This window comes from Talpa europaea (assembly GCF_964194135.1).
Source record: "Talpa europaea genome assembly, chromosome: 9".
In the NCBI taxonomy this organism is placed as follows: domain Eukaryota; kingdom Metazoa; phylum Chordata; class Mammalia; order Eulipotyphla; family Talpidae; genus Talpa; species Talpa europaea.
Genome location: NC_140076.1, coordinates 28,180,198 through 28,289,308, shown reverse-complemented (window position 1 = coordinate 28,289,308; position 109,111 = coordinate 28,180,198). Strand labels below are relative to the sequence as shown.

General features: G+C 42.9%; 4 protein-coding genes across 8 annotated transcripts; 2 read left to right on the top strand and 2 right to left on the bottom strand.

The window, feature by feature from the left end:
* Nucleotides 1–17,413: 17,413 nt before the first annotated feature.
* GPBP1L1 (GC-rich promoter binding protein 1 like 1) lies at nt 17,414–46,122 on the top strand (the record flags this gene model as incomplete). Of its 2 annotated transcripts, none has more annotated exons than XM_084241562.1 (10): nt 17,414–17,509; nt 20,023–20,152; nt 21,109–21,395; nt 34,921–34,993; nt 36,303–36,496; nt 41,624–41,764; nt 42,232–42,390; nt 43,291–43,415; nt 44,246–44,348; nt 45,970–46,122. In XM_084241562.1, the coding sequence occupies 10 exons, from the start codon at nt 17,450–17,452 to the stop codon at nt 46,120–46,122; spliced, it is 1,425 nt and encodes a 474-aa protein (XP_084097688.1). The 2 variants fall into 2 exon arrangements, with proteins under 2 accessions (XP_084097688.1, XP_084097689.1); XM_084241563.1 differs by having other exon boundaries at nt 17,450–17,509; nt 42,232–42,381.
* Nucleotides 46,123–48,967: 2,845 nt separating this feature from the next.
* Nucleotides 48,968–52,599, top strand: CCDC17 (coiled-coil domain containing 17; the record flags this gene model as incomplete). Its single annotated transcript, XM_084242301.1, has 13 exons — nt 48,968–49,165; nt 49,256–49,327; nt 49,414–49,642; nt 49,738–49,900; nt 50,065–50,148; nt 50,230–50,348; nt 50,609–50,725; nt 50,944–51,083; nt 51,185–51,282; nt 51,439–51,642; nt 51,800–52,010; nt 52,081–52,191; nt 52,495–52,599. The coding sequence occupies 13 exons, from the start codon at nt 48,968–48,970 to the stop codon at nt 52,597–52,599; spliced, it is 1,851 nt and encodes a 616-aa protein (XP_084098427.1).
* Nucleotides 52,600–54,350: 1,751 nt separating this feature from the next.
* NASP (nuclear autoantigenic sperm protein) lies at nt 54,351–74,107 on the bottom strand (the record flags this gene model as incomplete). 4 transcript variants are annotated; one of them, XM_084242187.1, is made up of 15 exons in its annotated part: nt 54,351–54,431; nt 54,817–54,945; nt 55,258–55,335; nt 55,436–55,492; nt 56,143–56,309; nt 56,426–56,614; nt 57,399–57,472; nt 57,584–57,669; nt 58,048–58,127; nt 62,397–63,395; nt 64,079–64,188; nt 65,037–65,117; nt 67,970–68,080; nt 68,804–68,851; nt 74,049–74,107. In XM_084242187.1, 15 exons carry the CDS (start codon nt 74,105–74,107, stop codon nt 54,351–54,353), a joined length of 2,349 nt encoding a protein of 782 aa, XP_084098313.1. The 4 variants fall into 4 exon arrangements, with proteins under 4 accessions (XP_084098313.1, XP_084098315.1, XP_084098316.1 ...); XM_084242189.1 differs by lacking the exon at nt 62,397–63,395; XM_084242190.1 differs by lacking the exons at nt 62,397–63,395; nt 65,037–65,117.
* Nucleotides 74,108–79,635: 5,528 nt separating this feature from the next.
* On the bottom strand, nt 79,636–86,029 carry AKR1A1 (aldo-keto reductase family 1 member A1; the record flags this gene model as incomplete). The annotated part of the gene is made up of 8 exons (XM_084241699.1): nt 85,888–86,029; nt 82,770–82,889; nt 82,450–82,601; nt 81,602–81,797; nt 81,102–81,301; nt 80,760–80,832; nt 80,341–80,427; nt 79,636–79,701 (listed from the first exon to the last, which is right to left on the bottom strand). Exons 1-8 carry the CDS (start codon nt 85,969–85,971, stop codon nt 79,636–79,638), a joined length of 978 nt encoding a protein of 325 aa, XP_084097825.1. The 5' UTR covers nt 85,972–86,029.
* Nucleotides 86,030–109,111: the final 23,082 nt, after the last annotated feature.

Genomic DNA, 109,111 nt, shown 5'->3' with positions numbered 1-109,111 from the left:
CGATAGTCATTGCTTAAGAGGGAAAAAAAAGAGTTAATGGTGGTTCATGTTTTAGTTTACTGCTAGAATTCTAGTTCCTGTTTAAATCACATCTAAAAGTGATTGGTAGTCTTCCATAGACTTAGAGTTGTAATTTGGTGGGTTGCTGACTTTTCTAAGATCTTTTATTTTACCTCTAAGACTTGAAAGGCAAGAAGAATGCTATTAAGTTTAGGGCATTTATTAAAAGAATCCAAGTAGATAAATGAAAAACTTTAGTTGTGGAGTGCCTAATTGTTGTGCCCATTCAAACAAAAGCTGTCTTTTAGTTTTACTTTTTTTAACCATTAGATCAAGAGTTTCACTGAAAAGAAAAAAGGTGTAGAATGGGAACAAAAAACAGTTACGTCAGTGTTTCGAAGGTGCTTGATTTTCAGGTTACAGTCTGTCTAAAAGATAAAATAAGAAAATGCTCATTGTGAATGAGAATTTTGGAATTTATAGTAAATTGCCATCTTCTCAACGAAATCAATTTTAATTTATCTTCCTGAAGTTTTTTGGCACAGATTTTGTCAATTCCCAGCGGATTTTTTGGTTATTCTTAAATTACTTTGGTGGTTTTACAGGAAAAGCATTTAAAATACTTTATAGAAGTTACAAATAAGTAGCTCTGTGTTTTGCTGTTGGCTACTGGACTGGTATACTTGGTGGTCAGACTTTCTGGAAATTCGGGAAATCTTAGGTATCTTTACCTTCAATGAATTCAAGTTACTAATTTTTTATAAGTAATTTAAAAGTGACTGAGAAAGGCACTTTTTCATAGGTTTGGAATGATAGAAATCTGACTCATTTTTCTGCTTATAATTTATATTTATATAGTTAAAGAAGAAAACGATCTGAATCTTAAGCGCAGATCTTTGTTTTATGGTTAAATTGTATGCACTTTATAGTAGTAAACTCTAATGTGCCAGGGATGAACTGTGGAAGTGCTTTTATTAATTTTTTCCAATGAGGGAGATACTGTTTATTCTCATTTTGTGATTGAAGACAATAGGTCCAGAAACACTCATTCAACTAGTAGGATGACGGACCTGTATGCAAACACAAGTAATCTGTTTCTCATTATGCTTAACACTTATGATTGCTGTCTTTAACCATGAAAAGTTGTTGAGAGCACAAAAACTTAAAGGATTGCAACTAAAAAAGTAGAAAACCATAACTGCTGGTGTGTATTTATTGTTTTTCAAATAGATGGACAATTTCTTTTTTTTAAGATTTATTTTATTTATTTATGCGTGCAAGAACTGGGGTCTAGGCCAGAGATGAGGGTAGAGGGGATGAGAGGATTCACCAGAGACAGAATGGGGAGCAGAAGAGGTGGATCTACTGAAATATACTGCTGAGGGGAACAGCTGGAGAGACAGGAGAGGTCTGTTGCACCTTGTGGGTTAGTTCCCTGGATGGGGATCCAGCGGTGCTGCAGTGGCTGTGATAGCTTGATAGCACTGAGACTTTAACCCCTGTGTCACCAGGAAGGGACAGTTTCCATGGTGCAAAGATAATATGCTAACTCATAACTGATTTTAGTTGCCATTGATTGGAATTTAAGGCACTGAGACCTAGCTGCAAAAGTCACTAATAAATCAGACTCTGATCTTTGTTTCTCACTGAAGTCTTCTCAGAATAAAACTGTCTATAATCCAACTTGAAAAGTAGTTTTCTTTTTAAAAAAAATTTTTTTTTATTTATTTAAACAAGAACTGGGGTACAGGTCAGAGGCACGGGAGGGTGAGAGGATTCACCAGAGAGAGCGGGGAGCGGAACAGGCAGGTGGACAGAGGACACTGCTGAGGGAATCGAACTCGCCCTGCAGAGGCTGTGGACAGCCTCACAGCGCCACCCGGGAGGCCCCATAAAAAGGAGTTTTCAGTTCAGTAAGAGGAGTGGAACTTTTGTCCAAATGTATATCTTAATCTGGGAGGTAAAATATTACTAATACTATATAAAATGAATTCTTATATATGATTTCAAATATACTAGGCAAATATTTAAAGGAGTAAATAGTTATTTCATTTACTAAAGCAAATAAGTCAGCCTCTAGTTGGTCTGTTAGTCAAATTGTGGGTTTGTTTGTTTTTCTAGACAAAACAGCTCATTCTTTTAAGAAAGCCTAGTGGTCATACTAGAGTGCCAGTTTGAGAGTGTTAGGGCTATGACTATCTAAATGACCATAAAACATTCTTGCTACCAAAGAACTTAGTAGTTTAAAAGATTAGCACAGAAAATACACAAGGAAACAGCATCGAAAGCTGTCTTTCTTAAAGGAGTTGATTTTTAACATGTTCATTAACTTTACCATCCACCTCAATGATAAAACGATTTTGCCTTAAATTAACCAGACCTGGGGCTAGAGAATCTCCAGTGTAAACAGATTTTAGTACATTTTTCTGAGCAATAGATCTATTTTTGTGGATGAGGTCTGTTTTGTTTTCCAGAAAAATTAAATTCACTTAAGTTTGACAGTACACTTGAATCGCAAACTCTTGTTTCTTTGATTTGTAAGTTTAAATTTCATCACTTTTTTTTTTTTTTTCCAGAACTATTGCTATCCTTGAAGTTTAAATATGTTGGAAAGTTGTTTTGGGGGCTCTGGTTAGTTAATTAAAAGGTAGAGTTATTCCAGTGTTCCTGCTATGTGTTTATGAATTATTAGCTCTGCTTTTTAATTAGTCTTACCAGATATGGTGGGAAAGGAAATGGGAAGTACTTAGTGTGGGTCATAAGCTAAGGCTGTAATAGAGTCAGTGTGTGTATATGTCTCATTATTGTTTACAACACTTGTTTAAAGTAGTATAGGAGGGCCTCCCTGGTGACTCAAGGGGTTAAGACACAACCTGTGAAGCTGTCCACAACCTCTGCAGCAGGAGTTCGATCCCTGGCCTGCCAGGGAGCAACCCATGTGGCGCAGCAGACCTCTCCTGATTTGCCCACTGCTCTCCTCAAGCAGTGTACTTCAGTCAATCTGCCTGTTCTGTTCCCCACTCTGTCTCTGGTGAATCTTCTCACCCCCTGCACCTCTGGCCTGTACCCCAGCTCATGTATGCATAAATAAATAAATCTTTAAGAAAATATATAGTATAGGAGGCTCCCTGTAAGTAATTTGCATAACAATGAGAGGGCCTTCAGGCTGCTTTTCTCTTTCTGATTCCAAAACAAGATTTTTTCCCTGTGGGCCTCCCCGGTGGCGCAGCGGTTGAGCACTGGGTTGCGAAGCTGCCCGCAGCCTCTGCAGCACCGGTTCGATCCCCGGCTGCTCCCCGGCCACCAGAGGAGGGTCCCACATGGCGCGCAGACCTCTCCTGCTGCCCGCTGCTCCCCTCAGCAGTGTACTTCGGTCCTTCTGCCTGCTCTGCTCCCCGCTCTGGCTCTGGTGAATTCTCTCACCCTCCCGCGCTTCTGACTGTACCCAGTGCTTGTATGTTATAAATAAATAAATAAATAAATAAATAAATCTTTAAAAAAAAAAAAAAGATTTTTTCCCTGTCCTTTCTGGTAGAGAGGTAGCATGGTATGATAATTGAGGCACCAACTTTGTAGCCTTGGTTTGAATCTCAGCTTATTACTACTAACTTTGTGGCTTTGGAGGAGTTTTAGATGCAATTTCCGTGCCTATTTCTTCATGTTTAATGGTGATAATATTTTCATAGGGTTATTGTGGTTCTTAAAACAATACATGACCATAATAAGCACATTATAATTATTAAATAAATCATGTGAAATTATCTTTAATGAACACTTTTTTTTTTAAGATTTATTTTATTTTTGCATACAAGAACTGGGGTGTAGGCCTGAGGTACTGGGGGTGAGAGGATTCACCAGTGACAGAGTGGGGAGCAAAACAGGCAGGTCTACTCAAGAGGGACAGGAAGGGTCTGCTGGGCCATGTGGGTCAGCTCTCTGGCCAGGGATCGAATTGGTGCTGCAATGGCTGCTTTTAGCTTCATAGTGCTGAGACTTATCCCCTTGTGCTACCAGGGAGGCCCCTTTAATGAACACTTCAACCAATCCAATGAAATTCGTGAAATCTAAACAAACTATTGCATGTGGAGGCTTATTTATTTTTTTCCCTGTAGATAATACTTTTCTTTGGACTGTCCTAGTTTGAATCAGGATCCTGATCCCACTTACTGTAATTGATTGATGTTCTTTCAAGTCTCTCTTAATTTTATGCTTTCCTGGTTTTGTTTCCTCTCCATCCCCCTGCTACTTTGTTAAAGAACCGTGGACATTTGTCCTACAGTTTCTCACATTCTAGGTTTTCTGTAAATTGTAGATACAGAGACTTAGATTGAGATTTGATTTGGGAGGAGTGGGGTGACAAGACTAATTTTGTAGGTGATTCTTTGCATTTGTGTTCCCCCCCTGGTTTGTTCATTGGTTCCCTTCTGTATAATTTTCTTACAATTTCTTTTCTGAGCAGCATAGAGTAATTGTATATTTACACTCCTTGTTGAATATGCTTGTAAAATGGAGTGTTTGATTTACTCCTGTGACTAGCTCAATATTTAATTCTCCCGGTAATCTTTTCTTATCTATTTTCCCTAGCATATATTTATTGTATTATAAAATTGAGCTAAGTATGCTAGATTTGCAGTGGCTTTATTGTGAGGACACTAATCCTGACACTTAATATGTATTCACTCATTTTTATCAATATTAAGCAGTCTCCAAATTATAGGTAAGAATTTGGAGCAAAATATTGAAGAGACGTGCTCAAAGTCACAGAGCTAGTACATAGCAGAACCAGTTAAGTCCAGTCTGCTGTTCTTACTTATTTATTCATTCATTCATTCATACAAGAGCTGGGGTACAGGCTAGAGGTGTGGGGGGTGAGAGGATTCACCAGAGACAGAGTGGGCAACAGAATAGGCAGATCTGCTGAAATACACTGCTGAAGGAAGCAGTGGGTACATCAGGAGAGGTCTGCTGAGCCATGTGGGTTACCTCCCTGGCCTGGGATCGAACTCATGCTGCAGTGGCTGGGATAACTTCATTGGTTGCATCTTAACCCCTTGTGCCACCAGGGAGGCCCTGCTCTTCTAATTTAAAACTAAGTTTGTATTGGAAGCAAAGTATTCCTGACAGGATTTTTAAAAATGGTTGTAAGTAAAATGAACTTGAAGTAAAGCTCTAGGCAACCACCTATCTAATTTCTGTATCTATGGATTACCTATTCTTGATGTAAAAATTTTTAGTGTGTCTTGTGTTACAGGAGTCACTATTATTACATCTCTCAATTAAAAAAAATTTACATGTGATAAGTAGCTTATTAACATACTCAAAGAATGGAGCCTTTCAGGTCACTGTAGTTGTAATTATTTTATGAAAATTGTCACTACTGAATGGTTTGGTTGCAGTGTAGTTGATATAGTGGCTTTTGTAGCAAATACCATAAAACCATTTTTTTGTTGGTTCTAAAACCTTATAGTTTCAGATAACTTGCATAAATCTAATCAACTTAGTTACTGGATTTTTTTTTTTTTTAAGATTTACTTATTTTTATATACAAGAACTGGGGTGTAGGCCAGAGAGGATTCACTGAGAGACAGAGTGGGGAGCAGAAGAGGCAGATCTATGGAAATACACTGCTGAGGGGAGCAGTGGGTGAGACAGGAAAGGTCTGCTTCACCATGTGGGTTAGCTCCCTGACCTGCAGGATCTAACTCATGCTGCAGCGGCTGGTGATAGCTTCATAGTCCTGTGTCTTTAACTCCTGCGCAACCAGGGAGGCCCCTTAATTACCTGATTTTTATAACCACAATTTAATGTGTAGATTGCATTAATAATAATAAATGTACTTCTAAATGTGCTTTTCCTCTTTGGAACTGTTATGAATTGGGTAAATTCCATTTCTATTGGTGGATAGTGAGTGTTCACATATGGGTATAGGTATAGCAAGTATTTGTCACATTGGAATAACAAAATATTGTAAAGGAGGTTACTTGAGAAAAGGTTATACATTTTATCTAAAAATTTTGTGTTTTGTGAAATTTTTAGGAAGTTTTTTTTTCCCCCCCAAGATTTATTTCTTTCTTTATACAAGCACTGGGTACAGTCAGAAGCGCGGGAGGTGAGAGAATTCACCAGAGCCAGAGCGGGGAGCAGAGCAGGCAGAAGGAGCAAAGTACACTGCTGAAGGGAGCAGTGGGCGCGGCAGGAAAGGTCTGTGTGCCATGTGGGACCCTCGCTGGCCGCTGGGGATCGAACCTGCGCTGCAGAGGCTACGGGCAGCTTCACAGCCCAGCATTCAACCACTGTGCCACCAGGGGAGGCCCAAGTGTTTCTTTTTTTGTTTTGTTTTATTTTTTAAGATTTATTTATTTATGTATACAAGAACTGGGGTACAGGCCAGAGGTGTGGGGGGTGAGAGGATTCACCAGGAATAGAGTGGGGAACAGAACAGGCAGATTGACTGAAGTACACTGCTGAGGGGAGCAGCAGACAAGTCAGGAGAGGTCCTCTGTGCCATGTGGGTCACCTCCCTGGCCTGGGATTAAACTCATGCTGCAGTGGCTGGGATAGCTTCATTGGTTGCCTCTTAACCCCTTGCGCCACCAGGGAGGCCCCTAAGAATTGTATTTTTGAACAATGAGGCACAGAAGGCATGATGACTAAACATTAGTACTAGATAGGTAACCTTCTCCCTTTGTTGCCTTTTGGAGACTCTTAGAGAGGAAACGGAAAAGTATGTGTGTGTAACTTATGTGTACATATATGCACATACCTTATATGTACATTTTCTGTTGTGGATTCCTGGCCACGGGAGCGTATGACCCAAACTGCCAATCCATTATACTTAGATAGGAACTTGCATCTGGAGTGAGAGCTGCAAAGAAACAAGGACAATTTCAAATTCATTCCATTGCTTGCTGGGCAATTTCTTAAGTACACTCTTCCTGTGGTGTAACCTTGGTTGGTGGTTTTGACTGCTTCGCTTTACTTGATTTCTGCGTGTTTGCCATGTCAACTCCTAATATCCTGATAAATTCTTTACCTGTGTCATCTACCTAAATATGATTTCTTTTTCAACCAAGGACCCTGATTTGTAAAATTGGTTAATTTGTTCCTTCTGGATTTTGTTTACCACCTCTTATTTAGGGTTGGCTCCTAAATCACAAATAAAAAAATTTCCACAAATGTCCTTTTTTAATACAATTTTAGAATTCTGGGCCTCCCTGGTGGTGCAAGGAGTTAAGTCTCAGCATGATCAAGCTATTGGTAGCCACTACAGCAGGGACTGGATCCTTAGCCAGGTAGGTGACCCACATGGTGCAGCAGACCTCTCCTGTCTCGCCTGTTCTGCTCCCCGCAGTATCTGGTGAATCCTTTCACCCCCCTCCACACACACCTTTGGCCTACACCCCAGTTCTTGTATGTGTAAATGCAATTAAATAAACCTTTCAAAAAAAAGTTCTTGGTTTTTTAAAAGGTAATCACATTGTGAAGACCAGGATAATCTTAATGCATTGTGGTTGCCTCTTGATACTCTCTCACAAAGATTTCACAAGCTCTTCCATAAATATGTTTAATGTAAGGATGCCAACATTTTTTTAAAAATGAGTTTTCATTTTTGCTGAGGTTTGTTCTTTTTTTATGGCATTATTACCTTTTCTTTATGAAATGGTAGTATTGGAAATGGTGTTAAATGTTCTATTTATCCAAATAAAATATCAGCCCCTGAAACATATTTTGAAATTGTTGGCTCGATGCAATCCAAATGTGAAAATTGCTGGTCTAATGATGTAATGTCATGGAAACTAGCATTATGGATTTTAAGATGAGATTGACCCAGGAACATGTGAACAGTGTAAGCCATCAAGAGTGGTGACTCACAATTTAATGACCTCTGAAGGTATTGGTCAGGGTTCTTTGTTGTAGAGAACAGAAATGCTTAAAAGCATGGTTTTGTGTGTTTCCCTAAGCAATCAGCTTCAAGGGTGATTAACAGAATAATAAGCAAGAGTTGGGTCTTACCGGGATTGCAGTTTGAGAAATTGGGTATACAGGTCATTGAGAGAAGAGTTGAAGAGCTGAGCAGCATCATAATGATGACCTAGGGTAATTTAAACTACTTATCTTTGCTTGCTGGTCTCAAGTTGAATTCATGATTTCTTACAAGTGTGAGCCTTTATTATGCTGGAAACTATAGTGTATTTCCTTAGTTTATTCATTCTCTAGTTCTCATTTCATACCCTTACTTTTTTCAGACCTGCAAATCCTTCCTTTTCTTGGCCCATCCATTCATCCTGGCTTAGTTGAGGGGTTTATTTTACTTCACTGGTAAGATAGAAGCAATCGGAATATGCATTCATTCTAAGCTCTCTTTGTAGCAGCATTCCAGTACTCTGTTTTTTCACCTGTTGACTGCAAATGTAAAATGTGTTATTAAAGGTAAGTTCTGGTATATTGGAGCTCACTCCTTTTCACCTCCTAAGTGCCAGTGTTTCAGCAATTTCTACATTGTTTCTTCATCAATTGTATCTTTACTCCATCATTTGCATCACTATACCAAAAAGACTTTGAACTGTGCATCTCCTTCTGGCCACTTCCCTATTGGACAACACCAATCCTGAAAAGAATTGTCTTTACTTATAATCTGCAGCCCCTTCTCTCTACAACTTAACCAAATCAGGTTTTTACCACTGCCCCTATCAAACATGGTCACTGATAACTTATGTTCTAAAAATGTTGCTAAATCCAGTGGTCAGTTCTCAGTTTCCCATCTTGATACAACTTCCCTCCTACTTTCTTGAAAGATGTTGTTAGCTCCTGGTTTTCTTCTCAGTGTTTCCAGTTTGTAAAGGTTATAATATACCTAGGTACCCTTCTGTCTACATTCTCTTCTTTGGTGAGCTCATCTAGATCCATGGTCTTAAAGAAAATTTCTTTTTCCTCTACAATGAACTGTAGTCTTATATACCTACCTGCCTGCTTAACATCTCAGCAGCTGTCTGATAGATACCTGCAAATTAACATGTTCAAAAAATAGTTTCTTCTTTGTGGAATCTACAGGCAAATTATTGAGATTCATAAGAGTATAGCAAGATGACAGTATAATTTTTTTTAAAGATTTATTCAATTTAGGGGCCTCCCTTGTGGTGCAAGGTATTAAAACACAATCTATGAAGCTACCCACAGCCACTGCAGCATGAGTTCAATCCATGGCTAGGGAGCTACCCACGTAGTGCAGCAGACCTGTCCTGACTCGCCCACTGCTCCCCTCAGCAGTGTTTTAGTTACCCACTCTGTCTCTGGTGAATCCTCTCACCTCCCCACCTCCGCCTACACCCCAGTTTTATATGAATACATAAATTGAATAATTCTTTTTTTTTTAAAGATTTATTTATTTATGCATACAAGAACTAGGGTACAGGACCTCCCTGGTGGCACAGCGGGTTGAGCGCTGCACTGTGAAGCTGTCTGCAGCCTCTGCAGTATGGGTTCGATCCTGGCTGGCCAGCCGGTGAGGATCCCAAATGGTGTAGCACACCTTTCCTGTCGTGCCCACTGCTCCCCTCAGCAGTGTATTTCTGTCGTCTGACTGTTCTGCTCCCTGCTGTCTCCTCCTACCCTCCCCCTGCCTCCGGCCTGTACTCTAGCTCTTGTATAAAAATAAATAAATCTTTAAAAAAAAAAAAAATGTCACACACACAAAAAGAACTAGGGTACAGGCCAGAGATGTGAGGGGTGAGGATTCACCAGAAGGAGTGTGGAACAGAACAGGCAGATTGACCGAAATACACTGCTGAGGGGAGCAGCGGGCGAGACAGGAGAGGTTTGCTGCGCCATATGGGTTAGCTCCCTGGCAGGGATCGAACTGTTGCTGTAGTGACTGCCAACAGGTTCATAGTGAACCCCTTGTGCCACGAGGGAGGTCCCATGATGACAATATAATTTGTACCAGTAGTAATAACAATTATATAGGAATAAACCTTAAAAAGACGATATATAAGATCTTTATAGAGAAAAATTTTAAATTTCATTTGAATGTTAAAGAAGACCTGAATAAGAGATTGATCATACCCCTGATTTGTAAGATATTTCATAAAAATGTCATTTCTTTCATGTTGATCTAGATATATTAACACTCTCTGTTATAACTGATAGTGACAGGGTCTAATACCCAATTTGACATGCTTATCTTACATTTATATGAAAGAGCAGAATGCCAAGAATAGCCACTAATATACTGGATACAACTTACTGAAGTCTTAAAGGTGAAAGGCAATACTATAAAGGTAATAAAGACAATAAAGGTAAGACAATAAAGGTAATTTTTTTTTAATTTAAAAGAAGGAAGGGTATTATATAAGACACAAAATGAAAATCTTAGGGAAATGATAAACAACTTTGTATTTAAATTAAGAACTTGTGTTCATCAGAAGACAACTCTTAAGTGGAAAAAATATATTTACAACACATGCATGAGAGAATCAGGGTCTATTGTATTTTACTTCAAAGATTAGTGACCAAAAGAAGAATGGTAGAAAGATTAGAAGTATTTTTGCACCACTGATAAGTAGATTTAAAAGATGTAAATAAAGACCACAGTTGGTGAGTATTTTATACTCACCAGCAGAACAAAGATTAACTGCCACTTTGGTAATACCTAGCTTTGTGAGAGTGTGAAGCAGATAGAGCTCTTAAAATAACCTCCTGCTGGTAGTGTAAACTGGTAATTTGAAATCAATATAGTATTACTGTGTGAAGGTGAAGATGTGTTAGTTAGTAGTCCCTTCATTTATTTATTTAAATAAATTTAAATAAATTGTACTCATTTAATATTTATTTGATATTTATTGCTAGTCAGTGTTCTTTGTACCTTTTTCAGTGAGAAACAGCTCATATATAGGTAATTGATGCTATAGGAAAATGTTACTAGAATGAAAACAGTTCAATATCAGGTCACTTCCTGTTTCCTACTTTAATGGGCATTCTAAGAATGTTATATATGATTTGTTATGTCAGTACCATTCAACATTCAATTCTTTGAATCCTGCTATAGTTATTGACCAAAAATCATTTCACAGTCTATTATCAAGAATTATTTTTAATGATGTTTTAGCTGAGAACTAGGTTATATTCTTTTTCAATCCTGTGCAAAACAGAGATTATAAACTGCTATGAAAGAATTTGTTAACCGTTCATTAAATTTCTCACTTTCTCAGAGATATACCCAAAAACCTTTGCCAAAGACAACTTCTCAATTGATAAATTATAACTGTGCTCTTTTACTCACAGACACTTCATTATTAGAACCAGAATTAAACAAGATTGATTAAAAATTAATTCATATTTTTTGATTTCCCCATAGGTTATTAAAAACAAATCTAGGGGCCTCCCCTGGTGGCACAGCTGTTGAGCACTGGGTTTTGAAGCTGCCCGCAGCCTCTGCTGCGCCGATTCGATCCCAGGCCCGATCCCCGGCCGCTGGAGAGGGTCCCCCGTGGCGCACAGACCTCTCCTTGAGTGCCCGCTGCTCCCCTCAGCAATGTATTTCGTCGGTCTGCCGTTCCCTGCTCTGGCTCTGGTGAATTCTCTCACCCTCCTGTGCTTCCCTTCTGACTGTACCCAGTACTTGTATAAATAAATAAATAAATCTTAAAAAAAAAAAATCTAGGTCCTCTCTGGTAGCGTAGGGTTTAAGTCTCAGTGCTGTTACACTCACTGTTGTGGCCTGAGGGTCTGAGTTGGATCCCCAGCCAGGGAGCTAACCCACATATGGCGCAGCAGATTTCTCCACTTAGCAGTATTTCAGGAGATCCACCTGTACTGCCCTCCACTGTCTCTGGTGAATCTTCTTACTGCCCCTCTCACACCTCTGACCTGTACCCCAAATCTTCTGTGCATAAATAAATAAATTCTTTTTAAAAATTAAAAAAAAATAGGGGCTTCCCTGGTGGCGTACGCGGTTGAGCGCAGTGCTGTGAGGCTGTCCCCAGCCTCTGCAGTGCCGGTTCAATCCCCGCCAGCAGAGGAGATACCCATGTGGCAAGCAGACCTCTCCTGTCTTGCCCACTACTCCTCTCACCCTCCCGCACATCTGGCCTGTACCCCAGCTCTTGTAAAAATAAATAAATCTTTAAAAAAAACTAAAAACAAATCTGTATTAGAATATTATCCTTAGTGTTGTTACAGAGGTAAACTTTTGAATTATTGTATATAATATAGATAGTTATAAGAATTTCTTGGTGGAAGATGTGCTTATAATTATGCTTTTCGCACAAAGTGGTGTGTCAACATCTGAGGGAGAAAATGAATGAAGTTTTTTGTTGTTTTAAGTGTAGGACACGCTAGATTGCATTTTAGGAACATTTTTTTCTCTCTAATTGTAGATGTAGGTGTTCCATTTCTAAGAGTACAATTTAATTTATTTTGCCAGAAACTTTAACAGAATTTATAAACATTCCCTTTAAGTTAATTAGATAAGTATGTGGTTGGAATGGGTAAGGTATAGTGGATTGCTTAGTGTATGACATTGAAGAAAAGTTTTGTACAAAAGTAAAAATGAATACAGATTTCTAGTATCCAAAAATCTTTCAGCAAAAGTTAATTTTAAAATATTTTTTTAAAAATCACAAAGTTTAAAAATGAGTTTTTTTTTCTCTTGACTAGCTCTTGAAGGTTAATCCCCACCATATTTTTAATATGTTCCCTTTATTTAGCATTTTTCAAATATTGTAAGGTTCCTTTTTTTCCCCAAAGATACAACATTAATCTCTTGGAAGTAAGTTGGACCTTTTCACCCTCAGCAACCAAAATACTTTTTTTCTATTTGATAGATTTGATTTATCATGAAGATATGTTGAGTTATATACACAGTAAGGAGAACAATAACATCATAGTAAGGTGAGAAGGGCACTGGTGAACCAGGGAGATGTGAAAGAAAAATTGACATGATGCCTTGATTTAGGTAGACCTTTTTAGGCAGATCAGTTTTAGAGAAGTTAGCATATGAAAGTAGAAAGTAAGGAAATTGATTCCTTTCAGACTCTCCATGTTCACTTACCCTTTTTAGCCAAGGTCATAAACCTGATAACCATTTGCTGAGAGAACCTCTTAATGCTTTTCGGCTTTCTTTGCCTCAGTTAGTTGTGGTTATAACAGGTCCTTTTGATTTCTTTTACCCTATGACGGAGTTGGCTATATGGGTTCTGGTCCTTCAGGTATTCTCATGGGTGGCTAAGGGAGTGGCACAGAACAGCAGTTTTTTTTTTTTTTTTTTTAAGATCAGGAATCATGTGCTTATTAGACGCTTAGATAAAACCTGAAAAGGAATGGAGAGTGTAAGCAAAACTTTGTTTATATTTAATACTGACTTTCTGTGACTTAACTGATAATTTTTTAGTAATAGTAACCATTATAACTATTTAAAAATGTGCTTTGACGTTAAGTACACTTGCAATATTTTCTATCACCACTATCTCTTTCCAGAATTTTTTCATTTTCCCAGATAAAAACCTTGTGTGCATTAGTCACACATCCCCCTCCCTATCTTCTCACCCCTGAAGGGAAAAAAAAAACTGATCTTTTTTTTTAATCTGTTTTCTGTCTCTATGGATTGAATATTTCATATAGAATTCTAAAATATGTTTTGTGTATCAGATTTCTTTTCCTTAGCATGTTTTCAGGTTTCATCCATGTTGTGGCATGTATCAGTACTTCATTTTTTTATAGCCAAATAATCTTCTGTGTATATACCACATTTTGTTTATCATTCCATCTATTGGTGGCCATTTCGGTTGTTTTTACTTGGTTGTTGATAAAGCTGCTGTGAATGTTCATTTACAGGTTTTTGTGTGGACATATGTTTTCACTTCTCTTGGATAGGGAGGGAAGTATTAGGTCATATGGTAACTATGTTTAACTTTTTGAAGATCCATCAGACTGCTTTCCACAGCTTTTGTACTTTTATTTTTACGAGCATTTCATGAGATTCCAATTTCTGTCCATCTTTGCTTATTATTGTTAGAAAAACTTAATTCATCAAAACCTTTGACTCCTTAATTCATGCAGGGCACCGTGCTAGATGCTGTGTGAGTTTCAAAGAAGGGCAAAGGATTATCCTTGAACTAGTTGTACTTTATGCAGAGTGACTCTGAATTCCAGGCCTGGGCTAAAGTGCTAAGCAGTCCTGTCCCAGCTCACCAAGTAGGATACCTCTTTGCTAAGCAAATTACAGGCAGAAATTCAGCTTCTTTTTCTGCAGCTGGGACACTTATGAAGTGGGTAGTTTTCTGACTCACCTTTGCGCCAATTTTGCCATTTTATACAATTGTATCTAGTTTAAGATTGTCAAATTTATCGGCATATAATTGTGCAAAATATTTTGCTAATGATATTTCTTAATCTGTTGCGTTTATTATTCCTTTCCATGCTATTTTATTTGTATCTTTTTTTCCCAAGCAGCTTTACTGGAGTTTATCTCTCCTTTTTTTTTTTTTTTTGGTGGGACCCTCGCCGATGGCCGGGGAACGAACTGGCGCTGCAGAGGCTGTGGGCAGCCTTGCAGCCCAGCACTCAACCGCTGCACCACCAGGGAAGGCCCTGGAGTTTATTTCTTAATAATCTTTTTCAAAAGGATTTTTTGGTTGTTCTTTCTGACCTTATATAGAGAAATAACCTCCGAACTAAAATTAATATATACACCAGAATTGCCCACAGACGCAAGCATTCTCTTAAATCAGAAAACATTCTAGTCTCTGGAAATATGTTGGAAATTTTGCAGAGAAATATTTGTGTCATCTCTTAACTGTTTTCTTAAGTCAGAGCATAAAAGCCTAATTCTCTTAATTGATAGCTAGGTATCTGAAAATATGTAAATGCATGAGAAATGCTAGGATAGATGTCTTGTTTTTAAGGGCCCAGTTGTGGTTATTACTAAATGATTAAGTAGTTGATTATTGTTGTAATCAGGAAATTATGTGGCCCATGGCAAACAATTATATATGAGAGAAAATCTAAATCTAATTTATAACTTGTATATCTGAATTACTTTTGCTAATTAGAAGTGAGTTATATAAAAAGCAAACTTTTTGTACAGGTGACTTTTCTAAAAATCTTTTTAAGATTCTTAATGTAGGGCCTCCCTGGTGGCGCAGGCAGTTGAGCACCGCACTGTGAAGCTGTCCGCAGCCTCTATAGCGCGGGTTCGATCCCGGCCGGCCAGCGAGACTTCCCACATGGCGAAGCAGACCTCTCCTGTCTTGCCCGCTGCTCCCCCTCAGCAGTGTGTTTCGTCAGTCTGCCTGTTCTGTTCCCCGCTCTGTCTCTAGTGAATCCTCACCCTTCCGTACATCTGGCCTGTACCCCAGTTCTTGTATAAATAAAAATAAATCTTTAAAAAAAAAATTCTTGGGCCTCCCCGGTGGCGCAGCGGTTGAGTGCTGGGTTGCGCAGCTGCCGGCGACCTCTGCGGCGCCGGTTCGATCCCTGGCTGCTCCCCGGCCACCGGAGGAGGGTCCCACATGGCGCGCAGACCTCTCCTGCCGCCCGCTGCTCCCCTCAGCAGTGTACTTTGGTCCTTCTGCCTGCTCTGCTCCCCGCTCTGGCTCTGGTGAATTCTCTCACCCTCCCGCGCTTCTGACTGTACCCAGTGCATGTATAAAACAAAACAAACAAACAAACAAACAAATAAATAAAAAAACATGCCTCTATAAAAAAATGCATAAAAAATTCTTAATGTAACCAGTTATATTGTTGTTATAGGTGGTAGACATGTTAATGTCTAAATTGGACTTGAGTTTTGACCTTTGAGCATTTGTGTCTCATTTTAGCAATTATGTATAATGATTTTTGCCTCTTAATGATACTGTGTTTTGTTTTTTTCATTTATAGTGCTAGACTCCTGTGACCTTTTAAATGATTGAATAATGATGGAAATGGATCCACATAATAAGTGACTTCTCTACCAACGCAGAAGATTCTTCATATCACCTTCCAGTAGTTTGTGTCAGTCACCAGGAGGGAGCAGAAGAGAAGAAAGCCTTACTTTGGAGCTGTCTTTCTCCTTGACTATCCCTCATCCTTCCCATTTCTACTTATTTCAGTTTGCTCCTAATTTACAGTGAAGACCAAAGAAATAAAAGATACTTTTGGGAGCTTCATACCAAGAAATTTGCCTTGAAAGCTGCTATTCTGTGAAGTGAAAAGTATATCAAGTTCCTGTCTGATTTAAAAAAAAAAATTTCTTATATCCTTAGATTTTGAAGGATAAGCCACATACAAATACATACCTGCATACTATTTTTAGCAGCTGTGTAAGAATAATGAGATTTGTATATTAAGGGCTTGGTCATGTCAGTTTTTGCCACTGGAGTTGACTACTTGGAAGATCTTTTATAGATTTTTAATATTTTTGATCTATCACTTTGATGACATTACTTTCCCACACGAGCCCAACTGTCTTTCTAGCTATGACCTTTTTATGAATAGAATTTGCACTCTGTGCAAATGTCCCTCTATTATCTCTTTGACCAACATCATAGTGACATCACTCAAGGAAGTTGAATGAGGTGAACATAGACATAACTCTTTCCCCTTCCCCCCATTTTTTAAATGTAACAAATACTTTTTATGTTCCCCTTCCCCCCTTCCCCTCCCCCTTCCCCCTTTTTGGAAACGTGCCAGGAACTAGATAGTTTAGGATGAGCCATTGAGGGGACTGAGAGTGATCCACACAGAGCCTGGCTTCTTTGTGCTTCATCACAAGGCTAGCTGCTGGCCAGCATAATCAAGCATCTTTTTAACAAGAGAACCTCGTGGGAAATCCAGCTGGCAGACTCAAGGATTCAGGAAACAGGATTACAGAGGTTACACTCTGGGGTAAATGTCTATGTCTTATTTTGGGAGAAGACTGTGCATTATCAAAAATATCTGATACTTTTCTGATGTGTGTAATTTTGAGAATATCAGTGGGGTGGTTTATCTCTCTTGCTAAAGTAAATCTCTTTAGGAAACTAATGAGAACTAAACAGGAAAGCTCTTGAGGTTGCAGCTCTCCTAGAAAAATATTTTCAACTTTTGCCAGAAGTTAACCTGAATACCCAAAGCAAATTAATCTTTTTTGATATATATCCATAGTTTTAAGTAGTTGGCTATTCTTAAGATTCTTCTGCTGTAACACAAGAGTTCATTACCTTCTTTGACATAAGCTTGCAGATTAATGTCACATTTTTCTGCTTATGTGTTTTTCATGGTCATATATTCACAACTTTTGCTTTTGTTTAGAACTTTTCTGAGATAGGTAGACAAGTGGAGACTCAAAAGAGGGGATCTTAGAGTAATCATACACTCCTTTGCACACTGGTATCAGATTCTTGCATGCGTAAGTGATTTGAGAGTTATCATTTTTAGGTCCTGGCCATGAGGTTGGATGCCTCACTTTGCTGAAAAGAGACACTGGACCTAAATGGCGCAGCATGACTTTGTTCCTGCTTGGCTAAATTTCTCAACACCACAGTCAGCTAAGGTACTTTTCTTCATCCCTATAGTAGTATCTAAATACCAACTCTTTTCATCCTCTTCTAATTTATAGCCTCTGTTATATAGTTTGGGTGTTTTATTTTTATATTCACACTTGTGAAGATTTCTGATATATTTTCATAGACTTTACTACCTTTCTTTTAATAAGGTATAACACAGGCAGTCCAAGATTTTGTATGCCCCGTTACTGCCAAATGTCCTGTTTTTTTCTCATTATATGCTGAGCTTTTCTCATTATATGACATACTTAAGAATATCTGTATTCCAGTGTAGCTGTAGCACATGCTGGAAATAAAACATACCTTCTAACTTACTGTTTAGGACAAAGAGGGAGAAGTAAAAGAAAAATGATTTGGGGGGAAGGAGGAAGAGAGACATTAGTTGGTTGACTACTTGAATTTGTCTTTAGAGCCAGTAATCTTAATGATATCAGGAGAAAATGTATGTTGTATTAGACATAAAGATAAGTGAAACAAAAAAAAAGATAAGTGAAACATCAGTTCATATAGAATAAAATAGCCTTAGAGTAAACAGAAGAACAGTGTAAATTATTGATAAAGGAAACCTTTGGAAAGCTAGTAAACCTAAAAGCATTCCCCATTTTGCCAATAATAGAAGAGGAGCTAAGTTGATAAGTAGTTTCCCCTAAAATGGTCTACTTCTCTATTTTTGAATATGGCTTTTGGGAAAGATGTTTTTCATCTGTCCAGACTTTAAGCTGTATTCATTTGTATTACTCTTATGAAATGCACAATATCTCATGCTTGACATAATGTGACCCCAGACTTGGAAGTAGGCAGTAGGCGTGAATGTAGGTGTGTGGGATCTAGGAATGCATTTTAAAATATGGGGATCTTATATCTGTAAAGAATAATTGATTTAGGCCTCCCTGGTGGCAGAAGGGTTAAAGTTAACAGTGCTGTCAAGCTGTTGCCAGCCACTGTGGCATGAGTTTGATTCCCAGCCAGGGCACTAACCCACATGGTGCAGCAGACCTCTCCTGTCTTGCCCGCTGCGCCCGTCAGCAGTGTATTTCAGTACATCTGCCTGCTGTGCTCCCTACTCTGTCCTTGGTGAATCCTCTCATCCTCCCCACCTCTGGCCTGTACCTCAGTTCTTCTACGTAAAAATAAATAAAATCCAGGGCCTCCCTGGTGGCGCAAGGGTTAAGGCGCAACCTATGAGGCTATCCGCAGCCACTGCAGCACGAGTTCGATTCCTAGCCAGCCAGGGAGCCACCCACATGGTGCCGCAGACCTCTCCTGGCTCGCCCTGCTGTTCTCCTCAGCAGTGTACTTCGGTCAATCTGCATGTTCTGTTCCCCACTCTGTCTCTGGTAAATCTTCTCCCCCCTCCCAATACCTCTGGCCTGTACCCCAGCTCTTGTATGCATAAATAAATCTTTAAAAAAAAAATAGGTCCTCCCTGGTGGCGCAGCAGTTGAACGCTGGGCTGCAAAGCTGCCTGCAGCCTCTGTAGCGCTGGTTCGATCCCCAGCAGCAAGTGTCCCACATGGCACACAGACCCCTCCTGTTATGCCCGCTGCTCCCCTCAGCAATGTACTTTGTCAGTCTGCCTGTTCTGTTTCCCACTCTGGCTCTGGTGAATTCTCTCACCCTCCCGCTCTTCTGACTGTACCCAGTGCTTGTATAAAGAAATAAATAAATCTTTAAAAAAAAAAAAAAAGAAATACACTGCTGAGGGGAGCAGCAGGCAAGACAGGAGAGGTCTACTTCACCGCGTGGGATTCTCGCTGGCCAGCTGGGATCGAACTGGCATTGCAGAGGCTGCGGGACAGCTTCAAAGTGCTGCACTCAACCGCCTGTGCCATCAGGGGAGGCCCTAATTTTGTTTTTTTTAAAGCAAACCCCTTGCTTTTCCTTTCCTATTGCAAGATTATTATTTTTAACTGTAAAATTTTGGAGCTTATTCCTTTTTTTTTTTTTTTTTTTTTTAAGATTTATTTATTTATTTATACAATAACCGGGGTACAGGCCAGATGCGCTGGAGGGTGAGAGAATTCGCCAGAGACAGAGCAGGGAACAGAAAAGGCAGACTGACAAATGGACTGTTGAGGGGAGCAGTGGCCGAGCGAGACGAGAGGTCTGCGGCACCATGTGGGACCCTCGCCGGCCAGCCAGGATGGAACCCACTCTGCAGAGGCTGCGGACAGCTTCACAGTGTGGCACTCAACCGCCTGCGCCACCAGGGGAAGCCCTTGAGCTTATTCTTTATGAATATTGACAGGGGTTTTTCCCCTTCTCTCGTGCTAACAATTAGAGTAGCTGCCTTCTCTTCTGGGACAAATAAAAGAGTTAATGATTGAATATGTGACCTAGAACGTCTCTAACTCAGAACCGTGTAGTACTCTTTTTAGTGCCGGTATGCTCATAATGAGGGTTTCTGGTACCATTATTACTTGTTTTCTAAAAACCTGATGCAAAACCTTAAATGCAAAAAGACTTATTGTTCACTTTTCTCTTTGCTTTATCATCTTAGTCACCTACAGCTACCTTTGAAAAGCACGGAGAGCATCTACCACGAGGAGATGGTAGATTTGGAGTAAGCCGTCGAAGACATAATTCCTCTGATGGCTTTTTTAACAATGGGCCTCTGCGAACTACAGGAGGTGAGCAATCCCCAGTTCTTATGACTACATTTATTTTTTATTTTTTTAATTTTTAATTTTTTTTTAAAGATTATTTATGCATACAAGAACTGGGGTACAGGCCAGAGGTGCAGGGGGGTGAGAGGATTCACCAGAGACAGAGTGGGAAACAAAACAGACAGATTGACTGAAGTACACTGCTTGAGGGGAGCAGTGGGCAAGTCAGGAGTCTGCTGCACCATGTTGAGCGCTGGACTGCGAAGCTGCCCACAGTCTCTGCAGCACTGGTTCAATCCCTGGCCACTGGCGGGGGCCCACATGGCTCGACAGACCTCTCCTGCTGTGCCCACTGCTCCCCTCAGCAGTGTATTTCGTTTGTCTGTTCTGCTCCCTGTTCTGGCTTTGGTGAATTATCTCACCCTCCCGCACTTCTGACTGTACCCAATGCTTGTATAAATAAATAAATAAATCTTTAAAAAAAAAAATCTCATGTTTCTGTGAATCATTTATTCAATTGAAAAATTCATATAGAATTTATCTCAAAAGAAAGATATTTTTTGTGAATTTAGTCTATTATTTAAAATATTCCTGGGCCTCCCTGGTGGCACAAAGGGTTAAGACGCAACCTATAAAGCTATTTGCAGCCACCGCATCATGAGTTTGAAACCCTGGCCGGCCAGGGAGCCACCCACATGGCACAGCAGACCTCTCCTGACTTGCTCGCTGCTCCCCTGAGCGGTGTGTTTCAGTCAGTCCGCCTGTTCAGTTCCCCACTCTGTCTCTGGTGAATCCTCTCACTGCCCCCTAACACCTTTGGCCTGTACCCCAGTTCTTGTATGCATAACTAAATAAATCTTTAAAAATATTTCTGAAGGTCTTATGGCTATACCATAAATCAGATCAGGAAGCATCTTACCCAACTGTTCTTGAATTTCCAGGAAGCAAGCAATCTAATATATTGCTTTTCCTTATTCTAGATTCCTGGCACCAACCCTCCCTGTTCCGTCATGATTCTGTGGACTCTGGTGTCTCTAAGGGAGCATATGCTGGAATCACAGGGAACCTGTCTGGTTGGCATGGCTCTTCACGAGGTCATGATGGCATGAGCCAGCGTAGTGGAGGTGGCACAGGGAACCATCGCCACTGGAATGGCAGCTTCCATTCCCGGAAAGGCTGTGCCTTTCAGGAAAAGCCACCTACAGAGATTAGGGAAGAAAAGAAAGAAGACAAGATGGAAAAGTTGCAGTTTGAAGAAGAAGACTTTGTAAGTATGAAGGTTTATATGTGTAGTTAAAACCATGAGAGTTTGTCTTAACAAAGTCTTAAATATGAGACTTTGTTAGCAATGAGAACATATTAGAAAATACTAAAAAGGAGTCCCTTGACCTTGTTTTTACTGATTTTAGAAGGAAGGAGTTGATTAGTATAAAGATGATGACAAAAATTCCGTGTGACTGAGATAAGTTATAAACATACAATTAGGAGCTTTTTACCTGTCAAAAGAAGTCTATATTCAGTAAAACTTGATATTGTTATATGTTGAATTACATGCATTTTCGCCTCTAAACCAACAGAAGAGCTTTTAATCTACTTCTTTAAAGTTTAATATATTTTAATCAAATATATACAAATTATATGATTTTTAACATGTAATCAATATCTTTAAATTACTGAGATGTTATTTTTTGTACTTTGTTGTCAAAATCTTTTGTGTATTCTATATTTGAATGCCACATTGCAAAAAAGACTGCATATTCTAAATGCTCAACAGCCAGATGTGCTGCCATATTGAATGGTGTAGTTTTAGTTACTTTTAAGTAGCACATTAATGGCCTTTACTTCTGTGGTGGCCATTTTAATGTTAAAAAGCCAGAGTCAAATTTAGTCATTAGTCCCCCTCTTCTAAGTCTAAAATGTCTGGGATCCTTGTTTTGATGTTAATTGTTAAATGGATTCCACCCCAAGCACTAGATATCTGGTAGTCCAGAAATTCCTACAACACTAATTTAGAACTGTTATCACTTATTTAATAAACTTATTAAAACAAAAAACCAAGAAAGACCAGTAGACCAGTAGGAAAGATTAAGAAACAAATCTCTATTTCTCATCACACTGTGAGATCTTGGTAAAATCCTCATTAAATCAGCAGCAAGAACAAAAGGTTTAATTGTAGTCTTCCAAAGTGACTTTTCGTTTTGTACATTTATTTCACATAATAATTGAACCTTCCATAACTATAATTTATATCTCACATGAATCTAATTTATTTAAAGTATATCTTAACTATATGAGTACAGCCAGTTGAGCATATAGAAAATAAGTTTATTGGGCCTCCCCGGTGGTGCAGTGGTTGAGCGCTGGGTTGCGAAGCTGCCCGCAGCCTCTGCAGGGCCGGGTCTATCCCCAGCTGCTCCCCGGCCACCGGAGGAGGGTCCCACATGGCGCGCAGACCTCTCCTGCCCGCTGCTCCCCTCAGTGTACTTAGGTCCTTCTGCCTGCTCTGCTCCCCGCTCTGGCTCTGGTGAATTCTCTCACCCTCCCGCGCTTCTGACTGTACCCAGTGCTTGTATAAATAAATAAATAAATCTTTTAAAAATTGCCCTAACTAATATAAAAGAAATGTTTAAAAAAAAAGAAAATAAGTTTATTTTAGCTTCTAGTAGTTATGCTTTCTTATGTGCTTTAGTAAAAGATGGTAACAAAGTAGTTCTGTGGAATAAAGTAGAAGTTATTTAGACTCTGCTTTATTCTAGATACTATATTACTGATTGGTATAGTTTAATAAACATAGATCCATTATAAAATGAATTGACAGTGGAAAAGAAAATGGTATGGTAGTGTTTTCTTCATGTGATAAATGGTTTAAAAGGAAGCTTGCTATCAAATGGGTCAGTAAGGACAATATTATTTTGTATTTGTGGTCTTAGGAAATATTCTAAGTGTACATAGAAATATGGAGAAAAATGGTCAGGTATGCATAGCACATAGTTTCATGAAATACTGGCTTTTTTCCAACTATGTTCTAGGTCATTCTTTTACAAAAGAGTCAAGATATTAGCGAGACAGTTAACGATTCCCTAATCCTCTTCTTCTCACTTTTCCCTAGAAATAATCGTTATCTTGATTTCAGTGTTTTAGCCTCTTTGTGCTTGTTTTTAATAAACTTTGTGTATGTATTCATAAACCATCCATAATAGCATTTTATCCTTTTTTTTATTTATGTATACAAGAGCTGGATTGCAGGCCAAGGGTGTGGGGGTGAGAGGATTCATCAGAGACAGAGTGGGGAGCAGAACAGGCAGATCTACTGAAATATTGCTGAGGGGAGCAGCAGACAAGACAGGAGAGGTCTGCTGCTCCACATGGGTCACCTCCCTGGCTGGGCATCAAACTCGTGCTGCAGTGGCTGTGGATAGCTTCATAGTGCTGCAACTTAACCCCTTGTGCCACTAGGGAGGCCCCCATTTTGTTCTTTACATGAATAGTATTATAGTTCTCTTTTATTTGCTTAGAAATTAAGATTTGTGGGTCTCCCTGGTGGGGCAGGCGGTTGAGTGCAGCACTGTGAAGCTGTCCAAAGCCTCCGGTCGTGGAGATATCCACATGGCACAGCAGACCTCTCCTGCTCCCTGCTCTGTCTGTGGTGAATCCTCTCACCCTCCTGCATGTCTGGTCTGTACCCCAGTTCGTGTATGCATGAATAAATAAAATCTTTTTTTAAAAAAATTGAGATTTGTGTGTGTTGATCCATATGACTCTAGATCAGTAGTTCTCAACCAGAAGGAAGTTTGCTCTAGTCCCCCCTGGCACGTTTAGCAGTATCTAGAGACTTGATTGTCACAGCTTGGGATAATGATATTGACATCTAGTATGTGGGGCTCAGGAATATTGCTAAACATACTGCAGTGTACAGGACAACTGCTAAACATACTGCAGTGTACAGGATAACCATTCCAAAATGTCAGTAGTACAATGGTTGAGCAACCCTTCTCTGAATTTTTTTCACTACTGTGTAGTAGATAATCTGTTGTGTAAATATCATAGGTTTGTTTATTTTTCTATTGGCAGACATTTGGGTTGTAAAAGACCTTATTTGGGAGGGTAAATTGAAAGCGTTAAAACTAAGGTATTATAGGGCCTCCCTGGTGGCACAGTGGTTGAGTGCTGGGTTGCGAAGCTGCCCGCAGCCTCTGCAGTGCCGGTTCAATCTCTGACTGCTGCCTGGCCACCAGAGGAGGGTCCCACATGGCGTGCAGACCTCTCCTGCCGCCCGCTGCTCCCCTCAGCAGTGTACTTCGGTCCTTCTGCCTGCTCTGCTCCCCGCTCTGGCTCTGGTGAATTCTCTCACCGTCCCATACTTCTGACTGTACCCAGTGCTTGTATAAATAAATAAATCTTAAAAAAAAAAAATAAAAAAATAGGGAATTATAACTAGAAAAGGAAAAATAAAAAATAAGATTTCTATCCCAAGCAGATTGATGAGTAATGGTAATTAATTTGAAAAGGGAGAGCAAAAGGAGCTGAGTTGCAGAGGGAAGATAAATTCTTGGTATCAGAGATGTGCATGTGGAAATAGAGATAATTGAAACTTGTGAATGAATAGAATACCCAAGGAAGATAATATAAGCAGAAGGGAGACCTAAAATAGAACCTGTAGAATAGCAGAAAAGGGGAATAAGAAGTAATTAGTTAGAGAAAAAAGGGGTATTTCAAGAAAGTAGTCTTTTTTTAAAAAAAGATTTATTTATGCATACATGAGCTGGGGTACAGGCTAGAGGTAGGGGGGTGGGGTGAGAGGAGTCACCAGAGACAGAATGGGGAGCAGAACAGGCAGGCTGACTGAAATACACTGTGAGGGGAGTAGTGGGCGAGTGAGGATAGGTCTGCTGCTCCATGTGGGTAGCTCCCTGTTGGGGATCGAACTTGTGCCGCAGTGATTGCAGACAGCTTCATATATTGCGTCTTAACCCCTTGCACCACCAGGGAGGCCCCCCATGTACATTTTATAATTAGTTTTTTGTTTTAAAAGAGTGTTTAATATAACTAAGTCTTATTTTGCTACCCTGGAAAAATTAAACTAAATAATCTAAATATTCCCTGTGTTAGATGGTTACTAATGATCTGTCTTGTAACATTGTAATAAAGATTAAAGATAACAAGTGTTGCGCCTCCCCGGTTGGGCAGTGGTTAAGCGTTGGGTTGCAAAGCTGCCCGCGGCCTCTGCGTCGCCAGTTTGATCCCAGGCTGCTCCCCTGCCACCGGAGGAGAGTCCCACATGGTGCGCAGACCTCTCCTGCCGCCCGCTGCTCCCCTCAGCAGTGTACTTCGGTCCTTCTGCCTGCTCTGCTCCTCGCTCTGGCTCTGGTGAATTCTCTCACCGTCCCGCACTTCTGACTCTACCCAGTGCATGTATAAACAAAACAAACAAACAAATAATAAATAAATAAATAAATGAAAACAAAAAAAACTTAAAAAAAAAAGATAACAGGTGTTGAGTGTTGCATGTCAAACACACATATTAGCTCTTGACCTTGCCATATAGGTTTTGGGGGGTGGGGGTTGAGAGCTTTGAATTTGGCAGTTTGAAGTGACCTTTCAAATGTCATTTTCAAAAATGTTGAATTTAGTTGTACGGATTATAGAATGAAGTGGTTATGGGTGGTACTTTCCTTCTTGGAAGTAAAAGGAGCCAGTTATAAGGGTAAAGTTTTCTAGGATTGAAGGATTTGAAGTATTTGAAAACTATAAAGTAAGAAATTTGAGAAGTTAGTTTGAGAGAAAGGCAACTCTAGATAGTTGTTTAGTATCTTCAAATTCTCCAATAAAAGCGGAACTTTAAATGTCAGCAAGATCAGGATATTACTGGAGATCCTTGCACGTATAGTAAGACAAGGAAAAGGAAAGGCATGCAAATTAAAAGTAGAAATAAGGGGCCTCCCCGGTGGCACAGTGGTTGAGCGCTGGGTTGCGAAGCTGCCTGCAGCCTCTGCTGCGCCGGTTTGATCCCCAGCTGCTCCCCGGCCACCGGAAGAGGGTCCCACATGGCGCGCAGACCTCTCCTGCCGCCCGCTGCTCCCCTCAGCACTGTACTTTCGTCCTTCTGTCTGCTCTGCTCCCTGCTCTGGCTCTGGTGAATTCTCTCACCCTCCCGCGCTTCTGACTATACCCAGTGCTTGTATAAATAAATTAAATAAATAAATAAATAAATCTTTTAAAAAAATAAATAAAAGTAGAAATAAGCTTTCTATTTGCAGATAACATGATCCTTTTACATAGGAAATCCAAAAGACTAAAGAATTACAAGATTTCAGATACAAGGTAAAATAAGAAAAAATCAATTGTATTTTTAAATTAACAATAAGCCATTGGGAAACAAAATTTTATAAAATGCCTTTTGTAAAGTCAAAAGTACTTTAAAATTGCATAGTAATAAATTTAACAAAGCATACAAAAGACATCTTTACTGAACCACAAAATATTACCATGGGAAATTAAAGATTAAATTAAAAGGAGAGTGGTTTGTTAGAAGGCTTTGATTTGAAAGACTTAGCAAGGTTAGTTAGATTCTGTACAATGCTGTCTTATGGTAATTGACAAAGTTATGTTCAAATGTATATTGAAATGCAAAAGACTTATCAATAGACTATCTGAAGCAATCTTAAAAAAGAACAGAGTTGGAAGATTTATACTACCTTACTAAAATACTTAATGTAAAACTATAATAATCAAAATAATAAGGATAAACCAATATTGAGCAGAATGGACAGCCCAGAAATAACCTTCATCTATATGGCCATTCGATTTTCAGCAAAGGTACAAAAGCAGACCAGTAGGGAAAGAAATGTGTTTTTAACAAATGTGTTTTAGCAAAGTAGTTGGTGAAACAACTACTTACATGTAATTATGTATGTTATGTTACACATAGTTATATTACATGGATATGTGTGTTGTTATATATATATGTACATAGACACATGTATGTATATACACAAAAACTTTACCCCTACCTAACAGCACACAAATTTGAACTGGATTATAGACCTAACATATGACCTAAAACTATAAAGATTGGAGAAGAAAACTTAAAATATCTTTCTGGTTTAGGGAATAGTCAGAAAAAGATGTCTTGACACAGGAAGCAGTTACCATAAAGGAAAACACTGATAAATTAGACATCTCAAAATTTAAAATGTCTATTTAACTCTTAGACTCAGAAAATATTTGCAAAATACAGATTTGAAAGGGGACATGTATTTATAATATGAATGACTTACAACTCAGTAATAAAAAGGCAACTCAAAAATGCGCTAATTTCAGCAGGCATTTTACAAGGGAAGAAATACAAATCACTATGCACAGAAAAAAATTATCAGTTTCATTAGTTATATAACAAATGTGTCACATTAAGACCCCTATTAGGTACTGTTATAAACTCACCATAATGGCTAACATTGAAGTCTGAAAACACTATTTGGTGATAATTTAGAGCCCTTGGGACTCTCAATATATTGTTAGTGGCAGGTAGAAGTAATGCAACCACTTTGGGGAAAGGTCTGGAAGTTGGTTTTTTTTTTTTGTTTGTTTTTTAAGATTATTTATGCATACAAGAGCTGGGGTACAGGCCAGAGGTGTAGGGGGTGAAAGGATTCACCAGAGACAGTGGGGAACAGAACAGGCAGACTGACCGAAGTACTGCTTAGGGGAACAGCAGGCGAGTCAAGAGAGGTCTGCTGCACCATGTGGGTTGCTCCCTGAACAGCTGGGGATCAAACTCATGCTGCAGAGGCTGCAGATTGCTTCATAGTGCGGTGTTTAACCCCATGCGTCACCAGGGAGGCCCTGGAAGTTTCTTATAAAACTAAATATAAATCTATCTTGTGACCCAGGACTTACACTTCTAGGCCTTAACTCAAGATAAATGAAAGTATCAAATATATGTGTGTTTATTATAATTTTATTAATAATACTCTGAAACTGGAAATAATTTAAATGTCTACCAACACAAAAATAGAAAATGTGTGATCTACTCATGTAATAGCCTACTTAGTAATAAAGAAATGGCTGATCTAACAATATGACTACCAGTGAAGCCTTATATAAAAAGGTACATACACACTGTTTGATTTCATTTATATGACATTCTAAAACAGGCAAATAGGGCCTCCCCAGTGGTACAGTGGGTTGGGTGTTGCACTGTAAAGCTGTCTGCAGCCTCTGCAGCGCAGGTTCGATTGCTTGCCGGCCAGGGAGAAACCCACACAGTGTGGCAGACCTCTCCTGCCTCGCCCGCTGCTTCCCTCAGCAGTGTCTTTGATCCATCTGCGTGTTCTGCTCCCCGCTCTCTCTGGTGAATTCTCTCACCATCTTGTGCCTCTGACCTGTACCTCAGTTCCTGCATAAATAAATAAATCTTTAAAAAAATAAAACAGGCAAATACTCTGTGATAAGAAATAATGTTAGAGATTAGAGCTGAAGTTGTCTGTGTTGTGTTGAGAATTGACTGGAAAAGGGGATGAGGGAAGTTTTTGTTTGTAAGTATTTTTTATCTTTGTAGAGGTTGGGGACATGTAAGGATATTTCAAAACACATGGGATGGTATAATTAGTATTTGTGTATCTCATTGTATGTAAATTGTATTTTAAAAAGGTGAAGCCTATACACCCAAAACATACAATGGTGTACCAAACCTGGGACAGGTAGAAATTAAAAGCTTCCTCATGATACCACGGGAGGCATACTGTTGGATCAGCCATTTCTTTATTACTAAGAATTCCTTTCATGTATTCATTTCAAAAATGCATAGCCTGTTTCTACAAAAGAACCTGCCTTTTTTCATAAAATGTTAAAGATATGGGGGGAAAAAATTAAAGAAGACAACAAAGATTGGACAACTAAAAGCAACATGTGAACCTAGGTTGGGTACTGGATGAGGGAAAAACAGGGTTTTAGACTTTGTTTTGCTATAAAAGACATCATCATTACAGTTAAGTCTGAAACTATTTCAAAATAATAAGAAATAAAACAAAGTAACTGGGGTTGAAGAACTAAAAAATCCTTGGATGTCACCTAAAATAAAAAGTGAGGTAACTCCAGGGGCCTCCCTGGTGGCTCAAGGGGTTGAGATGCAGCCTATAGAGCTGTCCACAGCCACTGCAGTACAAGTTTGAGCCCCGGCTGTCCAGGGAGCAACCCACATGGCATGGCAGACCTCTGTGTATTTCAGTCTGCCTGTTATGTTACCCTCTCTGTCTCAGGTGAAACCTCTCACCCCCCACACCTCTGGCCTGTACCCCAGTTCTTGTATGCATAAATAAATAAATTTTTTTTTTTAAAAAAAGGTAACTCCAAAATATAAACACGTAGTGATGGATCATCAAGAACTCTAAGACCTTGATAGTATTTGTGCAAAAGAACTTGAAGTAAATGACACATGACAGCCCTAAGATTCCTCAAAGAGCAAGCTGTTGTTACACAAAACAGAGGGTATAACTCAGAATATCAATTAGAAATTAGGTGTATTTTGGGGCCTCCCTGGTAGTGCAATGGGTTAAGACACAACCTGTGAAGCTGTCCACAGCCTCTGCGGCACAAGTTTGATCCTTGGCCAGCCAGGGAGCAAACCACATGGCATAGCAGACCTCTCCTGACTTGCCCGCTGCTCCCCTCAGCAGTGTACTTCAGTCAGTCTGCCTGTTCTATTTCCCGCTCTGTCTCTGGTGAATCCTCTTTTTTTTTTTTTTTTTATTGTGGGACCCTCGCCAGTGGCCGGGGATCAAACTGGCGCTGCAGAGGCTGCACAACCCAGCATTCAACCGCTGTGCCACCAGGGGAGGCCCTCTACTGAATCCTCTTAACCCCTCACACCTCTGGCCTGTACCCCAGCTCTTGTATGCATAAATAAATCTTAAAAAAAAAAAGAAATTAGGTGTGTTTTTCCCTATACCTAAAACTTATAAAGACAGAGGTTCTGAAGGGTCCAATAGAACCAATTAGGAGAGAAAGCACAGTAATTTGAACCAGGAAAATTAATATATAGAATTAACTATAACAGGATTGGAGAAATGAGTGAGTGACTAATAGGTGAAGAGAAAATTAAAGATTATAAAAGTTGTAGAAATAAGCAGCAGCCAGTAACCTTAGGTCTAAGATTAGAGCATCCATAGAAGAACTGCCCATTCTCCCATCTCAACCCCAGAATTAAAATCTAGACCGTAATGAAAAGGGTTCTGTGAATGGCAGAGCAATTGGCCAGGAAACCTGCTATAATCTGTCCAGTAGAATATCTGATAAAGCTGTTCACCTGGTATCCGGATGTCACTGTGCTATAAAACCTCTGAAGTTAGAGCTCACTTGTACTTTAGAACCTCTCTGCCGGAACTGGTACTGCAACAGTCTGCTGAATAAGCACTCTGGAACAAGAAGCAAAAGTCTAATGCCCGAGGAGGCAATAAATGGATAACCACAGCAGTGTTCTATAGTTGTTCCTACTAGCCAGCCAATATTCCCTTCCAGAACAAAGCTCTCCTCACAGATGACAGAACTATTTGAAATAGACTCCACATTGAACTACAGAGACACTAGAGAAAAGGGAAAAAGAGGGTTCACATTTCAGTGGGGGGGGGGGGGTGAGTGGAGCCAGGCAGGACATCAAAGAAAGTAAGCCCCATATTTTTTAACACTATGGAGACAACAAGAGATATAAAACATGATGTTAGAAAATTATTCGCAATAATTAATCACATAAAAATAAAGGACCCAAGAGATAAGGAGCAGCGTAACATCCCTACAGACAAATATAAAGTGTATCTATAATATATCCTCAAGACAGAATAAAACCATAACCTATTATTTTAAAATTTCAGAGATATTAATAAGAGCAACATAATAGGGATTCTTCCCCTCCAACATAAAGAAAACCAAAACAAGAACAGCTTTAATGATAATGTATGGCAAAAATAATTTAATGAAGATACAAATTGAAAGGATAGCCAAAGCAGCCGACACCTAGATATTTTGTGAAATACTAGACTTAGGTGAAAAAGAAGAAAAAATTCTTTGGGTACCCTGACATAAAGACCAAGTGATTATTAGGAAATTCAGATACTAACTTTGACAACAAAGGTCTATAACAGAAGTCAATAAAGTGACAGAGTACTCAAGAGAAAGAAAAATGTAGGCTCAGGACTTTGTACTTTGTAAAACTTACTCCCACTTATAAAGGTCACAGGCCTACATCAATGTGTGTAAGAACTCAGAATATTTTTTCAAAGACTTTCTCTGAGCAAAGTACTAGACAGCAAGCTTCAGATAATCAAACTAACTGGAAAAATAAAAACAGTGGTATTAAACATTGAAGATATGGTTAATTATAGAGCTAAGATTCTATGAGTTAAAAGAGTGTAGCACATGAGATCTTAGGGCTCTTGACAGTCTAAATACTGCATTTTTAAAAAAAGATTTATACAAGAACTGGGGTATAGGCCAGAGGCACGGGAGGGTGAGAATTCATCAGAGAGAGAGCTGGGAGCAGAACAGGCAGATGGACCGAAAACACTGCTGAGGGGAGCAGCGGGCAGGACAGGAGAGGTCTGCCATGCTATGTGGGTATCTCCCCGGCTGACTGGGAATCGAACCCACGCTACAGAGGCTGCAGACACCTTCATAGTGCTGCATTCACCTGCTGCGCCACCAGGGAGGCCCTGTACCCTAGTTCTTGTATGCACCAAAGACAGAGTGGGGAACAATGGAACACGCAGACTGACTGAAATACACTGCTGAGGCCATAAGCATTAATGTCTGCCAACATCTCAAAAAGAAGTAACCACCAAATGTTAGGTGTCTCCTAATAGAGGAACCCCAAACCACCAAGAAATTACCTTGCCAGAATAAAAAAAGGTGGGGAGGGTTTATAAACTTGGGAATCAGCTACGAGTTTGTGGGAAATAGAGAGATCACAAGATTTTTAAATAACTTAAAGATTAAGAAAGTTCAGAGATGATTTTTGGAGACAAAGTAAACCTAATTTTGAGGTACACATTTTGGTGGTTAAAGAAAAGCAGAGATGATCACCACATCAGGATACTGGTTATTTTTATTTTTTAAAGATTTATTTATTTAGGTGCGGCAGGCCTCTCCTGTTGCACCCGCTGCTCCCCTCAGCAGTGTATTTCTGTCATCTGCCTGTTCTGCTGCCTGCTCTGACTGGTGAATCCTCTCATCCTCCCATGCCTCTGGCCTGTACCCCAGCTCTTGTATAAAAATAAATCTTGGGCCACCCCTGATGGTACAGCTGTTGAGTGCTGGGCTGCGAGGCTGCCCACAGCCTCTGCAGCGCCGGTTCGTTCCCCGGCCACCGGGCGAGGGTCCCACATGGCGCGCAGACCTCTCCTGCCGCCCGCTGCTCCCCTCAGCAGTGTACTTAGTCACTCTGCCTGCTCTGCTCCCTGCTCTGTCTCTGGTGAATTCTCTCACCCACCTGCGCTTCTGACTGTACCCAGTGCTTGTATAAATAAATAAGTAAATATTAAAAAAAGAAAAAGATTTATTAAAATAAAAATAAATAAATAAAAATAAATATTAAGGGCCTCCCCCTAGTGGTACAGGTGGTTGAGCGCCGCACTGTGAAGCCTCTGCAGCACCAACTTTGATCCCAGCTGGCCGGCGAGGGTCCTGCATGGCTCAGCAGACCTCTCCTGTCTCACCCGCTGCTCCCCTCAGCAGTGTGTTTCATCAGTCTGCCTGTTCTGTTCCCCCTCTGTCTCTGGTGAATCCTCCCTCCCATGCATCTGGCCTGTACCCTGGTTCTTGTATAAATAAATAAATAAAATCTTTTAAAAAATAAAAATAAATCTTAAAAAAAAAGATTTATTTGTGCAAGAACCAGGGTATAGGTCAGATGTGCAGGGGGGTGAGAGAATTCACCAAAGACAGTGGGGAACAACAGAACAGGCAGACTGACTGAAATATGCTGCTGAGGGGAGCAGTGGGCCAGTGAGGATAGGTCTGCTGCGCCATGTGGGTATTTCCACGGCTGGCGGGAATCAAACCAGTACTGCAGAGGCTGCGGACAGCTTCACAGCACTGTGCTCAACTGCCTGCGCCACCAGGGAGGCCCCACTGGTGATTTTTAGAGGGGAGGAATTTTTTTTTTAAATGAAGTTTATGTTTCTGGTTTGTCCACTGATGTTCTGTTTAGCTAAGTGGTGATTGCAAGAACTTTTACCCATTTGTTTTATGTACTTTCCTGTATCTGTGTTAAAGTTTCTAAAAATCAGTGGAGAGAGACTGCAGCTATCCCACAGGTAGGGTAGTATATCTGAAAGCCCTAGGTGGAATAAGAACCCAGGCCTATTAAACAAGAAAGCAACCAGAGCTGCTGCTGATACTAGTCCATCCTCAGGAGTGTATTTATCTGCCATTCATATTCTGTCACTGGTTTGTACATCTGTATAGTGAGTTGGTAGTTCAGTTTGTATCTACTTATTTTATACTATTGGTTCTACCCTGACAGTTTGAATATAGTGCCTTCTGTGACTCCACATCTGAAAATTTAATTCAGAAACTTCTGTAGTGGAGCTTGGGTATCTTTTTATTTAATGTTACAGAGGCAATTGTGCCAAAAAGCCATTTTTCCTACTTAACAGATTATAAAATTTGGACTAGGACACCAGTGTTACCCTCGTAGCCCCAAACAATTAATTAGTAGGTACAATTTATTGCTATTTAAATTTCTCCATTCTTTCCTTCATCTCTTTTTATACTCCTGTTGTCTTTATTACTCTCCTGAAGTATTGAATTGGTCTTTTAATGTTCTTAGTTGATATTTAAACTCCTTTATGTACCGCTACCATACTATTGTAACGTTTGGATCATAACTTTGTGCATGAGACACAGATCCCCACTACCTACAAAATAAAATTCAGTCTCCCTTAAAAATACCCCACAAGTCTGCTTCTTGCTTATTACTTTTGTAGACATCTCTTACCCTGAGAAAGGGCCACCTCCTTCCACTAGTACTAATCATGCCAAACCATTTGCAGGTCTCTGAATATTCCTTCTGATGCTTTCCTGTCTCGGTATTCACTGAACACTTGAGTTCTTGAAATCACCCTTTTTCCTGCTTTGGGATTCATCTTTAAGCATTCTTCTTAGTCATCACCTCTAATGAAACCTTTCCTAATAGCACTTCTCTTTAAAGTAGAATTGACCATTCTTTGTGTACTTCTCCTTCTCTAGTGTAAATTTTTATCATAGCATCTCTTAACTTTATTGTACTCGTTTTCCTACAAATCTATTTTTATAGTAGGACTATGACTCCTGTGTGGACAAGGGCTTTTCTTTTGTCTTAATTGCCTTTGGATTCTTCACAGTCTGCCTTTGCCCTAAAAGCAGTTGTAAAAATGTTAGGAATATTACGCATTTCATTGACTAGATTGCCTCCTTAATTCTGAAGTAAAGTGATCTACAATCTTGTTCATTCAGCTTTCTGTGCCCCATAGCTGGCATATATATCCTAGAGGAAGATAAGATACTTGTCCATTTTATCTGTTTTATTTTAAAAATAACAATAATAATCTTTTATATAAAGGAAAGACAACCCAAGATTAATGTAAGACATTGATTTTGCATTTCAACATCTTCTGTTTATTTGTTAATTCTGAACACGGCATTAAATAAGAGCTGCTGATACATAATTACTTTTGGTAGATTCCATGGTGATGGCAACTTTGCAAAAAGTGCCAAAGTGATTAGCTTTCTGTATCAACCATTAATATCCCTTTTTTCCCTAGCCTTCTTTGAATCCAGAAGCTGGCAAACAGAATCAGCCATGCAGACCTATTGGGACCCCTTCTGGAGTGTGGGGTAGGTAGATTTTGCCATTTTTAAGGCACAACTTTAAATTTTTCTTAGCAGGGAGAAGAGCAAAAATTCTTCTAGCTCTTGTTTGTTTCTTTACCTCTGTTTCTCTTCTCATCCATTTGCACATGGTAACTAACACCTATTAGCTCCTTTACTGTGGCCCCCCACTAAAATATCATTGAAATGTTTTGGTAGTGGTGTCAGAATACAGATTATTGAGAATTTATGGAGTGCTGAATTTGGAAGAATAAGCAAAGGGAGAATAGTATAAAGCACATGAGCAATTTTTAATTAACAGTGCTAATTTGTTTATTAATAGTGATGTTGACTTTTATGTGTTACGTTGTCCCTAAATACTTGATTGCATATATAACAATATATTCTAAGCATTCTTCCATATTACTAAATACTCTTTTAAAGTGTCCTTTGAAAGGTTATATAATATATATATAACAGTCCGGTTCCAGTTGTTGAGCTTTTTATTTGGGTATTTTGTTACCGGTTTTTTGTGGTGGTGTTTTTTTTTTTGTTTTGTTTTGTTTATTTGTTTGTTTTTGGCATTATAAATAATGCTTGTTTTATAGGGACAGGAGAAAACATATACACAAGTTTATATGTTGAGAATAACTGGTTTTATAAAAATTAATAGAGACTAATCATTGTATTTCAGACTGTACCTGATCTGTGGCTTTGGGATCTTTAGCAGTTATAATTTGGACTCCCCTTAGCGCGTACATTAATAGACATGTTTAATAGTTAGGCATCTTAATGGGAAGGTTTTGGTATATGTAAAGACTTGATTTGAATCTTGGTTTGAATTAAGAGTGATTGTGGTACCATTTTCCTTTTTTTTTTTTCTTTTTTTTTTCATTTTCCCTTTGTTAATGGTGTGTAATTTTGCTCTACTTTGCCTTATGAGATAGAAGGTCCCACGGCAGACTCCTTTCCCCAATTTCTTTATCCCTCTCCATTCCCATGCTGACGGGAGCTGCTGCCCTTAAATAAATTCTTGTCTGCCTGTGCTTTAGGAAGCACAGCATACAGTAGACATGTTATATTCCTGAAAGATGAGCATCTTTGGGTTTTCTGCTTGATAGGAGTTTAGAATTTCGCACTTGATATGCTGCCTTTTTCCCTATGGTTCCTGAGTAGTGTCACTTTTGAGAATATCTGTAAAGTGTATCCCAAGAAATGTTTGTCCCTCATTTCATCTTTAAGCTCTTTGTTAAAAATGAGGCTGTTGTATAAACTATACTTCATATTAGCCAATAGATTTGATGTTCTTTTGTCTTTCCACTATTGTATTTCACAGAAAACCCACCTAGTGCCAAGCAACCATCCAAAATGTTAGTTATCAAGAAAGTTTCCAAAGAAGATCCTGCTGCTGCCTTCTCTGCTGCATTCACCTCACCAGGATCTCACCACGCAAATGGGAACAAACCATTAATCACAGTTCCAAGTGTTTATAAGAACCTGGTCCCTAAGCCTGCACCCCCTCCTTCCAAGGTATGATTTAGAACCAGTGTGAGAACCTGTATTATAGCAGAGGTCTGGATGCAAATCAGGAAAAGCAAAATTAGTAAATTAATTTTTTCCTGTTGAATCATTCACCAGATATTCATGGTACCTGTTAAATGTGTAGTATGGTACTCCGTCTCCAATTTCTACTGCTGCCACTGGATTTTTAGTAAAGTTTTCATACTCATTAGCTTATCTCATAAACCTGCTTCTCCTGGTTTATTTCCATGAATAGCCTCAGCATCCATCTGATCACTCAGCTAAATTTCTTGGCCTGCTTTATTTCTCCTCCTCCTCTCATTCCCTTCTACCAAGCACTTATAAAGTTCCTATCAGTTATTCCTGCTGTGATGTCCTATGCCCTTGTCTTCTCACATTTACTGTTGTGGTTAATTCTATTTCCTCATCCCTCTATCACAGAACTTTAGAGAATGCTAACCCTAAAAAAACTGAATATATCACATCCTTTCTTTAATCCCTTCAGTACTTCCAAACCATCTATAGGAGTTGATAAACTTCTGAAAAGGGTTTAATACATATTTTAGGCTTTGCTAGTCACACATGACATATGATCTTGTTTTTTTCCAACTGAAATATACTGACAAAACTATTCACTTTAGGGCCTCCCCGGTGGCGCAGTGGTTGAGCGCTGGGCCAGCCTCTGCAGCACTGGTTTGATCCCCGGCCACCAGGCAAGGGTCCCACATGGCGTGACAGACCTCTCCTGCCACGCCCGCTGCTCCCCTCAGCAGTGTGTTTCGTCATTCTTCCTGTTCTGTTCCCTGCTCTGGCTCTGGTGAATTTTCTCACCTTCCCACACTACTAACTGTACCCAGTGCTTGTATAAATAAATAAATAAATCTTTAAAAAAAAACCCAAAAACCTTCACTTTAAGTGTATATCATAATGATTTGGTATTTATGTATATTACAGAATGAAGACAATAAGTCTGTCTTAACATCCATTACCATACATAGTTACAAAAATTTTTTTCTTGGGATGAGAACCTTTGAAATAACCTCTTTGCAGCTTTCAAATATGCAACACAATGTTATTAACTATAGTCATCATGCTGTACATTACATCCCAGACTTACTTTAAAACTGAAAATTTTACCTTTTGACTTCCCTAATTGATTTTGCTCATACACCTTAATTCTAGAAACTCTCAAGCTGTTCTCTTTGTCCATGAACTTCAGTGGGTTTTTGTTTCTCTTTTAGATTTGACATATAAGTGAAGTATTAAGGGATTTGTCTTTATCTGCTTGACTTACCTTACTTAGCATAATGTTCTCAAATTCATCTGTGTTGTAAATGGCCAAATTTCATTCATTATTTTTTTTAAAGATTTATTTTATTTATTTATGCATTCAAGAACTGGGGTACAGGCCAGAGGTGCCAGGGGGTGAGAGGATTCACCATAGACAGACTGGGGAGCAGAATAGGATGATCTACTGAAATACACTGCTGAGGGGAGCAGCGGGCAAGGCAGAAGAGGTCTGCTGTGCCATGTGGGTAGCTCCCTGGCCAGCTAGGGATCGAACTCATGCTGCAGATGTGCGGATAGCTTCATAGTGCTGTGCTTATTAACCCCTAGTGCCACGAGGGAGGCCCAAATTTCATTCATTTTTATGGCTGAATAATAGTCCATTGTTTGTATATTTATTTTCTTTATCCATTCATTTGTCACTGGTCACTTAGGTTGCTTCCCTATCTTGGCTGTTGTAAAAAATGTTTACGCATGGGAGTCCATGTACCTTTTTGTTAGTGTTTCTGTTAGATAAATACCCAGAAGTATAATTCTTACATCATATGGAAGTTTTATTTTTAAGACTCCCCATACTGTTTTTCATAGTGGTGCACCGGTTTCCATTTCCACCAGCAGTGCACAAGGGCTCCCTTTTTTCTACATTCTGGACATGTTACTATCTTTTTGATAAAAACCAGTTTAATAGATATAACTCAGTGATTTGCTTTACTAATTAGTGATGTCGAACATCTTTTCATATATATGTTAGCCATCGTATGTCATTTGTGGAAGCCTGTCTTTCATAGTTTCTGCCCATTTTGTAATTTGATTTTTTTTTTTAACTATTGAGTTGTATGAATTCTTGTATTTTGGATATTAATCCTAGTCAGATAATGTAATTTACAAATATTTTCTGCCATTTAGTAGGTTAACTTTTCATTTTGCTGATGATTTCCTTTGGTTTGCACAAGCTTTTTAGTTTGATACAATCCTAGGGGTTTATTTTTGCTTTTGTTGCCCTTGATTTTGGAGTCAGAATAAAAAAATCATCACTAAGGGCCTCCCTGGTGGCGCAGGGGGTTAAGACGCAATCTGTGAAGCTATCTGCAGCCACTGCAGCACAAGTTCGATCCCCACTGCTCCCCTAGGTATCCTAGTACATATAACATGTTCTATGGTAAACCTTTTATACCAGTATATAAAAGAAACCTAAGTGTTTCTGTCACCTGAGATGGCAATGTTAAAAAAAAGACAAGATATGGTTACCATTACAATCCTGGGAAAGCCACTGGGGAACTTTTTTTTTTCCAAAGGTTTAGTTATGCATACAAAAACTAGGGTGTAAGCCAGAGGTGCTGGGAGGGGTGAGAGGATCCACCAGAGAAAGTGGGGAGCAGAACAGGATGATCTACTAAAATACACTATGGAGGGGAGCAGTGTGTGAGATAGAGGTCTGTTACGCCATGTGGTTAGCTCCCTGGCCGACTGGGCATCGAACTCATGCTGCAGTGGCTGGCGATAGCTTGATAGTGCTGTGTTTTTAACCCCTGCAGCACCAGGGAGGCCCCGGAACTATTATTTTTGATAGTATCCTGACATAAGTGCCCATCTTCAGATTGTCATCAGTGCCAGAGAAAAAAATTAAAGTATATTCCTGTTGGGTTTGTATCTTATATATTCTTTTTGGTTGTATTGTGAAAAAACAGTATCACATAAGTCCTGAGTAACTTTGGATAAATTGTGTAACTTCCCTAATCTCAGTGTCATTCTCTATCAATTGTTGACATAATAATTAGACCTGATTGGGTTAAGAATTAAAACATTATGACAGGGCCTCCCTAGTGGCACAGGGGTTAAAGACAGAGCTATGAAGCTATCACCAGCCACTGTAGCACGAGTTCCATCCTCAGCTGGCCAGGGAGTTGACCTACATGGCTCAGCAGACCTCCCCTGTCTCCCTGATGCTCCCCTCAGCAGTGTATTTCAGTCAGTCTGCCTGTTCTGCTCCCCACTCTGTCTGTCTCTGGTGAATCTTCTCACTCCCTGCACTTCTGGCCTATACCCCAATTAGTTCTTCTACACATAAATAAATCTTTAGAAAAAAAACAACAACATTATGACAAACATCTACATGGTACATTCTTATTCATGCCCTTTAATACCAAGTAAGAAAATTTTTTCACTTACCTTCTGATGTTTTGTTCTAGAAAAACAGATGCTTTTCCCTTGTTCCTGTTCTTCTGAGAAAGTGTTATCAACTCAGAAACAATGTGTTTTCCACCGGCACTGTGCTGCCTGCCATCATAGTTGGGGCCAGAGAAAGACAGACAGAATGGGCCCAGGCTCCACAGAGTAAACAAACAAAGGGCCTCTGAGTTACCCAGACATTCACATTGCCCACCATGGCCTGAAACTAGCCTCTTGCCATTGAATTTCCTGGAACACAGCATTTTTCTGATGTACTTTATTTTTGTTTTAAAGATGGCAGGATTAAAAAAAAAAGATAGGGCCTCCCCGGTGGCGCAGCGGTTGAGTGCTGGGTTACGAAGCTGCGCGCAGCCTCTGCAGCGCCGGTTCGATCCCCGGCTGCTCCCAGGCCACCGGAGGAGGGTCCCACATGGCGCGCAGACCTCTCCTGCCGCCCGCTGCTCCCCTCAGCAGTGTACTTCGGTCCTTCTGCCTGCTCTGCTCCCCGCTCTGGCTCTGGTGAATTCTCTCACCCTCCCACGCTTCTGACTGTACCCAGTGCATGTATAAACAAAACAAACAAACAAAATAAATAAATAAAGCATGCCTCTAATAAAAAAAAAAAAATTAAAAAAAAAAATAAAGAGATGTGACACTTTAAAAAAAAAAAAAAGATAGCAGGATTATATCAGAGGTTAATAAGTTAAGACATCTTGGGCCTGGGCCTCCCTGGTGGTGCAGGGGTTAAGCACCGCACTGTGATGCAATCTGCAGCCTCTGCAGCATGAGTTTGATCCCGAGCCCACCAGAGAGAAACCCACATGGCGAGGCAGACCTCTCCTGCTCGCCTGCTGCTCCCCTCAGCAGTATATTTCAGTCAGTCTGCCTGTTCTGTTTCCCACTCTGTCTCTGGTGAATCCTCTCACCCTCCGCATCTCTGGCCTATACCCCAGCTCTTGTATGAATAAATAAATAAATCTTTAAAAAAAAAAAAAGACATCTTGGGCCTCCCCGGTGGCGCAGTGGGTTGAGCGCCGCGCTGTGAAGCTGTCTGCAGCCTCTGCAGTGTGGGTTTGATTCCTGGCCAGCCAGGGAGAAACCCACATGGCGTGGCTGACCTCTCCTGCCTTGCCCACCGCTCCCCTCAGCAGTGTCTTCAGTCCGTCTGCCTGTTCTGCTCCCCATTCTGTCTGTGGTAAATTCTCTCACCCTCCCATGCCCTTGACCTATACCCCAGTTCTTGTACATATAAATAAATAAAATCTTTAAAAAAAAAAAAAAAAGTTAAGACATCTTAAAAGAAAACATTGGGGTCAGATAAATTTAGAAAATGCTCTATATTCTATCTTCCTTTCATATACACAAGCACAATTTGGTGTTTGAGAAATAGCAGTTTAAGGAACCTCTTGAACTTTATTCACCCCATCATGTCCAAAGCTTATTGAACTAGAACTCTTTTTCTGAGAAATAGCTATTAACATTCTATAGCTCTTGTTTCTTACTGCCCTTTTCTTTCAAGTGCCTCCCCTCAGAAAGAGGTTGCATACCACCTAGACATGTTGAGACAGATTATCTCTAGGAACTCATGTTTCCATATGCCATTTCACTCTTTGCTTTACAATCTTACAAGCTGAGGTTGCCTGCATGCTTGTGTCTGCTTTGTTCTTTTTTCCTATGTAGCCAAGTGCGTGGAAAGCCAACAGAATGGAACACAAATCAGGATCCCTTTCCTGTAGCCGGGAGTCTGCTTTTACCAGTCCAATCTCTGTTACCAAACCAGTAGTGCTGGCTGGTGGTGCAATTCTAAACTCTCCCAAAGAGGTGAGTGAGGATAAAATTGGGTAGCTTTTCTAAAGCTGGCTTTCCCACTTATGTGCTAAGATACCCAGATTGACATATACAGTTCTAAATCCGTTTCTGTTGTAGCCATGCTTTGTCTAAAGTAATTTCCTTACTGATATTTTCTGTCAGCATTCAAAGAAGAGCAGTACCAAGGTTGTATAGTTTCTCTTGCTCAGTGGTAGAGTGAGGTTGGCCTATATTACACTGGCGTTCTGTTGGTATCCGTAGAAAGATCAGCAAAGTGCTATATAAGCCCTCTAGTCTGAACTTTTTAAGAACTCTGTAAAGCTGAAGTCTGTTTAAAGGAAAAGGATAGTTTATGTTTCAGTAAGAGACAGATAAATAAGATCCCAAATTCTGGAAATAGTACATTTTAGAAATGACCTAGAGAATCCCAGTTCTTGCTCTCTGCTGTCAGGAACAACATATTTGTGGTATTTGCCCAGAGTCCCTCAAGCACCACTCCTCCAATTGAGATCAACTCCTCTCGTCTCACCAAGTTAACCCGCCGAACTACCGACAGGAAAAGCGAATTCCTGAAGACTCTGAAGGATGACAGGAATGGAGACTTCTCAGAGAACAGAGACTGTGACAAGCTGGAGGATGTAAGAACATAGGTGTTTTCTTATCATATATATGTGTTTTTTTTTCTTATGGGAGAAAGGTGTGGCAAGTTTTAAATGTATGAAGAGATTTGTCTGTAGTAGTAACAGCCTGTGATAAAGTGAGTTTATTCCTTTGTTCAGCAGTTTTCAGATTAGAGCTCAATTTGATGGTAGTTGCATTGGGACTAAGAGTTCTTAAATAGGGCAGCACTGCCATTAAGTCTTGAATTGGTCAGTGTTGTAAGAAGTTGGTAAATTACAGAAGTTTTTGTCAGGATTATATTAAGCGTCAATAAAAGAAAATTTGGCAGATTGGAACAGTCTTTTGGTTTTGGCAATTCTGTTTGTTTTGTTGTTGTTTTTGTTTTCTGTAACAGTAAGATCCAAAAAGGATAATGACAGCTCATTAGTATTATCAGAGAACTTACTAACCTTTGATTACGTTGGGTCAGGATAGGCTTCCTTCTAGTTAGAGAAAAAATAGCAGCTAGAAGCCTGAGAAGGGATTTCTATCCCCTTTTTAAATGCTTTTAAAAGTCAAGTCCTGTAGTTTCCACTCATACTTTATTGGCCAGCTGTCAAGTGCTCCCAAATGCAGGGGAGTCTAGGACTTTCAAGAGCCAAGTGTTGATTCCTTAGTCCAAAGCAGTAAGAAAAAGAGAATTGATACTGCATAGGCATCTAGTAGCGGTTAATATAGTTGACATAACCTGAAGTTAATATGCTGGCCTGTTGGTATTCTTTGGATATCTTAGCAAGGTGAGCAAGTCCTCATTTTAAAATGGGCAATACCTGTAGGCTTCTAGAAAGCATTTTCTTGGGTTCTGACTTCTTAATTTTAAAGTCTACTTATCTTGCCACAAAGGATCATTAAACCAAATGTGTACTCCCTTGTTGCAGTTGGAGGACAACAGCACACCTGAACCAAAGGAAAATGGAGAGGAAGGCTGTCATCAGAATGGTCTTGCTCTCCCTGTAGAAGAGGAAGGAGAGGTCCTCTCACACTCTTTAGAAGCAGAACACAGGTGAGGATTGACTCATGGGACAGCTTGTTATATGTACGACTTACCAGGAGCTTGAGCGTACTTAAAACATCTCAGAAAAACAAAGGAAAGAAAGACAGTATTTCAGATCAAGTCCAGTCTGCAAGCACCATGCTATCTTGTTTCTACTGTTTTTTTCTCTATACTCTCAACTGTGACGATCCCCCCATTAAAGTACAAACACCTAAATAGGGTCCTTCCTGGTGGCGCAAGTGGCTAAATCTCAGTACTATGAAGCAATCTGCAGCCACTGCAGCATAAGTTTGATCCCCAGCCAGAGAGCTAGCAACATGATGCAGCAGACCTCTCCTATCTCGCCCATTACTCCCCTCAGCAGTATATTTCAGTAGATCCGCCTGTTCTGCTCTGTTCCCCACTCTGTCTCTGGTGAATTCTCTCACTTCTCTGTACCTTTGGCTTACACCCAGCTCTTGTATGCATAAATGAATCTTAAAAAAAAAACAAAAAAACACCTAAATAGTCACAATTAAAGCTTATCCCTATGAACCAGAGACACTTTTTGGGGGGTGGGGGGCGGGAGGGGAGGGATTGGGGTCAGAATGGGGGGGTTGCTATTGTATGGGGGAATATAAAAATAAAATTTATTATGTTAAAAAAATAAATAAAACCAATCTTTAAAAAAAAAAATAAAGCTTATCCCACTGGGAAGAAAAGAAATACCAAGTTTTTTCTCTAAACATTCAAATGGGTACCTTTCCTGCCTCTGGGCAGGAAAGTTTTCTGTAGAAAGTTGTGGGATGCTCACTTAGGCTAAAAGCTATCGTTTTATTTACCTGTCTTATCTCTTCCAGGCTACTGAGAGCAATGGGATGGCAGGAATATCCTGAAAATGATGAGAATTGCCTGCCCCTCACAGAAGATGAGCTCAAAGAGTTTTACATGAAGACAGAACAGGTAAGTTATAAACCTATCTTGGAAACCAGTAATGAATACAAGAGGAGTTAGGACAATCCTTGCCCTTAGGGAACCCCAATTTTGTGTGAAAGAAGAACCTTGAAAAATCAAAATATAAAGTTGGCATGATAGAAATGTAGAGGAGCAGCAGCTCACTATACCTGGACAATCTAGTATACAGTAGATCTCCAGTAGTGGATACAAAAGCCAGGTCTGTTGTTAGCAGATTTCTGAGAGTAGTGTATTTGTTCATCTTGGAAGCTGCAAGCTCTTAGCAGAACCACAGGCTGGTTCCAGAGTTAAGGGCCTCATCTGTCTCTCTCTAGAGAAATAGGCTCACCCTCCTCTTCTAGCCCTGTGGTTTCCCTCTGGTACTCTGGCCAGAGCCAGAAAGCCAAATGGTCTATTTGAATTTATTCAGTAAGTGCTTGGATTCTTTCTCTAACTAAAATACTGTCAGATCCTGGGATTTATAGCAATGAATAAGACAACTGGGTCTCTATACACTTAGGGGCTGGTGGTGTTTATTTATTTATTGTATCACAAGAATCCTTAATGTTTAAAGTTTACTTGTGGGGCGCTAGGGTATATATGTGTTTAGTAAAGTGTGCCAGGTGACTATATTAAGATCATTTTAGTTCACATCGCCACACTCCACGTGGATGTTTGCTGCCCAGCAAGGTCATAAAGTGATGGGCCTTGACTTTTCTATTGGATTGGTCAGCTTTGCTGGCAAGTTCTTCCCCAACTCTCCAGGCACAGACTACCCCAGTACACATCTTCCATCCTATATAATAGTAAGATGGAAGATTTCTCAATGCATTTCATTAGTTCAGTATGTCTCTGGTTCAAAAATTTAAGAAAGGTAAACTATAGAAGAAAACACAATGAAAGCCTAAATTATAATTGTGTTAAGTCCAATGAAAAAGAGAAACAGGTTGACATAAAGACTTTGCAACTCAGACCTCTGTTCCTTCTATCATGGTCAACAGAACAGAACTCTTCCCTCTATTTCTATACATGGTCTATCATGAGAAATTGTGTAGAAATAGGAGGTTTCAAACCCTACCCCAGACATACTGAATCAAAATCTGCATTTTTAAAAGATAATTAGATGATTCATTGGCCCATTAACATTTAAAAAATACTGCTATAAGAATTCTTCAATCGGGCCTCCCCGGTGGCGCAGCGGTTGAGCGCTGGGTTGCGAAGCTGCCCGCGGCCTCTGCGGCGCCGGTTCGATCCCCTGCTGCTCCCCGGCCACCAGAGGAGGGTCCCACATGGCGCGCAGACCTCTCCTGCCGCCCGCTGCTCCCCTCAGCAGTGTACTTCGGTCCTTCTGCCTGCTCTGCTCCCTGCTCTGGCTCTGGTGAATTCTCTCACCCTCCCGCGCTTCTGACTGTACCCAGTGCATGTATAAACAAAACAAACAAATAAATAAATAAAACATGCCTCTATTAAAAAAAAAAAAAAGAAAGTGATTTAAAAAAAAAAAAAAAGAATTCTTCAATCTCCTGGAGGGATTCCCTCTGCCTTTTGCCTAGGTTGGGATTGAGGCCTGGTCCCATGGATCAGCGAAGTTGATTGTTTTCATTTTTTCCTCTTTCCATGCTAACCACAGCTGAGAAGAAATGGCTTTGGGAAGAATGGCTTCTTGCAGAGTCGCAGTTCCAGCCTCTTCTCCCCTTGGAGAAGCACTCGTAAAGCAGAGTTTGAAGACTCAGAAACGGAAACCAGTAGCAGCGAAACATCAGATGACGATGCCTGGAAGTAGGCATATAGAAACTCACAGTTAAAATATGATACAGGAAACTCAGCTTGTGTGTTTAGGGATACAAAAGAAATCATTCTTTTTCTTAGGTTGTCAAATACTTCACGCACAAGGGAAATAATCGTATCCCAAAGAGAGCTATCAGCTTGTTTAGCTTTTGGTGTTGTTCTTCCCTGTTATCTACTTAATAGAGAGACGTTTGTGTGGTGAAAAAGATTTTTAACACACACATACACGCAGTATCTATGGGGCGATGCACAAGTGGGAGCTGGCAGTGCAGAGGAGACACTGGTCTACAGCAACAGCTTCTACTACCAGCCCTTGGGGCACTCACCCCTGTGCTCAAGCAATCATTGTCAATGACAAAGTGACTATTGAAGTTTTAATTGTATTAAATTAATGCTAATAATTTGGATATTTTATTTTATTTTTGGCTGCTCGGGTAACGTTAGCCCTTAACTAAGCATATGTGGTTTTCTTTTTTTTTTTCCTTTTTGGGTACAGCTGTATAATATTTGGATATAGGAAATGTTGTGTTATTCTTGCAGCCTTGATATTCAGGGTGGATTGTAAAATATAAATTTTTGTGAGATTTCAAAGATTAAGATTATTTTGATAACATTATTTACAGATTTAAAAGATGTGGTTATCATAAGTCTGTTGAGGGGGAATAACTACTGCATAAAATAACTAACTTGGAATAAATATTTTGCATCGTTTGGATTGTCTTGTGTAAGAAGTATATTTTCTTTAAAATGAGATGAGTAGATTCTTTTTTCAGACTAAAAGACTGAGGGAAATTTAAATTCAGAAACACCTGTTTCTTTTAGCAGATACTTTTTTTTTAAAGATTTATTTATTTGTTTATTTATACAAGCACTGGGTACAGTCAGAAGCGCAGGAGGGTGACAGAATTCAGCAGAGCCAGAGCGGGGAGCAGAACAGGCAGAAGGACCGAAGTACACTGCTGAGGGGAGCAGCGGGCAGCAGGAGAGGTCTGCGCACCACGTGGGACCTGCCTCTGGTGGCTGGGGAGCAGCCAGGGATCGAACCGGCGCTGCAGAGGCTGCGGGCAGCTTCGCAGCCCAGTGCTCAACTGCTGCGCCACCAGGGGAAGCCCTAGCAGATACATTTTTGGATGCAAAAACAAAAAAGTACAATAAATTACCAGTAATAAAATCAGAAACCCATGTTTTCTTCCTGAAACTTTTTCACTACCTGTATACTTACCAGTGTACATATTGTAAGGAAAGTCCGCTCCCGGGTCAGACGGCCTTAATTTTCCTGATAAATCCAAAACATGGGGGGAAAGGGGCTTAAGTTGACACTGTTTGGGTAACCAGTGGAGAAGGCAGGTTTTATCATTCAGCAAACACTTTGTATGTTCTTGTGTGTCCGGGCATTGTGCGAGGCTCTGGGGATGTCAGGAGAGCTCAGCTGGGTAGGGAAGAGAATTCATATTTTCAAGATGGAACTTTAGACCAAGCTAAACAACAGCAAATACTGCCACTGGTACTCTGACCATCTATACAGTACATGGTCCTAGTGAATTTAGAGGTCTACAATAGAGTAGAAACAGGTCTCATACTAGATGTTAGAAAGATAACTGACTTGTAGTATGGGCCTCAGGCAGTGTAGAGGCAGAGAAGCCAGCATTATTTTTGCTAGATTCTAAAGAACAGGAGGACAAAGACCCTATCAGCCACACTGTACCATCAGTTGCTCCTGCTATTGTGTTGCTAAAATATGAAAAAAAGTTTTAGAATCAATGAAACTACTATAAAATGAACTAAGTTGCAAAAGTATTAAACTAGAATGGGAAGTAAGGAGGTTGAGAGCTATTGCACATATTTGACCTTGGACTTTGCTACTTAATAGCTTTCTTAAAACAAATTTCTAGAAATATACCCCTTTTCACTTGGTATTAAGCTGGACTGAGATCACATACTTTAAAACACTTTGTAACTTGTTGCTGGTCATATGTTGGCCTGACATAACTGTTGGGGGGGTGGGAGCTACCATTAATCCCAGTCTTGCTTAGAAAGGGGTGTTTGTTTAGTAATAAGGACTGGCTCGGAACTCCTGCCTCTGCATAAATTGGTGAGCAGGACATCTGGTGAACACGAAATACCCTTCTGGCCCGCCTCAGGTGAAGGAGCACCTTTCTGTATTTGATTTCCTAGTCTGATAGATTGTTTTCCAAGAATTTGGATTTCTTGGACTGTGCTAATTAACCTCCCTCTTCAGCTGAAGGAGAAGAAACATGAATGGGTATTAGGGAGACACCATCAGCCTTGGTGACTTGGTAATATAAAGGCTGTTGTTGCTTCCAGACATGCCCAATGCAGAGAAGACCTTTTCAATCTGGGGGAAAGAAAGTTTCAACACAATGTACAAAAGCACCTCTTCGCCCAGGTGTTCTCTGAAGTGACACTAACCTGGGTTACATCCACTGGGAAAACAAGATGATACTTCCCTGATAAAGGCTGTTATTAAATGACCAATGATGGAGTATGTGATGTGGGCCCAGCTAGTCTAGGAGGTGATGTTGATTCCCCTTCATTCATTAAGACTGGTAGAGAGACTGACCCATGCTCATGCAAGGAAGAGGAACAGACTTGACATTTTTTCAAGTCAGGGTCCCCTCCTAAAAGTGACCAAGCCTTCCCCACCCATTCTCCAGACTTGCCCAGACATGTAGTTGCTGCCCAGGGAGCTGACGCTCCTCCCCAAACAAACTTGATCTTGTACAATAGATTCAGTAAATCTGGCCTTTCCTCTCTGCGTCGGATTTCTGTCTTCTCTCCCTTTCCCGTGCCTTCTATGCTGTCTTCTGCAGGTCTCCGCTATGTCAGGGAAGGATTCCCATGCCGTGGCCTCCCACTCTGAGAAGCCAGGACTCTTGCCCTGTGGATCCTGTGACATGGTTTTCCGCTCCTGGGCCCTGTTGGCCACCCACACTCAGCGTTTCTGCATTGGCCGTCTGACCCGGGAGCGGACAAATGGAGCGCGGCCTTCAGTAGCCACTGAACCACGAGATCCCACGGTAAGGGCAGCCTCCGTGGCCACAGTCCTGACCGCGGGGGTCTTAAAGCGATCCTGACCCTCAGGATTCTAAACCCCATACTCTCCCCAGGTTGTACCACAAGAACACCGGGGTCTGTCAGACCAGATCAGCAAATCGACTCTCAAGAAGCTGACCGAAGAGGTACACGCGGCTTTCCCAGGGGCTTGAAACTTGAGTATCCTCCCCAAACTCAGAGCTCACACCTGGGTCTAATTACCCCAGTGCAGATCACGGGTTTCTCTTACTTCCAGGTGCAGCAGCTGCGGCTGTACCTTCAAGACGGGCAACCCTGGCTCACAGAGGGGCCCCGGAGGCGGTCGGAGGCGCCGGGTCAGGCCTCCGCCCCCGAGGATGCGCGGAGCCCCGGCGCGCGGCTGCGTGCGCTGCGCCGGACACATGCGAGGCGCGTGGCGGAGACGGAAGCGCAGAGCCAGGCCCTGGAGCGACGCAGCGAGGGTGAGGGGCAAGGGGAAGACTGGGAGGGCATTCCACCCCTGTCCCTGCCTTGCGATTGCTCGGACCACTTCAGACTCGGTTCCTTATCCTCTCAGAACTGAACCAGCGCCTCCAAGCTTTGATTCAGACCCAGGGCGGAAAATCACGACTGGTCGTCATGGAGCGGGAGCTGCAAGAACTCCGGGCAGAGGCCGGGCGAACGCGGGGCGCTCTGGAGGCGTTAGGAGCGCACATTCAGCAGCTGCAGCCCGAACCTGGGTGAGGTGCCAGAGCGCGGCCCTGAGTTGGCGGGTGCGGGTGCGGGAGGCGCCCCTCGGAGGCAGCTGGAAAGTGCTGGGCGTGACCCCGCAAGGGCTGGGGCTACTGTAGGTCTGGGGTCAACCTGCTAGATTTCCTCCTTGAGCTGCTCGCCCGGCACCCAGGAACCGGTCGGACGCCTTGCGAGAGGCAGAACTCTGTTGTCCGATACTACAGGCCAGCCCGGGTACTCTGACTGCAGAAATCGGGTGAGGTTCGGGGCCTGAGTACGGGCACGGGACGAAGCGCCGATCAGTCCTGGAAAGGCCTCCTTATTCCCTACTTCCTAGGACCCTCCGTGAAGCCTACATTCGAGGTGGGGGCCGGGACCCCAGCGTTCTGGGCCAGATGTGGCAGTTGCAAGTGGAGGCATCAGCTCTGGAACTGCAGCGGTCGCGGAACCGCAGGGGTGAACAGGAGGGGCCAACCAGAAAGGCCTCTCGGAAGCGGTGGTCTTAGTCCTGGGAGGAGAAAAGGGCGGTGAGGGAGGGCGTCTTTGGCGTGGAAACCACCTTAAGTGAAGCCCTCCAGTGGTCTGTGTGGCAGTAGCTAGGTGTTAGCTGACAAGTCCAGCCTTACCGAAAGAGGCCTAAGACTGGAGAACTGCTCAGAACTGGACCGACTGCTTACCAGAAATCAGAGGTGACAGGTGAAACTTCTTCATAGCAGGAAGACTGGCAGGTGGCACATCAGGGGAGCTTCTAATAGTGGAGGCGGAAAACCGGCGCCTGGAGGCGGAAATCCTGGCCTTGAAGATGCAGAGGGGCACAGGCCGACCTCCTTGGGGTCAGTGAACACTCCAATCCCAACCAGCCTAATTCCCCTCAGCAGGTGGGGATCAGAGGAAAGGGTTAGAAGGACATGCATGGGGAATGAAACGTTTTTGTACCTCTGTAGGTCCATGTCCATGAGCTTCCCCCTGTGTCCTGTGTCTCAGTTTAGCCCCTAAGGGACTAAACTGCTATGCCCTGCTCAAGGGAGCCCTATTCTTCCTGTGCACCTAGGGCCTGAGGAGACTCGATTTGTGGCGGATCCTGGACCACGTTTGAGGAGGGGAGATCCCCCACTCCCACCAAGCGTGGCTCCTCCACTTCCACCATTTCCACCACCCATAGGCGTCTTCTTGGGTGGCACAGAAAAAGCTGTGAGGACCCAAAGATTGGGGCAGGGGCAGCTCTGTTCTGTACATTTGGGGGTGCATAGGCAAGTAGGTGGCTTCTGGGTGAGTCAACTCTTCGCCAACAGCCACAGCTTCCCAGAACCAGGACCACAAACCTGAGTCTGGATTCACACTTCCTCCTGCCCACATCGGACGTTCTGGGCCCTGCACCCTATGATCCTGGGTGAGATCTGCTTCTTCCTTTGTCATAGCGATTTGGTTAGCTACTGGTTAAAGAGACCCATCAGGCCTCTCTAAGGTTGGGGAACACTCTGGGGGCTGTGAGGATGAGGGGAGGAGGTAAGTGTATGTGTAATTGCACTGAGACTTGTCTCCCCAGGGCTGGGCTGGTCATTTTCTATGACTTCCTGCGAGGCCTTGAAGCTTCTTGGATTTGGGTGCAACTGATTACTGGCTTGGCTCGGGATGGCCAGGATACCGGAGGAACCACGGCATTGCCCCCAGCCCTTTGCTTACCCCCACCTCCAGCTCCTGGGCCAGTGGGCAACTGTGCCATCCTTGCCAGCAAGCAGCCTGTACCTAGGTCAGTACGTGGGAATTAGTGACTGGCAACCTACCTTTATTGAGGCTTGCCTCTCCTTTGGCTGTTTTCTCATTGTATACAGAGCCACAGGGGCTCTGAGGGCCAGTTTCTTGGTAATACAGCCAGTTCTGATATCTGGTAACTCTTTCTGGTCTAGACTACCACCCTCACCGTCAGTGTCCTTGATCTGTGAGCTGCAGGCCTGGCAGGGGCTGGCATGGTCTAGAGCACCAGAGCTAAAGGCCTGGACCTCACTACTGATATTTGACCGGGAACAGAGAGTGCTAAGTGGCCGTTGGCGTCTCCCACTTCGGGCGCTTCCTCTGGATGCCAGTCTTAGCCTTGGGCAGCTGAATGCGATTCCCCAGGTGAGTGGAGGATGGGGACTAGATCTACTTCTCTAAGGTACAGAGGCAGAACCATTTCATCTCTCCCCAGGTAGGTCAGACTGAGCTCTTTCTGCGATTGGTGAATGCCAGAGATGCTAGTGTCCAAACACTGGCTGAGATCAATCCATCAAGTGCCCATGAATATCAATACCCACCTATGGTGAGGAACCAACTAGAGCTATAGACACCAGGGTTGTGGTCAGTATGGTTAATGAATGGCCTGCCTTTGTTGGGAATGCTGTGCCAAATCACTACCAAATGCTTTCTGTGGATTAATTCATGTGACAAATCTTACGTTACATTCTATGTAACATAAGGAATCAATGGGGAGGTTCACTTGGTTCACAGTAAAAAATGTGGAGATTGAAGATTGAAATGATCTGGAGACTATGTGACCCCAGAACCTGTGCTGTTAACCGCTACATAAACTTCTTATTAAATACCTGCCTTCTCCATTCCACAGGTATCCACCTCATCTTCACTGGAAGCCAGCTCCTTTGCCCCAGTAGCTGGCTTTGTGGATCCCCCTCCTCCTACAGAAGAACCCTTAACTGGCAATCAAGGATAGGGGACTTGGGTCCTGGCAGTTTTGACACCCCAACACCACCCTTCTCACTGGCTTTCTGCAGTAAATGTGGGTATGAGTAGCTTAATCTGATCAGGGCTAGCAACTAGATTAAGTGTTCCAGAGCTCTTTTACTACTCCATGTTCTTATTTAGGGTCTAGAAACAAACAGCAGATGCGAGCACAAAATGTAAGCTCCAGCCAGTTTTACAAGTATTGAGCCTTTCTATACCTGTTTTCCTTATGTAGAACAGATGGACGAGAGGATTAAAGGTGTCACATTATTTCCAGTATTGCCTGGCATGCAGGGATGGTGATATGGGGACACTTTCATTCCAGCAAAAGTAACTCATTCCCACCTCTTCTTTGCTAAGCCAGTCTTATTGCCACATTATTACATTTGAACCCAAGCTTCCTCAGGACATCCTGCAGGAATTCTTCTAGGTTTCTTAAGGCTCCCGTGAACAGAAAGCTCCTAAAGCCATTTATACCTGAGATTCCAGGGCAGGATCCCAGCTCAGTCATGTTCTTCCCCGGGTTGGGCTTGAGAGGAAAGACTAGCTGAAATTTGATTACCAGCCCTGACTCCAGACCTTTGTCAACCAAATGTGGCATTAAGGCCTGGGAGTCACAACTATTGGCCTAAACCAACAAAATAAGTCTCAAGTCTTGGAACTGGCAGTACAAGCGTATCTTCAGGAAAAAATTCAAAATCAAAGGTTCTATAGCTATGTTACTATAACCATCCCAGAAAAAACTTTTAGAGAACAAAATATCCTCTTAAAAATGGGGTTGACATGGGTCAGCAAAGCTTCCTGACTCTGAATTAGATTTTCACACACCAGGTTCTGTTTATCCAATGCAGCCCTTTTAAACTAAGGATCATTGGTGAAGATTCAAAGGGATAGCTCAACTACCATTTCTCTGAGCCGTTGTACCTTTAGACTGGACCATTTCTACCCTGCTTAAACACCCTGTAACAATCCTATAAACGTAAGTCCAGACCATTTTTTAGCATCTTTATTTGACAAGTCAAAACTGCAAACAGTAACAATTCAAACAATTCAACCTTTCTATACAGAAAACAAATATAATCAACCAGCCAGCCACCCACCCCCAGATCCCTCCAATCATATCCAGTGCCCAGCCGAGTCTCTTAGCAACTTTCAAACCAAAGCTCAAGTCTCTACAATGATCACTTCTTCCTAAAGTGTTCTTCAGTTCTCTAACTAGGACAAGACTATGGCCCCAGGTGATAGCAAAACAAGTACCACCCAAGTTGTGGCTTAGAGGCAATATATTATGAGTCCAAAGGGTATCAGCACCAAAGAGATCTTCACACCAAGTCTTGTTTCTGTAGTCTCCAGCCAAAGACAGCACACCACTGAAGACAGCTAGCAAAACCTTCAGTCAGGTACTTAAAATGGAAAAAATAGAGCACCATTGCAAGAGCGAAGAGCCACACTTCCGTTGACCACCTCCACATTAGATAAATAAGAATTTGAATTAGAACTTCCAACAGATAATCAGTATATAAGTGTGGGGAGAAGAAGGAAGTACCTTTGGCCACTATGTAAATCCTGGAGTGCTCCAAGGCACAGATCCAGCCAGTATTTAAGGGGAAAAAAATCATCAAAGCCTCAACCTTTGCTTACAATCTTTATTGAAATTATACAAAAAGAATTCCCCCAAAAGTGAAAAAATACATTATATACAAAAACACTTTCCCTCAGGAGGAAGGCCATGCTCCCTTCTCAACATGCAGTACTTTCAACTGTAGCTCCAGCCTCCACTGACCCCTCCACTGCTACCCGGCTTTCAGCCTGATTCTGAGCCTGAAAAATAAGAGTTTGAGTGAGACTAGTTTGTCATTCCATCTTATACAACTGAGTTTCAGTCAGAAGAAATAAAACATAGATCCCCCAAATTATGCTTTTGCTTCCTACACTAAAAAGGCAGTCGATACTCTCACAAAGAAAGGAGGAAGCAGAAGTGACCCAATGGACTTGCCAATTAAGTGGCTTGTCATGTTTATTAGAGGGGACTCCATGGTATATAAGGTTCCATTTGTCAATGAAAATTCCTACACTCCATCATCACTAGTTCCTGAATAATCACTGCTTTTAAGGGCTGCTGCACTCAGGCACTCCTAACAAGTTCAAGATGGGGAACGTGCATTTGGGAGAACTGGTTTCCTCTAAGCCCTACTTAATGGCTCACCTCCTCCTCCATGTTTTCTGAAACTTCATTTCCACTTGAGACAGCATCCCCACTGCCTCCATTCACCTCTGGTTCTTGTTTGGCTTTCTTTGCATCATCTTTCCGGGGGCTCTCTTCCTCTGGTTTCCTCTAAAGATATAATTGTGAAGGCTTCACAATAGTGCTTAGTGTTTTAAAAAGGACAATTGCAATACTTTCCCACCCACTATAAGGTGCAAAGAGCCTGTGAATTAAGATTCACAGCTCCAAGGGTCTCTTCCTTGCCATAGGAAGCAAAGCCAACCTGTTCTCTGCAAATTCAGCCTCCTTGATGGGAAGGATGGGGGGATAGGGATAACCCCAAGTTTGAATTCCTGCATTTGAGTCAGGAAACAAATTAGCAACCCAAAGGAAAGAAGTTACAAGGCAGCAGGCTGATGAATGACCCACATGTAGACTTACCTTCTTTCTGACAAGGTGGGAAATATCTGTCACACAATTTGATGAAGAAGCACCATCTGTTGGCTTTCTACTGGCAATCTAGGAGAAAATGAAGCCTTTGTTAAGCAATGTACAACTACATATGAGACAAACACTGAGGCCTAATGTTAAGGGACAAAAAAATTACCTGAATACCCACCATGGAAACTGAAGAGTCTCCTCCACTGGAAGTAAAACCTGAAGTAGAGCTCTCCACCTGTGTGAGATATGACAAAACCAAATGGGTCCATGGCTAGAGCCACAATTCATTTCACCCCCAGTCTTACAATAGGTACCTTACATCAAAGTACTAAGACCTCAAATACAAAGTGGTGTCTATTTACTAGCAATATCATCTACCCCCTCTACGCATACCTGCCACCCCTGACCAGGCATAAGGGTTAGAAAGCTCTCTAACATTCCCAGAAGCAGAGTCAGGCAATTTGGGGTTTAAAGTCTTCAATACTTCACTCACTGAGTTCTCAGAGACAGAAACAACTTACATTTGTTAGGACTATTCCTTCCTGTCAAAAATATTTTAACACCAAAAACTGAGTATCGTCTGCACACAGCTACTATTATCATCAATTCTGCAGATGAGTCAACTAAGGCAAAGGAATATCAAGTCTGATGCTAAGCAGCAGAGAGAATTCAAACCTAGACAGTATGGCTCTATAGTATATTCTCTTGGGCATTATTCTGAGCTATTTGATAAGAGTAATTAGATGCATTCTCACATTTTCTGACCACCAACTCTCTGGAAACCAAACCATGAGTAAGATTCCTAGCAAACAAAATACTAATACTATGATGCCTTCAATTATACCCATGTTATTATCAAAACTTTTTAAAGTAAAACAAACCAACCAGAGTTGCTTTCAGAGCCAACTCAGCTACATTTCCACTACGCTGGGACTCCTTTGCATCTTCTATCTTCTCTCTGATTTCAGGTAGTAGTTCCTTCAGTTCTTCAATTTCTTTCTCATATTCAGCAGGGGATCCTTCTGTTGCCTTCATTTGCTCACTTAGCACAGCTGCAAAGAACAGGCTGAAGTCATCAGTAAGTTAATACAAAAGGATCTTTTTTTGTATTGTCAAGTACTGGATTCATCAAATCATTGTGTGAAACAAATGATGCTCTCTCACTCACCCATTCTCTTCTCAATGACTTCAGTAGATTTGCTGAATTGTGCCACTGCCTCGTCATACTGAGAGTTGTACCCATAGGCCAACCCCAACTGATAATGAGTCTCTGCAAGGAGACGATCATGGGCTTCCAGGTATTGCTCCTGCAGATTTAGGCAAGCCTGGAACTCCTCCACAGCTTGAACATAATTCTCTAATGAAGACAGAGAGAACAGTAAGCAAATGACAGCATTTAATGCGTAATACTTGTAATATTCAGGTCACTCTGCAGGATGCTTCTTTTATCATAGTAGCATATCCAATGAACTCTATTTAATATAAATGTCTAAATGACAACAAAACACGGGAAAGCAAGAACAGGTCGGGAAGAGAACACAATGGACTATGGTTAAGGACTGTGGGTGCTTGGTGGTGGCTGTGCTACAGTGACTAAGCCTAAAGGGAATGATCCTGTACTTCCAAAATACTAATAAGGATGTAAAACCAATCGTACTTCAATTAAAAAAAAAAAAAAAAAAAGAATAAGCACCTTACTGAAAAAGTTTCATTTAGAAGAGATTTCTTTAGGAATTATAGCAAATCAAAATTGGAGGTCCTTTTAAAATCAACTGTCCAGGAGCCTCCTCAGTGGCCCAAGGGGTTAAGCACAGCTCTATGAAGCTAGCCACAGCTTCTGCAGGATGAGTTCGATCCTCAGCCAGGAAGCAACCCATATGGCCCAACAGACCTCTCCTGTCTCACCCGCTGCTTCCCTCAGCAGTGTTTTCACAGTGTTTCAGTCTGCCTGTTCTGCCCCCCACTGTCTCTGTGAATCCTCTCACCCCCGCTCCTCTGGCCCATACCCCAGTTCTTGCATAAATAAATCTTAAAAAAATAAAATAACTGTCCACAATTTATGATTAAGCTAGATTTTGAGAAAATGGGGTGATGGTATATGGCACTGCAATCAAAGGAGAATAAAATGGAAAATGCATTACCAGATTCAACACTAACTTCTCCAAGTTTAAGATGTGCCTGTGCAGCATAAAGCTGAGCTTCTTTAGTTTCTTGCCTAAAAGAAAGAAAATAATCAGAAACCTTAATAGTATTTGTCCAATCCTAACCACTTTCTATTTTCACCACCAAGTTCCTAGCGTGAGCCTACAAACATCAAGAATTTTACCTTTTAAAAATGATTTTTGCTAAATCCAGCATATCCCAGGCAAGCTCTAGGTTCCCAATCTCCTCCTCTTCATTTTCTTGAAGAGACTAAAGTACAACCAAATTAGTGGTACTGGTTAAATACAAGGCAGACATCTTTACATTACAAATGCAGATGCATAATTGTTTAAAAAAGTGACACTGAGGGCCTCACTAGTGGCACAAGGGTTTAAAGCACAGCACTGTGAAGCTATCCACAGCCTCTCTCCGGCCAGCCAGAGAGCTACCCACATGGTGCAGCAGACTGCTCCTGTCTCACCCACTGCTCCCTCAGCAGTGTATTTCAGTAGATCTGCCTGTTCTGCTCCCCGCCCTGTCTCCAGTGAATCCTCTCACCCCCGCACCTCTGGCCTGTACCCCAGTTCTTGTATGCACAAGTAAATAAATCTTTAAAAAGAAAGTGACACTGAATGCATAATGATTCACCTTGTTTTCAAGAACTGAATCATTTGGAATTTCTTCAGCTTTGTCATTTTCTTTATCCTCCTCTTCTGAGCCTTCAGTTTCTGTAAGCAAAAATTCTTCAGTATTGAGTATACTAAGAATTACCTTCTCACTAGTCAGAGATTCCAATATTTGTCAAATAACCTATATTCTGAGGCTTGACAGGACAGATGCCCAACAGTCAGTTGAACTGAATATAAAGCTAATGGTGATAGCCTACTTCTTTTGTTCATAAATCTAATCTAGACTGTATAATTTAAGTGTCTGGTTCAGAGCTAAGTGTTTCTCTTTTAAAAGTCAGCCTGCATCATTAGCTACCACCTCTTTTCACTGGCCAAAAGCTCCCATCCACTCACAGCCAGTAGCTTAGAGGCTTTAGTCAGTGTTCCTGGTATCTTTAAGCCACTTGTTAGATAATGATAGGTTGGAAAAACACCAAAAGTTAAGTTACTCCAATCCATTCAGAGCAAGAATGATGGAGAGACTACCTCTTCCACAACAGAACTGTGGAGAGAAAAGCTTAGTCCTTACCAGTTCTCACCAATGGGCATGCCACAGACTCCAGCCAGCTCTAGCATTTACAGAAATTTGAGCAGTACCACAACCGATTATGTTACTCAAGAATTATATTATAAATTTGCAGGCATAATGATACCGACATATCAACATACACTTGTAAATCAACTACCTGTTAAGGACAGGTTGCTAAGAGCATTTAAGAGCTAAGACATTCCTTAGAATGTCAAGTGATTAAAATGGGCTTTTTGGGCTAATGATTCATAAGTTGGGTTATAGTGTATCTACCTCTACCATCTTCCATTAATTTCAGCAGAGTTCAAATGTTGTCTTCCAACAACCCACTATAGAAATGTAAATATGGCAATTAGGCCTTATACAAATCATGAAGTCAAAAGTTAAAGGTTTTCATCTGCCTGGCAGCACTGCTTCATGCTGGGAAAAAGGCACCAAAAATTCCTCTATATTACAAATTATAGTAGGACAAATTTTAAAAGCCCCCTAAAGCCAGTTACAAGCCAATTAACCTCTACAGTCAACAAACCCAGTTTTATCATGTGATTTGCTTTTCTGTCAACCATGTAATTTAGTAGTTCTGAAAAAATATAAGCACTTATCACATATCATACCACTCCATACCCAAATTTCCAAGAAATTTGTATATTTAGTTCCTTTGTATTATACTAGCTGGTTTCAGTGATTCTTGACAATAAGCCCATCCTCTAGCAAAATTGGCAAAACAAGCACGATCTATGTATTTCTCATAATACTAAAAAGAATTTATTTCCTAATATGTGGGAAAAATTTGATATACTTCTGCTAAAAAAATTATCCGGTATCTGTTCCTCATACCAGATTAGGTTGACATAATTTATTTATTGAAATTTTATTTTAGGGCCTCCCTGGTGGCGCAAGAGTTAAGACGCAACCTATGAAGCTATCTGCAGCCAACGCAGCACGAGTTTGATTCCCGGCCAGCCAGGGAGCAACCCACATGGCGCAGCAGACCTCTCCTGACTCACCCACTGCTCCCCTCAGCAGTACTATATTTCAGTCAGTCTGCCTATTCTGTTCCCTACTGTGTCTCTGGTGAATCCTGTCACCATCCCCACCCCCCCGCATCTCTAGCCTGTACCCCAGAGCTCTTGTATGCATAAACAAATCTTTAAAAAATTTTTTTATTTTATAGTAAACAATTTCTCCATTGTATAATTGTATTTCTGTACTATAATTTTTATATTTATAGCACAATCATGTAGATTATAAAATTATATTTACATATAATAAAGTGAAAATCTCTTAACAGTCTGAGAAAAACAGTAATTTTCCTTGAAGAAGCTGTATTATCTTCATGGTACAGTGAGAGAAAGGCAAGCTTATGAGAAAGTTGTTATTTTAAAACATTTTCCAACTTGGTAACCTATATCTGGGTAATTAATAGGAATGCCTGATGCTCTCAGTAAGGATATATTAAAATATTTTCCAAGCTTCTTTGAAAATAGAAGCCTTTTACCACTCTTCAGAGAAAGGGAAATACTGTTTTATTTTCTGTAACCTGATAGCCTCTTCAAAACACGGGCACAAAGTAATGAAAACCTGAATGACCTGTAAAAGCAATCTACTTCCACAGAATAGTCAGGTAACCACTACACATTGGCCACTACAGTCTGAAAATGGTCAAGCTTTCATCCTACAATTTACAAATGTTACGTAGTGTGACTATTAGAAAAGAACAGATCAATTATCTTTATTAGGAATATGGGACAAGCCCAAGTGTTTGTAGGAAATAGGATTTTAAGAGAAAAATTACTTAAAAGATTTCAGCATAGGGCCTCCCCTGGTAGCACAGCGGTGCCTCTGCAGCGCCAGTTCGTTCCGCGGCGGTGAGGGATTTCAGTATATTAGTATTGCCACATAAAGAATAAGGCACAGAAAATAAAAGCCCGAGTCTTAAAGCCAAAAGGTCCGGATCCCCTTTACTGGTTATATGAATAGGGAAAATTACTTAACCTCTTTCTGACATTCTTAATTTATAAGACAGAAAACTATGTATCAATACTTAGAATAGTACATTGTCACATACTAAAAAACAGCCTCATGGAAGCTTGTAAGTAATTTTAAGAGGAAATCTTTGGTAACCAAAAATTTTGTTGTGGGGTGCAGTGCAGTAAATACAAGTCCTTCCAGGCCTCCCTGGTGGTACAGGGGTTGGTTATCAAGCTATCGTCAGCCACTGTTGCTTGAGTTTGATCCCCCTGCCAAAGCTAACCCACATGGTACCAGCCAACCTCTCCTGTCTAGCCCGCTACTCCCCTCAGCAGTGTATTTCAGTAGATCTGCCGTTCTGCTCCCTACCCTGTCTCTGGTGACTCTTCTTACCCCTTGCACCTCTGGCTTACACCCCAGTTCTTGTATGCATAAATAAAAATAAATCTTTTTTAAAAAAGTCCTCCCACAGAATACTATATAATATTGTGTTTGGGAAAATAATACATTAAAGTCTGATCTAGGGTCAGATTCTTGCACTGTGGTGTATTGTTTGACCCTAAAAAAATGATCCCCAAGCCTCATCCTCATTGCTGTAATTGGATTACTACATAATTTTATATATATATGTGTGTGTGTACAAAAAAACCTCCAACTTAAGAATGCCAACAGGGTTCCTTACTACTTTGCTCAGTATCATTAAAGATCAAGACATGGGTTTTGTTTTTAGATGAAGAATTCATTTCTGTGCTTTTCCCTTAACAAGTCAAATAAGCAGCCCAAAGGTGCTACCATTTAACCAGTAATTCACTTCTGATTATCACTGCTTGTGCTGGCTGGAGTGCGGGGACTTGCACATAGGTAAGTTTGCCAGAATGACCTTCAAATAACAAGTCTTTAACTTAAGAGAACTTTTGAAGTAGTCTGGTTATTATACAAAAGTAATTAATTGGAATATACCTGTGGTTATTAATACCAATGTTAGATGAACCTTATAGACAGTAGAATCCTCAAATGATAGCACAACTCAAGTCAGACGTGCCAATTAAGTAATTACTAATTAGAGGCTCACACTCTTGATTAAAATGAATCACAATCAGACCAATACTATACAATACACCTACACTTTATAATGTTCTAAGAAAAAAAAAAAATTCAGTTTAGCAGCCAAAGCAAGCATGTATTAAGGCAAGAAAGCAGCAAGAAGGCTAACGGTTTTTTGTTGTCTTTTAGAGTAACTCACCAATGTGAATAAGCCTCTAAGCACTTCCTGAAGACTAAAGGTATAGGTACACCAGAATTCTCTGGTGATAGAACATTCAAGAGTTAACTGCAGTAATTTAAATGGCATGCCTGTTTAAGTGTACCAATTCAGTGGATTCTACTGCTCTAATCCTGCTTTCTAAAGCAGACAAAAGAACCATGTGAACAGTAAATAAAATCCAGAGGCATGCAAGTGAACATCCATTCAGCATTCTCTGCCAGCCTACTCCACTGTTCCCTACCTCTTCCATCCCCCCAATCCACCTCCTCCAGCCCCCTTGATTGGCTAGTATGCTGCAACAAGTTACTGGTTGCTAGCCAAGTCTCAGAAATCAAAGAAGGCCTATTTTGCAGTTAGTAAAAGCGTTAGTTTATAAGCCGGCTAAAGAAGACTTGCTTTTATAACTTGCTCACAATCTTCTTAAACTATTCCCATTTTTATTTAGCCCTTTCCTAATCCAAAGGCAGACTGAAAATCCTGAATGGAAGGCTGACTTTTACCCATGATTAGTGAGTCAAATCCAGAATGTACTCCACCCACTGCAGCTCTTGCATATCCCGGTTACCTTCACCCTCTTTCATCTGTTCTTCTCTTTCTTCTGTCTCTTCATTAGCAGCTATCTTAACTTTGTCTTCGGGGGATTTCTCAGTAGCCCCCTGGGCTACTTTGGTCTCAACCCCATCTCCAGCTGCCTCAGACTCTTCTGTGGACAGCTTAGTCTCCTGGCTAGAAACCAATTCTGCCCTGACCTCCTCTAGTCCTAAGCCATCTTTTTTTTGTGTGAGTTCTTCTGCAGAAGTCTGTGCTTCAGTAACAGTCTGATCTCCTGCACTTGACAGTCCATTGAGTACACCATCTTTAGGGAGAACTGCAGCCTCCTGCCCAAGTTTCTCAGAGGTTTCTGATCCAGCTCCTGTGGCTGAAGCTTCTGCAGCCTCTGTCACCTCTGGTGACTCTCCAGGAGGTACTTCTTGCCCTATTAGCTGCTCAACAACAGCCTTTCCTGGCTCACTTTCAGAAGAAGTTATATCCTCCTTTGACTCATCCCCATCCACATTCACTGGTTTGACTACTGGATCTAGAGGCCCTGCTACCTCCACTGTAGTGCCCTGCTTTCCTGGGGTCACAACAGGCTGCCCTTCTGAAGCTTCTGGCTTCTCCTCTATGCTCACAATTACTTCTCCCTGCTTTTCCTGAACCCCCTTTTCTCTGCACTCTTCTTGAACATCAGTTCCAGAAACTGATTTTTCCTCCTCAGCATCTGGTTCTTCCTGTTCTGGCTTCCCAGAAATGATCTCAGCTTCACTGAGTCCTTCTGGTTCTGCTGCTCCTTTTGCTGCTTCAGTGGTTTCAGTTATTTGATTTGGAGTTGACTCAACTTTTTCCTGTTGTTCTTCTGAAGGTTCACCTATATCCATATCTTCTCTTCCACCCTTCTCCATTTCACTCTCCTGTTCTTTATCAGTTTCAGGCTTTACCAGAGACTTGTCTTCTGTACTTTTTGTTTCTTCTTTTTCTCCCATGGCGTCATAAACCTGTTCTCTCAACTCTTCCCTTGCTTCCTCTACATGGTTAAAGAACATGAAGCATAAATGTCCTCGAGTTTAATGATAAAGGCATAAATGGAAACTAAACACACATTCCCTTTAAACCCTCAAACAGCCTGCTTAATTTTTAGCAGATGTCCTAAAAATTATCTGCCCCCTTGAGAAAAGCATAGGGAAAGCCCCAGCTAGCAGAGCAACTTATAGCAAAAGAAACCCAACCTCCATAAATTAGTTTTACTTGAGTATTCTGATTATCAGTTAATAAGAGATGCCAAGCTTTACATTCTCCTTTAAACATTAAAGACCTCCATTTTTGTGTAAAACTCTAATGGCCAAACTCAAGAAATTAAAATTAAAATTTTAAGATACAAGTTAAAAAGCTCCAAAAGCATTGCTTAAAATAACTGAGCTGCACAGACTTAAAATTTTCCATCAGAAAAAATGTTAAAGGTTGTTATAGTACTTAGAACATCAATTTAAGTAATCAGACTTATTTGGGAAATTATCCTTTTACAAAAACCTACTGTACGTTTCCGTGACCAGCTACCTTCTCCACTGCAGTCTCCACCATATGCAGGGATGCAGGCACTACCCCAGACATCTTATGAGACCATCCAGGATAGAAAGAGCCCTATTTTCATCACCTGTACACAACACATATATGTCGCATGTCTTGAATATCACATGCAACTCCACATACCATCTATGTTATCATTATTTTCTACCAGAGATTCATCTTCTGTTTTTTCTCCTTCCTCCTCTTCCACATGCACACCTTCCAGGGCATTTCCCAACACACCATTCTCCATTCTAGGAGAACAAAAGGAGAAAGCACCAAAGGTATGATGGCTAGAACCTAACAATTTTTGTAAGACAGAAACTGTAGTCCTATATTACAAGAGCAACTGCAGAGAATATAAACTTGTTAAGTTCTCATGGAAGAAAAGCAATTAATCAAAACTATATAGTAAGTCTATAAAACACTAAAAGAAATAAGCATATGCTTCATAAAGCCACCTAAAAGCACTGATAACTCTTGTCAAAAGAATATGGTCAGTATGTATTTCCTTTAAAACAGAACTGGTAAACTTTGCATCACCCACCATTTTTCTAGACAGCCAAAAACATTCTGGCAAGATTTTCATAACAAGTCAGAATGCTTTCTTGATTACAAATTAGAAAATTGCCAGAATGAGATTATAAATAGATGAGATTATTTACTAGTTCCTATACCTTTTAATATACTATATCTGATTAATAAATGCTGGTGGGAAATACATAGACTCCTTTGTCTAATTTACTAGACATTCTTATACAGTACTGTTTTATCATCGTCTTTCATTCAATTGTTTGTTTTGGGCTCCCTGTTTTTAAAGGTTCTTTCTACATATTAGACTTTGATCAAATATTGACCATGCACCAAAGGAAAGATTGCTCTTTCTAATAACCCAAAAGTCAAGCACCTTTCAAAACTTCCATCAATATTTCATACTCCTTCTAACCCCCCTTCTTTAGTAAAACTGTTGTCACTTAGCTCATGTGAAATCTCAAAGTCAGTAAACAGTAGTAGCAAACAAAGGAACTTGAGTTTATAAACAGACCATTAAGGTGATACAAAATACATCTTACTTATAAATTAGTTTTAAAGACATACCTACCTTGCCAACTCCAAAAGTGATTTCCCATAGAAAAAGAAGGCTTCGCCACACTCATTAGCTGTCTCTCCATACTTCTTACCTCTATGAACAAAATATTTAAAATCTGAATTAACATGTAGTTCAAAGTATTTCTAGTTCTTTAGTTATAAAATGACATTTCTCCAGGCCTCCCTGGAGGCACAAGGAGTTAAGACACAGCCTGTGAAGCTATCTGCAGCCTCTGCATCAAGGGTTTGATCCCTGGCCAGGGAGCAACCCACATGGCACAGCAGACCTCTCTCCTGACTCACCTGCTGCTCCCCTCAGCAGTGTACTTCAGTAGATCTGCCCGCTCTGTTCCCCATTTTGTCTCTGGTGAATCCTCCCACCCCCCACACCTCTGGCCTATACCCCAGCTCTTGTATATATAAACAAATAAATCTTAAAAAAAAAAAAAAACACAACAACAAAAAAACAAACCCTGAAAAAAATGTGACACTTCTCCAGTAATATATCCTTCTAACAAACCAATACACTGCCCTGCCTTGCTTTCAAATTAAGGTCAAAAGAACCGTGCATAATTTTTGTTTACATATATGTTCTACATGATTATCAATTTACTATAATCAGCATATAATTGAAAAGCAAACTAACTCTAGGATGGGCCAGAGAACTTTGGCTAGAACCTAACAGATGAGTGGTGTCCACAGAAAGGAATCACAGTATAGGGTTAAAGAGCATGACTGAGAGGGCCTCCCTGGTGGTGCAAGGGATTAAGTCTCAGCACTATCAGCAGCCACCACAGTATGAGTTTGATCCAGGAAGCTAACCCACATGGCACAGCAGACCTCTCCTGTCTTGCCTACTGTCCCCCTCAGCAGCGTATTTCAGTGGCTCTGCCTTTTCTGCTCCCCACTCTCTCTCTGGTGAATCCTCTCACACATACCCCGTTCCCCTGCAGCTCTGGCCTACACCCCAATTCTTGTATGCATAAATAAAAATAAATCTTTAAAATCAGTAAATGACTAGTAATGTAACTTTAAACAAGTTAATCTTAAAGTGTCTTTTTTAAATCTACAAAATGGAAATATTAAGGCTCAAAGAACATTCGTAAGTACTGAGCTTATTTATATTAAAGCATTTAAAACAATGTTCAGATATATGTATAATGCTATCTGTGTTTTATTTTTTTTTTTAGAGGCATGTTTTATTTATTTATTTATTGTATTTGTTTGTTCATACATGCACTGGGTACAGTCAGAAGCGCGGGAGGGTGAGAGAATTCACCAGAGCCAGAGCAGGGAGCAGAGCAGGCAGAAGGACCGAAGTACACTGCTGAGGGGAGCAGCGGGTGGCAGGAGAGGTCTGCGCGCCATGTGGGACCCTCCTCCGGTGGCCGGGGAGCAGCCAGGGATCAAACCGGCGCCGCAGAGGCCGCGGGCAGCTTCGCAACCCAGCGCTCAACCGCTGCGCCACCGGGGAGGCCCGCTATCTGTGTTTTAGCTATTATTATCTAGACAGTGAAGAGGAGGAGAAAAAAATAATCACACAAATGTGATAAATGGGAAGGAGATATCTTACGCAGGTTAAGAAACTGGCTTTCAGGCCTCCCTGGTGGCACAAGGGGTTAAGCACCGCACTATGAAGCAATCTGCAGCCTCAGCAGCACAAGTTCGATCCCCAGCCGGCCAGAGAGAAACCCACATGGCGAAGCAGACATCTCCTGCCGCGCCCACTGCTCCCCTCAGCAGTGTATTTCTATTTCAGTCCATCTTCCTGTTCTGCTCCCTGCTATGTCTCTGGTGAATCCTCTCACCCCCTCATCTCTGGCCTGTACCCCAGCTCTTATAAGCATAAATAAATAAATCTTAAAAAACAAAACAAAAACTACTTCCTAGGCAGCTATGAGAATTAAAAAAGAAAGAAACTGGCTTTCACAGAGTAAATGGTTGGCATAAGTCATACAAGGTCAAAAAAGTCTACTAAGTAATAAGAGAAACTAAGCAGAAATTATGATTAAGGTTATGTTTAAGAATACATTTCAAGGGCCTCCTCTGGTGGTGCAGCAGTTGAGCGCTGGGCTGCGAAGCTGCCTGCAGCCCCTGCAGTGCTGGTTTGATCCACAGCCCCCGGCAAGGGTCCCACACGGTGGGACAGACCTCTCCTGCCGCACCCGCTGCTCCCCTCAGCAGTGTATTTCGTCAAGTCTCCTGTTCTGTTCCTCGCTCTGTTCTGTTCTCTCACCCTCCTGCACTTCTGACTGTACCCAAAGCTTGCATAAATAAATAAATAAATAAATAAGCCTTTAAAAAAAAAAAAAAAAAGATAAAAGAATACTTTTCAAAATTTTCTCCCAAATAGCCTTCATGGCAGGACAGTGAAATTATTAGATCTCTCTAGGAATCTGGGAGGAATAAGCTAAGACATGTTTATCTGTGCTTAATCTTAAAAACTTAATTTTACCACTATATAACACTTTTGAAGCATTAAAAGCTAACCTAACTCCCCACTCCCAAAGACAAAAATGTATGGCCAATTCATGGTAGATTCCAACTTCCCAGCAGCTGCAACTGATAATTACGATGCTAAGAATTTATGGGAAAAAATATTGTACTAAGAATAGCAATAGAAGTGGGGTAACCAACCATCATGGCTTGCTTGGGCTGAGGAGTTCCCTAGGACACAGAATTATCATGAGTTAAAATTGGAGAAGTCCAAGTAGGGACAAGCTGGTCACCCTAATTAGTAATGACTAGAAAACAAATGACCTGTGCTGTGCCTCAGGAAATTCAAAGGCTGAATTGCTCACTTATACGTATATATTTTAGTTACAGAAATAAGACAATCAGAGCTTTTAAAACCTTCAACTCTTTTTCGCCCATGAAAAAAACTTTCTATGACTCAAATTTATTAGAAATTGTATATATCACATCATAGCTGAAACAAGCACTTACAAAAGACTGGCTGCTTCCTGGAATGCATTCACAGCTCCTGGAATATCACCCATCACCAGATGTTTCTGTCCTAAACCCAGTAGTTTCTTTGCTTCACTATCCACATCCAGACTGCAAGAAAGATTTTTTCCAAATGTCAAATACTATTAACATCAACATTTTTCAAATACTTGCTGCATTTAAATCTACAATTTGAGGCCTCCCTGGTGGTGCAAAGGGTTAAGCATCAGCACTACGAAGCTATCCGAAGCCACTGCACCATGAGTTCATGAGTTTGATCCCTGGCCAGGGAGGTGACCCACACGGCGAAGTAGACCTCTCCTGTCTTGCCCCCTGCTCCCCTCAGCAGTGTCTTTCAGTAGATCTGCCTGTTCTGCTCCCCATCCTGTCTCTGGTGAATCCTCTCACCCCCCACACCTCTGGCCTGCACCCCAGCTCTATATGCATAAATAATTGTTAAAAAAAATCTACAGTTTAAAAAAAAAATCTACAGTTTATTTAAACTTTTGAACTACTCTGGCAAGGCTTAGCTAGTTCACACTTATCACTATAAAAGCAAAAGTAATCTCATAGGCAACATTCTCAGAGAAAGTTTCCTCTTAAAGATTTATCCACTCACACTGCCTACATAGTATGTTACTGTAAATATTCGCTAATTAAGTAACATATGAAAGAAATCATAAAAGAATCAAATTCATACTAGCTAAAACATTAATTCAAGAAACATTTAGATAACTTGTTATCTATTAAAAATAATGAAACTTCCCTCAAGTTATACAGCTTAGTTTATATATGCTAGATATAAATCTAATTTTATCATATATATAATCTTACCTCTCTACTTTATCTGCAGAAGTAGAAGGAGCAGGAACATCTTCAATTCTGTAATGAAAAATAGAGAAAAAAATTACAATGCAGGTTGTTTTAAGCCTGGAAAAGTAAAGTATTTGTAAACTGCAATATATGCATTCTTGCAAAACTGCTCACTAAAAATGAACATTCATTTTTGAAAACATTCATTTTTGAAATGTTTTTGAAAAGTTCCAATAAATACTGCTAAAACAATTCATAGTATGTATACTTAAAGGTCTAGAAGTAATAACCAACTCAGTAGTAATGAGTATTCCTTAATCTCCAGACTGCTTCAGAAAATCCACTTCCCAATGAGAGAAGTAAGACTTCATGGGCCTCCCTGGTGGCCTAAGGGTTAAGTCTCCTTGTTATCACCACCAAAGCTTGAGAGAGTTCAATCCCTGGCCAGAGAACTAACCCACATATGGCATGGCAGACCTTTCCTGTCTTGCCCTCTGTTCCCCTTAGCAGTATATTTCAGTAGATCTGCCTGTTCTGCTCCCCACTCTGTCTCTGGTGAATCCTCCTCTCACCCCCTGCACCTCTGTTCTACACCCCCAGTCCTTCTATGCAACCAATCAATCAATCAATCAATAGCTAAATATTACAGGGACTATATTTAGCATCTAGTCAATGATTACTGATGTTGTTTAAATGACATGAAGGTGGGAAGGTCAGGTTGAGGCAGGATGAACAAACCTGTGTAACTCTCACTACACAACTATCATGTGATCTGATGACCAGGAACTGAGATCTTATACATCTTTGCAACTCGAAAACCTAACATGAAAAATATTTGCTAAATGAATAAGTAAACAGAAGGGAAGAAAATGGAGACCAAGGATGTAGATTACATCTAAAGAAGTTTGGCTATGGGGCCTCCCCGGCGGCGTAGCGGTTGAGCGCTGGGTTGCGAAGCTGCCCGCAGCCTCTGCAGTGCTGGTTCGATCCCTGGCTGCTTCCCGGCCACTGGAGGAGGGTCCCGCATGGCACGCAGACCTTTCCTGCCACTCGCTGCTCCCCTCAGCAGTGTGCTTCCGTCCTTCTGCCTGCTCTGCTCCCCGCTCTGGCTCTGGTGAATTCTCTCACCCTCCCGCGCTTCTGACTGTACCCAGTGCTTGTATGAATAAACAAACAAATAAATAAATAATTTTTTTAAAAAGTTTGGCTATGAAGAGAAGAAGCAAACACAAGTAGCTAAATAGATTTACATGTGATAGATAAAATATTTTAAAATGCACCCCTTTTAGGATGCTTGAATGCAGAGAAGACAGTGCTATGTAAAGGGAGGAAAAGGCACCAAAAGACCAGTTAGTTGCTGCTAGACAACTAGATAGGAGATAAACACAAATCTCCAGTTATTTTTGATCTACAAGGTTATGTTTTTAACATAAACCCTAACTCTGGGAAGAAAGTATTCTCATTTTTTTTTAACTGAAGTACCAATACTCTGGCCATCTATTCTACGTAAAACACCTGAAGAAAACATACAATCGCACTCACTAGACTTGCTTTATTAGGACACCACTGGCAATCCTACTGCATTCCCTAGAAAACTCATCCCAAGTCTCCAAAATTACGATTTCTCTCCTCAAATTCCCTATACCATTCTGTACTCCTTTACTTCTAGGCAGATGTTGCACTGCCACTCACTCGCTGCTCCCCTCAGCAGTGTATTTCAGTGGATCTGCCTGTTCTGCTTCCCACTGTCTCTGGTGAATCCTTTCATACCCCACACTTCTGACCTGTACCCCAGTTCTTGCATGCATAAATAAACAAATCTTAAAAGGGCCTCCCTGGTGGCGCAAAGGGTTACACACCACACTATGAAGCAATCCGCAGCCTCTGCAGCAGGGAGCAACCCACATAGTGCAGCAGATCTCTCTTGGCTCGCCCACTGTTCCCCTCAGCAGTGAATTTCAGTCAGTCGGCCTATTCTGTTCCCCTGCTCTGTCTCTGTTGAATCCTCTCATCCCCCGCATCTCTGGCCTGTACCCCACCTCTTGTATGCATATATAAATCTTTAAAAAAATAAATCTTAAAAAAAAAAGATTTCTCACACATTCTTACTACAACACTAGTTCATCATAAACCCATGAAGCCAATTCACAAGGTTATCGTATTGTATCTTAAACAGGAAAATACTAATAAGTACCAACACTCTAAGCCCCATACACTGAACAAGCCACTGTGGAAACAAATGGCAAACCTCAGAACTTTAAGGAATAATTAAGACCACTTGTTCTAAAAAACACATACTTCTAAAAACAAAGCTAAGGTATTATAAAACTAAACCAAAATTCAATACACCACTTAAGACTTCCTCTTTCTCTATTTTCTCAACTTTCCTTTCTTCAATTCAAGCTTCTATATTCTTTATCTCTCATAACAAAAAGGTTAATAAGCACTACGCAGGAAGCTAAAAATGATAAAACTTACCATTTGGACATTATTACCTCAAGCAACGTTATTTAAATGACATGACAGAAACCAAGTGGAAACTTTTTGCAACGACAAATTGTGATCCAACATCACTATTTAGGCAACGAAGCCAGTATCAAAATCAACTCGAAATTGAGGTTTATTTCTCATTCCATTTCCCCTCCCCTATACTGGCTTACAAGTTATGTTTTGTTCTTTCAATGGTTATATTAAAATAATTATCAGTCTTGGGCCTTCCCAGTGGCGCAGCGGTTGAGCGCTGGGTTGTGAGACTGCCTGCAGCCTCTGCGGCGCCGGTTCGATCCCAGGCTGCTCCCCGGCCACCAGCCGAAGGTCCCACATGGCGCGCAGACCTCTCCTGCCGCCCGCTGCTCCCCTCAGCAGTGTACTTCGGTCCTTCTGCCTGCTCTGCTCCCCGCTCTGGTGAATTCTCTCACCCTCCCGCGCTTCTGACTGTACCCAGTGCTTGCATAAATAAATAAATAAATAAAAAATATAAATAAAATAAAACTTTAAAAAAAATAATTATCAGTCTTATCACAATCTAAACTCAAGTCATTTTCTTTACCCTCCCCTTCATACCTGTGTGCCCCACCAGCACACTTAATGGAGGAATGCAGTCTGTATTGTCCTCTCAGATTAGTTAATGGTTTTCATGCACTATCCGCTCAACTAAGCTTTTCAATGTGTTACAGAATTTAAAAAGCTGAGGTTCAATCCAGACACTACCACTTAACTGGAAATTATTTCTCCATTCCAACCTTGACTTCTCACAATACTCATAGGGCTCAAATGAAAGCATTTTTTAAAAAGCACAATGCACACAATTGCTAGGCTTTAGTTTGCAATTTAAGGTAAGAACTTAGTATTTTATTTTTCTAGAGGCACATACATAAACTGCCAGGAAGATGGAAATTAGTTCAATATTAATTTAACTTTGGCTAGACACAAACGATATCTGAAAATCTGCAAGGGATACACACAGCATAATTTTATCTTAAGAAAAAAAATACAGCATTTATATATTGTAGAGTGAGGATCATCCAAGTGGAATGACTGCTAGAGTTGACTCTGGCATCATAAAATGGTATTCTGAGGGCCTCCCCGGTGGCGCAGCGGTTGAGCGCTGGGTTGAGAAGCTGCTCGCAGCCTCTGCGGCGCCGGTTCGATCCCTGGCTGCTCCCCGGCCACCGGAGGAGGGTCCCGCATGGCGCGCAGACCTCTCCTGCCGCCCGCTGCTCCCCTCAGCAGTGTGCTTCGGTCCTTCTGCCTGTTCTGCTCCCCGCTCTGGCTGTGGTGAATTCTCTCACCCTCCCGCGCTTCTGACTGTACCCAGTGCATGTATAAACAAAACAAATAAACAAATAAATAAATAAATAAATAAATAAAAAACATGCCTCTATTAAAAAAAAAAATGGTATTCTGAGTATCAATCTCAAATAAGGAGCTCTTTACCACTTACAAACCTAATCTACCCTAATCCTATCAAATCAACAGGCAAAAAAAGCTGAAATAGTCTGAAATTAAAAAATTTATTTCCCAAGCGATTCTAAGGGTAGTTTGTGAACCAAAGCTCAACATGAATCCACCAGGAAATGACTCCAAAAGGTGATAGGTAGTACAGATAGAAGAAAATCTCTGGTCATTATCAGTGCATTAGTACAAACTTAGTTCAAGTTCATAGAGGATCAATCATAACCTCACAGCAACCTTTCCTCTTACAGCGAAGGACGCTAACTTCCCAAAGTGCAAGTGCACAATAAGGGAAAAACCAGACCCTAAAAAATGAGTGGAAAACCTGTTTCTTCCAATTAATGGAATTTACCCTTCAATGTTAAATATCTCACATGTGACACTGTGCCTCTTCCAAACCTATCCTATCTCCTCTCATTTCTCCAGTCCTTCCATCACACTTCGTACATACTCCTGCCCCTTCACCTAGCAACCAAACACAGCTGGGAATTGAGGAGCGTTCCACGCATCAGTAGATAAACTCAGTGTCCTCCTGAACCAGCCAAGCCTCCTCTCCCAACACCCTCAAAGTCTCAAGAAAACTATGATTATCTCCATCACAGCTCGAGGAACTAGGCTAGTCGAGGGTAAGGCGGCACGAGGTGAGCCGGAGACCGGGGGATGCAAGGTTCACCGCGCCCCTCTGCGGAAACCCCAGGATCTGGCGGCGCCGCAGTCCCAAACAATGGAGTTTTCGCGCCTCCTCGGGGCCCCGCCCCCCGGCGCGCAGCCGGCGGCGGGCAGCCAACGCTCGCACGCAAGGCCCCGCCCCCGGAGGCCCCGCCCCCCGCCGACCCCACGGGTCCAACCTCCTTCCTCGTGCGGGGCTTTTTTTTTTTTTTTTTTTTGGCGCCAAATCTGTTGGTTGTTTCCCCTGGTTGTCTGGAGACCCCACTGGAGGCGTGCGCTAAGAACACTGGGGCAGCAGGCGCTTGAAGGAGCCCCGGGCGCCAGGGCCCCGCCTCCCCGCCGACAGCCCCGGGTCGGGGGAGGAAGGAGAGGGGCAGGCGATGCAAACAGCCGCCGCTGCCCCCGGCAAGATGGCGGCCGCGGAAGCCGGGCAGGGGGCGCCAGCCGGCCGGCGTCACAGCCGATGCGCCAGGGTCTCCGCGAAGGGTGGACTTTTCCAGCGTCCAGGCCTCCCGGAACGGGGACGGCCGCTCACCGAGAGGTAAGCTCTCCGCCCACCGGTCCGTCCCTCCTGGGGAGACCCTCACACCACCCCTTCCCCGAAGACCGGCCAGCGTCTCCGGCTTCCCAGGGTCCAGCTTACTTGTCGGCGGAAATCAGCTCCGCGGTGATGGCGGCAGTGGCTGTGGACTCTGCGGCCATCGTTCCCCTGAGGTGATGGGACCAGCCGGTGGAACAGAGCCTGTGAGGAAAACAGGGAATTTAGGACGCCAGAGACCTACTCGGAGACAGAAAATGGCAGATTGGAGACCCCGCGCGGCTGGGGCCCTCTTATATACCAGGGCCCTTCGCCCCGCCCATCAACTTCCGGACCCGCCTCCTGAAGTTTAAAGGGCCAGGACTCAGCTGCCGTCAAACCACAACATCCGCACCCTCCCAGTCTTGTCCTGAGGGGTACCTTCCCTCCCTGTCTCGCCTTCCCCGCACAAAAGCAACTTCCTGCTTCTCCAGCTAGTCGCGTACGAAGAACTGGACTCTGGGTTCTATAACTCCTGTCTGGGCGTCAGCCAGCGGCTTCCACAGAAGAGGAAACTAGTGCAGCTCTGCATGTTTGCAGCGAATGGTCAAGGATCACTCACCGGCCGGGATGCTCGGGGGATCCCTGACACTTTCTGCCTAGTTCTCAGTTGTAACGGATGGAAACTCACAAGCCAAGTTCGGACGGGTACAGCAGCAACGGCTAGAATTGATCTCGGTGAGAGACGCGTGGCTCTACACCTCAGTAACAACTGACGTAAGAAGATGCTGTCCGGGTATTGGCTGCCGCCGAAACTACCGCGCTAGGGATTCAAAGTTCAGAGCTGCAGCTCAAGGCGGCTGGCTCCTCCCTCTGGACCGTCTGCTGGCCCAGCCCTCTAATGCCATCCTCTTAAATCCTATTCAGACTCCAAATCTGACTAGCTCTGTGCTCCCAGCACGGAACTGCGATCTATCTATCATTTGCCCACTTCGTACGTGGGTACCGTGCTTTAAAGCTATTAGCGTGTTATTTAACCGTAGCAGTTCTGCTGGTGAGATCGATGCTGTCAGCCCCACTTGGTAGAAACAGAAACCAAGGATCAGGGGAGGTGTGTCTTGCTCAGAAAGTTGCCAGACAAATCTGTTATGGAAAGCAGTGTGCATCGTTGTCTGCAACTGACTGAGTGGTAGACAACTGGCAGGGTGAAATGGTTTTACTTCTTCACATTCCTGGAACGTCATCCATTGCCTTCCACCATGGCCTTGCCGATAGTGATTTTATAGAACAGGACTTTTATTTCCGTTCAGATTTGGGCACACTGGGAAATATTACAGTATGTCAAAGCTCGGGCATCAAATCCTTGATGGAACAGAGCTGGATCTGAAAATACCAATTCTAAAAGCAACAACAAATGAAAATGCCAATTCCTTTGGCAAACAGACATGGACTACCTATTAGTAACTGGGTGAGCTACACAAACACATGCAACCTTATAGGGCCAAATGTCAAATGAGAACAATGTTAGTGTCGGCCCCCAAGATGGGAGAATTAGAGGTAATGCTTCAACAATCAGCATGGTGCCTGATTTAAGCTAACTACTCTTTAAATGGTTACCACAGTCTAATAATGTGTGTGGTGACTAGAGCGTTAGGGTGGGGAAGAGGGGAGATCTCTCAGAGTCCTTGTAATCAAGGCTAAGGCCTGTAAAACACAGTCCAGTACCTTGTGTGACCCGCTCATCTATTAAACTAGTATTCACTGAGGAACGATGCACAAAGCTTTGTACTAGGTTAAGAGACAGTCTTCAGGCCTCCCTGGTGGCACAAGGGGTTAAATCTCAGCACTATGAAGCTATCCATAGCCACTGCAGCACTGTTCTGCTCCCCACTCTATCTCTGGTGAATGCTCCCCCCCACCTCTGGCCTACACCCCAGTTCTTGTTTGCGTAATAAAATAAATCTTTAAAAAAAATGTAGGGCCTTCCCTGGTGGCTCAGCAGTTGAGCACTGGGCTGCCGGCAGCCTCTGCAGCGCCAGTTCGTTCCCTGGCCGCCGGCAAGGGTCCCACAAAAAGAAAAAAAAAAAAATTAATACATCTCTCCTTTTTGCAAGAATACTTGAGGACTTCATAGTTTTCCCAAAGGTCTTCCTTAATACTTTGATTTTTTTTTTAAAGATTCATTTATTTATGCATTCAAGATTCATTTATCTATGCATTCATTTATCTATGCTGGGGTACAGGCCAGAGATGCGGGAGGTGAGAGGATTCACCAGAGACAGAGTGAGGAACAGAACAGGCAGACTGACTGAAATACACTGCTGAGGGGAGCAGCGGGTGAGTCATGAGAGGTCTGCTGAGCCATGTGGGGATAGGGGTCTGCTAGCCAGCTGGGGATAGAACTTGTGCTGCAGAGGCTGCAGATTGCTTCATAGTGGAGTTTAACCCGTTGCACCACCAGGGAGGCCCAATACTTTGATATTATAAACATCCTCTTTTGAAGTCCAGCATCCTCATTTTGGTTTTCTGTTTCAGTTGTCAGAGCCTTTCCCAACATCACTTTCACTTGTATTGCTTTTTTAAAAAATTTATTTTTATTTATTTATGCATAAAAGAACTGGGTGTAGGCCAGAGGTGCGGGTGGGGGGGTGGGGGTGGGGGGTGTGGGGGTGGCAGTTGAGAGAACTCACCTGAGACAGAGTGGCGAGCAGAACAGGCAGATCTACTGAAATACACTGCTGAGGGGAGCAGCCAGTGAGACTGGAGTGGTCTGCTGCGCCATTTGGGTTAGCTCCCTGGCTGGGGATTGAATTCAGGTTGCAGTGGCTGGGGCAGTGGCTGGGGCAGTGGCTTGTGATAGCTTGATAGTGTTGAGACTTTAACCCCTATGCTACCAGAGAGGCCCCACTTTCATTGCTTTGTAAAGTATTGCATCTTCTGAAAGATTTGCAATTTCACTTTGCAATGGACAGGCACTAAAACTGCCCAGTGATTAAATGACAATATCAATAGTCAAATGCTAATGTTAAGCAGGATGTGAGGTGTTTGAGTCAAGAATAGTTTTTAAGGGCCTCCCCAGTGGCACGCAGCGGTTGAGCGCTGGGCTGTGAAGCTGCCTGCAGCCTCTGCAGTGCTGGTTTGATCCCTGGCCACTGGGCGAGGGTCCCACATGGCACGCAGACCTCTCCTGCTGCCCGCTGCTCCCCTCAGCAGTGTACTTCATCAGTCTGCCTGCTGTGCTCTCCCCTTTGGCTCTGGTGAATTCTCTCACCCTCCCATGCTTCTGACTGTACCCAGTGCTTGTATAAATAAATAAATCTTAAAAAAAAAAAAAAAAGAATAGTTTTAAGCAGCTCTCCTAAGACTGCCCACCTGTGTCTATGCAGGCATCTCTTTGAACAAACCTGTCCCTTTCTGGCTCTCCTGCCCACCTGTATTATGCAGGTGCCTCTCTTTTTTGCCTATTTCTAATAAACCTGCTCTTCTAAAATGTAAAAAAAAAAATAGTGTTTAAGTAGTCAGTTTATTAGGAATGTCATTTTTTTTTTTTAAAGGTTTATTTTTATTTATTTATACAAGCACTGGGTACAGTCAGAAGCGCGGGAGGGTGAGAGAATTCACCAGAGCCAGAGCGGGGAGCAGAGCAGGCAGAAGGACCGAAGCACACTGCTGAGGGGAGCAGCGTGCGGCAGGGGAGGTCTGCATACCATGTGGGACCCTCCTCCAGTGGCCGGGGAGCAGCCGGGGATCGAACCGGCGCTGCAGAGGCTGCGGGCAGCTTCGCAACCCAGCGCTCAACCGCTGCGCCACCGGGGAGGCCCAGGAATGTCATATTAAGACAAGTTTTGCTTTCTGATATGGGCTGAATGGTTTCCTTTCCCCTCAAGTTCACATTCTTAGTTCCCTTAATCCCAAGTATCTTCAAATATAACTGTACTTGGAGACAAACTCTTCAAAGGGATAATTAATTTAAAAAGAGTTCACCAGGAAGGGCCCTAGTCCAACATTACTGGTGTCCTTACAAGAAGAAATTTGAAAACAGATGCATAGATAATATAAAGACACAGGGAGAGGATGGTAATCTGCATGCCAAAGAGAAAGGCCTGGACCAGATCCTTCCCTCAGGATCCTCAGGATACCTTATCTCAAAATTCTAGTTTCCAGATCTGTGAGAAGATAAATTTCTGTTATTTTAACCCACCATTCTGTGGTGGTTATGGCAGCCCTAACAACCTACTTCATTACTGCGGAAATCTGAATCACAAAACTGTGTGACAGCTATGGAATTACTAAGTAAGTCACCTGGGGTGGGTGGATGTCCCAGAGGAAAAGACAGCTAAACTGAAGATTTAAGTAGCAGGTATTAGTCCCCACAGTGGGCTAAGGGATCCAAAGGATTGTTCCAGATAGGAAGGATCAATGACAAAATACTAACTTCCGACATGCCTCCTTCCCTCACTGTTCACTGTGCTAACCCATTTTTCCCACTGCACCAGGATTGTGTTCCTAAGACATAAATTATGTCATGTTATTCCTACCCCAAACCTCCATTGCTTTCTGCTGCATTCAGGATAACACAAAATCTTAACCTAGTCTCCTAGGCCTCCACCACCAGGCCTCTAATTTCTGTACTATGTATGCCATTCCACCCCCACTCACTTTCAGTTCTTCTCAGACAAGCCTTCTTTAGGTTCTTCCAGCAGTTCTTCCAGTGTCAAGGCTTCTCCCCCAACAAGCTATCCAATTTGGATGAAAGAGGATTCCTACTCTTACCCCTTGTAACTAATTAATCCCATCCATGCTTTAGATCTCGGCTGAATGAATCAGCAGCCTGTGCTTTTTCATAGCACTTCTCTACACAACTGTAATTAAACTAATTAAGCAATTACTTTAAAGTCTCTTCAGATAGATTGTAGGGACTAGATTATAGCTATACCCCCAGGGTCCAGCTATAATTATTATTGTGTCTAACTCATGTAAGCACCCAATAAATACCTGTTGAATGAAGAGAAGTGGCTCAACCAGAAAACTAAAATGAGTGTCATATGACTGGAGTTTATTGGGATTTCCCAAAAACTCTTAAAATTGGTTATTAATGACATCTGGTGAAACTATGAGGTGTCTAAGATAGGACCTTAGGTACAGAATGACAAGCCTGGGGAAGTCTCTGCCTCTTTATACACTGTAGTGTCTTAGAGAAATAATCCCTGTCTTGCAAACTAGGACTCCCAAACTTCTGAATGTTTTGTTGTTGTTGTTAAAAGTCCTAAATCTAGGCACTAATCAGGGTGTTATGGGAACCCAAGACCCAGGTTTAGTAGTGCCATAAACCACAGGATTCTTATTGCCCTGATCTTAATCCCAAAGTGATCAATTTTTAGCATTCTTGGTAAAACAAGCCACAGGCGCAGTGCTACGAACCGCCAGTAGATGGAGCTACTTCACAAGCACACATACTTCAGGAACACCAGAAGAGGAATTGAGGTACACAATGGTTCTCAAGATAAGGAAGTTCCGGCTCAGGGCAAGTCACACTCAGCGTCCCTAGGTCTGGTGTTCCTAAGGGAAAAAATGTCAATTCTAGGTTTGACCAGAAAAATAAGACAAGCAAGCAGTATAGATGCTCCAGTGACTTTATTAATTCCCTCTTACTGGGGATGGAAGGACTTTGTGGCTAGAGAACTGGAAAGGAAGACGGGAAGCTGTGTGGGTCTCAGTATGGATCATTAAAAGGGTACAGAGGGTGCCCGGCATCTCTTGGGACCCTCTTACCATCCACCTGGAAACAGAGACAGACAGAGGATTCTATTAGCAGGGACTGATATTCCAAAGTTACAGGGCATCTTTTCCCAAATCTTCAACAACCTCGCCCACTTTCAGCACTATGTCAGATGACAGGGAACCGGTTCTAGCCGTATAGAATACAATGACACAGTACTCACAGCATTAACAGCATTCTAGTACCAACCCATAACCTGGTATGTAACTGACTTTCTCCTAAGAGTTTTCAATCTCAGCTGGGATAATATGTACTTCAACCCAACCTCAAACTCTCTAACAAGATTGAGAATGCCTTCTAGACTCCCATTACTTATATCATTTACTGAGAGCTTACTAAACCTCAGTAACTGGAATTTTTGTACAGATAGAAGCTGAGGTTTGAGTAGTTAAATAACTTGTTCTAGTTAACAAGATATCGAGAGGCAGTACTGGGTCTCACAAGCTATAAGCCCTATCCTTGGTATGGCTCAATAAATAGAAAAAAGCTTAAAAAAGAGAAAAAAGCCCGTTGTGTCCAGAACAGCAATCTCACCAACAGTAAGCCTTCTTCCCCTCCTCTGACAAGGCTGAGGCCACACATGAGGTAGAATTCTGCCCAAATCTCACACTCCCTGACTCTGGGGATGATAACACTCACCGTAAGCATGGGTATGATGAATCTGCAATTTTTATTCAGGGCATCTATCTGCTTCATCTCTTCTGGGCTAAAGGTGAAGTCAAACACCTGGGGACAGGGGTAAGAAGTAGGGGTCAGGAAAAATAGCTTTGTGAATGAAAGCTGTGGTTCCAGAACACTGCCTTCTTAGTCAGGGCCAGTCAGGGTCAGACTGTCCCGGTGGGCTAAAGAAGACAGGATGGCAGCTTCAAGATTGGTGAACATGAGAAGATATGGGGAATGTAGTGTGCTGAGAGACCATGGAAGTTCCGTGCCCCCTCCATATACCTTGCCTTGGTGTATGGAAACCCACCACCACCTGTATCCTTGTCATAGTCTTTTATAATAAACTGGAAACCCAGTTTTGAAAAAAAGAGAAAACAGGACCCATCAACAAGTACCTGGATGTTCTGAAGAATACGGGAAGGCGAAACACTCTTAGGGATACTGACCACTCTCCGCTGGACTTGCCACCTAAGGTGGGAGGTAGAGCAGGATGAGGAAGAGGAGTCAGTACTCACAAGCATTGTTCAGTCCTCCATGGAGTCTTCTCAAACTTCTGGGAGCCCCTAAGTCCCACTTCCCACTGGATGAGGAACATACCTCAGGGTGGCCTTCCCTAGATCATGTGGCAAAATTCTCAGCCTCATCCAGGCTCTTGGATAAGGAACCCCTCAACCCTTGCCTCCCAAACCAGGAGCCCTTCCCCTGATCCAAGTTCGTTTTTCCAAGATTGCATGCACCTGAGCAAGATCTGAGCTGGAGATCGGTTATACTTTTTAGCCAACGCCAGGATCACTGGCTCCTCAAGCAGGACAGGTTCATTTGGATCACGCCAAGCACGATCAAGGGAGCCCAGAGGGCTGTAAGCAGTCACCTCCAGACCTCGGGCATGGCAGTGGGCAATCAGTTCACTCTGAGACAGGTATGGGTGGCATTCCACCTGAGTCAAGAAACAACTCATCACCATGGGTTGGTCATACCCAACTCAGCTTATCTGGCCCCACCCAAACATCCTGCTTGGATCACCCTTAACTCCGCTCAGCCCACTTTTCTCACTGTTTCCCACTGGCCATCTCAATCTCTTCTCACACTTCAATGCCTTTTTCAACGCAAAGGATTTCCTCATCAGTATTTCTAACAATTTGCAAACCAACTCCAGGAAGAAGACCCATCGATGATCTTTTCACTCCTGCTCTTGTGCCTACACCCCTAAACCAACTGCTCTCTTTGTTGTGCTCACCTGAAGAACAGCTGGGCGCACAGAGGCCACACTGAGCACATCATCAATCTGCCGGCTACTGAAGTTAGACAGGCCCAGCGCCCGCACCAGCCCCTTTGTCACCAGGGCCTCCAGAGCCTTCCAGGTCTCCTTGTAGTGGGTGGAGTCATAGCGGATAGTCCCATCATCATTCTTAGGGAAGGGGTTGTCTCCTTGCCTGAGTAAAAGAGTAAAAGTCAGACAACCTCCCCTCCCCCCAGAGTGGGCACAAATGCCAGGCTCCTGGCTTACTGCCCATTTATCTACTCTATATCTCATAATCCAAGCCTAAGGAGAACAAAGGGCCAAGACTGAGTTACAAGCATCGTTTTTCACCTTTCTAGATCATGATCCAGGTGTTAAGTCTTTATGGAATGCCCATTCTTCTTGCTTCTTCTTCCTAAACACAGACTATATCTCCTCTGCTCTGAAATGTCTCAACTCCTTCCACCTCAGGGAATTGCATGCTTCTGCAGCCTTCTTCCAACATATGTCACTGAGTTCCTCTCATATCCTTTGCCAGAGCTTGTTATTTACTACAACCCTAACGGCCCAGCTTACAGAAGCTAGTACATGTTGCCTACATGAATAAAAGAAGCAGGAGGGGCCAAGCAAGCTCACTCTAGAATGCATACCATGTGAAGCTGCACTCCCTTTTCTGTAGCTAAATAGCTGCTGTAGCAGAAAAGGCTGAGACCCTAAGACAAGCTCCTTACTTGCCACACAGGTGAGGATTCCTCTCCTACTCTGCTATTCTCACTTATGATAAATTACTAACAAGACCGCCCAAGCCCCAACTCCCTGAATGAAGACCCTGGGGCAAGGCTCACTCAAAGGCATAAGGCCAATGGATCAGGTACAGGTCCAAATAGTCCAGCTGGAGGTCAGCGAGTGTCTTCCGAAGGGCAGGCTCCACATCTTCGGCATGGTGCTTGGTGTTCCACAGCTTGGATGTCACAAAAACCTCTTCCCGAGGCACTGCCTGGTGCAGGAGGCAGAGGCCACCATGAGAAGACCCAGGGGCACACAATCTTACATGCCCTTACTTCTGGGAGAAGAACTAAAAGGAAGTTGATACCAGAGTCCTCTAGCCAGGTCCAGCCCCAGCTTCTGAGCTCTTCCTCCACCCTTTTATAGCCCCAAATCTTACCTTGCCTGGTCCCACATTCTCCTTCAGGGCCTCCCCGATCTCAGTCTCATTGCCGTAGATAGCAGCACAATCAATGTGGCGGTAGCCTACACTCAGGGCATACTTAATAGCTGCTTTTACCTGCCAGGTGAGAGAAGCAGAGATTTCAGCTCTACTGATCTAGACCAGAAACTGCCCTACAGGGGTGGGGGTTGGGGAATAGTCAGGGGTGGGGATTGGGGAATAGTTATCCAAGCAATGATTCCAGTCCAGGTTACCAGAAGCCTCTTCAGATGCCCCAAACCCTTTGTCTTTACCCCACCAACATCCAAGGCTCCTTCCTACCTAAGCCATCTCAGTCATCCCAGCAAAAAACTAACAATATGCTCCCAGCATCTAGCATAAAGAAGACTTCAGTAAGTATGTTTTGAATCAGAAGATGAGTGGATAAATTAACAAAAGTATAGGTTAGAGACAAATCCTAGCCTAAGGCACTGCTTACGGAAAGGTGACACATAGATAAATAATTCCTAGGCCAGGGCCACACAGAGATACCCTCAGGAAGCCATGTAACCAGTGGCAGTTCCAGGAGCTCAGGTGAGCAAAAGAGGTGAGAAGGGGAGAAAATTAAGGAAAGCAGAGAAGATGGAAACTGGGTCCAGAGTCTCCTGAAAGAGAAAAAAAAAACACCCAGTAGGAGAATGGGTCTGTTAATTTGCTAAAAACACTAGAAACCTGGGCCTCTCTGGTGGCTCAGGGGTTAAAGTCTCAGCACTATAAAGATATCCCCAGTCACAGCACATGAACTTGACCCCCAGCCAGGGAGCTAACCCATATGGCACAGCAGACCTCTCCTGTTTCGCCTGCTGCTCCCCTCAGCAGTGTATTTCAGTAAATCTGCCTGTTCTGCTCCCCACTCTGTGGTGAATCCTCTCACCCCCTGCACCTCTGGCCTACACCCTGGTTCTTGTATGCATAAATAAATAAAAATAAATCTTAAAAAAAATTATTTAAAAAAAAAGATTTATTTAGGGCCTCCCCTGGTTGGCGCAGGTGGTTGAGTGCAGTGCTGTGAAGCTGTCCGCAGCCTCTGCAGTGCCAGTTCGATCCTGGCCAGCCGGCGAGGGTCCCACGTGGTGCAATAGACCTCTCCTGTCTCTCCCGCTGCTCCCCTCAGCAGTGTATTTTGTCAGTCTGCCTGTTCTGTTCCCCACTCTATCTCTGGTGAATCCTCTCACTCTCCCACGAATCTGGCCTGTACCCTGGTTCATGTATAAATAAATTCTTTTTTAAAAAAGATTTATTTAGGGGCCTCCCCAGTGGCGCAGCGGTTGAGCGCTGGGTTGCGAAGCTGCCCGCAGCCTCTGCGGCGCCGGTTTGATCCCCGGCTGCTCCCCGGCCACCGAGGAGGGTCCCACATGGCACGCAGACCTCTCCTGCCGCCCGCTGCTCCCCTCAGCAGTGTGCTTCGGTCCTTCTGCCTGCTCTGCTCCCCGCTCTGGCTCTGGTGAATTCTCTCACCCTCCCGCGCTTCTGCCTGTACCCAGTGCTTGTATAAATAAATAAATATTAAAAAAAATATTTATTTATGCATACAAGAGCTGGGATATAGGCCACAGGTTGGGGGGTGGTGCACCATGTGGGTCACCTCCCTGGCTGGGATCGAACTAGTGCTGCAATAGCTGCAGATTGCTGATGCTTAACCCCCTGTGCCATCAGGGAAGCCCCTTAAAAAAAAAAACCACACACTAGAAACCTGGCATCAGAAGTAGAACAAAGGGTGCCAGGCTCTTGACATTCAATATCCCAATCAAGGTACAGTTCCTACTATTAAAATGTACTCCCTGTGGGGTCTCCCTGGTGGCCCAAGGGGTTAAGCACCGCATTATGAAGCAATCCGAAGCCTCTGCAGTACGAGTTAGATACCCCGCCCACCAGGGAGCAACCCACATGGTGAAGCAGACCTCTCCTGTCTCGCCCGCTGCTCCCCTCAGCAGTGTATTTCGATTAGTCTGCCTGTTCTGTTCCCCGCTCTGTCTCTGGTGAATCCTCTCATCCCCCTGCATCTCTGGCCTGTACCCTAGCTCTTGTATGCATAAATAAATAAATCTTTAATAAATAAATAAAATGTACTCCCCTCACACTGACCCTATCTCTGCTACTCCATGCCCCTAGTCTTGGCCCTGACTCTGACCTTCACCTAGCGTGGACTTGTCCCAGGTCATGTTAAGTGCCTGCTGGGAGCACAGAGATCCCAGCACCAGGGTCCTAAGCAGTTTGCTACATAAAAGAAAACAAAAGGGAAAATGGCAAAGGTCATCCAACCACACCATAAATACCAGCCTAAGTTCCAGAGAAGAGGCTGTTCTCCCAAACAATCCCCAAACTAAACTCTTACTCAGATTTATAAGGAACAAAGAAGCTGCCTTAGGGAGATGCCTCACCCCAGGTGGGAGCTGAATCTCTAGTTGTGTCAACTGTGGGAAAGCAGGGCTCCATTCCAAGTTCTCCAAGGCTGAAAGGATCTGTAAACTATATACTATAATGACCAGGGGTCAGTAGTTAAACTTTGGTAAGCAACTACCATCTCTGTGTATGTGTGTGTGCTTCAGTCCATTGGGCTAAGAATAATCTTTTACATCTTTAAGTGGTTACATAACTATGTAATTACCTCCACTTTGTAACTAGCCCAGCAAAATCTAAATTATTAACCATGAGGTTCTTAAAGAAAAATTTTGCTAGCCTTTGGTTTATATGGTTGATCTATTACTCTTCAAACCCCGACACCTGCTATGTGCCTAACTCCAGACTGAGCACATAGGAGAAGCTTAGTCCTCAAGGAGCTCATGTGGGGGAAACATGATCGCAGATGCTAGGGAAGGGGCTCTTCCTCTGCCCTTGGTTCTGGTGGTCCCCTAGCGCTTCCTCTGAGTTTCCTGGGGAAGCCAAGGGCATATTATTGATCCATTTCCCCTTTTCTCTGCACAACTGTAATAAACTAATTAAACAATTACTTTAAAGTCTCTTCCTATTGCCCTCCAGGCTCATTCCAATTGGAAGTGGAATACAGGGCTGGAGCTGCTAGGGAAAACCCTCTCCCAGCTATAAGAAGCCCTCCTCCTCTTCCCCCACCTCTTACCTGGCCAGGCTCACTCTTCCAGGTGCCCAGTCCAATCAGGGGCATCTTCTGCCCAGTATGCAGCACAGTATAGGAAGCCGCCATTGTCCCCTGAAACACAAATGGGAAAAGAAGTGGTGGAGGGTACCACTGCTAAAGCACTCAACTACCCACTGGGCAAAACATGGGTGAGAAAAACCATACAGAGGCGGTAGACCACAAACATGTGATTGCATATACATGGCTAGGAGCAGAAGCAGCTGAGACAGGGTGCCCTAAATCAACCAAGCATTAGTTGATGAACAAACACTAACAGGACAATTAGCCTGGCTGCCCTTTCTCCTACCATGCTAAAGGTCTGTTAAAGAGCTCCAATGCCTAAAAATAAAGGCAGTGGGGTAGATAGAAGTACCCAACCTTAACTAAATAAGGTCATGAGCAGTGTGAGCAAGGTAGAGGCCATTATGAGATAAAGCAAAACCAGGTGACAGAACAGGCCCAGAAAGATATCATTTTTTTGAGGATGAAATGAATGCGCCCAGGAGGTTGTAAGAACTACAAAGGCTCTGGGCCCCTCTCAGAAGTCTGATCAGTCATGATGCTAGGCCTGAGTGGGATCTTACAAGGGAAGTACACCATTATTTGGATGAAAAAACAGGCTCAGAGAGGGAAGTTATTTGCCCCAAATCAACAATGAAGATGTGGCAGAGCAAAGAATCCAAGGAGGAACTAATGGAAATAGGCAAGTAAAAACAGTCCCATAGGGCCTCCCTGGTGGCGCAAGGGGTTAAGCACCGCACTATGAAGCAATCCACAGCCTCTGCAGCACGAGTTCGATCCCTGGCTGGCCAGAGAGCCACCCACATGGCACAGCAGACCTCTCCTGGCTTGCCCGCTGCTCCCGTCAGCAGAGTGCTTTGGTCATTCTGCCTGTTCTGTTCCCCACTCTGTCTCTGGTGAATCCTCTCACCCACCGCATCTCTGGCCTGTACCCTAGCTCTTGTATACATAAATAAATAAATCTTTAAAAAAAAAAAGGATCAGAGGATATTGGCTTTTAACAATGAGTTTAACTTCCCCAAGAGGGAAGGGGAAGTCTTTCCAGAATGGGGAACTAAACACAGGTCTTCGGGGCAATATGGTGAGCTACAGCTCGAAGAAAACTTCCAAATGGGGAAAAAAAAAAAAAAAAAAACTGGTGAAAGATTAGAGCATCCTCCTTTAAAGAGCAAAGAAAGGGCCTCCCCGGTGGCGCAGCGGTTGAGCACTGGGTTGCGAAACTGCGCGCGGCCTCTGCAGTGCCGGTTCGATCCCCGGCTGCTCCCCGGCCACCGGAGGAGGGTCCCACATGGCGTGCAGACCTCTCCTGCCGCCCGCTGCTCCCCTCAGCAGTGTACTTCGGTCCTTCTGCCTGCTCTGCTCCCCGCTCTGGCTCTGGTGAATTCTCTCACCCTCCCGCACTTCTGACTGTACCCAGTGCATGTATAAACAAAACAAACAAACAAACCAGCAAACAAATAAATAAAGCATGCCTCTAAAAAAAAAAAAAAAAAAAAAAAGTAAAGAGCAAAGAAAATCAGAAGTCTCCAAATGGCCAAACAATATTCATCACTCAGCAAATTACTGCTGTTCCAGGTCTTGGCTAGACCCAAGAGACATATTCAAAAAGGGTCCTTGTCTCCTAGAATTTATGGTCAGGTAGAAGGGGACAGATATCAGCATAATGTATAAGAGTTATGACCAAAATCTGTACAAGTGCGTTAAAAGAGTGACCTGGTTAGGATGGCTTCTTAAGAGGTGAAATCTCAGTTAAGTCTTTTTTTTTTTTTTTTTTAAAGATTTTATTTTTATTTGTTTATTTATACAAGCACTGGGTACAGTCAGAAGCGCAGGAGGGTGAGAGAATCCACCAGAGCCAGAGCAGGGAGCAGAGCAGGCAGAAGGACTGAAATACACTGCTGAGGGGAGCAGCGGGCGGCAGGAGAGGTCTGCGCGCCATGTGGGACCCTCCTCCGGTGGCCGGGGAGCAGCCGGGGACTGAACCGGCGCTGCAGAGGCTGTGGGCAGCTTCGCAACCCAGCGCTCAACCGCTGCACCACCGGGGAGGCCCTCAGTTAAGTCTTAATGAACAGGAGGTACCCAAGAGAAAGGGATAAGGAATGCTCACCCCAAGAGCCTATAAATCAGAAACCAACTTTCCTCAAAACCACTTTTCCCCTTGATCTCATCAGTACTATAAATCCCCAGTTCTCTTGGGACTGATTTCATTGCCAGATCTACCACTGTAAGTAAAACCTTTGTTTCCAAGTTCTGAAAGTACATCAAGAATATTATAGAGCAAGTAATAAGACAAATTGTATGTATAACCAACACACCAAAACTGTGTTTTCTAATACTATGTTACTGACCCAGGGAGAGAATTTTATGGTCTAATATATAATCTGATTATGGTAGCCACTTTATTCTGCTAAAATAAAAACAAAACCAAAACTGTTCAGTCTGGGCAGCAAACCACAAGTAACTGAGGGCAGTAGCTTTTATAACCAAACTTCCTAGGAATCAGGCAAGCATATCTGGACTTCACCAAAAGGAACTAGTCTGCCAACTGCCACTAGGATCTGTGGTTGGTTTCCTGGGTTTGATCTCCAAACAAGTGACTTGTTGGCCTCTCCCAGATTCCTCAGCACACACAGGAGGCCTCTGAAATTACATCTAGGCTGAGAACTTGAACAAAAGCCTAGCTGAAGGGGAAAAGGAAAAAGGAAATTTGATTCTTGCTTTCTTTTGCAGGTGAAACTGAAAACCAAAAGGACTAAGACTAGTGGGCAGGAATCATAGAGGTAAAAACACCTAACAAAAATCTGCAAAGACCAAGAGCTCTAAAGGCAAAGATGGAGGAGCCAGAAGGCACATATTTTTCTCTGGGATAGAAAGTCATCCTCTGCCAGCCCTAGATTTCATCTTCTGCCTGGGGCAACAGTTTTCCAGTGGAGTCCTGCATTAACAAGCTCTGAGTTTGTCAGAAATCGCCTAGGTAGATCTCTGGCAGCACTCAGAAGAAATCTTCATGTTATCTTGGGAGCAGTTGCAGCTACAAAAGTCAGAAGCTAGATGTGTCGGGAGAAGAAATTCAGCACTCAGGTCTTATTATTCCCAACTCAGGGCCTAAGTTCCTTCTGGCTGGTGCTCAGTTTTCCCTTCTCAGACGAGGGTTCTATTATTGCTTCCTGGATGCAAGGAACTCAAAAACACAGGGGAAAAAAAAGTAGTATTTACAGGGGTGTTCCCTGGCTATGTGGGCCTTTCCTGTGCCTCCTGTAAATACTGGTGTCCCTCAGGGTTCTCTCCTCATTACCTAGTCAAGCTCATGTCTCTTCAGTTATCACCTTTAAGTACTAATTCTTCACACTTCAGGTCTGTTTTTACACTCCCTCTGAACATCGATATAGTATGTCACATAGGTATCTGAGGCTCTATATGTCCAAAACTGAGCTCATCAAATCCAGCAGCAGAGCACAGAGGAAAGGGTTCAAGTTTTGGGGTTGCACATAGTTTGAAGAGATACTACATCTAAAGCACTTAGCGAGCCTCCCCGGTGGCGCAGCGGTTGAGCGCTGGGCTGCGAAGCTGCCCGCAGCCTCTGCAGCGCCGGTTCAATCCCCGGCTGCTCCCCGGCCACCGGAGGAGGGTCCCGCATGGCACGCAGACCTCTCCTGCCGCCCGCTGCTCCCCTCAGCAGTGTACTTCGGTCCTTCTGCCTGCTCTGCTCCCCGCTCTGGCTCTGGTGAATTCTCTCACCCTCCTGTGCTTCTGACTGTACCCAGTGCTTGTATAAATAAATAAATCTTAAAAAAAAAAAATAAAAAAAAATAAAGCACTTAGCACAGTGCCTGACCTGTGATGTTCTTTCTGTATACTCTATCTCACCAGGGACACAAGGCATTGGATATCAGGTAATAATCAGGTAATAAAACATACCAAACATGTTCACAATATAATCCGTGGGGTCTCAAGAAACATCTAAAGAAAGTAGTTCAGGGGCCTCCCCGGTGGCACAGCGGTTGAGCGCTGGGTTGCGAAGCTGCCCGCGGCCTCTGCGGCGCCGGTTCGATCCCCGGCTGCTCCCCGGACACCAGAGGAGGGTCCCACATGGCGCGCAGACCTCTCCTGCCGCCCGCTGCTCCCCTCAGCAGTGCACTTCGGTCCTTCTGCCTGCTCTGCTCCCCGCTCTGGCTCTGGTGAATTCTCTCACCCTCCCGCACCTCTGACTGTACCCAGTGCTTGTATAAATAAATAAAATAAATAAATAAATAAAAATAAATCTTAAAAAAAAAACAACTTAAAAAAAAAAAGAAAGTAGCTCGGCTCATTTGAGGCATTTCTTAGTATTATCAGACAATGACAGGCTATGGGAGGAGAGTAAGTTTTTTGCACTTCTGAGAAGCCACATGGAAAACCACCTTAGGTATATAATGAAGACTCAGATTTGGTCTACTCAGCTGGGTTAAAAATCCTTTCAGTACTTTCAAATATTTAAAGATCCTGTTTGCTCTAAACTATAATGTAAAGCCTAAGAATGCACTAACATTTCACATTCTTCTTGATGTATGTAAAAACAATCCTGAACTATACTTCCTATATCTTTTTTTCAGTCCATAGCTACCTCCACTGCTACTACTCTAGCTCTGATCATCCCTACCTGAACCACAGATCTATACTTCTAGTGTGGCCCGTAGCCCCACAATCTACTCACCAAATCTGACCATGTGACTCTGGCGCTCAAACTCTTTCCTAATCCTCAAGATAAAGTTCAGACTCCTTCGTAACACCCTTTATAACCTGGCTGCCATCTTCCTAATGTCTTCACCTCTTCCTTTAAGACTCTATGTTCCAAACTTTGTAAAACATTTCTAACCTCCAGGCCTCTGCACATTTTCCTTCCTCAAGTCCCACCCTTGCTGTATTAACTGCTGCCTGTCCTTCAGCTGGCACTTTAAACTTCTGGGCCTGTCATGTATTGATAGCTGTGCACATAGCTGCAAAAGTCTGTTTATACGTTTCCTTCACAAAGTTGGTTATTCCCTGAAGTGAGGATTTGTCATCTATCTGAACTCCTCACTCTCAGAATGCCTGCCTGTACACACACACACACACACACACACACACACACACACACAGAGGCCAACAAGGGAGACAGCTGGAGGGGCTTTTGAGGAAGTCATTGTTTCCATCATATCTTCCTTTACTTCTTGGGAAACCAGGAAAGAATCACCTCTGGAAAATATCAAAGCACTTTACCATCTTCGGGAAAAAATAAATAAATACAGTGGCTCCAGGCAGGAAACCACGATTGCTCCTGTATTACAGATGCAAAAACAGACATGAAGGAAGTAACAGGCCCGATCAGAACCATCAAGGCCCTTCTAAAAGAGGTCCCGCATTCCTGAGTTCGAACAGGCTAAAGGGAAGAGTCAATAGAAGCCCCAACCCCTGACGGTTCAGATTTGACTCTCGCTTAACGGAGCTTTGAGGCAACATCTCTGGTTTTCTCAAACCCAAGCCAGATGCCTAAAATAAGCGAATACCTATTTATTATGTGTCGTCAGCTTTAAAAGCTTTATCTCAGTTAGTTCTCACTGCAGTTCTGATCTGGGGGGAAAAAAATCATTTTACCGCTGAGGAAAGTGAAGTCCAGAGAAACGGAGAACTTATGGAAGATCACACAGCAGAGAGGAGAAAGTGATCAAATCCGAAAACAAGCCTGGCCTCCGGCAAAACCTGCGCTCCACTCTATCTGGGGGCGGACTCTGTAATGAGGGATCAAGGGCACATCCTTTGTGAGAAAGGTGGGCAGCAGCAGGAAAAACTCACCTGTGCACGAGCACAGAGCGTGAACAGAGTGCAATGCTCCCGGCTCAGGTGTGCGCGCTGTCAGCCACCCAGTGGGCCTGAGCTTGCAGCGTCGGTGGGCTGCGAGGGAAGTCGCGCGTGGAGGGAGGCAGGACCTGCCTAGGTCCGGCGGTGAAGAGGAAGCACCTCCCACAGGAGGGGCGGGGAGCCGGTCATTCACCTACGCGTGAACAAGTGGATCCCGCCCTTGGCCTCCGCGACGGAGCTGGTAGGTGAGCAGGAAGCGGAGCTGGGAGGCAGCACCGGCCCCTCCCCTGGGCGCGCGTGGGCTGATTGGCCAGAACGCCGACACGCTGCCCCGCACGCTGAGGAGACCCCGCCCACAGGGGAAAGGCCGCGCCGGGGGCCACGTCAGGAGCAGGGGGCGGGGCCTGTCGGCCTGGCCCATATTGCACCGCGCGGAGGCCTCACCGCCTCTCCGCTCCCGGCCGCCTCTGGCCGCTCCCGGCTCCCCCTGAGGGAGGAGGGCGGGGTTCTGGATGCTGTTTCGCTGCTTCTAGAGTCACCTCTCCCGCCGGATTCACAACCTCCCCTCACTCTCCACTCTCTCCTGTAGAGGCGGGTTGCCCCAGAATTTACCTAAGCTCACCCCGTTATTTAGTCAAGGAAAAGGAGGCCCAGAGAGGAGCCATTGTATAAAGATTGAGCATGAAAGGAAAACCTTGGGTCTCCAGACTCCAGAAACAGGAAGGTCCGTCCGTACTGTGGGCCTCAGCCTTGAACATACGTGCCAGGCACTGCTAAACTTAACAAACATGCTTTTATTGGATCTTCACCACAACCCTGTAAGGGGAATTTTTTTTTAAGATTTATTTATTTATGCATGCATGCATGCAAGAGCTGGGGTACAGGCCATAAGTGTGGGGGGTGAGAGGATTCACCAGACACAGAGTGGGGAGTAGAACAGGCAGACTGACTGAAATACACTGCTGAGGGGAGCATCAGGCGAGACAGGAGAGGTCTGGTGGGCCATGTGGGTTGCTCCCTGGCCAGCAGGGGGATTGAACTCATGCTGCAGTGGCTGCAGACAGCTTCACAGATTGCGTCTTAACCCCTTGCACCACCAGGGAGGTCCTAAGGGGAATATCCTTTTTAAATTATTTCTTTTAAGCCTTTTATGGAAGCATACATGCAGAAAATACACAAATCTTAGATGTACAGTTCTGATAAATGTCTTCTTTTTACAGTATGAGTACTTTACAAGTGAAGATAAAGACGCTGTCAGCACACTGGAAAACTGAAGGAGGCATCCGGGTTCCATTTTACAGATTGGATAAACTCAGCAAGGTAAAATAGCTTGCCAAAGTCACACAGCTATTAAATTACAGATGTGAAATTTGAAATAACCATTGTGTAAGCAACAAAACCAAACAGGGTCTTTTGCTCCCTGTCCTGAACCATGAGAATGTCTTTTCACAAAGGAGTTTTTATTTGCAGTGCCCACCAAAGGAGTTGGCTTTGACATTCTAAAAGGAGTTGGCAGGAGAATGCTATAATTATATAAAGGGGCAAGAAATGAGAGGAAGTGCAGGATGAGAAGGAAATAAAGGCTTATTTTTAGGTCCAAGAAGGTCCCACACAGTCTAGGCATCAAGAGTCAAGGTGTTTGGCTTTCTCAGCAGGGAGTGTTTCTCTGCATTGTTTCCCAGGTTACTGTCAACCTCATAGAGGCACAGAGAATTTTTGTTAGATATATAATATACAATAAATTTTCCAAGTTCCCTGGAATTGCAGTTGGAGAGAAATGTATTAGTTATGAATTAAGGGTAAATTATGAGGGGGTAGAGGAAAGAAAGAACAAAGGATGGTCAGAACTTAATTCCATTTGTCCAAATTTTTAAGTCAAGAGAGGTTTTTTTGTTATAACATGGGGAGGGGAGAAGTGGGGGGTTATTGTGGGGAGAAGATCAGGGTGAGGCCAGAGGCACAGGTATGAAAGAATTCACCAGAGACAGTGGAGAACAGAACAGGTAGATTTATTGAAATACACTGCTAAAGGAAGCAACATGTGAGACAGAAGTCTTTGCCAAGGAGGATTTGAGGCTCTCTTTTATACTCTGTTTTCACAGACTTTCTAACTTGGGGGACCCGTTTGCACCAGTTATCTGCTGGAATATCTGATCTCTGGTACTGGCCTTTGACACAGAAACATGTTCTGGCCTTGGCTTCTGCATTCCTGGAGCTGGGCTGGTTCTTCTTTCTTATCTATTCCAGCCTCCCAAACCTGCCTGCTGGGTCAGGGCTTAGTTTTTAACCTCATTTAATTGTACCCAACAGGGGCATGGTGGCATGGTACCATGTGGGTGGAGAGGTGTCTTGCACTTAGGTGTTTTCTTCAGAGGGAGTCGGCAAGAAGTAAGGTTATTCCTCCCATTGTAGCTCTGCCTTTCTCTCTCCACACTTTTGTCTGCCTACCTCGCTACTCCCTCAGCAATGCTCTTCTTTTTACCCCCTGGATTACTTCCTCCCCACGGTCTCCCCAGGACAAATGATGCCCTGATGGGCCAAAATGCACAATGTTTGACCATCTAGTCTTACAAAGACATTCAGATTCCAACTTAGGTGATCAGGGACCCTCAAACTCATCTTAGCCTGCAAGGAATTACCATCAAGAGAAACATACTCTAAGGGAGAAAGGGATAGGTGGGTGGGGAGAGGATGTGGAGCTAGGGGGCCTCCCTTCCCCTTCTCCACTTTCACCTGGTTCCTCATCCCTGGGGCCATTTGTTAAAAAAGAATAATAAAAAAATTTGAAAGAGAGAGACAGAAATATGCTATGTATCCCATCCCTCTCACTATCTTCTGCAGCATCTGGTGGACTCCCTCTGCTGATAAGTCTGACTTCTTAGAAGTCTGAAGTGCAACAATCAGGTGGTGACCTTGCCAATGAACTGCTGAGTCATTGTTGTAAACCAGCTCCCTCCTACCAAGCTCTGAGGCTTTAGGTCTTAGTTCTGGACACCAGAAGTATTGCTTTCTGGAGCCGGGCTGGTTCTTCTGGGCGAAGTTTTCAGAGAATATTTATAAAAGAATGGTTTGAGAGGGCCGCCCCGGTGGTGCCGCAGTTGCGCACTGGGTTGTGAGGCTGCCCGCAGCCTCTGCAGCGCCGGTTCAATCTCTGGCTGCTCCCCGGCTACCAGAGGAGGGTCCCACATGGGGCGCAGACCTCTCCTGCCGCCCGCTGCTCCCCTCAGCAGTGTACTTCCGTCCTTCTGCCTGCTCTGCTCCCCGCTCTGGCTCTGGTGAGTTCTCTCACCCTCCCGCGCTTCTGACTGTACCCAGTGCTTGTATAAATAAATCTTTAAAAAACAAAACAAACAAACAAAAAAAAACACCGTGCTTAAAAAAAAAAAAAAAGAATGGTTTGAGAACCCATTACCCCTTTCAGGATCATCCTCCCATTTTACAAAAATAAGCTTGTGAGCCAGCTTCTATGGTGTTGTACCAAAGTTAAAAGCCATTAAGCCACTAAACAAAGGGACTTTGGAAATACTTATGACTCTGTTGACTGGATCATAAAACCTTATGCAAGTCATTTCCAATTCTTTGTTTTGAAAACTATTGGGAACTTACTCTTCCATCCTGTAACCTATACAGGTATATACCCACTATGCAGGGGGTAAGAGGATTCACCAGAGACAGAGTAGGGAGCAGAACAGGCAGATTTACTGAGATACATTGCTGAGGGGAGCAGCAGGTGAGACAGGAGAGGTCTGCTGGGCCATGTGGTTTAGCTCCTTGGCCAGGGATCTAACTCCAGTTGCAATGGCTGCCTACAGCTTCACAGTGCTGAGACTTAGCTCCTTAGGCCACCCCAATTCTTCTATGCAAAAATAAATTTTTAAAAATTAAAAAAAAATTATTATAAAAATATATCATTAATATAATAGATGAGTTCTTTTTTTTTTTTTTTTTTTTTTTTTTTTTTTTGCGTAGAGTGCAGGCAGGAGGTGCAGGGATGAGAGGATTCACCAGAGACAGAGTGGGGAGCAGAACTGGCAGATCTACTGAAATATACTGCTAAAGGGAACAGTGGGTGAGACTGGAGAGGCCTGCTGTGCCATATGTGGCTTATAGCTTCCTGGCTGGGGATCAAACTCAGGCCTTAGCAGTGATAATGCTGAGATTTAACCCTTAGACCACCAAGGAGGCCCTCCAAGCAATTTTAATTCAAAATAGTCAATATCCCACTCCATACATCTTGGGGGAGTGGCTCGCACCCCAACATTATCAGTACAAAAATTAAAAATAAGAACTAGGGCCTCCTTTGTAGCACAAAGGATTAAGTTGCAGCACTATGAAGCTATCCACAGCCACTGCATCATGTCACTAGTTTGATCCCAGGTCGGCCAGGGAGCTAACTGACATGGCACAGCAGACCTCTCCTGTCTCTCCCACTCTTCCCCTCAGCAGTGTATTTCAGTAAATCTGCCTATTTTGCTTCCCACTCTGTCTCTGATGAATCCTCTCACCCCCCGCATCTCTGGCCTGTACCCCAGCTCTTGTATGCATATATAAATAAATCTTTTTAAAAAACAAACAAGAAGGGCCTCCCCAGTGGCGCAGTGGTTGAGCGCTGGGTTGCGAAGCTGCCCGCAGCCTCTGCGGCGCCAGTTCGATCCCCGGCTGCTCCCCGGCCACTGGAGGAGGGTCCCACATGGAGCGCAGACCTCTCCTGCCGCCCGCTGCTCCCCTCAGCAGTGTACTTCCGTCCTTCTGCCTGCTCTGCTCCCCGCTCTGGCTCTGGTGAATTCTCTCACCCTCCCGCGCTTCTGACTGTACCCAGTGCATGTATAAACAAAACAAACAAATAAATAAATAAATAAAGCATGCCTCTATAAAAAAAAAAAAAAAACAAACAAGAATGAAATTGATGTTAAATTCCATCCTTTTGATGTTACATAAATTAACCCATTTATTTTGAGCTAGCAATGTTTCAAGTAGTAGAGCATTTACTGGTCTTTCAGTTCCTTCAGTCATCTACCAGCAGCCTTTACTGTGATGGCAAAAGTGGTGGTGTAAGTCCAGTTATCACCAGTTACCGTTTCTTCTGTGGTTGTCACAGAAGAGGCAAGTATACTTGGCTTGCTGGCCGATCAGTTTTCTTCAGTATTTTCCAGAGGGAGACACCATACCAGGTTCCACATTCACTGATAGTTCTTACCTTCTTGGTACATTTTTCAGGTTGCCAAAAACTAGGTACAAGCCCAACAAAGCTGAATTGTGTCCATTCTATTGTTGGGACACTAAGGAAATCATCCTGTGCACCTTGTGCTACAGTGCCTGTGGATAGCTTCATAGTTTGCGTCTTAACCCCTGCGCCACCAGGGAGGCCCAAAAGAGAATAACATTTAACAATTTCAAGCATAAGAATATATCATATTGGGGACTCCCTGGTGGCACAGGCGGTTAAGCACAGTGCTGTGAAGCTGTCCTCAGCCTCTGCAGCGCTAGTTCAATCCTGGCCGGCCCGCGCGGGTTCCACATGGTGTGGCAGACCTCTTCTGTCTCACCAGCCACTCCCCTCAGCAGTGTATTTTGTCAGTCTACCTGTTCTGTTCCCCACTTTGTCTCTGGTGAATCCTCTCACCCTGCCGTGCATCTGGCCTGTACCCCAGTTCTTGTGTAAATTAATAAATAAATCTTTAAAAAAAAAAGAATATATCATATTAAGATGATAATCTCTAGGGAAGTAGAATGGAAAACAAATTCAAGGAGAAAAATGAATAATACTACTAACAATTATTAAAAAGAACTTATTTTTTTTATTTTTTTAATAATAAATTTTATTTTTATATTCCCCATACAATTGCAACCCCACCATTCTGACCCCAATCCCTCCCCTCCTGCCCCCTACCCCCCAAAGAGTGTCTCTGGTTCATAGTTTTTTGTTGATTTTGATTTTTACTATCTTATAGTTATTCATTTTCCTGGTCCCTTATTTAAGTTTTCTAGATTCCTACTATGAGTGAGACCATCCGGTATTTTTCTTTTTCTTTCTGGCTTATTTCGCTAAGCATGATCCCGTCCAGCGCCATCCATGTTGCTGCAAATTGCATGTGTTTATCTTTTTTGAATGCTGAGTAATATTCCATGGTATATATGTACCACATCTTCTTGATCCAGTCATCTGTTTTGGGGCATTTGGGCTGTTTCCAAAGCTTAGCTATTGTAAACAGTGCTGCTATAAACATAGGGGTGCAGGTGCTCTTTGGAATTGATGTTTCTGTCCTTTGGGTAAATACCTAGGAGTGGAATTGCTGGATCATATGGAAGCTCTATCTTTAGTAGGTCCAGAAATCTCTACACAGCTCTTCATAGTGGTTGGACCAGTTTGCACTCCCACCAACAGTGCAGAAGAGTTCCTTTTTCTCCACACCCTCGCCAACATTTGTTGTTGCTAGTTTTTTTAATATGTGCCATTCTCACTGGTGTGAGATGGTATCTCATGGTAGTTTTGATTTGCGTTTGCCTGATTACAAGTGATGTTGAACGTTTTTTCATATGCCTGTTGGCCATTTGCATTTCCTCTTCAGAGAAGTTTCTTTTTAGCTCTTCTGCCCATTTTTTGACTGGATTATTTTCTTTGTTGTTGTTGACTCTCATCAGCTCTTTGCAGATTTTTGTGATCAGTCCTTTATCATTAGTGTTGGGTGCAAAAATGTTCTCCCAGTTGGTGGGGGTTCTCTTTGTTTTTGTTATTGTCTCTTTTGCTGTGCAGAAGCTCTTTAATTTGATGTAGTCCCAGCCTTTTATCAAAAAGAACTTATTTATTTTTTTAAATGGACAATGGTAGTGTTAACTGTAATGAAAGCCTCAGTGATCCTTAGACAAAGAGTTCGTTAAAAAATCGAAGTAAGGGGGCCTGACCCGGTGGCGCAGCGGTTGAGCGCTGGGTTGTGAAGCTGCCCGCGGCCTCTGCAGCGCCGGTTCGATCCCCGGCTGCTCCCCGGCCACCGGAGGAGGGTCCCACATGGCGCACAGACCTCTCCTGCCGCCCGCTGCTCCCCTCAGCAGTGTACTTCGGTCCTTCTGCCTGCTCTGCTCCCCGCTCTGGCTATGGTGAATTCTCTCACCCTCCCGCGCTTCCGACTGTACCCAGTGCTTGTATAAATAAATAAAAATAAATCTTTAAAAAAAAAAAATCGAAGTAAGGATTTGAACTCTGGTGGGAAAGAGACCTCAGGCAGCTGCTTTTTCTACTCATTCCCCGGGGTATGATTAAAGCATTGATTTAGGACAGTTTCTCAGAAAAAGGACAAGTTATCTTGGAGACAAGCACATGGCAGGAAACAGTATGTTTTCTTGGGCATATGTTAATTTCCAGACAGAGTTAATAAGCATACCTTAAATTTATTTCCTTTGGTAGGTATCATTTTATGTGAGAGAAAGGCAAGGATTTAGGAGATGAAAGATTTATAGAGGAAATGCCTGTTTGGTAGGATATCTGCAGGTCTCTGGGAGGGGAGACTCCAGATTTCTAGAAAGTGATTTCTATTGATCTGTGTCAATGGGGAGAACTGGTTACAGGGCGCCTTGACAGCAGTTCTCTTTGATCTGCTGACTTCTGTCTCTGCTTTTTCTATGCCCAAAACTTATTGATTTTCTTTCACAATTCCTCCCTTTGGTCAGATGATCAACTTCAAGTTGTATTGCTATGACTGGTCACATTGTTGGATCCAGTGCACATCTTTTTACCTGTCCTGGAAAAATAAATTCTGTACTTCAAATCCATTCTAATTCAGATATTAGAATTGGAGAAGGGTCCTTATTGTTGACTTTCTCACACCCAGATTGAAATATGATGCTTGAGACAACACTGATTATAAATCTTCACTAAGGAAATAATAAAACATGACTGATCGTATCTATATTCTAGACAATCATTACATGAGCAGAGGTAACTTATCTGCTCATTCAATTACAATCTTATATGTGATACAAAACCCACAAGTATATTTACAAGGGTTACCTTGGAACAAGCTTCTAATATTTCTTCTAGGGAGGCAAGGAATCACTAATAAGCGATCTTATTTGAAGGTTTTAATTCAATTTTCCAGTCAATTGTAGTGATTTTACCATTGTGCCTGTGTTAGATAGTTCAGAGTCCAATTAAACTGTCGTGTCCAACTGGTAGAGGCAGTCCTCTATCTCTAATAGGTGTAAAAACTATTAAAGGTTTTTTTTTTTTTAAGATTTATTTATACAAGAACCGGGGTACAGGACAGATGCTCAGGAGGGTGAGAGGATTAACCAGAGACAGAGCGGGGAACAGAACAGGCAGACTGAAATACACTGCTGAGGGGAGCAGCGGGCGACACAGGAGAGGTCTGCCACACCATGTGGGATTCTCATCAGCCAGCAGGGATCGAACCCGCGCTGTAGAGGCTGCGGACAGCTTCATAGTGCAGTGCTCAACCGCCTGTGCCACCAGGGAGGCCCCAACCCTTTATGTCTAGAGTATATGTCAGTCCTTTTTCCTGTGAATGTCTCTGAATACAAAACATTAGAATAAGTAACTTCTGTAAATAGCAGACATTTATTTATTTATTTGTTTGTTTGTTTGCTTAATAGGATACACTTTATACATAACCCAGCCTCCATAAAGTTAAAAGCAGGGACAGCCTCCTTTTAGAAAAGGGAAATAAGGGAGCCTGCCTGGTAGTGCAAGGGGTTAAGTGTGAGCACTGTGAAGCTATCCACACCCACTGCAGCAGAGTTCTATCCTAGGCCAGGAAGGTGACCCACATGGCACAGCAGACCTCACCTGTCTTGCCTGCTGTTCCCCTCAGAAGTGTATTTCAGTCAATCTGCCTATTCCCCACTCTGTCTATGGTGAATCCTCTTACCCACAGCACCTCTAGCCTGCACCCCAGCTCTTTTAAAAATTTTTTTATTTATTTATGCATATAAGAACTGGAGTGTAGATTGGGGGTGGGGTGTGTGAGAGAGAGGATTCACCAGAGAGAGTAGGCAGCAGAACAAGCAAATCTATTGAAATACACTGCTGAGGGAAGCAGCAGGCGAGACAGGAGAGGTCTACTGTGCCATGTGGGTTGCTCCCTGGCAGCTGGGGATTGAACTCATACTGCAGTGTCTGGCAATAGCTTGATAGCACTGTGTTTTTTGGGTTTTTTTTTTAAGATTTATTTTATTTATGCATACAAGAGCTGGGGTACAAGCGAGAGGTGTGGGGGGTGAGAAGATTCACTAGAGATAGAGCAGGGAACAGAACAGGCAGATTGACTGAAATACACTGCTGTGGGGAGCAGCGCATGAGTCAGGAGAGGTCCACTGTGCCATGTGGGTTGCTCCCTGGCCGGCCGGGGATCGAACTCATGCTGCAAAGGCTGAGGACAGCTTTATAGGTTACTCTTAACCCATTGCGCCACCAGGGTGGCCCCAGTACTGTGTTTTTAACCCCTGCACCACCAGGGAGGCCTCACCCCAGCTCTTGTATGCATAAATAAATCTTTGGGGAAAAAAAAAGGGAAATAAGGAAAGCACAAACTTTACAATGACCATAATTAAAACCTATTATACTGCAATTCACAAGGAAATTTTATGACATAATATTTTAGTATAATAATTAGAATTGACCAGTAATTTAACAGTATATATCATATCTGAGAAGTTTGTTAGAGCAGACTGGGGTAACTGAGCCCTGCATTCCCCAGGCCCTTAGAATATAAAACATTATAATAAGTAACTTCTGCCAGGCCAGCAGATGTGCCTCTGAGCTTAGAAAAAACCCCACCAGGATAAATAGCTGCACTCTGCCCCCTGAGATCAGGAGACTGCCCATGGCAGTGGGATGCCCTTCAAAGTACTATGGTCTGAACTCTGTCCCTGACTTCCTATGCAAGGGGGCTGCTGGGGAGGCACAAAGCTGAGAGGTCATTTGAGGAGCCTTTAATAGAACATGATGTACATGACTCTCTGTTGTTGAAGCTGCTGCAGATAGCAGTCTGCTGGCCAGATGCAGCCAGACTTCACCTCCTTACCCAGGCTGTGGGGGACAAATCCCCTGACCTAAGCAGTGGCAGGGTTCTGCTGCATCCTGCCAACCCAGTTTGTGGCTGGGCTTGGTAACACTTTGCCATGGGCTGTCATAGGCCCCAGTTTAGATGCCGTAGACCTTGCCACATCTTGAGTGCTCTGGTAACAGTAGCTCCACATTGAATCACTATGGTGACTGGACTTTCTCCTTCTCCCTCTAACCCACTGGTTCCCCCTTGAACATATTGGTTAGAATAAATTTTTTTTTTTTTTCTGCCTGCACTAAAGGTCCTTTTGTTTGCATTTGTGATGGCAGGTGGCTAGACCCAGAATCAGTGAAAGGTTCTGACTAGATGACAGTTTTTATTTGTCTGTTTATTTAAGATTTATTTATTTATGCATACATGAACTGGGATGCAGGCCAGAGGTACAAGGGGTGAGAGGATTCACCAGAGACAGAGCGCAGAGTGGGAAGCAGAACAGCAGATCTACTGAAATATACTGCTGAGGTGAGCAGTAGGTGAAATAGGAGATATCTGCTGTGCCATGTGGGTTAGCTCCCTTGCTGGGGATTGAACTCATGCTGTAGTGGCTGGTGATAGCTTGAGCTTGATAGTGCAGAGACTTTAACCCCTGTGCCACAAGGGAGGCCCTCAATGATAGTTTTTAGACCCTTGTCTGCTAACAATTTCACATAATTTTTTAGAACACCTATATTAATATTCATATACATGCATACTAGGAAGGCTCAACACAGAGCGGGGGACAGAATAGGCAGACTGACAAATACACTGCTGAGGGGAGCAGCAGGCGCGACAGGAGAAGTCCGCTGCACCATGTGGGACCCTCACTGGCCCTGGTGGGATGGAACCAGCACTGCAGAGGCTATAGACAGCTTCACAGCATGGTGCTCAACTGCCTGCGCCACCACAGGGGGCTCTAGAGTGACAAAGATTTTTTTTTAACCCCTGGTGGCCTAAGGGTTAAGTCTCTCAGTGCTATCGCCACTATGGCCTTAGTTCGAGCCCTGTCAGGAAGCTACCCACATGGTGCAGCAGACTTCTCCTGTCTTGCCTGCTGCTCCCCTCAGCAGCGTATTTCAGTCAATCTGCCTGTTCTGTTCCCCACTCTATCTCTGGAGAATCCTTTCCCCAACCATGGCACCTCTGGCTTACACCCCAGCTCTTGTGTGCATAAATAAATCTTAAAAAAACAAAAGTTGTTCGGACCTCCCCGGTGGCACGGCGGTTGAGCGCTGGCTTGCGAAGCTGCCCGCAGCCTCTGCAGTGCTGGTTCGATCCCCGACCACCGGGCAAGGGCATCTCCTGCCGCCTGCTGCTCCCCTCAGCAGTGTACTTCGTCAGTCTGCCTGTTCTGCTCCCCGCTCTGGCTCTGGTGAATTCTCTCACCCTCCCGTGCTTCTGACTGTACCCACTGCTTGTATAAATAAATAAATAAATCTTTAAAAAAAAATCCCCTTTAAAAAAAAATTAAAAAAAAAAAAAGTTGTTCAAGAAAGAATGATCAACCAGGACAAATCCTGCTGAGAGATCAGGTAAGATTAGAACGGGGATTTTGACTTGACTATTGGTTTGGCATAATGGCCATTGGCAATCTTTGAGGGCATTCAATGACTTAGTATAGACAAAGGTTGATTAGAGAGAATTAAAAGAATTGGAGGTCAGGAATTGGACAAAAAGCATATAGGCAGGGCCTCCCCGGTGGCACAGAGGTTGAGCGCTGGGTTGCGAAGCTGCCGGCAGCCTCTGCAGCGCCAGTTCGATCCCCAGCTGCTCCCCAGCCACTGGAGGAGGGTCCCACATGGCGCGCAGACCTCTCCTGCCGCCCGCTGCTCCCCTCAGCAGTGTACTTCGGTTCTTCTACCTGCTCTGCTCCCCACTCTGGCTCTGGTGAATTCTCTCACCCTCCCGCGTTTCTGACTGTACCCAGTGCTTGTATAAATAAATAAATAAATCTTAAAAAAAAAAAAAAAGAATTTGTATGTTCAACTCTTTTTTTTTTTTTTTTAATAGAGGCATGCTTTATTTATTTGTTTGCTGGTTTGTTTGCTTGTTTTGTTTATACATGCACTGGGTACAGTCAGAAGTGCGGGAGGGTGAGAGAATTCACCAGAGCCAGAGCGGGGAACAGAGCAGGCAGAAGGACCGAAGTACACTGCTGAGGGGAGCAGCGGGCGGCAGAAGAGGTCTGCGCGCCATGTGGGACCCTTCTCCGTTGGCCGGGGAGCAGTCGGGGATTGAACCGGCGCTGCAGAGGCCGCGCGCAGTTTCGCAACCCAGCGCTCAACCGCTGCGCCACCGGGGAGGCCCATATGTTCAACTCTTTAAAAAAAAAAAAGCATATAGGCAGTACTTTCAGGAATACTGCTATAATAAAGTGGGGTTGAGGAGTAATGCAGTTAAGGGTAGAAACCCCCCTCCCCCGGCTTTCCCAAAGTAGGAGATTTGTGCTATTACAGGAGACTATGTGCTGATCCAGCAGAGTAAGAAAAGTTGACAGTTCATGAGGAAGAGAAAATAACTGTAGAAGCAATATCCTTGTACAGACAAGAGAGCACAGACTCTACCAATTTAGTTCTTTGATAGGAGAGCAGAATAATAACTCCTTTTAAAAGTAACTAATGCCTTTTGACTTCCGGTATATCATTTAATTCTCATATTAATCCAGCACATTTTATTATCATCATCCTTATTTTAAAGTGGGGTAAATTGAATATCAGAAAGATGTAGTGATTTATTTGAGATGAGACTGTGATAAAAATAAGTTTAAAATTTTTGACTAATTTCAAAGAGACTTCATTTTAGTGAGATAAACAAAAGTTGTTGAGTCAAATATGGAGTATATAGAAGTATACTATTCAAGAAGCTGGATAGGGCCTCCCTGGTGGTGCAAGGGGTTAAGCACCACACTAGGAAGCAATCTGCAGCCTCTGCAGCATGAGTTCGATCCCCAGCCAGCCAGGGAGCAACCCACATGTGCCGCGGACCAGCACAGTAGTAGACGATGAGGCCACCTCAGGGTTGAGAGAAGCATGCAGGGTGGTCAGGGCGTCGGCGAAAGAAATGACACACAGACACACTTCAAGAGTGAAAATCTGAGTGTAATTTTCTTTAAGTTTGTGACCAGTATATATATGTTTTCCAAAAGCACAGGAATGAATATCAAAGAAATTAGCTTGCTCATGGGCTCAGTCTATCACCATCAGGGAGGTGATCTACATAACAAGCAATGACCATTATAGAAGAAAGAAGGAAGTTTAGAAAGACAAATAAGGGATTAAAGTTTGTAGTTCTAGGAAGAGGGATAAGATTTTTAGCATTCTTGTAGTGGTTCTTGGTGGTCCTTATCTTTTGATAAGCTTCTGCCTTTTCAGGGAACTTCCGCTGCACTTCCTCTGCTTCAGGCTGTTCCCCCCCCCCCCTTGCCCAGCCGGATCTAGGGACCGTGGCGAAAGCCATTCCTACATTATGTTTCCATGCTCACTGATGCACCACCTCGTACCCCTCCGGAGAACCACCGCACGGACAACAAAGACCGTGTCGTCTGGGGCCTGACGTTTATGGCTTTGGACCAACTGACGGCAGACAATAAAATCCGCACCTTCTCCTCACCATCCTTTACTCCCCCTTTTCCCAACTGTGTTCAAAAATACCGGGATGTTGACCAATTCTGGGATTCCCTTATTTCTTACCCAGTTTGGCTACATTGTGGTTTTTCTCAGGCAATGCCTATATCCCCTCTCAGGTCTCAGTTTACTGTGTATGATTTTTCATTTGCTGTTCCAGCCCTTCACTACAGAAAGTTTTCTGTTGGATGGGTACCACCTATGTATGCTTTTCATCATCATAATAAGACTTATTTCCAGCCTGAACTTTTTCGCCTTTTCTCTGCTGTTGATGCCGTTCACTTCAAACAACCTGGATACAACACAACCAAAGTTCCTGTGCGTGCCTGCATTGGATACCCCTTTGCTCTGCTCCTGGGAAATGCTTCATCCACACATATCCAATCCCGCGGGAACTCTTATTGTAACAGGGAAGGCAGGTTTGAGGGGTTTGGGCTGCCCCTCTCCCTGTCCTATAACATTATTTCATCCAATGTTCGGGTTGTGTGGTTACTAATTGTATTACCCCCTCTCTTGCTCGTCTATATCCTGTGGTGGTCTTGCTCAAAACACCCTCCTATGTTATGTTACCTGTTCATTTACATGACATGCCTTGGTATGATAATACTGCCATGCAAGTTTTAGATAAAGTACATGCTCTTCTTCGTCCCAAACGTTTTATTGCTGCCCTTATTCTAGGCATTGCCGCTCTGATTTCCTTAGTTACCTCTTTAGCTGCTTCCTCTGTTGCTTTAATTCAGGAAGCTAAGACAGCTTCTTTTGTAAATGACCTTACCAAAAACGTGTCCATGGCGCTCGCAATACAGCGGGACATTGATTATAAGTTACAAAAAAAAGTTAAATGCTCTAGAAAAAATTGTTATTGCTATTGGCAATGAGGTTCAACTTCTCAAACAGCAACTGTCTACTCGTTGCCATGTTCAGTTTCGTTTCATTTGTGTTACGCCTTTACATTATAACTCTTCCTTACATTGGAATCTTACCAAACATCACCTATTGGGCATCTGGCAAGACAATAACCTTTCTCATGACCTTTCGTCTCTCCAAGCTGAAATTTCTGCTGTCAGTAAGTCTCATCTGCACACTTCACTCTCTTCCTTTGCTCATTCTCTAGCTTCCACTCTCCAATCTTTGACTCCTACTCACTGGTATCATCTCATTCTCTCCTTTATTGTTCTTTCCCTACTTGTCCTGCTCCTTTGTTTACTCCTTCCCCTCTGTGTCCGCTTACTTCACAGGTCTCATCTTAAACGAGATATGTACGCCTTCCAGCTCCGTTCTAAAAACAAAGGGGGACCTGCTGCACCTCCCCCTGCAGTGACTTTTAGGGCTAACCGTCCCTAGGTCCGGCTGGGCAACCAGCGCACAGGGGGAGAACAGCAAAACCCTACCTGCTGCACCCCCCCCCCCCCCCGCAGTGATCTTTAGGAATGGCTTTCACCATGGTCCCTAGATCCGGCTGGGCAACCAGCGTGGGGGGGGGGGGAACAGCCTGAAGCAGAGGAAGTGCAGCGGAAGTTCCCTGAAAAGGCAGAAGCTTATCAAAAGATAAGGACCACCAAGAACCACTACAAGAATGCTAAAAATCTTATCCCTCTTCCTAGAACTACAAACTTTAATCCCTTATTTGTCTTTCTAAACTTCCTTCTTTCTTCTATAATGGTCATTGCTTGCTATGTAGATTACCTCCCTGATGGTGATAGACTGAGCCCATGAGCAAGCTAATTTCTTTGATATTCATTCCTGTGCTTTTGGAAAACATATATATACTGGTCACAAACTTAAAATTACACTTAGATTTTCACTCTTGAAGTGTGTCTGTGTGTCATTTCTTTCGCCGACGCCCTGACCACCCTGCACGCTTCTCTCAACCCTGAGGTGGCCTCATCGTCTACTGCTGTGCTGGTCCGCGGCACACATGGTGCAGCAGACCTCTCCTGACTCGCCCACTACTCCCCTTAGCAGTGTATTTCAGTCAGCCTGCCTGTTCTGTTCCCTGCTCTGTCTCTGGTGAATCCTCTCACATCCGTCATCTCTGGCCTGTACCCCAGCTCTTGTATGCATAAATAAATAAATCTTTAAAAAGAAAAAAAAGCACCTGGATAGCAGTAATAGTGCCTAGAATGGCAAACTGGCAAACTGGGAATTCACAGCCTTGGATCTCCAACTTGAAAGTTGCCCAACTAGATTGTTGTCGTTATACAGCTGTGTTTTATTTTCTTTAAGATTTATTTATTTATGCATCCAAGAGCTGGGGTGTAGGCCAGAGGTGTGGAGGGTGAAAAGATTCACCAGAGACAGAGTGGGGAGCAGAACAGGCAGATCTACTGAAATACACTGCTGAGGGGAACAGTGGGAGAGATAGGAGAGGTCTGCTTTGCCATGTGGGTCAGCTCTCTTGCCAGGAATTGAACTCATGCTTCAGTGACTACCACTAGCTTCATAGTGCTGAGCCTTAACCCCTTGGGCCACCAGGGAGGCCCCTACAGCTGTATTTAAATCCTTGCTGTGCCTCTTAATAGCTATGTGACCTTAGGCAAATGTTCTTATCTGTGAAATAGAGAAATTTAGTGTCTACCTTGCTGAGACATCTTGAGGTTAAATGTATGTAAAGTGCCTGGCAGTACATAGTATGGACTTAATGAATGGTATTGATCATTATTTGTATTCAGAGTAAACTATTACAAGCTAGGCTGGGGTAGAAGAACTATTTCCTCTCTGCCCAGGAAGCTGCTGACACTGCCCCCCAGGCTTGAGAGAGATAGTAGGATTCCTGAATGGAGGACTCTACAGCAAGGTTGTACTCTCTTCTCTCTGTCTCTCTCTCTTTCATACATGTTTGTTTGTGTGCACACAATTATGTAGAACTTCAGCTGTTGGCATAGAAACTATAGTTATATTAGAGCAGGAATCACAGTTACAAAGATCAATGCTGCAGTGAAGTGATAAAGAGAAAGGTCAGCCAACTGAAACCAGTGCTCTGGGTTGGAAAAGGGAGGGGGAGAAGAGGCAGTGGGGTGGGTAGGGCTGTTAAGGCAAATGCAGAACCACAGCAGGAAGACGGCCTAAGTCATATAGCCCTGTGGATTTCCCATCAACCTTATTTCCCAATTTTACATCCTTCTATTGCACATATCACCCACAGAGGCCGCTCCATAATAAAGTGGGTAGAACTGATTGATTTGTTCATTCAATGGACAAATACTTAATGATGCTTAACATATTCCTGGAATTTTCTAGAAGAATAAGCAATTGTTGGTCAGAGAGCTAAAAGGAGCTAGGGAAGCTCAGTCTAGGCAGAGAAACTAACATATGTAAAGTTGTGGAAATGAAGCAGGATGTTGTATTCCAGAAACTACATGTGGTTTGATAAGCAGGGATCATACTGTTCTAGGGATTAAAGTGGGAGATGAGGGCCTCCCAGGTGGCGCAGCGGTTGAGAGCTGGGTTGCGAAGATGCCCGCAGCCTCTGCAGCGCTGGTTCGATTCCCAGCTGCTCCCCGGCCACGGGAGGAGGGTCCCACATGGCGCTCAGACCTCTCCTGCCGCCCGCTGCTCCCCTCAGCAGTGTACTTCGGTCCTTCTGCCTGCTCTGCTCCCCACTCTGGCTCTGGTGAATTCTCTCGCCCTCCCGCGCTTCTGACTGTACCCAGTGCTTGTATAAAAAAATAAATAAATCTTTTAAAAATA